The sequence below is a fragment of the Panicum virgatum genome, chromosome 2N (genome assembly GCF_016808335.1).
Source record: "Panicum virgatum strain AP13 chromosome 2N, P.virgatum_v5, whole genome shotgun sequence".
Lineage (NCBI taxonomy): Eukaryota > Viridiplantae > Streptophyta > Magnoliopsida > Poales > Poaceae > Panicum > Panicum virgatum.
Window position 1 is genome coordinate 63,093,480 of NC_053146.1, and position 139,404 is coordinate 63,232,883.

The 139,404-nt window shown below is 46.9% G+C and overlaps 11 protein-coding genes, 1 long non-coding RNA gene and 3 pseudogenes across 16 annotated transcripts; 9 read left to right on the top strand and 6 right to left on the bottom strand.

Moving 5' to 3' along the window:
- Positions 1–11,137: 11,137 nt before the first annotated feature.
- Positions 11,138–15,454, bottom strand: LOC120662891 (annotated as a pseudogene).
- Positions 14,985–17,418, top strand: LOC120661760 (protein TOC75, chloroplastic). The gene is made up of 5 exons (XM_039940696.1): positions 14,985–15,127; positions 15,453–15,543; positions 15,642–15,890; positions 16,266–16,520; positions 16,654–17,418. Exons 2-5 carry the CDS (start codon positions 15,484–15,486, stop codon positions 16,858–16,860), a joined length of 771 nt encoding a protein of 256 aa, XP_039796630.1. The 5' UTR covers positions 14,985–15,127; positions 15,453–15,483; the 3' UTR covers positions 16,861–17,418.
- Positions 17,419–18,170: 752 nt separating this feature from the next.
- On the top strand, positions 18,171–22,546 carry LOC120662894. Its single transcript, XM_039941950.1, has 3 exons — positions 18,171–18,529; positions 19,067–19,469; positions 22,223–22,546. The coding sequence occupies exons 1-3, from the start codon at positions 18,171–18,173 to the stop codon at positions 22,544–22,546; spliced, it is 1,086 nt and encodes a 361-aa protein (XP_039797884.1).
- Positions 22,547–32,890: 10,344 nt separating this feature from the next.
- LOC120661761 (SURP and G-patch domain-containing protein 1-like protein) lies at positions 32,891–35,710 on the top strand. 5 transcript variants are annotated; one of them, XM_039940697.1, is made up of 8 exons: positions 32,950–33,162; positions 33,284–33,390; positions 33,476–33,625; positions 34,194–34,330; positions 34,418–34,597; positions 35,056–35,234; positions 35,316–35,369; positions 35,457–35,710. In XM_039940697.1, exons 4-7 carry the CDS (start codon positions 34,207–34,209, stop codon positions 35,340–35,342), a joined length of 510 nt encoding a protein of 169 aa, XP_039796631.1. In that variant the 5' UTR covers positions 32,950–33,162; positions 33,284–33,390; positions 33,476–33,625; positions 34,194–34,206; the 3' UTR covers positions 35,343–35,369; positions 35,457–35,710. The 5 variants fall into 5 exon arrangements, with proteins under 5 accessions (XP_039796635.1, XP_039796631.1, XP_039796632.1 ...); XM_039940698.1 differs by having other exon boundaries at positions 35,460–35,710; XM_039940701.1 differs by having other exon boundaries at positions 32,891–33,162; positions 34,196–34,330; positions 35,316–35,710.
- A 3,693-nt stretch (positions 35,711–39,403) lies between these two features.
- On the top strand, positions 39,404–42,854 carry LOC120661763 (tubulin alpha-3 chain-like). Its single transcript, XM_039940702.1, has 5 exons — positions 39,404–39,749; positions 40,648–40,862; positions 40,962–41,161; positions 41,714–42,222; positions 42,336–42,854. The coding sequence occupies exons 1-5, from the start codon at positions 39,637–39,639 to the stop codon at positions 42,649–42,651; spliced, it is 1,353 nt and encodes a 450-aa protein (XP_039796636.1). The 5' UTR covers positions 39,404–39,636; the 3' UTR covers positions 42,652–42,854.
- A 3,141-nt stretch (positions 42,855–45,995) lies between these two features.
- On the bottom strand, positions 45,996–47,342 carry LOC120661764 (ethylene-responsive transcription factor ERN1-like). The gene has a single exon (XM_039940703.1). It carries the CDS (start codon positions 47,174–47,176, stop codon positions 46,229–46,231), a length of 948 nt encoding a protein of 315 aa, XP_039796637.1. The 5' UTR covers positions 47,177–47,342; the 3' UTR covers positions 45,996–46,228.
- A 5,227-nt stretch (positions 47,343–52,569) lies between these two features.
- On the top strand, positions 52,570–53,700 carry LOC120658989. Its single transcript, XR_005668901.1, has 2 exons — positions 52,570–52,643; positions 53,445–53,700. It is a non-coding gene; the product is annotated as an uncharacterized LOC120658989 (long non-coding RNA).
- Positions 53,701–55,996: 2,296 nt separating this feature from the next.
- Positions 55,997–64,129, bottom strand: LOC120661765 (importin-5-like). Its single transcript, XM_039940705.1, has 19 exons — positions 62,829–64,129; positions 62,339–62,542; positions 61,727–61,831; positions 61,562–61,627; positions 61,171–61,335; positions 60,799–60,873; positions 60,568–60,719; positions 60,022–60,157; positions 59,857–59,926; positions 59,655–59,782; positions 59,514–59,570; positions 58,306–58,491; positions 58,100–58,192; positions 57,718–57,870; positions 57,557–57,623; positions 57,319–57,455; positions 56,692–56,783; positions 56,551–56,617; positions 55,997–56,449 (listed from the first exon to the last, which is right to left on the bottom strand). Exons 1-19 carry the CDS (start codon positions 64,089–64,091, stop codon positions 56,285–56,287), a joined length of 3,381 nt encoding a protein of 1,126 aa, XP_039796639.1. The 5' UTR covers positions 64,092–64,129; the 3' UTR covers positions 55,997–56,284.
- Positions 64,130–66,840: 2,711 nt separating this feature from the next.
- LOC120658991 (beta-hexosaminidase 2-like) lies at positions 66,841–68,829 on the bottom strand. The gene is made up of 2 exons (XM_039937082.1): positions 68,019–68,829; positions 66,841–67,923 (listed from the first exon to the last, which is right to left on the bottom strand). Exons 1-2 carry the CDS (start codon positions 68,827–68,829, stop codon positions 66,983–66,985), a joined length of 1,752 nt encoding a protein of 583 aa, XP_039793016.1. The 3' UTR covers positions 66,841–66,982.
- A 1,934-nt stretch (positions 68,830–70,763) lies between these two features.
- Positions 70,764–78,262, bottom strand: LOC120661766 (annotated as a pseudogene).
- Positions 78,263–80,664: 2,402 nt separating this feature from the next.
- On the bottom strand, positions 80,665–88,921 carry LOC120662895 (annotated as a pseudogene).
- A 10,538-nt stretch (positions 88,922–99,459) lies between these two features.
- Positions 99,460–102,572, top strand: LOC120661768 (pimeloyl-[acyl-carrier protein] methyl ester esterase-like). Its single transcript, XM_039940708.1, has 6 exons — positions 99,460–99,803; positions 99,922–100,014; positions 100,364–100,572; positions 101,126–101,428; positions 102,178–102,324; positions 102,446–102,572. The coding sequence occupies exons 1-4, from the start codon at positions 99,526–99,528 to the stop codon at positions 101,272–101,274; spliced, it is 729 nt and encodes a 242-aa protein (XP_039796642.1). The 5' UTR covers positions 99,460–99,525; the 3' UTR covers positions 101,275–101,428; positions 102,178–102,324; positions 102,446–102,572.
- LOC120662896 (uncharacterized hydrolase YugF-like) lies at positions 101,633–102,744 on the top strand. The gene is made up of 5 exons (XM_039941951.1): positions 101,633–101,659; positions 101,711–101,806; positions 102,178–102,324; positions 102,446–102,571; positions 102,685–102,744. The coding sequence occupies exons 1-5, from the start codon at positions 101,633–101,635 to the stop codon at positions 102,742–102,744; spliced, it is 456 nt and encodes a 151-aa protein (XP_039797885.1).
- On the top strand, positions 102,741–107,839 carry LOC120661767. The gene is made up of 3 exons (XM_039940706.1): positions 102,741–102,879; positions 102,997–104,218; positions 105,133–107,839. The coding sequence occupies exons 2-3, from the start codon at positions 104,107–104,109 to the stop codon at positions 106,674–106,676; spliced, it is 1,656 nt and encodes a 551-aa protein (XP_039796640.1). The 5' UTR covers positions 102,741–102,879; positions 102,997–104,106; the 3' UTR covers positions 106,677–107,839.
- Positions 107,840–119,848: 12,009 nt separating this feature from the next.
- LOC120661769 lies at positions 119,849–123,048 on the top strand. The gene is made up of 3 exons (XM_039940709.1): positions 119,849–119,992; positions 121,903–122,751; positions 122,865–123,048. The coding sequence occupies exons 1-3, from the start codon at positions 119,968–119,970 to the stop codon at positions 122,918–122,920; spliced, it is 930 nt and encodes a 309-aa protein (XP_039796643.1). The 5' UTR covers positions 119,849–119,967; the 3' UTR covers positions 122,921–123,048.
- The last annotated feature ends 16,356 nt before the right edge of the window (positions 123,049–139,404 follow it).

The window sequence follows — 139,404 nt, forward strand, 5'->3', positions numbered from 1 at the left end:
TAACTCGAAAGAATTTGTCCTGGTAGTTCTTTACCCGTGACAAAGCAAAAAATGCGTATCTAGAAAAAGAAAAACAGTTTGTTCAAAAAAAAAGAAAAAGAAAAACAGTTCGTATTCTTTTCTCCTCCGCTGGGTCTCACCTAAAAAATTAGGCAAGACGCATTCAAAACCTCAGGAAAAGAATTGACAAACCAACCGTTGTCTGATTTCTGTAACAAAGCGGCCGGTATAACGGCATTTGTTTAGGATCAGCCAATTCGGAATTGAAAGGCTTTACTTTTCTTTCCTCCCTCGAGAAGAATGCTGTGGCACGGGCAACCTGCGCGAGTTCGTTTGGGGATGACGGGGTTGTTCGTCTGGGGATGCCGGGGTTGTTAATTAGTTTTTGGCGAGGGATCCGAAGGTTGAAATGATTGAAGCATGTTGGCGATGCGGCGATGCCACTTGACAGCCGCGAGCCATGTGCTGCTCTGGTCCACATATGAGTTGTCTTGGTGGCGGCAGCACTACCGACCTGCTGTATCACGGCTGGCATGCTCCAAGCTGGAAACGCTGCGCCGTCGCAATCGTTGCGGTATCATCCGAGCTCGTCGACGGTCGATCGAACCGTGGTTGGTTGCTTGTGTCACGCTCTCTGTTGTTTTTTTTTTTGTTGTTGACTAGTGTGGGAATTGGGATGCGCTTTGTGGAATTGCAAAGCGAGTGCTTCATTTTGATGGACTGTGCTCCTGAATGTGGATGCCCGGTCGATGGCTTCTCGTTCCCAACGGCCCACAGAACGAGAGAACCTTTCTGTGGCGCTTTTTTCTTTTTTATATTTTTAAAAAATAAAAATTTCAAAAATATATGTCTGTTTTGAAATATTTCAAAAATACCCCCCGGTCGCCCCCCATAGGGCGACAGGCCCAAAGTGTTATTTTTTTCTTCAAATTCGCAACGAGGTCCCTGAAAAAAAAGGGCCTGTCGCCCCCCCCCCCCCCCCCCCGGCGACAGGGGCGACTGTCGCCCCCCCCCCTCGGGCTATAGTAGAATCATTTAAGTAGGAGTTTGTAGTTACATAGTAGTAAATTAGTTTAGAAAATTAGTATTACACATTTATTATTACAATTGCAGTACTATTAGAGACGTGTTTATAAATTAATTATGATTTAGAATAGAATTTGGCATATGCAGTATAGAATTTGAGTGTCATCATGTAGTTATGAATACTTATACGTTGTAGTTGAATTTCATACTTAGTTTTTACGGATTATTGAATAAGGTAGTGAAGTAAAGAGTATAACTCGATAAGTATTATGTGATATACAAATATGTCGAGCAAGATGCAGTTTCAAGTATTTTATGGTGACTATAATGTTTTGTATGGGGCAAATGGAGTAGATCTTTCTGTCTTTAAGTGCACATCTAGCGCCATAGATAAACCTCTGGAAAGGAGTTTTGGTTCCATATGTAAGTGGCTGCAGCGTGGGTTCCGTGTTGATCCGTTGACACATGTGATCACCGTCCAGTCTCTTGTAAATTGGGAGGTAGAAAGTGAATTATGAGAATTGATGATGATACACAGTACTGATGACTGGCAGAAGTACATGCAAGCAGCTCTAGAGCGTGGGTGGCCTCTGGCCATTCTTGTTCAAATCCGGGAGAAGACACAAAATGAAATCCAACATTGTGCAGATCAAGGAACTCCGAGTATTCGAAGAGAGACCAATTATATTGAGCAAGATGAGTCAGAAGAGATAGAGAACCAAAACATGGGACCACAGGGCCTTGCTGATTAGGGAGAGAGGATACATAGCATTGTGGACGATATGGAGGCAGAAGACCAAACCGCAATAGAGATGGAAGAATATGAGGGCTCATCTGATGACGAGCAGTACTCATTGCCAAAAGAGTGGAAGGAGCATGGTTTTGGCAGTTGTGTCGCAGAAGATGTACGAAATCAGGAGTGGGAGTACAGAGGGAATGAGGTAGTGCAAGGTGCAACATATCCAAACATTGAAGCCGTAAAAAATGTTGTGAGACTATGTTCAATATCATTGAAATAAGAATTCAGAGTCGTAAAGTTTGGCAGTAAAGAATATGAGATGAAGTGTGTGAATGATGGATGTCCATGGCGAGTACATGCATTCAAGGGAAAATGGAAGTCGAACCGGAATTGTTCCATTGTGACAGAGCACACTTGTTTGCTATCAGAAGTTCTTCCCTCGCATCGCAATATATCATGCGACTTTGTTGCAAAGCAAATATATGAGTTTAGTATGGACAACCTAAATTATGAGCCAAAAATGATTATTCGACACATTGAGCAGACTTACCAGTACACCATCAGTTATTTGAAGGCATGGCGGGCTAAACAAAGGGTGTTCGAGATGCGGTTCGGCACATACGAGGCATCATATGATAACCTACCTCGTATGTTATCCCAGATTGCTGCTAGAAATTCTGGAAGCTTTTATGACACATACCTCGTACCAGCCGTGACTAGGGGGCAAAGAATTATGCAACGAGCCTTCTTTTGCATAGGTGCTTGTGTTAGAGCATTTCAGTGTTGTCTTCAGGTGATCTGCATTGATGGCACATTTCTGACTGGAAGGTATAAAGATCAGATACTCACCGCAAATCGGGGTAGATTGCAACAACCAAATAGTTCCGCTCGCATTTGCATTTGTTGAGAATGAGAACTTAGACAGTTGGTATTGGTTCCTTGAACGAGTGAAGGTTCATGTTGTTGCTGCACGTCCAGATGTGTGCCTTATTAGTGATAGACATGCAGGTCTGCTGCAATCAATACTGAAATTGCAACGTGGAACTGCGACAACGCCTCCATTGTGGCCCGATGTCCAAAACAGATGGTGCATTAGGCATATGGATGCAAACTTCTATGACCACTTCAAGAACAAGGATCTTAAGAATCTGTTTAAGAGGTTGTGCACCCAAAATCAACAGAGAAAATTTAATGCATTATGGCAGATGCTTGATCAGTTGACTGCAGAGCTAGTGAAGGTAAGGGCATCAGGATCAGGCATGAGTCAGGCTGCAGAGGCTAGGGATTCAATTGAGAAGCCATTTTCACACTGGATTCGAGATGCACCTAAGGAGAAATGGTCATTCATTTATGATACCAACGGAATACGGTATGGTATTCAGACAACGAACCATACAGAGTGTTTCAATATGGTTATGCGTTCTTATCGTGCCTTTCCTCTTGTGGGAATTGTTGAGTTCATCATGTATGGGTGCATGAAGTATTTCAGAGAGCGTTACACGGCTGCAAGCATAAACATCAGCAACCCCTAAATTCAGTTTTGCACAAGAGTGACACAATATATGCAAGAGAAGATTGAAAAGGCCAAACTGCACCGTGTCATATCGACAGGTACAATGGAGTATAGATTTGAGGTTCTATGCAAGGATAGAACTGGTCGTGGTATCCGTAGAGATAGGGTGGTATAGGAGAGTTTGATTACAGTAGATGGCAAAGCCTTATGCTCCTGCATGAAGGCTAAGTTATTGCATTTGCCATGCTCCCATCTCATTGGGCATATGCAGAGTCTGGGTTGCAGCCAGGAGTATTTGTTTCACCTTACTTCCGCAAGGAAGCAGCTGTATCCACCTGGGGACACGAGGTATACGGGATTGGAATAGTGGGGCCTTTCATTCAGGATAATGAGAATAAGATGTTTATTCCTGATCCAGCCACTAAGAAAGACAAAGGCCGCCGTCAGACACGTCGTATTCGGAATGGTATGGATGAGTCCGAAGCAAGCAAGGCACAAAAGCGTTGCAGCCAATGTGGAGCATTGGGTCACAACTACAAGAAGTGTCCTCAAAATGCACTTCACGATGATGCTGACGTCGGTCCTTCCGGAAATCTTAGAGATGGAGCACCTCCTACGTTCAGACGAGCATCGACGAGAATTGCTCGTGGAAGGCATTCGGTGTCATGATCCACAATTGTATTTTATTATTTGTAATATGTAGTAATGAAATATTGCAGGTATGTAATGAAATATTATTGTACCTATGTGTCCAATTTGTATGAAACATATATGTACCTATGTGTTCTCATATATTTTTGAATGCAGGTATGGAGATGGACTCCTTGCTAGACCCAGTTATCGACTCGAGCCACAGGTCTTACTTTGTAGCATTTGAGCACCGAGTCCTAGAGGTGCTACGTCCTCGTCCACCCGGGGAGGCGATCTCTATACACAACGATTGGTGTGACAGGTATGTAATAAAATATTATTGTTTATCACTTATGTATTCGTTGGTATTCCTTTGTTTCGACAATTTTGTTTATTGCAGGTTACGTGAGGCCGGTCTACTGACTCTGAGCCGTCTTATCGAGGTTGGGCCTATTCAGCTCGACTGATCCCTCCTGACGGCGCTCGTTGACAGATGGAGGCCGGAGACACACACATTCCACCTCCCGTGTGGGGAGATGACTCCTACGCTGCAGGACGTGGCCTACCTCCTCGGCCTCCCTATCGTCGGGGAGCCTGTAGGTCCGCGTGTGGTGGCGACCTCGTGGAAGGATGACCTGGAGGCCCGTTTTGCCCTGGTTGACCGCGTGGAAGAAGCAGGTCCGATCAACCCGCACCCGCGAGCAGCAGGTCCTTCGAAGACCTGGTTCCTACAGTTTACAGTACGTATTCATTCCATATTTAAATTTAATTATTACAATTCACATGTTCCATTGTCAGTTGAAACCATTAATCTTAATTGTTTATGCAGCCTACCCTGTTGGCTGCGGATGCCGACGAGTACAGTGTGACCAGATCGCTGGAGGCGTACCTACTTTGGTTGCTTGGTTACATCATGTTCAACAACACTCATGGCAACTCGGTCGATAGGATTCTCCTTCCGTATGCACGGGAGAATGCGGATGGGGACGAGGACATACCGCCCTACAGCTAGGGTGAGGCGGTACTTGCAGCCACTTACCGTGGACTCTGCGAAGGCTGCATGAAGACACATGGGAACGCTAGCCGTTGGTCGGTCCATGGTCAGCCACAAGCCTTACCACGGGGGCATGGTCGGTCCATGGTCAGCCACAAGCCTTACCACGGGGGCATGTACTGCGACGAGGAGGACGAGAGGCCCACTCTGGGAACTATCTGGATCTGGCTTCAGGTATGTTCGTAATAAATCTAATTTTGTTATTCATTGTTACATGATGCATTAGCGCACTTTTAATTTTACTTATTCGGAATGCAGAGATCCTGGGCGCATGCGCAGGTTAGACGCGCATATCCTGAGTTTGTTTCGGAGCTCGACATGGTGACGCCCGAGGACGTTGTCTGGGAGCCTACAGCCCAGAGGCTGTGGCTACCCGTGCACCAGCAGGCCTGTCTTCGCACTGCTCCGCGAATGCGAGCCTGTGGCTTACTACCGCCGTCCTGGTTTATGACATCGTGGTTGAGGCATATTGCCCCTGGAGAGTCAGGAGACAGTTTGGGCAGCGCCAAGAGTTTCCGGTGCCCACCGCGTTGGTGCGTGTCAGTCGCCAGGACCACAGGTAATTATGAATGAACTTGGCTCATACATTCGTGTCGAATCTAACGATTCTTCGTGGTCCACTTTGTAGGTTGTCAAGGAGTGGCTTGCCGTGCTATGATAATTGGCTCACAAAGATGCAGCCGTGGGTGGACCAATGGGAATAGGCAGACGAGCACTTGGTCCATCCAACAGGACCACACACACGGACGGGATTACAACTGAATGAGAGTTACCTTAATGTGCATCTCATACACCTCTGGCCGCATCCATATCTTACAAAAACTTTGTAAGAATTCAATGATATTAGGATGATTCGCTAGTTCACATACTCTCATGTATATCTTCCGACGTTCTAGCAGGTGTCCCTTTACATCTTGCGTCTTAATACCTCGAAATAATGTGAAATCTTTAAACTCTACTACTTTGGATAACACCATCTCTATCGTACCATCCGCTAACGGATCCAACTTCTTACTGATAACAAGATGGGTCATGATATCAAGTATTATACTAGATTTTTCTTCGGTCCATGAAAATCCTCTACAATTGAAGGCAGTCATTGCCTTATGCTGCAATATCAATAATGTACTTTCATAATTCTATTCTAATTCATAATTAATTTAAAAACAAGTCTGTAATAGTACTGAAATTGTAATACTAAATGAGTGTTCTAAAGCACCAAATCTAATTCAGCTAATCCGCTAATTAAATTAAATTAGTATACAATATCAATGGATTCATACGGAAGTTACCGGTAGATCACAAGTACGCAATTCGGCAGAGTTTCGCCGCTTTTCTTCTCCTCACCCCTCTCTTTTTTCCTGAGTTTTTAAGCTCAAATGACAAAGGGAATGGCGGCATATGCTGGCCATGCCTTATATAAGGGGAGGGGACCCTGTCGCCCCCCAACGGGCGACAGGCCCCTTTTTTTTCAAGGACCTCGTTGCGAATTTGAAAAAAATAACACTTAGGGCCTGTCGCCCTATGGGAGGCGACCGGGGGATATTTTTGAAATATTTCAAAACGGACATATATTTTTGAAATTTTTATTTTTTAAAAATATAAAAAAGAAAAAAGCGCCTTTCTGTGTCTCTCCGGCCTACTCGGAAACGTCTCGGGCCAGCTTCTTGGGCTGCTGTCAATCCGCGGTTTTTTCTTTTTTATATTTAAAAAAAATTTTCAAAAATATATGTCTGTTTTGGAAAATTTCAAAAATATACCCCGGTCGCCCTATGGGGGGCGACATGTTCAAATGTAATTTTTTTTTCGAATTTCCAACGAAGTCCCTGGAGTAAAAAAAAAGGGGGGGTTGTCGCCCGTTGGGGGCGACAGGGTCCCCTCCCCTTTTATAAGACGACTTGGCCGTCATATGCCGCCATTCCCTTTGTCATTTGAGCCTAAAAATTCAGGAAAAAAGCTGGAGTGCTTGCCGTGTTGTCACATCTTTTTGAAATGGTGGAAGGGCACTGTTATTGGGTCACTTATGTCTGGGCAAAGAATGCGACATTTGGGAAACCCATGATCGCCGTGCTGAGTAGTGGCAACCTGTGATCTCGTACTCGCAGCTAGATACACTATAGTTTCTATTTTGAGCTATTCGAGCGTGTACTCGTCATCAACGTCGGCAGCGTCTCGGCCGCTGACTCCTACCGCACCTAACTTGTCCTTCATTAAATCACGGAAAAAAATCGCAAGAACTTCCCTTATTTCACGAGCATTATGGAACCCACAAACATAACAAATTCACATCAATAGTACCTATAGAAACAAATGACAAGTAAACTAGCACAATCATAAACATCGGATACAAATAAGCGGTCCGCAGCTATCTCATTACAAATAAATATCAGAGATACAAACATCAAATATATCTAACCACCCCTAGGGCGTCGGACCCTCTTAGCCCTCTGCTGGGCACGGACATGGCCCTCGGAGTAGGTGAGAACATCCGGAGACCTCACCTGTCGCTCAGGACGCGCAAGGGGCTGCGGTGTCTGCTGCTGAGAGATCCCAAGTGGTGCTCCTCCTAGCTGTGAATACCCCAAGACATCGGGGTCACCTTGCGCGGCAGGCTCTTCTGGACTCAAGCTGTCGAAGTCGTCTAAGGTGAAGGTCTCGTTATCTGGTCGAAAGGAGGAAAAAGAAGGTCCGGCGCCCGCATGGGGGTAGAATCCTACGCAAAAAATATGGATGTTAGCGTACGCTCGTATATTTTGTCATGACATGTAGAAACCGAAATACGAAACATAAACTAACCTGTGTAGGCCGGTATCTGTGACCCCGGTACCATCCCTGGATACGGTCCGCCAACTGGTGCTGTCCCTCTAAACATTCCAGTATGGCCGAACGCAGTAGCTGGACCGTATCCTGTATGTGATATTAGTAAATATGTAGGAACACTTGATCTAATTTTAAAGAAATATATACGTTACCTGCACTTGGGAAGAACTGCGACGTCGGCCCGTGCACGGTCGACGGACACGGGAACGACGACGAGGCCTGAGACGACCCGTGGCTGTCCTCATACTGCACACGGCTTCCGAAGTTGTGCACTACCTGACGCAACTGATCACGCTGCCTCGACCATGCCTCTATCTGCTCAAACTGGGTCATTGGGGATCCGGCACGTACCCTCGTCAAGTAAGTCGAACAGTCCGTCTCCATCATGTTGCAAAGGCGAAGCTGCATCAATTCAGTAAAGGTACAGTTACAAACACATGAATTATCTTATGAATATGATTATATATATATATATATATATATACACACACAAATATGATCAAGAGACTCACCGCGCCAGCTAGTGCCTCCACGTGGTGCCGGGCATAGCCATCCTGAGGCCTCGCCTGGTGTGGCTGCGGGTGAGTGTCAACAAAAACCAGACGAGCCCGAGTCCGGGGTAAGTACCAGGTGAGGTAAGCCCTAAAGGAGCTGTCTGTGTGTGGTCCTGTTGGATGGACCAAGTGCTCGTCTGCCTGTTTCCATTGGTCCACCCACGGCTGGATCTTGGTGAGCCAATCATCAGAGTACGGCAAGCCACTCCTTGGCAACCTACAAAGTGGACCACGAAGAATCGTTAGATTCGACACGAATGTATGAGCCAAGTTCATTCATAATTACCTGTGGTCCTGGCGACTGACACGCTCCAACGCGGTGGGCACCGGGAACTCCTGGCGCTGCCCAAACTGTCTCCTGACTCTCCAGGGGCAATATGCCTCAACCGCGATGTCATAAACCAGGACGGCGGAAGTAAGCCACAGGCTCGCATTCGCGGAGCAGTGCGAAGACAGGCCTGCTGGTGCACGGGTAGCCACAGCCTCTGGGCTGTAAGGCTCCCAGACAACGTCCTCGGGCGTCAGCATGTCGAGCTCTGAAACAAACTCAGGATATGCGCGTCTAACCTGCGCATGCGCCCAGGACCTCTGCATTCGGAATAAATAACATTAAAAGTGCACTAATGCATCATGTAACAATGAATAACAAAATTAGATGTATAAGAACGTACCTGACGTCAGATCCAGATAGTTCCCATAGTGGGCCTCTCGTCCTCCTCTTCGCCGTACATGCCCCCGTGGTAAGGCTCGTGGCTGACCATGGGCCGACCAACGGCTAGCCTCTCGTACGGCCAAAACTGTAGCAGTAGTGGGCACCCTGCCAAGATAGCGTTCTCATGTGTCTTCATGCAGCCGTCGCAGAGTCCACGGTAAGTGGCTGCAAGTACCGCCTCACCCCAGCTGTAGGGCGGTACGTCCTCGTCCCCATCCACAATCTCCTGTGCATACGGAAGGAGAATCCTATAGACCGAGTTGCCATGAGTGTTGTTGAACATGATGTAACCAAACAACCAAAGTAGGTACGCCTTCAAATAACTGATGGTGTACTGGTAAGTCTGCTCAATGTGTCGAACAATCATTTTTGGCTCATAATTAAGGTTGTCCATAATAAACCCATACATTTGCTTTGCAACAAAGTCGCATGATATATTACGATGCGAGGGAAGAACTTCTGACAGCAAACAAGTGTGCTCTGTGACAATGGAACATTTCCAGTTGGACTTCCATTTTCCCTTGAATGCATGTACTCGCCATGGACATCCATCATTCACACACTTCACCCCATATTCTTTACTGCCAGACTTTACGACTCTGAATTCTCGTTTCAATGATATTGCCCATAGTCTCACAGCATCTTTTACGGCTTCAATGTTTGGATATGTTGCACCTTGCACTACCTCATTCCCTCTGTACTCCCACTCCTGATTTCGTACATCTTCTGGGACATGACTGCCAAAACCATGCTCCTTCCACTCTTTTGGCAATGAGTACTGCTCGTCATTAGATGAGCCCTCATATTCTTCCATCTCTATTGCGGTTTGGTCTTCTGCCTCCATCTTGTCCACAATGCTATGTATCCTCTCTCCCTCATCAGCAAGGCCCTGTGGTCTCATATTTTGGTTCTCTATCTCTTCTGACTCATCTTGCTCAACATAATTGGTCTCTCTTCGAATACTCGGAGTTCCTTGATATGCACAATGTTGGATTTCATTTTGTGTCTTCTCCCGGATTTGAACAAGAATGGCCAGAGGCCACCCACGCTCTAGAGCTGCTTGCATGTACTTCTGCCAGTCATCAGTGCTGTGTATCATCATCAATTCCCATAATTCACTTTCTACCTCGCAATTAACAAGAGACTGGACATTGATCACATTTGTCAACGGATCAACACGGAACCCACGCTGCAGCCACTTACATATGGAACCAAAACTCCTTTCCAGAGGTTTATCTATGCCGCTAGATGTGCACTTAAAGGCAGAAAGATCTACTCCATTTGGCCCATACATAACATTATATTCACCATAAAATACTTGAAACTGCATCTTACTCGACATATCTGTATATCACATAATACTTGCCCGCGGAGGGGGGGGCAACAGGCCCCCCTGCCGCGCCCGTGGGCCGGGCCCAGCGGTCGCCCGAGGGGGGGACAGGCCCCCCCGTCGCCCTTTGGGGGGGGGGCGACAGGCCCCCCTTTTTTTTACTCCAGGGACTTCGTTGCAAATTTGAAAAAAAAAATACATTTGAACCCTGTCGCCCCCTATAGGGCGACCGGGATATATTTTTGAAATTTTCCAAAACGGACATATATTTTTGAAATTTTAATTTTTTTAAATATAAAAAAAACCACTGTCAATCCTTTGTTTGCCAGTGGGCTATGGGCTTACTTACACTTGCGCTCCCAATTTCGATCCTATTTGCATCCAAATACTAATGGATGAAAGTACTAAATTTTAGCATTAGTGTGATGTACTAAAGTTAAGTTTAACTGAAACTAAAAATCTTTATCTTTAATAAAGATATGAGTGCTAATAGATGCTAAATTTAGCACTCAAATTTCCTTAATCCAGCGAGAGAATAAGTTGGAACGTCACGGGTATTGTTAGGGGAATCTCTCTTCTTCTTTTTTTGGAAGTGTCTCGACTCTCGTTGACTGATTATCGGGCAGCTTCTGAAGGAACTTCCAATTATAAGGCCGACCACAGCGGAGGGAGCAAGAGCAAATTTGCTCCCTTCTCGTTTCTCACGCTCTCTCTGTCTACAGTGCCAAACAGTGTATCTACAGTGCCAAACAGTGTATCTACAGTGCCAAACAGTATATTTGCTTCTCCATTTACTCTTTCCACTGTGGGCGGTCTAAAGGTGAAGTCGAAGAATTTTTCCCGCGGCATTTCCATTCGACATCTGCAACGCACTGCAGGTACATACTGACAAGAAGCAAAAATGGCAATGGCAACCGACAAGCCAAGCACAGCCGCATCACATGAACTCGCTCATCATGGCGAGCACCTGCGCCATCGCGGGCCTCTCCTCCGGCGCCTCGGCGGTGCACAGCATGCCGATCTTCACCATCCCCATCGTCCCCCCCCCCCCCCCCCCCCCCCCCCGCCGCCTTCGACGCCGTCCGCGGTCTTGTGATCCGTCACCACCTCCAGGACCACCATCCCGAAGCTGTACACGTCCGACTCCTGCGTCGCCCTCGCGCCGGCGCCGGCGCCCGGCGCCAGCTCCGGCGCTGCGTACCCGTGCCAGCCGCGCTCGACGCGGACGCCGACGACGGCGTGCCCGCCGCCCGGCCCAGGAACAGGTCCGGCGGGAACCGGGCGGCCTGCGGGAGGATGGCCTGCTGGATGTTGGTGGCGTAGCGCATGAGCCCGCACTCGGACACGCACGCGCCGCCGCGCTCATCCAGGAGGATGTTGGACGGCTTCACGTTCGCGTGCACCAGCGCCGGCCGCACCGGGAACATGTGGATGTAGTTCAGGCCCTGCGCCGCGCCGATCAGGATGCTCTTCCTCGCCGCCCAGTCCAGGCTCCTCGCGCCACCACCGGCAACAAGAACGAATAGACCGTCAAGAACACTCCTTTTCTTGCATCGGCTGCAAATTGGCAATGCATTTGTATCTTTTTCTCCTCATTTCGACACTACGCACCATTGGCTTGCAGAAGGTATTGGAGGCTCCCGTTGGGGAGGAAGTCGTAGACGAGCAGGCACTCGCCGTTGGAGTTGCAGTACCTCCTGAGGCTGACGACGTGCCGGTGCCGGAGCCGGCCGACGAGCCGCATGTGGCGGTCGAACGCCTTGCTCCGGCCGGCGGGGAACTGCAGCGCGCTCAGGCGCTTGACGGCCACCACGATGCCGTCCTCGAGCACCGCCTTGTACGTGCTCCCGGAAACGCCCTTGCCGAGCACCTCGGCGGACGCCTTGAGGAGGCTCTCCAGCCGCAGCTCCTCGCCGCCCTCGAAGCAGACCAGCCCGCCGCTCTTCTGGCACTTGTCATCACCTCTGTTCCTCTTGTCCTCCTCCGCGAGACACAATGCCGCGTCGGAAGCATCCTTCGCGGACCGGAGCTTCCTCCTCATGTAGACGAACATGGCCACAGAGATGCCTAGCGAGACCGTGATGAGCACCGCGTTGCCAATGCCGGTGGCCATGAGAGCAGTCAAGCTATTCTTACTGAAACCTCCATTGCTGGAAGAGACTCCACCGCTAGGAGACTGAGCAGCAATACTAGTGGTAGCATTCGAAGAGGAACTATCTGATCCTAACGCATTGTAAGCACGAGCACATCTTGGCAGAGGCGTGCCGCAGAGCGCGAGATTGTCACCGAAAGACGAGCTCGGGAACCTGGACAGGTCGCCGGAGATCTCCCCGGCGAGCCTATTCCCAGACACGTTGAAGCTCCTGAGCATCGGAGCACGCAGCGCCTCGAGGCCTCCCCGGAAGCCGTTGTGCTCCGCTCTGAGCGTGACCAGAGCACCCAGCGAGATGTTGAGGCTCCCGGTGAGCTGGTTGCGGGAGACGAGCAGGTGCCGCAGCCACGGGCTCGCCGTGGCGTTGTCCAGTGGGGGAAGGGCGCCGGACAGGGAGTTGTTCCTGACGGCGAGCGCCCTAATCTGGCCGAGCCGCAGGAGCGGCGCCACGGCGCCGGCCAGCGACGCGCAGTCGAGGAAGACCCCTACCACCCTGCCCCGGTAGCACCTTATTGTGATTTGGGGATTTTCTGGGATCGATACCCAGCCCCACCCCCACCCCCTTCCTCCTCCTCTTTTATTATTCCATATGCAAATAGGTCCCTCAAGACTTACATAAATACACTACTGGACAACACTCCCCCTCAAGATGGGCTAAAAATATCAATCATGCCCATCTTGTTACACATGATTACATTTTCACTAGGACCTAACCCTTTTGTGAGGCAATCAGCTAGCTGTTCGCTAGACTTTACATATTTCAATTTCAACGTGTTACTATCTAGCTTCTCTTTGATGAAGAATCTATCAATCTCAATGTGCTTTGTACGATCATGCTGCACTGGATTGTTTGCAATATTCATTGCAGATATATTGTCACAATTCAGCACCATATTGTTATTTCTTAGTAGTTTTAGTTCAGCCATCAAGTTCTTCATCCAGATCATCTCACTCAGGGCTAAGGCCATTGCTCTATATTCAGCTTCTGCAGTTGATCTTGCCACAACCTCCTGCTTCTTGCTTCTCTATGATACAATGTTACCTCCTACAAACACACAGTAACCTGAGGTAGACCTCCTGTCATCAGTGCTGCTTGCCCAATCAGCATCACAATATCCCTCCACATCCAGGTGTTGGTTCCTTTTAAACCACAAGCCTTTCCCAGGGCTGCTTTTCAAATACCTCAGGATTCGATATACAACATCCATGTGTCCAGCTCTAGGATCATGCATATAGCGACTTACCACACTAACTACATATGAAATGTCAGGTCTCGTATGACATAGGTAGATGAGGCGCCCAACCAGCATTTGATAGATTCCCTTATCAACTGGATCTCCTGACTCAGCACATAGCTTATGATTCTTATCAATTGGTGTGGTTATGGAGCGGCACCCTAGCATTCCGGTCTCTGTTAATAAATCAAGCACATACTTTCTCTGAGAAAGAATTATACCTTTTGATGATCGGGCAATTTCAATGCCAAGGAAATATCTCAATTGTCCCAAATCTTTCACCTCAAATGTCTTTTCTAGCCTTTCCTTCAAGCATCTGATCTCCTCAATGTCATCACCTGTAATCACTATATCATCAACATAAACTGCCAATATAGTGATATATGGTCCCTTATGTTTGTAGAACACAGTATGGTCTCCACTGCACTGAGAGTAACCCATGTCACAAATTGCACGCCTAAACCTGTCAAACCAAGCCCTAGGCGACTGCTTCAAGCCATACAAAGATTTCTTGAGCTTGCATACCTTTCCAATTGTTTGCTTATTTGAGAAACCCGGAGGGACCTTCATGTACACTTCTTCTTCCAAGTTACCATGGAGAAATGCATTTTTCACATCCAATTGATGAAGAGGCCATAAAAAATTAGCTGCACAAGATATAAGCATCCTCACTGTGCCAATTTTTGCAACTGGTGCAAATGTCTCATCATAATCAATTCCATAAGTTTGGTTGTAACCTTTTGCAACCAACCTTGCCTTGTACCTATCCACCTTTCCCTCAGGGGTTTGCTTCACAGTGAACACCCATTTACATCCAACTGCTCGTTTACCAACCGGGAGAGGGACAAATTCCCATGTTTGGTTCTTTTGGAGAGCATGGAGTTCCTCCATCATTGCTCTCTTCCACCTTGGATCTTGCTTGGCACACTGCCAGTCACTTGGAATAGGCACTGTCTGTAGGGATGCAATGAATACTCTATATGCAGGTGAGATATGTGAATATGACATGAAATTTGCTAAATCATGTTTCTCAAAACCATAGCGGACATGGAATAGGCACTGTCTGTAGGCATTGCAGTTCCCATTCCGCTGCAATTTGAAATAAGAAAATAAGTTATACCCTTGATTCATGATAAAATGTGCTGGTATGTTTTACAAGGCAATTTACATTTTTGCATACTTAGGAACCATCAGTCTGTCTCATTTTAACTGATCCATTCTATTTGTATTTACGGCATGTTTCTTTTGGGGGTATCAGGATGATCTCTCATTCAAGCTTGAGTATGCCCATCCTTATTTGGATGGTGTGGAGGACCGTAGTAGAAACCGCACATTCAAAGCTAGCTGCTTCAATGTCAAGAAATTAAGTCCTGTGTTTTTTTTTTCGAATACGCAGGAGAGCTGCGCATTTTTGTATTAAGAAGGAAAATAGTTTCAAATTACATCAACGCGCGGTCGTGTGAAACACGCCGGCCCCAAATACCGAACACTATATTACAGAAAAGAGCGACCGGGGACTACAGTAAGACCGAAAGGCTACTCCTCGCAAAAGAGACAACCTAAGTTTGTAGCGCCCGCGGCAATCCAATTGTCTCCCTCGAACTTGATCAAGCGACAAACCATGAGAGTTTGCTGGTTATCGTTGCGGAAGGTGCGAGCATTACGCCCCTTCCACAGCTGCCAGGACATTAAGTCCTGTGTTTGTTGCTGGCCCCAACATGGATGAAGCTCCACCTGTATGGGTTGATAGAGTTGGATTTAAAGCAACTATAACAGAGGTTTGTACAGATTGATATTACCTTCAGCATATATTTTTTTCATAAATAGCTACTCCCAAGATATATTTGTAACATGAGGAAACCACTTTTTTTTTCAGAGCTTCACAAGGCAGAGCAAATTTACTTATGGCTTTGTGGTGGAAGAAATTAAAACGCACGATGAAGATAACAACATATGCACACATGGTTCTCGAGTATTGCCTAGTCGTGCCTTGAGCATGGATGGACCTCCCACAACCTTCAGTGGTACTGGTGTGGATCGAATGGCATTTCTACAAGCTAATATAACTCGAGACAATACTGAGTTTGTTAACGGTGCAACTATTGGTGACAGATATATATTCCAGGTGGGCTGTTTTGTTCCCACTGAAATTTTAATTATTACTGGGTGTTTAAAAACCAAATAAGACTCAATACTGCACTTTGTGAAAACGACAAGGCCAGACTCTTTACATAATTAATGGTTCTGTTTTCATTTGAGGCTGCTGCACAATGCATAATGCTGAATGTGTGCTGTGTGCACACGTTATAACAAATGCTATCATTATAATTATTTGTTTTAGAATCGAGATTTTTGGGGATAGAAAGAAATATGCTTTTCTTGTTTATGATATAATTGCTTTGTAATTATATTTTAAATATCTGGCTAGTTATTGTTTAACAACATCATGTGTTTCTCCATGGTAAAGTAAATCCTCTTATAATTTTACTGTGGGCTGCAGCTGGACCAAGGACTCGGCATTGGAAGCAAAAATCCATTCTTCAACCGTCATCAGCTTTCAGTGACAAAGTTCATTAATTTGAATAAGAAGGATAAAGGTGCTGGCAAGCCACCACCAGCTGTTTTAGCCATTCATGGTCGCTACGCAGGTTGTGTAGGAGATCTGCCAAGCTATGATGCATTTGCAATCGGAGGACCTCATTCTGTTAGGGGCTATGGTATGGGGGAACTGGGTGCTTCCAGGAATATTCTTGAGGTGAGCATCAAACTACCAATCCACTGGGGAATTTGGCATTTCTGAATCATGACGCATCATTGTTTGTTTGTCTTAGCCATGGAGTTGTTTTTGCTTTTTCTTCGGAATTGTTTTGAATCTTATATCCATGCAGGTTGCCACTGAGTTGCGCATCCCCATCACTGTGAAGAATAGACAGACGCAGGTGTATGCATTTGCCGAGCATGGCACTGACCTTGGGAGCTCCAAGGACGTGAAGGGCAACCCTACAGAGTTCTTCCGACGCGCAGGCCACGGGTCCTCTTATGGCCTTGGTGTCAAGCTTGGCACGGTGAGGGCAGAGTATGCTACAGAGTTCTGATCACAATGCTGGTACGGGAGCCTTCTTCCTGAGATTTGGCGAAAGATTCTGAAGGCCGCATCTCTCCCCAGATTTGACGTTCAGAAAACCCCTATGTAAATTTCACTGCCAACTTTTCTGAACAAAATTAACTCGTGAAGATATCACCCACAGTGTGTGCAAAAAGCGAACCGAGAGGAAGTTGAATCGAATCGTCAACACAGTGGCAGTCGAATTGTTGCTGTCAGAGTAAAAAACGACGCGTGCAGACGGTTCGGCTTGTGAGCTACTGCAGCTGCATTTTTTAATCCAAATGGCCGCTGGTTGCTAGCGCGAGGGGGAGCTTCCAGCTGATTGAATAATTTTTTATACCATACGTTGGCCCTATGAAAACGATGTCGACACTGGCAGCATCGAACACTAGTATTATTCGACTCGTGTGATCAGAACAATCCGAACCAGCACTGGAGCTGGCCAGGTTACTAGATCATGTATCACCAAGGCTTGCGTTATGAATAGTTGATGGATACTGGGAGTAGGGAGTTTTATTTTGATGAAAGGATGACATTGTGCTCGCTTCCTCTGCAGAACTAGGAGTAATACTGATGATGGTAGTCTCAGGGTTAACTTTTTGGTTTCTATATGCAGTCAGTTAACCGAAGAATACGGAGGCAGAGATGTCTTTAACGTTCAGAAGTCTTTTACTCGGAGCTAGCAAGAATTATTTATATGTGGCTTCTCACTTTGTCTCTTTCATTTTCTGTGGGCAAAAAGAAATGGTTGTTTTCTATGCTCGCTCAGATTCTACGTGATGACAGATATTGATTTTGTTGAATCCATCATCAGGTCAGAGGTTCGCCCAGAAGTCGAGAAATAATTCAGAGCATGGCCTTACATGTACTTTTTTGTTGTTTCAAAAAAAATGTACTTCTCCGTGGGCTGGCCCTTCTATATTTTACGGGAAGAAAGTCAGCCCAGCCTACGCGTAAGTCCTGAACCTAATCCCAGGCCAGCTCAATTGGCAATGCAGAGTCGGCCAGAACCGGCGACGAGGATGGAAACGGCAATGGCAAACGAACAGTCAGAAGTCAGAACAGACCTTTCGCTTCGGTGCACGAGAGTGTTACTGCTGCGCACTACACTGAAAAAAAAAACTTACCGTGAGTCCGTGACGATACAAAATCAGGGGCATTAAACAACACCACCCACACGAACCCTATATAACACACGCAACTCTCAACTCATTCCTCCGTGCCAAGGCGAACGAACGCGACCGGGTCGCGGACTCCCGGCACACCCCTCATCCTTCCCATCCGAAGACCTCATCGGAGATGGTGCGACCCGGTGCGCCTGGCGGCGGCGACGGCGACGAGGTGGACCGGAAGCCGGTGATCAAGCCGGGCGTGCACCTGACGCTCAAGGTGCAGGACACCGCGGGGCGCACGCTGGAGCGCACCGTGCGGCGGACCGAGAAGCTGCAGGGGCTCATGGACGCCTACTACGCCAGCGTGCCGGACGTCACCCACGGCACCGGCAGGTTCCTGTACGACGGCGGGCGGCTGGCCGGCTGGCAGACCCCCGCGGAGCTCGAGATGGAGGACGGCGACGAGATCGACTTCTTCACCGAGCTGTTGGGCGGCGGCGGACGGGCTTCTGCTGCCGCTGCCGCTGAGCAGCAGCCGGTGCTGGCGTAGAGATCGCTGCGGATCTCTGTGCAGGCCGGCCTGGAGCACTGCTCGGTCTGGTGCTGATGATTTACGAGGGGCCTGCTGGTTTTCGTACGTGACGCTCAGATAAGCTATCATGCATCGTGGCAAGAGATGGCATCTACTTTATGTTGAAACTTCGAGTGGTTATTATAAATTTATAACATGATCTTGTGATGTCAATTTCTCCCTATCTTTTGCAGAAGCGTTTTGTATGCTTGTCTTTGCAGGGGTCCTCTTATTCGGAAATCTTAATTCAAAATATTAACAAAGATTTCTTGGCAAAAGAAAACAATTTAATCCAAAAACGGAGACGTATATGCGGCCTAGTCGCATACGACTTGTATTGGATCATGGTAAACCTCAATAAAACCTTAGCTTGCCCAAAAGGAACCCAAAACAAAAAGAAAAGAAACCCTAAACAAAACAAGGCGGCGACAAGTGCGACGCAGACCAGCTCAAAGAGGAGACGGACACGATCCAATCGGCGCACGTGTTCACACCGGATCTCGACGAGCTAGCAAGGCAAAGGATCGATCGACGATCATGCCGGCGGCGTTGGTGACCCCCGTGGTGAAGGACGAAGAGGGGCGCAGGATCAGCCGCACCATGCGCGACACCGACGCGCTGCAGGACCTCATGGACTTCTACTACGCCACGGTGCCCGTTGTGCCGCGCGGCCGAGGGGGTCTTCTGCTACCGGGCCGAGCGGCTCGACGGCCGCCGGACGCCGCACTGCTACGGCATGTTCAGGCCGGGGCCCGGGTCGACTTCTTCCTCGAGATGAGGCCGAGCGCGTTCGTGACGGTCACCGTGCGGGACGACCAGGGGCCCGAGGTCACGCGCACCATGCGGCGGGCGGACCCGATGCGGGACCTGATCGACTTCTACTACGCCATGACGACGCATGTCCACGGGACCTTCGTGAGCTTCAACGGGCGGCAGATCTCGCCCGAGGATACTCCCATGGATCAAGATGGAAGGAGACGAGAACTATGACATCTACTTGGAACCCAGCAGACTGATTTGTCGTCCACCATGGGAAGTACAGATCCCATATTTCAGCGTGAGTTCGTCTGAAGTACCGTAGAGGAGACTCCTTTAATTTGCACGACCTTAGCTGCTGATAGTTTTGCATTATCGGTGGAGTGGAAATTGAAGTAGCTCCTGCTCCATCTCTATCTTGTTGCTTCTTGTGCGTACCGATAATTTTGCATTATTTTTCCTTTTCTGATTTATTTTTGCCCAATCACATGGCTATATTATCGTATTTTTCTCGTGCTACTCTTGCGTGCTATTTGTTCTTTTTATATATAAAAAACTTAATTAGAACACGTGGGCGAACGTCAGTCTGGAAAACTGTTTGAACTTTGAAACATGCATGATGTTGTGGCTCACAATTGATGAATTGAACAAACAAATATAGTTGACTCGACTCGCATCAAATACAGTAGTATTTTGTTAACGAAACTCAACAGTTCATATATATATATATATATCACCACTATTTGGACCCCGGGTTCCAAATAGTTATTTGGTACCCAGACCTATCCGACAGCAGTCCAGCCCAACCTACACGACGGAGCTATGCACGCGCATTAGACGGTCTTCCCCGAGCAGGTTTTTTCTTTTTTTTCCATTCCAATTCACGTGGTCAGTTCTTTTTTCTTGCCTTTTTTAGGTTTGTTTTTGTCACGTTCTTTTAGTTTGTTTTAGCCTAGTGTTTTTTGACGAGACGACGTCCCAGGAACCATGGTTTGAACATGTAGCTTTTTTATGCTTCGAAACCCAGATTTTATATTGTGACTAGTGAGGGGAAAAATTCTCAGACTGAATCTTAAAGATGTGACTTGTATTTGTGACGGATTTTCATTTAAAATGAATCAGTCAAAGCACATATTTCTAATCATCAACCTTTTTTTCACCAAAGACATTTTTGACATAAATGAATCATGGGAGAAGATTGCAATACACTTTGTAGTTTGAATATATATAGTTTTGTGGCTCCGTCTGAGTTATTCCACAAAATCACATGCAATTTATAGCAGCTAAAACAACCTTCATGAGATAATATTACTTTTCTTTTATCAGAAATAATACAATCTGTGAGAAAAACAAAATCTAATGCATTCCTCTCCCTTCTGTCGCCCCTCTAATGGCCTCCAATTGCTTGACCTGTCAAAAGAGGCAGAAATTTCATGATTAATATTAATAATAACATAGTAAGCCATACGGATTTGTTGATCTTATAGAGGAAACAATAGCTGTAATTCTAAAATGAATATTTATGGTTACATATATAACTTTGTACACAAGAAATTATGGATCAAAACAAAGAAAATTAACTATGATTGTAAAGAAGATGTTTTCGTTGCTTAGGGTAAATTTGGTTATAAGGACTAGGACTTGCATGGATGAAACACTAAAACAAAAGTTCCCTCAAAGTCCAAATTAATGAACAAACAAACTATACTGCTAGAGCTCGCAAAAGATCAATATTGGGACACAATTTTTTATGCAAATTAATCGACATTTCACCTGATGCTGGGTGTGGCGCGGCTGGTCATGCATTGATGTGAATAAAAAGGAATGGAAATTGATTTGAATTTGGGATTTTAAAAGAAGAACACACGTACTGGAAACAAGCAATAATTCACGGTGGGATACTACTCGCAGTGACGAAGTCAAGGGGGGAATTCGGACACCAGGGGCTCGCCATACCCTACCAGGGAGCCAAGCGTCGTACCCTGACAGTGCCAGGGAGCCAAGCATGCGGCAGAAAAGCGGTGCCCATGAGGCGAAACTGCCATGCCACCGAGCGACATGGCGACCACGCCCAGTGCCGCAGTGGCCAACGACGTCCGTGGCCCAGCCAGAGGCGAGGTTGGAGGCATACATATTAAACTCTGTTGGATCTGGACGGAGGTAGGAAGGAGGAAAGGGCGCACCTTGTCGATCTGCTCGCTCCTCAATTAAGTCCTCATCCCGCTCGAAGCTCGCAAGGGGGCGTGGTGCCAGCTGCTGACGGGATCTGAGGGGGTTCGGCCTCCTGCCTGCTGCCGGGCTGGCCACCTTGCCTGCTGCTGACCGGATCTGCGCAACCTACTTAGTTCGCCGCTCGAGGCCACAACAACGCGTCGTGGATGAGATGCCGCCGGCGCTCCATAACGCCGACCCGATCTCCGACGATGGGAGAACCGCCGGCGCTGCCGCTAGCTCGACCGGCTGGGAGCCTGCAACGCGGCCAAGCGAGGTGCTCGGAGCTGCCGCCATCGCCAGGGAGCAAGGGCGGTGGCGAGCTGAGGTCGTGCGGCGGCGAGCTGAGGCCGTGCAGCGGGGGCGGGGTCGGCGGCAATCTGGGCTCGTGCGACGGAAACGAAGAGAATAAAGTAATAAACCGTCGTCTCCCAGACTCCCCCACGACCTATTTTTTTGTGAATATTTAAAACGAAAAAAATAATATACAAGAGTCGTGGATACTGGAGGAAAAACGGACGGACGGGTGCAGCGCGTGCACATGGGTTGGGCTCCAGGTACCGCCGGTGCGTTGGATGGGCTCGGGGACTGAATAGCTATTTGGACCCCAGGTACCATATAGCAATACTATATATATATATATATATATATAAAAGGGAGCTGATCCATCGTCAGGCATGGTTTCCCCTTGCCGGAAGCAGGAGGAGTCGGCTTCGCCGGCGCGGGTCATCGTGCGCAGGATCGTCGCCGCCGCAGCCGCCATCAAGCCCGTGATGCTGGTGACCCTTAAGGTGGAGGACACCCACCGCCGCGTCGTCAAGCGCACCATGCGGAGGACCGACAAGCTGCAGGGCCTCATGGACTACTACTACGACGTGGTGTTGTGCACGGCCGACGGCGGCGCGCGCGGCACGGGGCGCTTCATCTTCGACGGCAAGCGGATGAAAGGGGAGCACACGCCGGAGGACCTAAACATGGTCAGCGGGGACAAGATCGACTTCTTCCAGGACCTGCTGTCCGGCTGATGATCGATATGGGCGCTCGATCGTTCGTCGTCTCCGTTCTTTAATTCTACTACTACTACTATAGTGTTGCCGGCTTGTCGCCTCCTGCCGGCCGGCTGGTCAACGTTCTGTTTCGGTATTTCGTCCAGTATATGATTACGGTTGTCACGTATTTGCAGTATTGCACAGGGCAACTTTGAATAATATGAACCCCCAGCATTTTCGGTGTTGATGGACTGGGACGATCGCATCAATTTCCACTATCCACCGATTTACTGAATAACCCTCTTCGTTTCAATTTTCCTTAAGTTATGTACTAGTAATAAATCAAACTTGTTTTGTATCAATCTAGTGAAATCACCATCACTTGCATTGTCGAAAGAACACGGTTCCTCTTGATCTTTTCTCATTTTAATTTCGAAAGATGCTCTTGCCCTTTTCCAGTTGGTGAACCCGAAATTGGTCGATTGAAAAAATAGACACTGAACCAAGCACTCCGTCTACCACCGTACCTACTTATACCTACATCAGCAACTCCAACAGCTTTTCTATACTGATGGATTAGCTTAAAAAAGATAGAAAAACTAGAAAAATGGGCATCCAACAGCTTAGCCAACCATCTCGGTTATCTATTCTCGTAGCTATATCGCTCCTCCCGGGAGGCAAAAATGCCGAACCCATCGATTCGGTATCCTTCCGATTTGTGTGGGCTCCACCCCTTCGCCGAGTCCCCCGCCGCCGTGCGCCCCTCTGCGAAGGTCCCTGTTGCGCGCCCCTTGTCGGGTACCATGATTAGGGACACCCTAATCGGGGTACTAAGATCGCTCTAAACACGCAAAACACCTATTAAAATAACTGGGCCCACTAAGGCCCACGGCCTGCTTCCCATTCGGAAGAAAGGAAGGGACTCAAAGAGGCCCAGCGTGGGGCCCATTCACATCCCCCTCGGGCCCGCTGGACAATCTCCACCTCGCTCGAGGGTAGCTAATCTACCCTCGAGCGGGTGACTCATCTCCGCATCGCTCGAGGGTCTCCGTCGGGATCCCTCGACTGCACTCCGCATCTCCGCCTCGCTCGAGGCCGTCTCTCGGCACAAGGAACAAACAGCCCCGCCGCCCAACCGACCGCCGTACGAAGGCATTAAAGGCCAGCCATTCCGCCACGGCTCAAAGGACGGGCGGCGTCAGACTGCCACTCCCACAGTGGATGTGACCGGGGTCCCATCCGCTGACTTCGGTCACCGCTCCGCCGCCCCAGTTGCTATAGCAACACTGTGGGACCAGTGATACGGGACGAGACAGGCCCGGCACTGCTCCCGTACCATTCTGCCGACACCGACCATCCGGACTCACCTCCCCGCTGGGGGAAGGGGTCCGGCGATGTCACGTGTTCTTCCGAGAGGGGCACTCAGCACACACGGGCGGGGCCCCGGACCTCCCCCCTTGTGGAGACCGGGACCTTCGTGCGTCCCCCGGACCTCCTAGCGTGCACGCCCGCAAACCGACCAGGGGGTCCAGGGCCGCCGCGCGCCCCGCTACCACCACCACTGGTGCATGTAGGACCCTAATCCGTAGGGCTCACCAAATGCCACCGCGCCGTATATCGGAGACTACACACCACCACCACCACGCCTGCGGAGACACTGCAGGAAGACCGGCGCGATCTTCACAGGACCAAGGACAATGTCCAGGACGACTGCGACGCGCGCCGCCTTCCTACAGTGTACTTCCTACAGTGTTCGACCACTGTACCCGCGATTCAGGGGAAAACGACGACTTCCGCGCCCCTACACTCGTGTGCGCCGCCCCCTCCTTGTGACTATAAAAGGAGGGGGCGGACTCCCTTTAAGTCTCTCTGGGCTCTGGTGAGACTCTCTCTCTGGCTTCTCTTTTCCAAGAGGACGTTCAGGAACTACTGAGCATTCATCTCAACTGACTCCACCCCTAGCAGAGACTTGGGAGCTTCCCTCCCTCTCTCGCCTTGCTTGTATCCCCTACTACAAGCACTCCGGGTGCAAGATAATACAGTGCCCTCGCACACCCCCTTTGCTGGACGTACGGCCCCGCGGCCGGAACCAGGATAAACCGTGCGTTATTGTGATTGCCTCTTGCATCATCATCTGGGACGAGGAAACACGCAGTATTTACTAGTTGGGATCCAGGCCCCCAGGTCGGGACACCGACACCCCTCCGTAGCACACCCCTCCGCCTAGCTCGCCGCCGCTTCGCGACGCTCCGCCCATGCCTCCTCCGGCTGCTAGCCCTCACCATCCGCTCCCACGCGCCCTCCGCCCGCACTCGTCGCCCTGCTGGAAGCCCCACGCGCCGGATCCCGCCGCCCCGCCGGAGGTGCTTTGCGGAGAGGAGCTCAGCAGGGGCGGCGCTAGGGGTATGCCCCTGTATGCCAAGGCATACCCAAGATTTAGAGAAAAATACAAATAAGTATTCATAGATGTATACTATCCTATACAACATATGGGCTCAATTCACTAGTCCAAAGCCCAGCAAAGCAAGAAGACCAATCCATCCCTCTTATCTCTTGCTTGTGTCTCGCCCGAGCGCCAGGCGCCGAGCCCCTGTCCGCCCCCCGCCGCCCAGACCTCCCGGCGCCGCCGTCCGCGCACCGGCTCCTCCCGGCCCGGCCCCAGTGCGTCTCCGCCTCCACCCTCCGGCCTCCTCCTGTCCGGCGGCAGGGGCAGCCGAGCAGGCCCCTCGCCGCGACGCCTCCCCAGCAAGCAGCAGCGAGAAGGAGGGGGCACCAGCCGGCGGGCGGGCCAGCGGCCAGCGGCGCCGATGAGTACTGCTCCTGTGCTCCACCCTCCCTGCACCCTTGGCCTTCAATTCAAGCAAGCCAACAACTCAGCAAGGTAAAGGTAAGAGGAACACCCTAGATCCACATCCATCCACTTATCAGTGTAGTATTCAAGATTTCCTCTGTCCCGTCTGATCCCGTCGCTGCTGCCTGCCTGTTGATTCCCCTCATCCCCTACCGCCCGCCCCTGTTAATCGCCGCTCGCCGCCAGGGTCACATCCTGCTCCTGCGACTGCGAGTCGCGTCGCGTCCTCCCGGCCCTGCCCAACGTCCGGCGTCTGGCGAGGCGGCGACCTGCCCAAGCCCAAACTCCGGCCGACCACCAGCCCCCTGCGGCTCCCAGCACGAAGGAGCCAGCCACCGGCGGCCTGCGGCCAGGTGAGCCGGCGCCGCCGCAGCGGCCGACAGGACGTGCGGCGCCCCTTTTGTAGCACAGCAGCAGCCAGTGGCGGAGCCAGGAATTTGGCATACCCAGCCGCAAATTCCTGGCTCCGCCACTGGAGCTCAGCCGCCGGGCCAAGTCGAAGCTCGGCAGCGACGGCGCTGAGCGGGCGGAGGTGGAGCGCGCGGTGCTGGGCGAGGAGGTCAGGGACGTGCTCCTGCGCGAGAGCGCCCGCCGGCGCGAGCGGCACGACCGGCTGCAGTAGTGGGCTCCACGCATGGAGGTCGCCGGGTTCCGCAGCGTGTCCCTGAGCTACGTCGCGTTAAGGCAGGGGATCAACACGCTAAGGAAGTGTGGCGTGGGAGGTTGCGAGAGCAGAGAGCACGGGGGATGCCTGGTCCTGTGCTGGAGGTCGTGACCTCTCTACTCGGTTTCGCCATGGCGGCTGGATAGAGGTTGTGGCCTCACTTCGCTGGGACTAGCTCAGCCATTGGCGCAGGAAGCATGGCTGCCGCCGTGTGCGGGCGCCGGGCGGCGTGGGAGCCCGGGCGGAACCACCTTGCCCGGCGCGAGCTGGCCGCGCGGACTGAAGCTCGAACGCCGGCGCCCCGTTGCAATTGGAGCTCTGCTCGCGGGAGCCCCGCTTGACGGAGGAGAGAAGAGGGAGGAGCGCCGGAGATATGGAAGGGAGAGGAGAGATCCCACATGTCATATATATACATACTAGGTCATTTGGCTAGTCTGTTGGAGTCTACTGAAATATAAAGAGAAAATGTTGTCTAAATGGTTAACTAAATAGGAATATAGAAAGTATGATTTGACTATGCTCTTATAAAGGAAAAAAGCCCTTATCCGCGTCAAACCTTTGCTCTGTACTATCAAATTCAGTAATATTTTTTAGGGTCAGTGATAAGTATTTTTCTTAGTGAATTGAACTGTAATAACTTTGATTTGGTATGAGGAATGTCTCGTTAGGGTGAGTTTAGTTGGTGAAAAAATTTGGGTTTTGATACTGTAGCACATTTCGTTGTTACTTGACAAATAATGTCCAATTATAGATTAATTAGGCTTAAAAGATTCAGTTTGTGGTAATCAGTTAGACTGTATAATTAATTATTTTTTCAAATGTATTTAATGCTCCATACATATGTCCCGAAGATTCGATGTGACATTTACTGTACAAAGTTTTTTTTTTTTGAACTAAACGCCCCCTCAGTGTTCGCCTGCTTCGACTCCTGTGCCTTGGCCACCGCTTCGAATTGAAGCCAATGCGCAGAGATGCTGCGTGCTCTGCTGACCCAAGAAGCGCGGTAATCGAAAGGTCCAGTGCAGCTGTGCTCGAGTAAATGGTACGTGGTCGATCCGTCTTCTCCTTGAATAATTGCAGCTGGTAGACGCTATAAAAACGGTGCTGACTGCTGAGATAGATTGAGGATCCGGCCGCGTCCAGTAGTCCAACATACACACACTCCCAACACTCTCCTCGCTCGCGCCTGACGCGGCGGCGCCTGGTTGTGAGGTCGGCGTCGACGACATGGCAGCAGGGTGTTACTATGTTACCATGGCAGTTTGGGAATTTTTCATTTTTTGAATTTAAATTTAAATTTTGAATTTTGGCCGGTTGGGTACCGGCCGAAACTTCGCATTTCAATCTCTATCTTGATCTCGTGCAGAACTTCTGCAGGTGTTCCTTGCTTCAACTCGAACACTCGCCTGTTACGTTCTTTCCAAATATTCCAAGCACAATACATCATTAAAGCGGCTTTGAGTCTTCTGGTCTTCTTTGGTAATTGAGCAAGTTCAGTTTGCCACCAGGCAATGATCTCTAGGCCATCTTGTGGTGGTCGTATGAGCTGCCGTGTCCAGATTTCCATTTCCTCCCACACTAACCGTGCAAAGGGGCAATGGAGGATGAGATGTGCCGCTGTCTCATGCTCCTGGTTGCAAAGTGAACATATCATATTGCAGGGCCAATGCCTAGCAAGCAGTTTATCAGCTGTCAGTAATTTACATTGCACCATAAGCCAAGCGAAAAATTTATGTTTTCCTTCTGACTCAGCTTTCCAAATCGAATCCCCATTGAAGTGGCTATATGATCCCAGGAATTGCACATTGTAAGCTAACTTTGCTGTGTAGTTTCCATCACTAGTCCATTTCCAAGTGATACTGTCTGGTTCATTGTTCAGCTATACCTCTTGCACCAGGTCCCAAAGCTTTACAAAATTTGCCGTTTCCTCTACAGTTTGCATTCTCCACAAGCCTCTAACCCAGTTTTGGTTATGCACCTCCTCTTTGACAGTTTTGTTTTTGCGCCAGGCAAGTTTGAACAAGTCTGGAAAGATGTCCATTGGCGCTTGCCCTTGCATCCATGAGGATTGCCAAAAGGTGGCTTTAGCTCCATCGCCTACCGTCACCACCGTGCTTGCTCGAAATAGGTGTCTGTCAACAGCAGTAACCGGTGGTTCTGTACCAACCCAAGATCTATCTGGTGAGGTCCACTCATACCAAATCCATCGCATGCGTAGTGCCCTACTGAAAGATCCAGGTCCAGCATTCCAAGTCCTCCAAAATGTTTTGGTCTTATTGATTTTGCCCATTTCACCAAGCAGTGCCCTCCATTAGCCTCGGCTGATCCCTTCCACAAGAAATTTCTTCTTAGCTTGTCAATTCTCTTGATTGCCCATTTTTGCAGCCTGAATACCGTTATGGAGAGTACTATGAGAGGGTGCATCCGATCCCAACTTTTGTATTTCACTTTAGACCCTGTTTATTTTATTACAAGCAAGATTATTATATTATCTAGCTTATAGGTGATGGGTTATATAATTTGGATTATTATAAATTTGAGAGAAATAATCTATGAGCTATTTGGCAACATAGATTATTTAATATCAAGAATATTATAATTTGAAATAAGTATGTTTTCAGCAGCTTATGGATTATTATAATCTAGGGGTAGATATTATATAATTTGATGAATAAGATGGAGTGTTTGTTTCCTTATAAGATTATTTTCAGATTTTAAGCTGGATTGTATAATCTTATGGGCAAACAAATAGGGCGAAAAAAAGGGTGAATGCGAATCCAACTCCGGCCGCCCCGCAGATTTGCGCGATGTTGGTCTTCCCCAATCACTCGCTCGGCCCACTCGTCGGCACCAAGTTCGCCATGTTGGTACCCGTCTTGCCCGCGCCTGGAGCAAGTGTGGGGGGACTGCGCGCGCACGGACGCCGGGGGTATCATCCTCTTCTCCACGATGACGTCGTCGGCAGGCTCGAGTTCCCCAGGGGCAACGCCGAGTGGGTATCCGTCGGGCCCACACTCGCCCCGGCGGCGCCACGGCCGTCGAACGTGCTGCCGACGGTGACTAGCAACCCGTCGACGCTGGAGAGAAGGACCCACTTGCGGCACGCTGTGGAGGCTGGGCATGGCGAGGACGGAGCGCAGACCGGCGTCGTAGACGAAGAAGAACACCTTCCAGTCGTGGTGTTCAGCAAGATGGGCCAGTATACTCCAGCAATTCCTCAAACTTCTCCCTTTCATCCGGATGTCTTAATATTTCACCCCAGGTCCCTCAAATAAAGACAGAAATTTGACTCCCCATTATGTTAGTTGTATTGGAATGAGATTATTGGAACTTTAAAAGCATCTCTTCCAATAATCTACAAAAATGATGTTGGAACATCCCAATACCATTTTATTGGGAGATGTTTATTGAGAAATGGTTATTGGGAAATTGTTGTAGATGCTCAACTTTGTATGTTTCCTTGCTAGATTATACTCCTATAATCAAGCTTATTGGTGGTGAATTATACAATTCAGATTATATAACTTGAAATAAGCTTATTTTTAGAGCTGCTGGATTACCATAATTTAAAGGTAATCTAGATTATAGTCCGAGATGTTTGTTGATCTTTGAGATTTGATAAGCTAGATTATATAATCTGAGGGTAAACAAACTGACAGTGCAAATGAGAAGAGAGAACAAATGAGTACACCTTTATTTTTATTAATGAAAATTAGGTGGAACTTCCCTCTCGACTTTCTTTTTAAAAAAGAGAGAGCAAAGTTGTCTCTTCCATGAAAAGACGGCTTAAACACTTAGAAACAGTTGTTTTCTAGTTGAATTTGTTATCCCGGTTCCTAATTCCTTTTAGTCCGGATTCACACACCCGGGATTAAAAGGTCCGTGCAAAGCAATATATATATATATATATATATATATATATATATATATATATATATATATATATATATATATTCTTCACCCACTCGCGGCACGCTGTGGAGGCTGGGCACTGGGCATGGCGAGGACGGAGCGCAGGCCGGCGTTGTAGACGAAGAAGAACACCTTCCAGTCGTGGTGTTCAGCGAGATGGGCCAGTATGCGCTCTATCGGCTGCAAATCCAACTTTTTCTGTGCTGTTTCCATGGGGTAGATTAGAACAAGCGCTGGGCGATAAGGCTAGTCTCAGTGGGAGTGTCATCGACATAGTTACCAAAATTGAAAATTTGAAAACTGTGCCAGTGCTTATATTTCATGACACTCCTCTCTTCTCTCTCCTCTTACTATTGGTACATGTTAGCAAATTTAATGTCCATGACACTCCTATAACACTCCCACTGAGATTGACCTAATAGGACATGGTGCTAATACTCTGTTCACACCGTTCAATTTAGTTTTTAATATTTTTAGCTCAAAATTGAATAAGATTAGAGCCCAGTCCTTTTATGATCCGGCTCTTAAATTATATAGGCTGAAAATTAAGACTTTTTACCACCCTTAGTGCAGCGTGGTGACGTGCACGTGGTAATTTTTAAATATTGGGAATTTTATTATTGGGATCTGATGTGGGATAGATTTTGGGGAAAGAAATTTTTAGCAAATCGCCTAATACATAGTTTTGAAAAGAATATTTTTTTGGCAAAAACATCTTCATCAGTCTTCCTTTCCTCAATAAACTGACAATATTTGGGGGAAGATATACTCCAGCAATTCCTCAAACTTCTCTCTTTCTCGATAAGTATTGAGATGTCTTAATATTTCACCCCAGTTCCCCTCAAATAAAGGGAGAAATTTGACTCCCCACTATGTTAGTTGTATTGAGATGAGATTATTGGGAACTGTAAAAGCATCTCTTTCAATAATCTATAAAAGTGATGTTGGAACATCCCAATACCATTTTATTGGGAAATGTTTATTGGGAAATTGTTGTAGATGCTCAACTCTGTATGTTTCCTTGCTAGATTATACTCCTATAATCTAGCTTAGTGGTGGTGAATTATATAATTCAGATTATATAACTTGAAATAAGCTTGTTTTTAGAGCTGATTGGATTACCATAATTTGAAGGTAATCTAGATTATAATCCTAGATGTTTGTTGATCTTTGAGATTATAGTCCGAGACGTCCATTAATACATAATTGATTTGTTATCCCGATTCCTAATTCCTTTTTGTCCGGATTCACACACCTGGGATTAAAAGGTCTGTGCAAAGCTATATATATATATATATATATATATATATATATATATATATATATATATATATATATATATATATATATATATATATTCTTCACCTAGGACTCAAACCTAGATGTTTAGCTTCACACATAGTTTCTCTACCACGCCATCTACATAATACATGTGATTTTGAATGTGATGTCTTCCTTTTAAACTAACCCATAAAAACTCTTTAGTTCCTGTTGGAGCCACCAACTAAGACTAAAGGGTGTGATGGGATCAAAGCTGCTATACCCGAACAGAAAGGGAATGAAATGAAATGCTTAAAGATTAATGGAATGTAAAATGCTCTGTATTCCAAAAGGATCCAACTCTATACAGTGAAATGGGGAGGGGTATTTATACACCTTCACCTCAGTTACATGCTACCAGAAATTCACCTACTGTCCCATAGCTGTTGACCCGAGACTAAAGCCTTCATTAGTTATGCGCCCAACAGCAGTCGAGACTAATGGCAAAGATCAAAGACCATTTCTGTATTGTCGTACCATCTAGAAAACAGCAATCAAGCCTAGCTAACCCGTTTGTGTTATCTAGGACTAAACTATAGTTCGGATAAATTTTATGTGATTAAATATTAGATGACTAAATTTTAGTCCATGTCGGTTTGAATCCAGAGAGTAAATTTTATGTGGAACACACATAGAAAAATAGAACGTTGTCACTGAACGTTGGTGGACCGCAAAAGGATCCAACATGGTGGACGGCAAAAAAGACCTTGTCACTGAACGTTGGGGTGACTCCGGACCTGTCCTCGATCTAGTTGTGTGGGCTTGATCTGCATGGTTGTATCGGCAGTTTGTTTTATTTTCTCCTTCTAATCAAACTTGTTGCAAAGTCTTTATCATGCTGTTCCCATGGTTAGAGGAAAAAAAAGAGAGGCTACTAGTGTATCCAGTCTCGTCTCGTTCAGTCGTGTCACTGTGGTTACATTCAGTGCGCACACACGAGACGAGAGCTCAATGGGCGCAAATGCCACACGAGTGGAGAAAGAGAAACAACAGTGCGGCCAACCAGAGAAAGACGACGTCTGGTGGAAATGTGGAATCGATGAGAAGAAATTGTGCTGGTGCACATGTTGAGAAAGGAGCCCATTATTATCCCTGCGACTGACTGCGAGTGACAAGGCCTAGGTGACTCAACGTCGATGCCACACCACAAATGATCGGGTGGTGTGGTGTGGCGCTAACTGAAAGCAAGAAATTGTTTAAACAATTTGAGGAAATATTCCTGATATAATGGTCGGGGAAGAGAATCAAATTAAGACCATAATAATCGGGGGTCAAAATTAGATTTCTTCGCTGAAATAATTTGTTTGAAAACTTTTGCTGAAATGATGGCCGCGGCCCGTGAGGAAATAAACCATCGTCCACGTGACTGATTGGGCCGGGCCCCCATCTCTTGCCTTACGGCTCGGCCCGTAGTATTCGGTTCCCGGACACAAAAGGCCCAAACCCAGTAAAACCGGCGGACCCGGCTCCGCGAAGCGCACGCGGACCTGCTGGCTACAAGTTTCAGTTCTTTTATTGTTGATTATGTCTCTAGATCATGTAATAGGGTAGCTCGTGCCCTTGCGGTAATTGGTTGTAAGTGTCCTCCGAGTGCCGGTCTCTGTTGGGAGAGCACTCCTTTTTTTTTAGGACTTAGTGGCCAGCGATCATGCTACGTCCATTTCTTAATGGAAAGCTTTTTTCCAAAAAAAAAAATCCCCCAGATCGATCCCCACCAGAAACAGAAACAGAGAGCCGCCCCGCAGGCCCGCACGAATCCTTTACCTGCCCCTCCGATCCCTCTCGACTTGAGACTGTGCCAGGTAAACTCCCGCGTTCGATCCGATCCCGCGATTCGAGCCCTTGCGCATGGAGACAGTTTGAGAATATCACACGGCAGAGGAATCCTGGAGATACCCCATTCAAGTATGACTGCACTACAATTTTTTCTGATATTTTTTCTGTTTTTGTGCTGTGACTTTTCTTAATATGTTCTGTTCAATTTCAAATTCTAAAATCATTGATATAAAGCATGGGTTATTTGCAGGTTTCTATTTGACAAACACTGTGCAGACTACAAATATTATGAGTTTCAGCTTGCTGAAGAGGAAAAGGCTCTTGCTCAGTCAAAGGAGGCCGAAGCATCAAAAAATGGTTTGTGGCACAAAATTTCTTTATTGTTTTTTCATGTTTAAGAGTTATGTACAAGTCTTGATGCTGTATGCTTTTATTAATGTAGTTAACTCTAGCCCTGCAAGCTTCAGAGCAGCAGTTGGTCCGCATAGAAGCTCTTTTGAACAAATGTCTAACTATCAGACACCTGCATCTGCCTTGTATGGGGCATATGAGGGTAGTTCTCCCCAACCCCAAGGAAACTCATCTATCTGTGGTAAAATATACATGCATGGCTTCCTTATTTAGATGCCTTCTCTATGTTCCTGGATGTCTTCTGTTTACTATTTCCTCCGGTTACAATTGTAAGTCCATCTAGGTTTGCCTTGAGTCAACCTTTTATTAAATTGACTAGCAAAAAGAGTTACATATTATAAAATTAGTTTTCATAATAAATCTAGTAATGCCAATCATATATGTAAATTTCATTATAAATTTTTGGATATCGATGATCATAGTTGAAAATGTTTAACTTAAGACAAACTAGGTGGACTTATATTTGTGATCAGAGGAAGTATCTGTTTGAGTTTGCAAGTCATTCAAATCTAGCACTTATTGCCTTAGTATCTTCTTATTTTTGATGTCTTGAATGTTCTGTTTCATTCCTGTGGCTTAATGCATAGGAATATAGGATAGACATAGTGTTTCTACTGTGAACCGTTGAAACCCTACTGCCTGTTATCTCCCTGGTCTATAGTCTGCTTCAGAAGTAAAAACCATTGTCTCCCAATTTGAACTGTTTGATTGTTATTATATGTGCTCAATGCTAGCTCATCTTGTTGCAGGTGATCCCAATATATGTCTGCACCATCAGATCCTGTAGCATTGATGGAATTCTACATGAAGAAGGCTGCACAGGAAGAATGGAGGAGACCATTAAGGCAATCAAAAGATGAAATACCGCCACCTCCTTCACTTCAAGGTACCTTTTCAGCAACATTATTTGCTATGCTGTAAGAATGTGGAAACTTCAATATTTCTTCGAGTAAAACTAATTATTTTTTTGCAGGTCCTCCTAAGAAGGAACACCACATGGGTGACTTCATTCCTCCAGAAGAACTTGAAAAATTCATGGCACGCTGTAACGATGCTGCAGCACAAAAGGCTACGAAAGAAGCTGCCGAGAAGTCCAAGATTCAGGCAGACAATATTGGGAAGAAACTTCTATCTAAGATGGGTTGGAGGGAAGGTTAGTTCTTGAGTGCTATATAAATAGTTACCATTACAGTAATTGTAATTCTCTTGGTTTCCCTGTCATTATTTTTTTCAAAAAAATCCTTGATATTATTTGATTTCTTTTAAAACAAAACTATAACCACTGACTCGTAAAAATAAGCTCAAAGTCCCTAGTGTTTGTGAGGCTGATGGATGTTAAACTTTATGGCAGCAATATAACACCCATCTGGACCCTAATCGTCATTGCTTTTATTTCTTGGTGTCTATTTGCTATCTGCTTGCTTTGTCTGCCCATTTCTCTTGAGCTTTTAGTCATGTTCATCCAGCAAACCTTCAATATTTTAAAAATACGTTGTTAACAAAGTCTGCAATCCCAAACAGTGGGACATTTTTGCCAGGCGCGTCATCAGGCAATTATTTTATAATATGCTACATTCCACTTCCAGGTGTTAAGTATAGTTTACTCTGCAGGTGAGGCTCTTGGTAGCAAGAGAAGGGGCCGTGCAGATCCCATTATTGCTGGAGATGTGAAGAAGGATAATCTTGGTGTTGGTGCTGTCAAGCCTGATGAAGTCACATCTGAAGATGACATCTGCGAGCAATACAAGAAGCGAATGATGCTTGGATACCGCTATAGGCCAAACCCTTTGGTATATCGGCTGCCATTGCCTACTATAGGCATATGTTATTTCTGTCTGCCTAACAGTTATACTATCTTTGGCTCTTTGCAGAACAATCCAAGGAAAGCATACTACTGATACAGGGGAGTTCATCTGAAGGGAGATGTAAGGCAACAATTTTGCTGCATTTTTACTCATAGAACTAACAGTTATGGGATATCACTAACAGCATTGAAAGTTTATGTTCATCAGCAGAAAACCCAAGAACTTCGTTTATTCAGCATATTTCTTGGAATGCCACAGATCTTAGGCATCGTAGGCTTCCGAGGGGTTCTACCGTAGCTTTGTTCTTTGTGTAGTGTTGATAAGTGTTGCTTCAAGTACACTTCAACTGTGCTGAGTTGAAACGTGGATCTTGTTTCAAACAGTGATGTATTGGCCTTCTTGGATCACAATGTACTCTTCCTGATTATTCATCCTTTTGTTGCGATTGCTTTGCTGCTGTATGATATTTTCATAGTTCAGTGGTCAGTGGGAGGCTAAAAGCTACAAATTGTACTGTACGGGTTCTATTTTAGCCTAGAATCTGAATATTCTGTTCGCTGTGCTGGTGCTGGAGTGGTATGAGAGAAAAACACTGCTGGCTGGCTGGTAGCTGGAGGCTGCTGCTGGAGTAGTGTGAGAGGAAAATATTGTTGGCTGGTGCTGGAGCAAAACAGCAGAACAGGGTAATATAGCGAACATGATTGTAGGTACGAAACTGACTGGCACCATATAACTTCGCATTATTTGTGTAGGCGTTAATATCCTGTTATACTCTGCCGCTCTTGTGGAATGTTACATTCATGAGTAGTGTTGATTGGCTCATGGCCCTACAGAACTGAAGCCATGACAAACAAGTACTGAAAAAAAAATTGATCTAAAAAGTGAATATGTTTGTGTTCAAGGAACTGACAGGCTGCCGTGCTCTCGGAGACGGGTCCATTCCCATTCTTGCCTTGCTCACCATCTCGGTTGGCTCACTCGAACTACCATGTGCACAGCACCTGAAAGGCTGGAAGCGAATGCACACAGGAGGTAGCAGGCCAATGCACACAGTGGCACTGCCGGGGCCAACGGCTTTGCTCTATCTCTACTGACCTCCAATGATCCAATCTCCCCATCCGCTTAAACAACATGGAGCATCGCATCCGCAGTCTGTCCGGCCGCGACCAGGGGCCCCTCATCCTCATGCATGTCCAGTCATCGCACACCACCAAACGAAAACGGAGCCATCTTTTTGTAAGCAACCTCCGGCGGCAACGAGCTGCGGCGTTAACAATGCCGCGATGATCCGCTGGATCGTCAGGGGATTAGAGCGAAAAAGGCGTCCGGTCTGGCCTGCCTGGTGACCTGGACGAATAATCGAGCTACCAATCTGGACGAATAATCGAGCTACCAATCTTGGAAGGGAAAGCGCTGTCAGGCTGTCTCCACCGCTGGCTGCCTCACTGTCAGCTGTACTGCACCCGGTCACTCACTGACCGAACGGCAAGCTTGAGCCTCAAGTAGCCGCCACATTGCACAAGTCGGGATGGAAGTTTGCAGTGATGGACTGTTATACGAAACCATCCAGGACCAGGAGTATTATCGCTCTGGGCTGAGCAGTGCCTGTCGCTGCCCCCGCTGCCACGCCGTAATTGCGAGCGATGCTAGAGTTCCATTCCGCCCGGCGGCCGTGGATCTGACTGCTCCTCGACGCTCTTGGTTTGTTTAAGATTTCAAAACACAAAATGTAAAATTTTTATAAATCACTTGCATGATGTACTAAATATAGTTAAAAAATAAATCGCATTACACAAATAGACTGTAAATCACGAGACGAATCTAATGAGCCTAATCAGCACGTGGTTGCACACTAAATTGCTACAGTAATACTACAGTAAACAAGCTCTACTGATGGATTAATTAGGCTCATTAGATTCTTCTCTTTGTTTACATACGAGATCTGTAATTAGTTTTGTGATTAGTCTACAGTTAATATTTTAAATATTAAAAATTCTCTTCTAAAAATATAAAAATGCAAAATGCTAAGACAACTAAACACACCGGCGGCGGCGTCTGAGCTCCGATCGACGGGTGTCTCGGTCCCGCAGCTGGGCCGCGCTGGGCTGGCGACCGCCTACCGGCCGCCATGAAACGATTCGCGCCTGTGCGCGGATGTCAGGCTCGCTCGACCAGGGGCGGCTGGCGGCCGGCGAGAGGAGAGGTAGGTGGCCGCTCGCGATCCGCGGGTCCCCCGTGAAGTTTTCCACCGGCGCCAGGGGCCCTCCCCTGTGGCGACCGCGACCGCGACCGCGACCGAGAGGTCGAAATATCTTCATGCATACACATCCCCGGCTGCCCGCTGCTGCCCCAGCTCCAACGGGACGCCACAAAAAAAAATCAAGCAACGGGCGTGCAGCGGTCGCGGTCTTGCGGATCTGTCGGCCGGACCAGCCGATCGATCGCGCGCGTCGCTCTCCCGTTTCGGCAGGGGCGGCAGCAGTGACGCTCCCTCGCTCAGGGCGCGTGGAAGCGAGGCCTTGCCCGTGCGTGCTCATAAATGAGCAGCCGGCAGCCGGCCGGGCGGTGCACACGGCCGGAAGCGGCCAGGAAGGCACGGCCGCGTCACGGGCACTGCACGAGCACCCAATCCGTCACGTACCGTGCGCGCACGGCGCGTGATGCTACTTCTCTTCGCTGCGGCACACACAGTGAGGTGAGGAGGAAGCTCAGGCATTTGAAATTTGAATCCAAATCTCCCCGTGGTCGCGAGTCGTGACCAAACAGCCTACTAGTGGGTCTGCGGGCGAGCTGCTGCTGAGCCGGCCGCGCGCTGGCGCCCCCACATGACCCAGCTCACCCACGTGCCTGGCGCTGGCCTGACACCTCGGCGCATGGGCGCGGCGCCCACACGGGCAGCTCCGCTTGCCTACACCCGGTCTACAATTCCTCGTGATGGAACGAACAAAGGACATTGGCGGATTGGCCGAATGGCCGGGCCGCCGGGGCCGGCAACGAACACGCTACACATGGAAGGAATGGCTAGCGACCGGGTAATTGTCGCAACACTTTTGTCTGGTTAGACCGGCGCACAGCAGATTGGTTCGTGGACCCCTAATGACCCACTGCAGCTGCTAGAGTACTTACCCATAAGAGCAAGATTAATAATTTAGTCTGCTTCTGGCAGCAAAAATCTTTGTAGCTTATCTGTCAACTCACTTGTATAGTGTTTTAGTTTTTCATCATTAATACATGATCTACTTGTTTAACTTACGAAATTTATTGGTTCTTATGTCAAATCTGGCTGTAAACTAACAGACCACTTCTTCTTACTCCTCTTCTCTCTTCTCCATCTCAATATTTAGCATACTTATAGCCCACCATAATACTTGCTCTAAAAGCAAGTTTTATAACTCAGCACGGCATGCGCTGGCCTCTGTGCCAGCTGCAGGCTGAGTACGAGCTTTTGCCTCCGCTTGGGCCCATTAGCAGAGGTCCTTCCGCCCGCCTCAGCTGGCGGTAAGCCAAGCGTTCGCTTTTTTCTCTCTTCTTCCCTCTCTGGTCCACGTATGATTCAACATGCTTGCAGTCTGCTATAATACTTGACGTGTACATAAAAAAACATCGGAGTTATCATTATTTATAACAATATTAATACAAATAGGTACTCGAGTTGTGTGAAACTCATCACAGCCATAATTGTGTTCGCATGCTACATTTATGTCCATTAACATCTGTATGCCCTTTTTGGGAACAATAATATAATACATCTTTTTTTCATACACGCAACTATTAAAATCCTAACACAAATTGTCACAATGTATGAGATTCATTTCATTCTAACCTTGTCTTAAACTACGATAGATTATATGCGATTGTATACCTGCGATACTTTAGATTATTTGATAGTTAAGATGCATGGAAAGATGAAAAGATGAAGTTTATAGTTTGAGGACAAGGATCAAGTGTCTTCTAGCGAAGATGTAGAGCTAGTGTGGCTCAATGAACTTCATCTTTTTTTCCCTGAGACATAAGGGCATAATAAATCATAGTATTTGCTTTCTAAAATGTAGCTATTCTTCACTCTCTTTTTTGTTTTTTTCTCTCTTGGTACGTTTGGCAGTTAGCCCTGGCGATGCCGTTTCATCTACGTGCCAGGGACGGGACAGGGCACGCAGCGGCCGGCCGGCCGGCTCACGTGAACAACGCCCACGAAGCCGCGCTGGCTCTTGTAAAAGCAACCGCTCCCTCCCCAAGTCCCTAGTGCCCTCTTTCTCTCTCATCCGCCCCTTTTTATCGCCCGATCTCACACATTTTGGAAAGAAGAGAGAGAGAGGGAGCGCCCTGCCAAAGGAAGAAGCCGCGGCGAGAGGAGGAGAGGGAGGAGGAACGGCGGAGGGCGAGCGAGATGAGAGAGATCATCAGCATCCACATCGGCCAGGCCGGGATCCAGGTCGGCAACGCCTGCTGGGAGCTCTACTGCCTCGAGCACGGCATCGAGCCCGATGGCACCATGCCCAGGTGAATGTCGATCCCTCCCGATCCGCCAGCGCGTTCCTTTCGGTTCACCAATTTTTGCAGCGTCCCTCCGCCGCCGCGCGATCTAGGTTCTCGGCTTCGGCTGCCGCGCGCTCGTCGGATCTCCTCTCTCCGACAAATCCTTGCGTCGGCGGAGCGAACGATGGGGCGTGTGCGTATGTAGATTGGGTGGTACTGTCATGGCCATTCCGTGGTCGTCTCTTCCTTTCCGTTGTACAGTACTTCTCATTTGGACCTTAGCTCCTCGCGATGATTTTTTTTTTTTGGTGGGATATGTTGTGCTTCGTTGGGCGTTGTACATTTCGTTGCTGGTTGTTGAGAGATTCCAAGCACCGTACGATATGCGACATTTCCTAATTGAGAGTTAGCCCTAGCATTTTTGGACCATTATAGGCCTTTTGATTTGATTTTTCCGTCTGTTTAGGCATGCGTTATAGAGGGGATGCGTTGTTTTTTTTTATAGAGGAGCGCACGTTATGTGTGTTCTGGGGCACGGATTGGGTTTCCAACTCTGTAAGAAGCTGGATCTGAAGAATTGAATCGGTGGGGATGCTCAACAAAGAATAATGTAACCTGGTAGCTCTGATGTGTGTCTCAGACCTTGTGTCTCCCTGGATTCAAAAGTTCTTATCTGACCCATTGTTAAAAGTGGCATGCTTACCTCCGTTTTGCGTTAACTTGTAGCACCATAGAAAATTGTGCGGATGCTACTCTGCCTGAGAATAGAAAATGGATCCTGTTGGGGATCCTGAGGGGGCAGGTTTCGTAGGTTATAAATTATCTTTTAGCGCTTAATCCAATTGTTGCTGATTACCTCGTTAGAGTTCTAAGTTCTTGCTATCCAATTTTTTTAACACTGTATTGTTTGATTGTGATGCAGTGATACCTCGGTTGGCGTTGCACATGATGCCTTCAACACCTTCTTCAGCGAGACCGGTTCTGGCAAGCATGTGCCGAGGGCTATCTTTGTCGATCTTGAGCCCACTGTCATCGACGAGGTGCGCACTGGCTCGTACCGCCAGCTCTTCCATCCAGAGCAGCTCATCTCCGGGAAGGAGGATGCGGCTAACAACTTTGCCCGTGGCCACTACACTGGTAATTTTACCTTGTCTCTCTGTGAATACGTAATAGGAGTGAGTCTTATGCTTCTTGACTGTGGATATATTTGATTCTAATTATGTTCGTGGAATGCAGTTGGGAAGGAGATTGTCGATCTATGCCTTGACCGTGTTCGCAAGCTAGCAGACAATTGCACTGGGCTGCAGGGATTCTTGGTCTTCAATGCTGTTGGTGGTGGTACTGGTTCTGGACTTGGTTCACTCCTGTTGGAGCGCCTCTCAGTTGATTATGGCAAGAAGTCCAAGCTCGGGTTCACCATCTATCCTTCCCCACAGGTACGAGTATGACCTTTCGTATGATGAGGTTGGCTTAAGTATCTGAGAAACAGAAAGAATACATGAAGTAGGCCTTCAGTCTCTTTTGGACAATTGCTTAGACTTGTGTAGAATTAATATCTTTGATAGCCTCAATAGAGATATGGATCATGTAATTTGACAGCACTGTTCCTGCATTCTAAATTGCACAGATAAACACTGATTATTGGATCACCCGAGCATTAGTTAAATCATGTGTGGACTAAACAACCAACTATCATGGACTTCCTAGTTAGTGAGGATCTTCCTGTTTATGGTTAAGACCATCATAGTACAACTGTCACAGGCTAGAGGCCTTCTTAATGAATGTCTCTAAATCATGCATGGCACATGAGCCAACATTATAGTACAGTGCTTCTCCCTCCTGCTGTCCATTTGATGTGGGTCATTCACTTTGTTCGTGCTAGTCTGCATCTTAGCTGTTGTGGGGACAGTGTGGGTAGATATGTTTTTCAATGATTTTAGGTATGGTCCGTGGATTAACTTTTCATCTAACGCCACTCTGGATTGCAGGTGTCAACAGCTGTTGTAGAGCCATACAACAGTGTCCTCTCGACCCACTCCTTGCTTGAGCACACAGATGTTGCAGTCCTCCTGGACAATGAGGCTATCTATGACATATGCCGGAGGTCCCTTGACATTGAAAGGCCAACCTATACTAACTTGAACAGGCTGATCTCACAGATCATATCTTCGCTTACCACCTCCCTGAGGTTTGATGGCGCTATCAACGTGGATGTTACAGAGTTCCAGACCAACCTTGTTCCATACCCACGTATCCATTTCATGCTTTCATCATATGCCCCCGTTATCTCTGCTGAGAAGGCCTACCATGAGCAGCTCTCTGTGCCTGAAATCACCAATGCTGTCTTTGAGCCCTCAAGCATGATGGCCAAGTGTGACCCAAGGCATGGGAAGTACATGGCTTGCTGCTTGATGTACCGTGGTGATGTAGTTCCGAAGGATGTCAATGCTGCAGTTGCAACCATCAAGACCAAGCGAACTGTCCAGTTTGTGGACTGGTAAGTTGTCTCCATCACAATTTTAGTTGCACTTATTTTATGATATCTCAAGCACCTATCATATCCACTTGATTGGCAGTGCTAACTAACTATACTATGCTGGGGCCATACAGGTGCCCCACTGGTTTCAAGTGTGGCATCAACTACCAGCCACCCACTGTTGTCCCTGGAGGCGACCTGGCAAAGGTCCAGCGTGCCGTGTGCATGATCAGCAACAACACAGCCGTTGCCGAGGTGTTCTCTCGCATCGACCACAAGTTCGACCTGATGTACGCCAAGCGTGCGTTCGTGCACTGGTACGTTGGTGAGGGTATGGAGGAAGGCGAGTTCTCGGAGGCCCGTGAGGACTTGGCTGCCCTTGAGAAGGACTACGAGGAGGTTGGCGCAGAGGGCGCGGATGATGAAGGCGACGAGGGAGAAGACTATTGAGTAGCTGGTTAATAAGTAGTTCGCGGTTGGTTAATGGTTTGGGTTGTCGAGTATACTCTGCATGGTTCCATTCCATTGCGTACTGCTGCCGTGTGTGTTTCCATTTTGTGTTATGTGGTAAATTGTTCGTAGCCCCCGGTTGGCCATGATTGTTCATATCATCTTGCTTTGGTTTGCAATGCTATTCGTCCAAGTTCGGTGTATATTGCATTGTGTTGAAAGTGTATTGTGCTCTCGACCATTGGGTTGTTTGCTCCGGAACTTTACAGGTTCAGAGTAGTTTGCTCTGCCCTGCGGCGTGTCGTGCCAGATTAGTTATCAGCCAAGCATGCTGTTGCTGCTAGGCTTGTTGCTACCATCACTAACCATCAGTCACTACTCACCAATGCATTTGAGGTGGCCCTAAACATCTAGTGCTGTCTCAGCTGCAGAGCTGCCTGAGCATGTGCACAGGGTACGGTGGCATGTGGAGGTTGTCACGCTCATTTCGTCTAGCAAATCCGGCAAGTGCTGGTTGCGCATATTCCCCCGGTTTGTCCAGATGTGGTGTCGCGATGCTAGATGGATAGGTGCGACAACTTGGAAAGTGCTTTGATGTGATCTTCGCACAAGAGCCCAGCGCGACCTGGTGCCAACCGATGCTGGTTGGTGGTGTTGGTTCCTCTGGTAGGTTTGGTGGCCTCCTGACGCTTTAAGTCCCTGGAATTTGAGGTGTTGTTTGGTTCCAGGGATTTTTTTTTAAGTCCCTGGAACTTTTTAGTATTTAGAAGTATTAAATAAATGTTAATTATAAAACTAACTGCAGAATTTTGGGGCTAAACCGCGAGACGAATCTAATGAGATATCTTAATCTATGATTAGCGAATGGTTACTGTAGCATCACTGTAGACAATCATCGATTAATTAGGCTCATTAGATTCGTCTCGCGAAAAAGCACTTAGCTGTCAAAAAACATTTATAAACAGATTTTATTTAATACTATAAAATAGTAAGCTTTTTTTTGATGTGATATGGACTTTTGAAAAAAATCCCGGAGCCAAACAAGCCCAGTTCAGAGGTTCAGGATCTGAGGACCCAGGCTGGTGCCGGTTTCCATCGTGTAACCGGTACTGGCACTTGCCGATGTGTCGAGGCAGCGTGAGGCCGGGCAAAAGTTGAACTCGCCCGTGGAGACCTGGAGTTTCATAACGAAAAATGCCGTGGTAGGCAGGCATGCTGACCCACCGCAAAATTCAGGCCAGGAACATTGGTAGATTTTCTGCAGATCTGGCATGGCAGATTAAGCGCGCTGTGAAGAATTAAGCCCAACCCGGCGGCCCCTAGGAAAATTTTGCTGGGCTGGCATGGCCTGGCTGCGTGGTCAGACTCCGGCCCACAGGGGCGCCACAGCCAACCAAACGTTGCGCGCCGGCGGCCGGAGAAGACGAACGACGCGCTGCGCTGCGGTCGACATCGCCGACGGCGGCACCTCCTCCGTCGCCGCTCGCTGGCTTCTGCGCCGCGGCGGGAGGCGTTGCCGAAGATGGAGGGAGGAAAGCGGGCTGCCACAGAGATGTGCCAATGCAGCCGCTTGCATAGCGTCGTACGAGATATTTTAAGCCCAGGAGATAGGAGTAATCTGGAGATACTCTTTTTTTTCTAGAATATGTGCGCAGCGTATGATTGTATTAAGACGAAAAGAAAATTAGTACAGTGTTCGGTTACAACTCAAATGGAACGGACTCCAGATGGACACAAACCGGCAAGCTAGCTAAACACAACCCGAAAAAGAAATTCTAACATGAACTACTCATATTCCGCACAACCTAAACGACTGACTCCACTCTGGAGATGCTCTTAAATAAAGCAAAAGTAAAGCAAGGGGGATCGATTGCAGCGGCCGGTACCACAGCCGGGTCACATGGGGTGAGAACCTGATGCTTTTCCCCACCCTGATTCCAGATTCCTGAATATTCTTGCTGGCGTTGTCCAGGAGTCCCGCGGCTCGTTGCTCACCTACTCCACTAAACAACGCCCCTCTCCCCTGCTTGTCCTCTCCCTCGCGTTTGTTTCTGCCGCTGTCATGAGCTCTCTCTTCTGCAGGCCGCAGCAGTTGAACCGTCGTCTCCGCTGCAACCGAACCAAAAACTCTGATGATGGATCGGACTCGGACTCCGTTGGACGGTCCTGATTGGAAGTGAAAAGTGATGGGACAGGGAGGTCAAAAGCTTGGTAGATGTGCCGACACCTGGCAGTGCGGCGACATGTTTGCTTGGTGAAGTGGAGTTTATAAAATCGGCTCAAATTTCAGTACTCGAACAAGGAAGGGTCGAGTTTAGGCCCGTTTAGTTACCAAAAATTTTCTCCAAAAAAGTTTTGCCTCTCTCTTTAGATACATACATGGAGCACTAAATGTGATAAAAAATAAAATTAATTGCACAATTTGAATGTATACGACGAGACGAATCATTTAAGTCTAATTAGTGCATAATTAGCCATAAGTGTTACAGTAACCCATATATGCTAATGATGCGTTCAAAGGCACTAATTCAGCAATGCGCCGCCATGTGGTCAAAAACTGATGGCTTGGGCGCCGGAGAACGCACCACTATCCCCTTGTTTAGATGCCAGCAAAAATTCTAAAAATTTATAAGATTTTCCATCACATCGAATCTTTGAACGCATGTATGAAATATTAAATATAGCTAAACAAAATAACTAATTATACAGTTTGTTTATAATTTGCGAGACGAATCTTTTGAATCTAGTTAACCATGGCGGGACAATAATTACCAAATACAACGAAAATGCTTCAGTACTTTACAACCAAAACTTTACTTTATGCATCTAAACAAGGGATGTATCCCATTTTGATCCTTCCTGCACCAATCCTCAACGACCGTGTACTGTGCAGTCGACAGTAGGAACGTTAGCTCAGCCGGTAAACGAACGCCAGGTCTTACAGATTTTCCCGGGGGCCGCATTCAAATTTGAACTCTCAACTATGAATCCCATTCAGCTTATATACTTGTGATGTCTAGCTTTTCTGAACACTCAAATTCGATGTACCAGACAAAAAATTGAAAAGGCAAGTTCATACTCTTAATTTAAATCTTTAGCATACGGTTAATAATCTCCCGACAAATTGAGCCCTCGTATGCGCCACGAAATGGGCACCGGAGTTAGATCCAGAGGACGAACTGCACCGAATTGACCTTCACAGGGACAGAGGGTACACCAAAAGAGTAGAATTCCAAGATGATTGCTGAAACAACAAATTCGGTGAAGGTCAATTCCAAGATAAGTGTACACCAAAAGAGTAGAATTCCTGCAGCCCGAGCAGCGAGCAGAGCTACTGTATCCTGAAAATTGGAATGCAATCGTGCACAATGATGATTTGCTTTGCCTCTCGGCAAAATTTGAAGCATTTTTGCACAAAAATGCATCGACGGGTTACAACGAGTAGGATCACATCATCATCCTCTTCCTCTTAATACCGCACACGCACATACACCTGGTAATCGTTAGTTACTTCCCCCGACAATGGCCAACACCAGGAGGAGGACGCGCGCGGTTGAGCTGAGGCTAGCTAAGCAAGCTAGTGGCAGAGCGGCGAGATATCCCAGAACGGATCGCAGGCGGAGGCGTCGAACACCCGGTCGAAGTACTCCTGCAGGCCGTTCATGGCGTACAGGGACGCCGAGATGCGCCGCTCCACCTTGATCCGCTCGAACTCGGCCATTTCGCCCGGCGCCGCGGCGGCAGCCAGCTCCTCCTCCGCGGGTGCAGCGGGGACGGCGCTCTCGACGGCGGCGAAGCCATCCAGCACCGGGAACTGGCCGAACGCCGAGTCCAACATCCAAGAATCGAACTCCTCGGCGCCCACGGGGCCGAACTCCGGCCGGTACACCTCGCCGCCGTCCAGTGCGCCGCCGCCACCGCCACCGCCGCCATTCAGCATGGCCATGGCGTCGTCGCAGCTGACTGCGCTGCTAGAGCTGCTGCTGCTGCTGCTGCTAGGGCCACCACAAGCACTATTCGTGCTATGGCAATTACTATTGCTATTGCTCGTGGTGGGCGAAGGGGAGCTCGCCGCCTTTTGCTTCGAGGCGGCCGCGGCGGCGGCCGAGGAGGATCTTGCCGCGGCGGCCTTGGCCTTCTTGATCTTCTTGTGTTGGAGGAGGCCGCGGATGCGGACGGCGAGCGGGCAATCCGGGGAGATGCGGGGCGCGAAGTTGGTGCGGGCTTCGTTGCCTCGGAGGAGTCGGGCGGCCTCGTCGTAGGCCTTGGCGGCGGCCTCGGCGGTCTCGAAGGTGCCGAGCCACATGCGGATCTTCTGCGTGGTGTCCTTGATCTCCGCCACCCACCGGCCCGACGGGCGCTGCCGGACGCCGACGAACTTGCTGTGGTTGTTGCTGCCCTTCTTCCGGCCCCGCGGCTTGGACGGCTTGGCCTGCGCCGCCGCCTCCTGCTGGTAGTAGTAGTAGTAGCTGCTGTAGTCCTCGAGCTGGAACACTGATGGCTGCGTCTGGAAGTTGAGCTCCATTGGAAGCTTTCTTGGTTCGAGCTCCTGATGCTTGGAGACTTGGGAGTGGTTGGAGGGGCGGAGGAAGACAGGTGTCGATCTGCTGCCCAGTGCTTGCTCTGGTTGGTTTTGGTGGTGAGAAGCTGAGCACAAGGGGAGAGGATTTATAGAGGAACAGTCACTTGGCAATGGAGCCCTGTGGGGTTACTGTCAGGGGCTGGTCAAATGCTGGTCTGCCTATATGATCATGTCATGGAAATGGAAGTGAGTGTTTGGGGGATAAGGCATCTTGTTGGGATCTTTTTGTCCTTTCAGTTTGTTTTTCGGTTTTGCCCTTATGCATTGTCAGTGAGCAAACAAAGCTATGCTGGTGTTCTTTTTCACTCTTAATTTATTACCTAATTTTATGAAGTTGCTGAATCAACAAATTGAGGAACTTGGTGCTGTAGTGCATCACCACTCACCACTGTATTTGACCTTTGGCATTTTCTATCATACTATACCATACGGGATATAATCATTTCACTTCTGAGTCAATACAATGGAAATTCTGTTTTCAATGTCTCTAAAAGTTCATGCCTGCAGGCAGCAAGCACACTAGAGTTGAGAAAGTACATGCTCCCCACTACAATGCAAAGCATCAAGTAAAATTTGGAAGCAGGGGTCAAAGGGTCTACTTCTCCTAGTAACGTAAACTACCATGTCTACACCAACATGCATTACCTTCAACTGAAAACTATTAGGACACTGATTGGACTACTTCTTCCCTAATTCGCGGTTATCCCCTCTAGTCAAACTACTACCATGAGACCAGGTCCGAATTGCACCACAACCCCCCACATGGCAGCATTAGAGAGAATGGTGACGAGCAATTAGGATACAAAGTAGAAACGGCTAAACATCGCCTTTTCAGCAACCACGCCCACTTGTGCTTTGTTTATCTTGTTTCTTGGCAAAAGCTGCTATCAACCAAGTCTTTCTCCGTCACTAGATGATGTTGCTGTCCTTAGATCAATTTTGGCGCCCATGAGATTTTTGAAAGAATCTCTGCACATATAACATAAGTATATCATACAAAACAGCCGGCCGAAATTGTTTTTTGTAGTGTTAAGTGCTTACGAGCATACATTACATTAGTACTTGAACACATCACAAAGAAAGTGTTACTTCGACATGGACATGACTGCCGGAATCCGACTCGGGTTCGGGTGTTCGACTAGAGAGAGCTTTATTGAAAATGGATAATGCTATTGTCTCTTTTGAGACAGTAAAGTTAAAATGGATAGCGTTACTGTCACTTCGGAGATGCCCGTCAAAGTTATCAGGGTGGAGTGTTCGTCGGTGTTAGCTGACACCAATGATTTTGTGCAAAATCAGTGAGAAATCACTATATTATACACTGTTGACACCGGACCGGTGGCTCTGGCTCCGCCCCTTATCAGGCATAATGTGTATTGGATACCAACCTGGATTTAGTGAATTGTCATGGGGGTTGAGTAACACACAAAATTCTTATTCCAATAGATCATAGGAGTTTTTTTTTCCGAAAGTTCTTTTGACATGGGAGTTACACTAACAGCGACTTGCCTTTTCCAACTTAAAATTAACACTCGTTAAGACGTTAACCCTATGATTCTTGCACTATGGGGCAAATCTAAAGCCTTGAGCATCTTTGCTTTCCTTCGAGATTTGCAACAATTGTGGACGGTTGAAACTGAAGTAAGCATGATGGCAAAGGCTTCCTTTGTGAGAACCGCTCAATTTGATACTATTTTAAACGAACCGTCGGTCATTATCATTCAGATGAGAGTTAACACGTGCTTGCCGGAGAGCGTGCCACGTGTTATCCCACATCTAGAGACACGAATAACCGACACGTCATTCATCCAAAATAATATCAAATCCGGTAGTCCCGGTATGTGCTCCAACATACGCCCAGAATCAGCATATGCATATACCGTTTACAATCGAATACATCGCCAATAATCCACAAAGAGCAATTTTACACACTTAATATTACAAGTTCAACATAGATGGGTTTCAAGCTTCATTTACAAGCATTGGGCTCACGAAAGTCATATTAAACAGAAACATAAAGTTTATTATATTTACATGCTCTCACGAAGCTCGATTACGATAAAGACTTACTAAAGTAATGACGCCTTGCTCAAGGACATCATTACAGCCACCACGACCTACTCTTTCCCTGCGTTTGGATCAGCGGGGTAGAAGTGGCCGAACACCACTTCCGGCTCACCTGCAACTAGGTTTAGAAAGCACCCTGAGTACAAAGGTACTCCGCAAGACTTACGCGATTAAATAAGCAAGGATCATGCAATGGCTCAAGTAAAAGCTTTAAGATTAAGTAATTATTGCATAAGCATTAGCTCTCTACACTATCACCTATCAGAATTAATTAATCTTGCCCAACCCCAAACACTTTTAGTTCATTAAGAGAGTAATAATAATAAATAGATCATTGACAAGACATGATTCCAAAACCAACAATACCGAAACTCTCTAAGAGGAATTCGGCGAACCAAGAGCTTGCTCATATCCGAGAGCGCGGCAATTCGAATTGATTATAACCTTGCAAGGGTGTACTACTTTACCCACACGACGCGAGGACCATGCGACTCACCCAACCGATCACGCCGGGCAAGGGGTACTCACGTCAACCGTTCCCAACAAGGCTCGATCATTGAACCTCACACCTAGATTACGAGTAGAGACTTAGTTTCACCAGGGACATCTCTAAACTTTCCTACACATAGGTCCACCTGGGGACACACTAAGCCTCTCTGCATAGCCCATAGCCACGTATCTAGGACTGCACATCAATGATCAAGTCGAAGAAGGTAATTGGCTCATCTGTTCCATTATATTGGATATGTGGTAGCACGGAAAGGTGCTCAAGGCCGATGGCATCCACTCGGTCCTTAATCGATCCAAGCGGACTATGCCCATGTGACTTCATTCTCTAGGCCCTACCATTCCGCTCGAATCTCGATACTACCACTTCACTAGCCACCAAACCAAACCAGTGCGATCAAAGATTATCAGTAAGTGTGATCCTCCAACCATTCCTGTCTAGCGAGCAAATGAAGTATTCTAAGCAAGGCTAAGCATCTAGTCAAGTTAAGTAATTAACTAACTAACTAGTGCCAAGAATAAGGATAACAAATCAAGGAAGGATTATGCATGAAGATAGGTATAAAATGCAATACATACATACATACTATACATATATAGCCCAACAATACCCAATTGGAATAGCTAAACTAAATCAGATTAGATAAGTGCAAGGAATATGCTTAGCTGCTTGCCTTGGTTAACTTCCGGCTCGACCACGAACGGGATTCCGGGTTCAGGCTCAACGGGCTCGGCGGGTTCCACGGGTTCGACCTCCGACGGCTCGGTCACTATAATGCATGAATGCGATGCAAGAATTAAGAAATGAACTTAACAATGAGCATAAATCATGGAAATAAATTAGCATGCATAGAACAATACAAGGAACTCATGAAAATTGGTTTTGCAGCAAAAGCATTTTCCTATAATTAATCATAAATATTTTAATTTCCAGCCACTCTAAACAAAGTAAATTGGGAAAGGCATGCAAACTTATCTACACAAATCTAAGAAAATTATCATAGAAACTAGGCAGGAACACAAGGCTAACAAAACTAGTTTTGCCATTTTATCACTTTCCATCAAAAAGTTCTATATTAAACCATTTTCAGATAAAGCATAAGAAAACAAGCTACAACTTTCATACACAGCAAGGAATCATATGAACAAGTTACACCACTGAAAACTACACCTCACCAGGAGTCTATCAAAAATTAGTTTGAGATTTTTAGACCAAATCACAAATAAATAAGCATTAAACTCACTTTTGCAAGATAAAACTATAAATAAATCTACAACAAAGTAACATGCACAATAATATTTTTCCTAAGTATATCTCAGATAGAGGAAACCAACAAAACAAGTTTCATAATTTTTGGAGCTATTCATGATTTTATATGGATTTTACAAGATTGCAAAAATACTAAACCTAGAAAAACCCTAGCAAAATGCTAGGTGTACCCGGGCCTGGCCAGCCCAGAGGCCGACAGGCCGGGCCCACTGGCCAGCGGCCCACCCAGGCCGGGTCAAGGCGAGGCCGGCCTTGACCGCGGCGTGGGCGCGGCCACGGCGTCGCGCGGCGCGGCCACGGCGTCGCGCGGCGCGGCCACGGCGTCGCGCGGCGCGTCGCGCGGCGCGTCGCACGCGCGCACATCGCGCGTGGCGACGGCGGCGGCGCAGGGCCGGAGACGGGCCGAGAGCGCGCGCACAGCGTGGAGGGGATGGCGGCGATCCCTACCGACGGTGACGCAGGCGGGGAGCGGCGACGAGGCGGCGTCCCGGCGGCGCTGGGCGGCGGCGGGCAGAGGCGAGCGGCGGCGGCCCTGCGCAACGAACGAGGAGGCCGGGTGAGGGGCGGAATCGAGCGAGGGAAGGGAGGAGAAGCTTCCCGTGCGAGGGATCGAGGCGGCGCTCACCGAAGCGTGCGATTCGACGGCGGCGAGGGAGCTCGGGCGGTGGGCGTCAATGGGGATTCGGGGCTAGGGTTCGCGGGGAGAAGAGAAAGATGAGGCCGCGATGTCGTCGTGGGACGATAAGGGCGAGTGGAGGACGCGCACGGCACGGCTGTCGAGGATGGCCTGCACGTGGCACGGAAGCCGGGGTTGACTGGCGGCAGCGACGCGTGCGCGCGGCGCACGGAGGAAAACAGAGAGAGGAGGAGAGGGAGAGGCTGACAAGCAGGCCCGGCGGGGATTTTTATTTTCTTTCTTTTTTTTCCTGGGCTGTGACATCCTTGATCTCTCCAACCTAAAGAGACGGCACTGCCAGTTTAATGGAGCAGGTATTTTCTTTGCACGCCACAATGTACTGTAAGGATTAAGGAACCTAAATTCTTTGGTCAGCAACGGGCACATTTTCTTCTTCACCTGGGAAAAGGTCATCGTTGTAACACCCCAAATGTTTTACCTGGTTGTAGGGCCTAGCTGTCATCTCCTCTTCCTTCTCCCGTGCTTATCCTCGCTCCCGAAGCCTCCCAAACCGGCCAGCTCACTTCCGTGCTCAAGTCGCCCATGCCTCTCCCTCTCCCTCGTGCGTGTGCCGAGCCATGGCTGCCACGGCCACGAGCCGAGCTCGCCCGTGCCGGAGCCCCATGCCCCCCAAACCCTAGCCCCCTTCCTCCATTGCTGCCGCCACCCCCAAGCTCCGCTTGCCGCCGGCCGCTGTCGATTGCCTCCTTCGGTGAGTCTCGCTCTGATTCGTCGCGCCAACGGCTTCCTCTCACCCTCCTCTATCGATTTGGGCCCTCACCCAGCCTCTTCCCCTTCCCTGCACGTGCCCCGATGGAGCTCTCCCATCGGCGCCACCTGTCCTTGTTGCGCCGCCCCCTCCGCCGCCGTTCCTGCAGTCTGTGTCGCCGGTGAGGTTCGCCGGCTACTCCCCTCCCTTGTGCGTGTGACTGTGATCCTAATGCTCCTCTACTTGTGCCGCTACGCTGAAGCACGGCCGCTTGCTGGTCACCCGTGCGTGTTCTGTGGAGAAGAGAAGATGAACAGTAGAAGCTAATAACAATCCTTATTGTACTTGTGTGTGTTTGAGTTTGCAAAAATCATAGAAAAATAAATATAGATCCAAAAAATAGTGAAACTTGTCTTGTTAGTTTCCTCTTGCTTAGATCTACTTGCGAAAAATGTTGTTTTGCATGTTACTTTGCTGTAGATTTACTTATGCTTTAATGTTGAAAAAGTGAGTTAAATGCTTAGTTATTTGTGTGATGCTCTAAAAATGCCAAACCAAATTTTGTCAGGCTCCTTGTGAAATGTTCTTTCCAGTGGTACAACTTGCTTGCATGAATCTCGTATGTTGGTTAGGGTTTTGTTTCGATTTCGTGCTTGCTGTCTGAAATGTTGTTTATTGCATAAATATTTTCTGAAAATGATAAAATGGCAAAACCACTTTTGTTAGCCTTGTTTACATGTTTAGTTCCTGTGCAAATTTTATGGAAATTGTTTGAACTCGATTGCATGTTCTTTTTGATTTATCTTGTTTAGAGTAACTAAAAATTGATATATTTATGATTAATTCTAGGAAAATGCTTTTGATGTAAATACAATTTTCATGAGTTCCTTGTAATGTTCTCTGCATGCTCATTTTAAATGGTGATTTATGCTTGTTGTATAAGTTCATTTCTTAATTCTTGCATCGCATTCATACATTATAGTGACCGAGCCGTCGGAGGTCGAACTCGTGGAGCCCACCGAGTCCGTTGAGCCTGAACCCGGAGTCCAGTTCGTGGTCGAGCCTGAAGTTAACCCAAGCAAGCAGCTAAGCATAATTTCTTGCACCTATCTAATCTGACTAGTTTAGTTATCTCACTTGGGTAATGTTGGGTTATATATATTATGTATGTATTGCATTCTTGTACCTACTTTGATGCACTATCCTTCCTTGAATTGTTCAACCATGTCCTTGCCACACATTAGTCAGTTACTCACTTAACTTGACTAGATGCTGAGCTATGCTTAGAATAATTTTTTCGCTTACTACAAAGGATAGTTTGGAGTATGACACTTACCGGTTACCCTTGATCGCAATGGTTCGGTTTAGTGGTAAGGGTTTGGTAGTATCGAGATTTGAGCGGAATGGTAGGGCCTAGAGAATGAAATCACATGGGCATAGTCCGCTTGGATCGATTAAGGACCGAGTGGATGACGTCTGTTTTGAGCACCTTTCCGTGCTACCACATATCCAATATAATGGTACGGATGAGCCAATTACCTTCTTTGACTTGATCATTGGGGCCCGGTCCCAGATACGTGGCCAAGGGCTATGCAGGGAGGCTTAGTGTGTCCCCGGGTGGAACTATGTGTAGGAAAGTTTAGAGATGTCCCCGGTGGAACTAAGTCTCCATGTGCAAGCTGGGCGTACCATCAACGGTTGAGCCTTGTTGGGAACGGTTGACGCGAGTACCCTCTTATCCAACTTTAGCGGGTTGGGTGAGTCGCATGGTCCTTGCGTCGTGTGGGTAAAGTAGTACACCCTTGCAAGGTTATAATCAATTCGAATTGCCGCGCTCTCGGTTATGAGCAAGCTCTTTATCCCATGAACTCCTCGTAGAATTTCGTTTATGATGGGAATGGTTCATGTTACAGCTATGATCAGTTATGGATTATATTACTCTCTTAATCAACTAAAAGTGTTTGTGGTTTGGCAAGATTAATTAATTCTGATAGGTGATAGTGTAGAGAGCTAATGCTTATGCAATAAATACTTAACCTTAAAGCTTTTACTTGAGCCATTGCATGATCCTTGCTTATTTAATCGCGTAAGTCTTGCGGAGTACCTTTGTACTCAGGGTGCTTTCTAAACCTAGTTGCAGGTGAGCCGGAAGTGGTGTTCGGCCACTTCTACCCCGCTGATCCAAACGCAGGGAAAGAGTAGGTCGTGGTGGCTGTAATGATGTCCTTGAGCAAGGCGTCATTACTTTAGTAAGTCTTTATCGTAATCGAGCTTCGTGAGAGCATGTAAATATAATAAACTTTATGTTTCTGTTTAATATGACTTTCGTGGATTAACACGGGGCATGTCGAGAGACGGACACGTGTTAACTCTCATCTTAATGGATTAATCAATAATTTTCACTTAAATCGAGTACAAATTGGGCGGTTCTCACAATCTTGATGTCTCGTGAAGCAACATCACGGACCCCTTCAACTTCGGCTGCAAGGGCATGCCCACCTCACCTATCAAAAAGGCAAAATTTGTCAAATAGTGGCGCGTCATTCGACCAAATAAACTATGTTGAGCTTGCTGACTGAGCAATAGGATAGGCACCCACATTGGCCGTAGTTTTTTTATAGTGAGGATGACTCCAAGAGGGTTATGGCTCGTAACCTCTTGTTCGGTAGCAGGGCAGATACCCTGCTTGTCGCTGTCAAGGGGCATTTTCTTTGTCGAGCTCGATGGGGCTACTCGCGCGAACAGGACAAGAGACCGCTTTTTGGGCAGCAGCAAGGTCAAGAAAGATGGCATCTTAGCATCGGTCTCGGGGGTTGGTTTCAGATTTGTCTTCGTGTGTGGAGCCGGCGAGCCGCCATGGAGCTGGAGAATTGGATAGGATGGGCATGTTCCAGTCGTGTTTCGAGAGGTAACCCTCTCGCGACCAGTCCTAGCTCGTTGCTGATGTCAAAACTTTTTGCAGCGAAGATTATCTGAAAGGTACCTTTGGAATTTTTTGCGATTGATTCCTCTATGGTGACGAGCGCACCGGCTAAGTGATTGTGTACTTCTATTGATTTGTTGAGAAGAAAACTCAAACATGAAACGAAGATAGCATCAAAATACATGCACATTGTACTTGAAAAAACATGAAACGACTGATCCATATTAGGTTGGACTACGAAGTCCAGCAACCGAGCCGTCGCGAATCTCAATTCCGCCGCAGATTTCTCGATGCCACTAGTATGCAGACAAGGTCACAGCTCACAAGGTGCAATCTTACCTTTCCCACACACACACACGCACACACAAAAATACTGTAGCAAACTCTAGTAGCGACACAAAGGGTGCTAGCACGTTCAGACGATCAACGCTTCGAAGTTCACACGAACTCGATGCAACTCGTATGCAGAGAGGTCAACTCGATGGCTTTAACACAAAGCTTGTATATCTCAAAAGTTTGCAATAAAAAAATTGGCAAATAAAATGACAAGATAATCAACTGGAATCAAAGCAAAGCTGAAAGCAATGTCACTCAAAAGTACAATGATCTCATTACCAAAACTGATGCAGCATATATCCAACCCAACCGACAACAAATCTCACCATTTCGATTACACCTCTGTTGCAGCACGTCTCAAAAACATATTTTGAGTACATGACAATATACAAACTCTACAGCAAAACCATGTACGATCACAACTTCCAATTCCTCCAAGCGAGCAATGCATTCACAAATTACCCCACCCAGAAAAATATCCAAACACAAAAAAATTGGCTGACAGTAACAATGATGAAATATCAAGAAAAAGTGCAAGCCAGGACCTTGCAGCATCAAAAAATCTATGTCGATAGAATGGACTGTAGGAGGAGCTGTTGCTGCGGTTGCAAGTTGGAAAATAATGATGCGAGAAAATCGGGAGGTAGAGTCTGCTGGAATCGCCTCACGATATTGACCATCTTGTTCTTTGTTTCATCTGTAGCAAGCTCTGTTCCATTGCCCAAAACCTAAACAACATAGAGATTGGACAATAACCATTCAGGAGTTCATCCATAACTGTCGTCATACTTTACAACCTAACAAATTGGGCACACAGATAAAACATTACCTCGGTAAAAATTGAAAGAATTTTATGAAGATATTGATTTTGAGGGCCAAGAATTTCTGTATCCGACCTGCAAACAGAACTGGTTACTATAAATTGCAAGAGCCATTAACCTTGTTGGAAGAATTCCAGTCAAGAGCGTACCTCTCCACCATTGAGCAAAGTTGCTCATGTACAACTTTAGCTTCAATCTTGTCATCTTTTATAGGCAAGCAACTAAGCCAGGCTGGAACAACCTGAGAAGAATGTATGGATCAGTTTGGAATACTATCCACTAGCCAAGCTAACAGTGAAAATTAGATTTTAGACAGGTTTGAGGAATGGGGTGGTCCATCACCTTCTCACATCCCTCAAACACACATGGCTAGCTTAATAATGAGAAATGGGTTTATTCCACCAAAATTCATGGAACGACTCCATGATGGACCATTCCATCCTGAGATGAATGATGGACCATTCATCGAATCACTATTAGGGGCTGAAAATCCATGTTTTAGCCTTCTCTCAATACTTTGCCTCACCGTAAGACAACCTCATACTGTGCCTCACCCTAAGAGCATCCTTCCTGTTCGCCACCTCACTATTCCACATGAACTACTACCTAGGGCGCATCAAACAACTTCCGAGAACATGCCGTCACATTCAATTGGCAATGGATAACCTCTAGATATTGATCACATTACCAATAACAAACCACTTGCTATTGGTAGGACATAACTAGAAAATATTGATCATATTATCCAAATAAAGGTATCGAGAATGAGCATATACCTGGGTTGCATCAATACCATCCCGATGAAATTGACATATTTTTCCAAGTGCCGAAACAGCATTGTCATATGCCATAATATTGTCGGGATGTCGTGCTTCAGGATGTCGGATAACATTGTTCAATTTTGACAGGGCCTCTGAATTCAGCAGCATCACATGCATCACATTATTAGATTGGAAGGAAAATGTTGAGAAAAAATATTAAAACGTGAAAATACTAGAAATATCAAGAACCTACCTCCAACTAGGGGGCGGAAAACATGACCACCAAACTCAGCACATACACCCACACCATAGACAGCAGCCTAAACGAAGAGGTTCAGCAACTATATCAGTGTCCAAAGATACAGAGTAAAAGGGAGAATGGATGAAGGGAAAAAGATAGAGCAAAAAACTGACCTGCCGAACATCTGAATTCTCATCGTTTGCTGCCTCCAAAAGGAAAGGAAGGTATGTATCATAGTACTTCAAAGCTGATTCACGGCATTGCTCCGCAACATCATCAAATATACAGATAGCTATCCTTCTCTCCTCAGGTGTTTTATCTTTTCCCTGCACATCAACCCAAAGAGTTGGAATAAAGTCTCAAACTCAAAAAACAACAGTACATAAGGACTGTACAACAGGAATAAGCATGGAAAAACAAGTCAATGTTACTAATGAGGAAGAACATTAAAATCCCAGTATGTAAACCAAAAATAAGCTTGCAGCGACTGAAAAAATGCTCAACAACAGAGAGCTCAAACAAATAAACAAACAGGACAGGGTTCAGTCGGCTTACCAACATTGGCGTAATGTACACTGAAAGCTCATCAAAGAATGGCAAGAAAGAAGCTTTGAAGGTCTTAATCAAAGTTCCAAGGCACTCGCTGACCTGAAAGTTTAAAGATGTTAAATGGAAAATAATAGGTATGCAAAAGACAGTTTTTTCAGAACATCTTTAAGAGAAATGAGATAATCCCTAACATCATTTCAAAACAAACAGACCTGATCAAATACTTCCTCCTCTTGTTCATTCTCCTCTTTGAGTAGCTCTCCTTCATCAGCATCAAAATCTTCTGCTTTTGTTCTTTCTGTACGTTCCCTTTTCCTGGTTGCGCTAGCTATAATGACATTTTTAATCTCATCCGAAATAGCTCGTACTTGGGTTTCATCAAGCAAACGACCAGAAAGCTGCCCAATGAATAACATTAATGAAAAATTCAACGAGGCAGAGTCATAAACTATACAAGGGACGAGAATATTTTAAAACATGCTTAAGGTATACCAACAGAACTATAGCAAATAATGTTCCATCCACAGAACATAGTTCAATAATCCCTTCTGTTACCTTTTTGTGATTGCAAGGTGATGATCACGCACATGTGCATGTATGCACAAATCACGCTACGCAAGCACACTGCACACCACACACTTGCACATGCACCCTATTACACACTGACAAATAAAACCATTGAAAGCACAAGCGTGTGCGTATTAAGTGGGCCGTACCATCACGCCTCCATCACACGCGGGCGGTTCCCTTTGTTCAAATTTATGAGGTGAATTTATTTCTTCAAAGAAGGTTGACCATCACAGAAGAAGTTAGGTCTGGTAAAATTGCAAAGGCTACCCATCTAAACTCCATATAACAACCTAAAGTTAGCTGCTTAGACCCCTATTGGCAACATTTAGCAAGACTACCTAGTTTTGTCTGGCTTAGTAAGCGTGCAAACCCCTGATTCCTCAATGTGATGCTAGCTGGCTCTAATTGCAACGGTTTTATCGATCACAATTTTCTATATGAGACTACCATTATCCATTCTGAATAAAATATGGATAAAATCTCAGACATATTGAGCAATGGAAGACATGTAAACCTACCCTAAAAGAGACATTTTCAACTAGTAGAGCATTACATATATCCCACAAACAGTATTAGATTGATGCATCAACTAAACAGGAATATATACCCATGGTATTCTGCACATATGGAGATGCACAAATTTCAGACTGAAAAACACACACCTTGCATAACTTTATATTGTTCCATTCTAACTAGACATTTATCAGAGAAAATACGCTAAGACATACTTATTTCACAACAAGGGGACGGTTGGAAAATAGAAGTTAGGTCCTAAATATCCAAGTGAAACTTTAAGAAAAATCGATATCATAGATTGAAGTTATCAAGCACATGGTGCAAATGTACAAACCTGCATACACTCATTTAATGAATCCAGCATGGATGAGCACATTTCTGTTTCTGGCTCCTGCACAAACGATGCAAAAAAATTCATGTGTTGGCATGTGTAAAAGAAATAATAATCAAACTACTAAGAGATCTTCAAATAGACCTTGTGAAGTGCTTCAACAAGAGCTGGAATTATGTAGTCAGATAACTGTTTAACATAAGACTCATCACGGCCTTGAGCCTGCCCCTTCTCAACAGCCAATTTGGCCGAACGCAGAAGTTCAGGCATTGCTGCACAGGTGTTCAGAATTGTAAAAGGAGAAAATGTGTGTGCACAAATAAATCATTGTATAACATCAAAATACCCGCAACAGCAGCTCTTCTGACTTCTTCATGGAAGTAAAACTTCAGCAGAGGGACCAATGTTGGGGCAACCTACATGTAAATTTGTAATCAATGATGTATGTTGGAAAGGAGCAGCTGAGACTTGAAAAAATTAGACATTTGATATGTTTCGTGCGATAACGAACCTGATCAATCCATGGGAAGAAACCCTCCTTGAGCTCATCAGCATAACAGCACAGCATGTTGCAAGCTGTTGCTTTCTCTTCCAGCACACTAGTTCTGATTCCTATCCTCTTGTCTCCAAGAGTGATTGTTTCAATGCTGTATAAACACAAATTTTGGCAAGTGTCAAAATGATTATACGAAGTTAAAAGTAGGATGCTCTCCATGGCTCGGCAGGAAGGAGGATGAATAGCAAAACCTTTGCACAATATATCAATAAAAAAAGCTCCATAAACAAAAGTGTAAATGTTTTACCGACTATAAGCACACTATAATTTTGCAGCTTAAATCAATTTTCTTCTAAATATTCTCCTTTTTGTACATTCTCATGGATACGGCAGAAGACAATCATCAGACATGAAATTAGAAAGATTCCCTATTTGCAACTGTACAAGAGCGAGAAAGGTATAGATATTTCTAAGTGGCAATAGTCTATCATGATTTTTATAATTCCTAACCTAAATCTCCAATCAAGTAGATAAAATATTTCAACAGAATGGATAACAAACCTATCATCATCTGATTCTATTTCGTCATCTGATTCAGCTGAAGTAATTGTCACATCGGGCTTCAACTGAGCAGACTGAAGAAGTGGTGGCATAACCACACTCATGTAAGGAAGGAAATCCTGTCCAAGACATTTGCATAGCCTGGCCCAAGCCTATCACGTGTGGCGAGTGTTAGATATTCAAAATATTTAAGGTGTCGTTAAACCTAGTTTCAGTCACTTTGAAGAATACCTGCAACATGTAGCTGGTAATTGGATCATCAGTTTCCATTGGAGTTCCTTGCAAAGCCATAAGTACTTCCATAACCTAGCAAGGGCATATGATTAGAATAACAATGCTTACACCAAAAAAATATTATAGCTGAAAATGCACATCTAAATTTAAAGTTCAAGAAGAAGCAGAAATAATAGCCATAAATAATAATTTTATCAAACAGGAATAGATATACAACTTTTCTGAATTTGATAATCAGCAGGGAAAGCATTGAACAATTAAACGATTCAAGAACATGACAGTGACTAAAAATCAATCACAAAATATTTGCAATTGAGTACATTATTTGCAAGCTTGAACACAACATTACAAGTGAAAGAAGAGGCTAACCTGCCTTGCGTCGTCTCTGAACTTGTCTTTACCCACAGCCATTCCTACCAAACTAATACACTCCATGGACTTGGCCCGGAGCATCCTATTAGACTTGTCAGTTGCATTCATCAAAATAGCTTTTAGGTATGGCATTACAGCATCATAGTATTTCTTAAAGTGCTCCTGCATGGCAAACAAAACAAAAAAATTGTCATAATGCTATTATAAACTTGTTATCAACAGCAAGCTAGATAAATAAATAAAAAGCTGTCAAAATGATATAAACTTGTAATCATCAGCAAGCCTATAAACAATGGGACAACCCCATGATACATGACAACAAAGATCCATTATGCATAATAACAGCAAAATGCATCCACTTACTCCCAATCATCAAACAAACAGTTACCTGTGATGAATCCGCTACTGAAGCTAGAGCTGTCAATGCTCCCTCTTGCACCATTTGCTTGCCATTCTAGAAATATGAACATGTGATGTTAGCATGTTTGCTACGCATAACAACGAATATGCCCAAAGCAAACTGAAATGTAATTCAATGCAAGCAAATGCATACCTGAAGAAGAACAAGTAATTTGTTAACAATTCCATCCAGGTAAGGTGTCAAAATTTCTGGCGTACAGTTCTCGCTGAAGTTCAGGATGGCCGATGCGGCATGTGCCTGTCAACAAAAAGAGTCATAAAGAATCAATACAGATTGCTATTTCCTAAGATGTATGACATAAATAGGTGCGCATGACTTCTGCCTGAGAATTGAGACAAAAGAATTGCATAAACTTAGTATCTCAATGACTCGCAAATCACTTAAACAACATTGAGAGCAAAAGCCGAGTTCTCAAAATGAAACGATAAGAAATCAAAGTTACTCGAGCATCTGCTACCTTCTATTAACATTCACTTCTTGTAAAGGTGATGACATGATGGACTAGGTAACTTGCTTGGTGATAAATTACTAGTTATTGAAGAAACTTTATTAGCTTGAAGCTAAATAAAAATTTGTTTTGAGGCATTCAGATGTGTTAACTGTGCACACTTATTTACAATGTGTTGTTCAGTATGAAGGGCGCACAAACACTTCTTGATCCACATCAAGCTGATTGATGCAACAAATAAGCAGTAACAAGTTGAAGGGTGTGAGATAAAGTTTTGCTGAAATGATAGAACTAACCTGAACTCGTGGGTTCTGGAAATCATCCATAGCATTCGCCAATGCAGGCAGCACCTTCTGGTGGTAATGAACTTGCAAGTCTGGCCCCAAATCCGTAGAGAGCTGGCCAATCGCATTGATTGCAGCCCATCTCACACGCGGGTGAGGATGTTGGAATCCATTCAATATCATCGAAACAACTTGTTCCAAATTTTTAAGCATAACCTGCCAGCAAAAACAGCAACCAATGAGAAGATGACCTTTTTCAGCAATGTTATATGAAATAGAGAAGTGATGTGGTTTAAATTTAATACTAGCCAGTAGCCAATAACTCTTGTAGATTTGGCAATTTAGCATTTGTCATTTCCTCTTCATGAGGAATCAGTAGGCAATAATAGTGTTCATTGTCACATTTTCCCTTTTCTTAATTCTACATGTCAGTTAATGAAATCCAGTTTACATATCCAAAACAGCAACAATAAAGTATACTTATAAAAGTTATCAGGCTAACCTTTGCACATCCTTCTGCAATCTGTGCAAGTGTTATGAGCGCAGCATGATGCTTTTGCCACTCAGGAGCAGACAGGTACTGTGGAAGCAGCTCAGATGCAATTGGCACAATTGCGTTTCCACCAATGGCAATGGCAAGGCGGTCAAGGCACTCCTGTGCCACTCCATAGTTGTTCCCTTCACCTGCATCTTCATCTTCAGTTTCAGCAGAGTGCCACGAAGGGTCATCCTCGACATCAAGCAGCATCTGCATCAGCACTGCAAACAGCCTGCCAACAAACTGTGGGAGTCGCCGCATCATTCCAGGTGCACGCTCCCTTGCCTCAGCAAGAGTAATGACAAACTCAACAGCCAAGTGCCTGGTCCCATCCTCCAGCTGTGAAGCCTCAGCGACTTGTAGCATTGCCCCTACCACATCTGCAATCTGCCGTCGCAGGAACCTTGGCTCCGAACCAGCCAGCTCAACAAGCAGTTCCAGCGCCTCCTGCGCAGAGGCCTCCTGGCCAGAGTTTAGGCAATCCGTGAGCGCCCTCATCATTGCCGGGAGCAAATCCTGCATCTTATCCCGATCGGCGTTGGTGGGCAGGCACTGGACGATGTTGACTGCGGCACCCAGGGCCGCAATACGCACATCAGGGGACGTGGGATGCGCCAGGGCGGCGGCGAGCAGGTTGTGGATAGTCATCAGATGGTCGAGAAGCGATTCAGCGATGTAATCCGCCAGCCTCGCGAAGATAAGCAGCGCCGACTCCTGAAGGTTGGGCGCCTCGGGCCCCGATGCCGCGCGGAAGAGGAACGGGAGCAGCTCAGCCCACGCGTTCTCGGGCAGCAGCAAGGCGGCGAGCTCGGAGACGGCGTCGCAGACCTTCTTCGCGATGGGCTTCGGGGGGTCGGACTGGAGCGCGGAGAGGAGGTGCGCCTTGAGCGCGGACTGGCCGGCGGGGGAGAGCTGCGGCCAGAGCGGCGGCGGGGGCGTGGCGTTGTTGGCGGAGGCGTCGGAGGACGGTGTCGGGGAGAGGACCTTGCGTAGCAGGACCCCCGCCATGGCGCGGAGTTCGGCTGGGGTGGCGGGCGACGCGAGCGAGGAGGCGAGCCGCAGCGCGAGGGGCTCCGGGTGCGAGGCCCGGAGGCGGTGGAAGGCGGCCTCGGCGGCGGAGCGGTCGGCGTTGGAGGACGACATGAGGGTCGACAGCAGCGCGTCGAACGCCGCCGGGTCGCCCCCCAGCAGCGCGGCGGCCGCGGCCTGGTCCTCGGCGGACGCCATCGGATCGGAGTCGAGTTAGGGTTTGGGTAGGGGGAGGGGGAGGGGGCAGGGGTCGAGCCGGTGGCGGCGGCGGCGGGAAGGGGAGGGTGGTGGAGAGAGAGAAACCGGGGGCTCGGGTTGGGTTTAATATTATATGGGTAGGGTTTGGGAGATGCGCGCCGGGACGGGAGGCCAGTCCAGGCTCGCGCTCGTGGCTGGTGTGTGGTTGTGTTGGGGTGGGGGCAACCGCCGTGCAATGAACCAGAGCGAGCACGCGGCCCGCCCGCCGTGTGCCCGTGTGGGTGGGTTTGGTTCGATTTGGCTGCGGTCTTGCAGCGACGCGCCGGTTCGTCCGAGCGTCCCTCCGGCACCCCGCACGCCGGTTCCGCGGGGATTCCCTTGTCCCCGTCACCTTCCCGTCGCCCCCCAGTGGATTTTCGCAGCGACGCGCCGGTATCTGCGTCCGCCGAAACCGACCGCTCGGCTCGGCCCGCGCGCCCCATGGCCACGGGATCCGGCGAGCACCGGGGGTTCTGGGTTTTACAGCTGGAGGGCCATGATTGGGCATTGATGGGTACAGGCAGGCGGCCGGGTGCCATCCTCCCCGAGTCTTCATTGGTGCACGGCCTGCGGCCCCAACAGGGCTCGCGTCCTAGGAGGTGCGGGCACTACATTGTGGACTCTCTTTCTTCCCGTATGGAGTGTACTCCCTCCGAACCAAAATGACTCCTAACTTAGAATGAATGGAGTGTAAAAAGTACGCTGTTTTGGTTAGCTATCAATATTTTGTAGTATGTAGTTATATATGTATGATGGTATGCATGTGCATCATCATATCAATGCGAAGCAAGTGGTGAGCGCACATAGCGGCTGAGGTCCCGTGCGACGCAAAAGCAAAACACTGGTAACGTTAGCAGAGTAACTGGCATGATGCTAACGAAGTAACGAAAAACTAGATATATAGTGAGAAGCCGTTAGCAAAGTAACGGAAACTGGCATGGCGTTATCTGTTGCAAAGTAACGAGAAGCTGCCATAGTGTTAAGCTATTAAAAATTGTAACGTAAAACTGATGTGGCGTTTTCCTTTAAACAAAATATTGAGAAACTGGCATTGCTTTGGTTCCACGGGAAACGGAAATGGACATCAGAGAGCTACCAATAAAGAGAGAAGACGACACGTAGGAGGAGGGAGGTTGTTGTATACAGTAGAATAACATCCTCTTATGCACACCATTGAAAGTGCCAGCTATTTATGAACAGTGGCTTCTAAATTGATTTGCATAGTACTAGCCCTATACATCACCCTGAACCCTCAAGGAAAAGCTAGCTTATCCACCCCCATTGTCTCCTATGAACTCCATTTTTGTAATGAATGCGTGTGGATGTTTGTCATCATCCCACTCTATAATTACGAAAGCCTTCTATGCGGCCAAATTCACCTGCGCTCTCACACTAGTTGAATGTTCGATAGTAAGACCATGAGATATGGCATTAGCAGAGTAACTTTGGAATCCAGGTATTTTTATTTGATTTGTGTAATGGAGTGGGTTGGTATATAAGCACCCCCTTCCTCACAAAGAACATAGTAGTTAAATTACGAGGGATGGGTTCATTCATCTCACCATTCCACCAATGAAAAATGGTTGGTTCCATCCAATGTTTTAAAAAACATTAATTGATCCCAATTTAGTAACGTAGTCAAGGAACAACTTGCACTTGAGCAATTACCATGTATTTTGTTTAAAAAATAGAAGTATTTTTCTGCTATGCTACACTGTAGGCTATTTTCCAGGTTTACGTCTGATACAATACAAACCCCATACACTGCAATACGTCCGATAGACAGAGCTCCTAACAAAATCCCTGTCATCCTGTCAAATCAGCATAACCTGGTGGACTATGCGTCGTTGAGCCTCGTATACCTAATTACTCCAGTACCTAGTGAACAAATTTGGTTAGTTTGGCAGCCCTTGGATTCCTCCTGTCCAGGTATCGGTGTCCCCATCTCCTCAAAATGTGAAAAGCATCTCATGTCACACTCATACCAAGAAAAGCTCCATTCCTCAAGCTAAGCAGCCAACCAATCAAGTGAACGGGTGATAATGCATACTAATTTTCTACAAAATTTAGCGCGATAATCGCCGGAGACATTCCCCAAACAAATGATTGACGCAAACAAACGAGCATATCTTCTTCAGGCAGAAAAAAACAACTCAAACGTTACATCAGCACACGAGTTCTTTTAGGGGCCGTTTAGTTCTCAAATCAAAATTTTTTGGGTGTCACATCAACGGTTTGACCTGATCTCGGGAGGGTTTTTCGGACACTAATTTAAAAACTAATTTCAGAACTCACCTAGAAACCGCGAGACGAATCTTTTGAGGCCTTTGACCGCATCATTAGCACATGTACGTTACTATAGCACTTATGACTAATCATGCGCTAATTAGATTCAAAAGATTCGTCTCGTCGTGTACATCCAAACTGTGCAATTAGTTTTGTTGTTTAACTACATTTAGTATTCCATGCACGTGTTCAAAGGAGAAGGCACAAATTTCGAAGCGAAAATTTTTGGGAACTAAACGCCCCCTTAATCGCGTGGACCTGCAGACAGGGAATGGAGCTGCTAATAGCCGAATGGGCCCACACATAAAGCCGGCTTTCAAGGTACACAAACTCCACTTATAACAAAGATAACATGCCGTCCGCTCCACTTTAAATAAATAAATATTAAATATAAACAAACCCACAAAATAAATGGTGTTACCTGTCCAACACTGACACGAGAACGGAACAAACTGTATAATCAGCACTCACACTTTAGTTTCTTAAAAATTTAATTTGGCACGTAGGTAGGTAGGGATGAAGTCCAAATAGTTGCCCAACAATTGTCAAAGCTTCCTGCCGGGTCGTTACTGGACGGCGTTGCACATCCCGGGGCGTGACCGGCACCAGAGCGGCTGGATGGGCTCGGCCCGGACCCCTCTCCCCACCATGCGGTTGCGCCAGTCAATGAGCCGGTCGGTCGCCTCGGCGTACCTCTTCCTGCCGGTTGCGTCGCGGTTGCCGGACCAGAGCGCCTCCGCCATGGCCGAGGCCCTCGGCCAGACCCGGCCGTCCAGCACCGTCGTGTCCACCTGCTCCGTCCACATGGCCACCTCGCCGCCGATGACCAGCCGGGCCTCGTCGGCGGTGAGCCCGTACGCGATGTCGTAGTCGTACACCCGCTGCCACGTCTTGTAGGGCCCGCACCAGGACCCGCCTTCGGTCTCGAAGTCGCTGTTGGGGTCGTCGTAGATGCTGTTGTTGCCGACGAAGTCGCCGTGGCCGCAGTCGAGGTAGTAGAAGGACGCCGACGAGACGATGGCGCGGTACCCGGCCTGCACGATGAGCTTCGTGTTGTTGGGCCCGTTGTTCCACGTCTGCAGGATGGTCGTCGCCGGCGGGATCGCCGACGCGCTCACGTTCACGGCCGCGTCCAGCAGCACGTCCTCCCAGTACACGGCCGTCCGGTTCCTGGCCACCACCAGCGGGTGCACCGCGCTGACGTAGCGCTCCAGGAGCTGGCTCAGCGTGGCGCCGCGGTCCAGGGCGGCCTGGATCGTGGGGTCCGCGTGCCAGCAGCCCGGGGTGACCTCGTCGGCGCCGGCGTGGTAGAAGCCGTCCGGGAAGAGGGAGGTCAGGTCGTTGACGACGTTGGCGATGACCTCGTACGTCTTGGGCGCCAGCGGGTTGAGCTGCCCAGCGCCCGGCTCCGCCGCGAGACGGTTGTTCCAGTCGCCGCCGGGCAGCCAGAACTGGCCCGCGCAGGACACGGCCTCCGGGTACGCTCCGGCCCACGACGCCGTGTGGCCTAAAATGTAATGGAATTATAGGTTAATTTGTTGGGCCGTAGAAACCAATATTAACTGGGCCGTCGAAAGAAAAGCCCACGAAGTAGCCCCTTACCCGGCGAGTCGATCTCCGGCACGACACGGACGCCGCGGCTCATGGCGAACTCGACGATGCGCTTGACGTCCTTGACGGTGTACCTCATATCCTCGCCGTAGGCGCCCTTTTCGGCGAGCTGCGGCTCGGAGGGCAGCTCGATAGGGAACGACTGCGAGTCCGTGATGTGCCAGTGGAACACGTTCATCTTGTTGGCCGCCATGGCGTCGATGGTCCGCAGGATGTCGGACACGGGGAAGTAGGTCCTCCCGGTGTCGAGCATCAGCCCACGGTGCGGGTACAGGGGCCGGTCCTCAACGCGCACGCCGGCGGCCACCAGAAGCACCTCCCGGCCACGGCCGTGGCCGGCCCGCCACGCCAGCTGCGAGAACGTCTCGAGCCCGCGCATGACGCCCCACGCGGTGACCGCGGTCACCGTGGCCGCGCCGCCCGCGGGGAGGACCTCCAGCGTGTAGGACTCGTCCACGCCGTGCTGCAGCGGGGCGGCGAGGTCGGACACCGCCACGGTCAGCTTCGCCAGCGGCGCCCCGGCGTTGACGGTGACCGCCGGCCCGACGACGGGCCGGTAGCGCTCCGTGACCAGCAGCTTGGCGTAGCGCTCCGCGGCCGAGGCGAGGTACGGGTTCCCGGACGGCGCGACAACGTGGAACGACGGCGACACCGGCACGGCCGTGTACGGCTCCGCCCACGACATGGACACCGGCTTGGGCCAGACATTGATCGGGAACGACGCGTCCGCGGCGGCGCGCGTCAGGAGCATCGCCGCCGGCCAGCCGAGCAAGAACAGCAGACGAAGGAGAAGCGTCGCCATTAGAGCTTTCGATCGAGCTGCTGCTCCGCGGCGCGCTGCAGCTTCTGATTGGTGCTCTCCTCGACGTCAAGGCTCGTTGTTATATATGTAAGTGTGGGTATTATCTAAGGAGATAATCGTGCGCTGCGAACTGCGTGTGTTAGGCTGTTTAGCACTTTATTAGCTGCTGCCTCCAAGTGGCTCCATCAGGTGTTCTTGGCGCTAGCGTTCGTCTCCTCATTGTTCCGCTTCTGGCTGCGTTTAATATCTGATGCTGGCTTTGGAGTCTACGCTGCGCCGGTTAACTTGCACGGCGGAGTCTTCCGGCCTATAAACAATTCGCGTTGGGGCTCCATTTGTACTGGTCGAAGCAGAGAGAGGGCGTTGATTTGACGTGTTCGTCGCGTACTCACACTGCTCTAGGCTAGGCTCTAGTCTCTTGAGGCGGCGCTGTGGCATAGCTGCGGCGTGAGGCTGTCTGTACTCGTCATACTCTAAATTCATTCTCTAAAAGATATATTTTATTTTAGTCATCAATATTCTCTCCTCTACATAGTTTCTCTGTACCCGTTCATACTCTACAAACATCCTTTATACTAACTATCTATGGATAGGGCCCACGCGTCAGCCTCCTTTGTCTTTTTTTATTCCTAGCGCCCTCCATCTCTTCCCTGTCTCTCTCTCTCCCTCCCAGACCTCGTCTGCTCCGCCCGCCTCCCTTCTATTCCTCACCGGCGTCGCGGAGGAGGCCTCCCTCTGTTCCTCCCCCGCCACCCACTGTTCCTCACCGGCGGCGTGGCAAGGGCGCGGGCTGGAGTGCGGGTGGGGCGGCGGCGGGGTGGAGGCGCGCGGCGGCTGCGCGCAGCGTGGCCCCGCCCCATGCGGCGGGGCCATGGCGAGCGTGGTGGAGCGGCGGGCTCCCCCTCCCCCTCCTCGTTCCTCCGGGCGGGTGGCGGGCGGCGTGGCCAGCCGAGCGGGCACGTGGCCCCGCGAGCGTGCGTGGAGCGGCAAGCACGCGGACGGCGGCGAGCGCGCGGCGGCCATTCCGCGGCGGCGGGCGGCGGGGCCAGCGGAGGCGCGTGGCTATGGCGAGCGTGGTGGAGCGGTGAGCACGCGAGCGGCGGCGAGCGCGCGGCGGGACCAGCGGAGGCGCGTGGCGGGGCCAGTGGAGGTGCACGGCGGCGTGCGGCGGCCAGGCCAGCGGAGGCGGTGCCTCGCACGAGCCCCTCCTCCTCGCTCCACCCTCCGCCGACGCTCCTCCTCCATGGTCTCGCGCGTCCATGGCGGCTGGCGAGCCTGCGCCCTCTCCCCTCCCTGCTGGCGGACGCGCGGCACGGCGGCTCGAGCGCCGGCGCGGGAGCGGCGGCGGGGGCGAGCGCGAGCGCGGCGTCCCCTTCCGCTCCATCTCCGGCAGGCGGGCGAGTGCTAGCGGAGCTGGGGCCGCGGCGGCGAAGGCGAGTGCGGGGCGGCGGCGGAGCTGGGCGGCGGAGGCGGAGGACAGCACGTGCGGCGGCTTCCGGCGGTTGGGGTGCGCGGCGGTGGAGGCCGAGCCCACCCGTAGCGAACGAACCGTACATCCGCTGGAAATTGCGGATGGCGAGCCATCCGGGATCTTCCCTTACGCGATAGCGCACCCCGCTGCAGCCTTTTTTGCGCTATACACTGCAGGGCGAGGTTGCGAACGGGTAGCGTCCCCGCTGTGGACAGCCTGAGTGGCTTAGTTTAAGAGGAAGCGGACAGTGGAAGGCCTGCTGAATTTTGTTTTGATGGGCTGTGAACTGAACATGATAGCAGTTGGCTCCAGCTAGTGTATTTGCTAGGGTAAAGTACTGGAACGGAGTGCTTTGTCATCATTTGGACAAAGTGAGCTTGATTAGGGCTGTTTAACTTTGATTTGGAAGGCGAAAATCCAAAAACATAGGACAGGAGAGAGACACAGAAATTGGAAGCTGTACTTTTTTCCTCCATGATACTCTCTGTTTCCATTCAGAATGTGTCATTTTCAGAAAGTGAAACCGCTAGGAGCTTCAGAAGTGGCAGATCACCTTCCCTCTGAGAGAACACTCACAGAGGATACACCAATGCTAGTCATGGATGGATTGGACGACGACATGACGTACGAATCAAACCCGTCGTTCTGCATCAGCGACATCACGCTGTAGCTCACATAGCCCGGCGACAGATCAGGAACCGGTTGGTCGGAGTCCAGGTACTGCACTACTCTTCGCATGGTGGGTCTCGCGCTGGGCCATGGGTGCGCGCACACCAAGCCCAGCTTCAGCACCAGGGCTGCTTCCTTCGTCTCGTACTTCCCCACCAGCCGCGGATCCACCGCGTCAAGGAGAGATCCGTCGCGGTGATGCTCCATCACCCGATCCACCAGCATCACCCGGTTGTCGCGGTCGTCGCGGTCGATAGGCCTCCGGCCACAAGCGGCCTCCAGGAGGAACACGCCGAAGGAGAACACGTCGGTTAAGGGTGTCGCCTTCCCCGTCCGCACGAGCTCCGGCGCGAGGTACCCCATGGTCCCGACCACATGAGTGGTCTGAGGATCGGTGCCATGGTCGTATAGCCTGGCCAGGCCGAAGTCACCGAGCCGGCCATTCATCTCGTGGTCGAGGAGCACATTGCTCGCCTTGATGTCTCGATGGATGACAACCTGCTCCCAATCCTCGTGCAGGTACAGTAGGCTTGCCGCGACACCCTTGATTATCTTGTACCTCTCGTGCCAAGAAAGAGTGGGCATCCGTGGATCGTGTAAGTACTTGTCAAGACTACCATTTTCCATGTAGTCATACACCAGGAGAAGTTCACCTTGGCGCCTGCAGTAGCCTAGCAACTGCACGAGGTTCCGGTGCCGAAGGCGGCCGATGCTCACAACCTCGGCGACAAACTCCCTCACTCCTTGCCTTGAACCATGTGACACTCTCTTCACTGCGATCTCCAAACTGGAAGCTGAGAGTACTCCTTTGTAAACTCTCCCAAAGCCTCCAATGCCGAGCAAGTTTGTTTCCTTGAACCCATTGGTGGCATAAAACAAGTCCTTGTACGAGAACCGGTGTGGCCCAAACTCGTCCTCCCAATCTTCCCTCACCTCGGCGTACCGGCGCCGTCTCCAAACCATGAAGAAGACGGCCGCCAGCGCCGCGGCCACGAGCAGCGCGGTGGCGATTGGCAGCAGGACACCCAAGACCTTGGCCCGTGGCTTCGGACCCAGGCGTGGCAGGGCGGGAAGCTTGGACAAGTCGAGAGGTGGAGCTGGCCCGTCCAAGCTGAAGCTCCACCCGAGCACGTAGTGGCGCGTGACGACGACTCCGGTCGCCGACGAGAAGCCGACGTACATGGTGTCCGCCATGAACGTGGAAAGATCAACGGGCACGGAGAGCAGAGGCCTCTTGGGCTTTGGCACTCGCACTGGAGCTAGCGTCACGTTGAGCTGCCTGGCCTGGCCGTCGTAGTCGATCCATACTTGCATCGGGCGCCGGCTGTTTAGCTGCAAATCTCTCCAGGCGCCGCCCGCCGCGTCGTCGTAGTAGCCGGCCGGCCGGGCCTGCTCTGAGATCATACTGTTGACGTCGACGCCGACGTGGTTGCTGTTCATGTCGCGGAGCTCGGGGTTCATGATGGTGTCGAGCTCGACCGCCAGGACGCGCTCGCTCGCCGTGCCGTTGATCGCGCCGAGGAGGCCCAGGTACTGCCCCGCTTTGGCCGCCGAGAAGTTGGTGGTCGGGGCGACCACGAAGGCGAGCCCGTGGTCGCTGAGCCCGTCGTAGGCGGGCACGATGGCGAAGACGAAGCACGTCGAGAAGGACCGCGCCCGCGCCGCCGCCGAGGAGGAGGACGCGTTGAGGAAGTGGACGGGGAACGGGTGGAAGGCGTGCGCTTTCGCCTGGAACGTGGCGTTGGTGAGCGCGAGGAGGCCGCCGGGCGTCACGGCGGCGAGCCCGTCCAGCGTGAGGTTCGCCGAGGCGAAGCCTTGGTAAGCGAACTGGCCGCCGTCGGCGGACGACGAGGCCACATGGATCAGGAGGAACAGAACGGCGAACGGTACAACCTTGGCAAGCATCTTTTTTTTTTACCGGGACACTTGGGCTTGGCACCCTCAAGAAGCTTTGCTTAACCACAACTCAGTACTGAGATGCTTTGCATTGGCAAACCTACAGTGTTTTTGGCGTGTCGAGATCCAGGGTTAGTTGGGTTTTGGACTTGTCCGGGTAAAGACCGTAAGAGTGGGTGATGACTTGACTCTTGTGGAACCAAAAACTGAATGATACTAGTACTGTACGATGAGAGGCACGCGCGCGGTGTATAAACAGGTACTGCAACTTCCGACGCGACAATTCTGCCGTAAGATTGTAAGAATTTCAAAGATGTCTGCTGATCGAGCTGTTCTGCGAGGATCTAGCCTGGTAGTCGCCGTGCCATGCCGGGAGTGCAATCGTTGCGCGTGGTAAAAAAAGGCGGCGGCTGGTTTCAAAGAAGCCATTGTTGCTGTCCGTCGCTGCCAGGAAAACGATATCTTTGATGTGCTATAGATGATCATCTGGATCAATTCGATCAGTCGTGTGTGTTCAGCCGACTCTTATACGCTGCTGACGGAACAATGCTCTGCTTTTGTCAAACACACCGACCGTTCCAGACTTCCAGTGAGAAGTGTTTGATCGATGGACATGTGCAAGTACGATTCTACTGGTCAAACACCTCTCCAGTTCCTCGCAAGAGAAAAAAACACCTCTCCAGTTGACGTTTCTTGGACAGATGATGGACTTCTGGCTCTTGTGCCGTGACAGCGAAGCATTTCGACTTAACACAGCAACCGTAGAAGGATCCATTCGCCAGTCTGGCGGGTTAAAATTCTGGAGTCGCGATCGATCTTGGCACGGATAACGTTTCTTTTTTTTTGCGGTCTGAGCATGCGCACTCGACTGGTTCATTGTGCGTTTGTCAGTTCATGAACAGCTTCGTGTGATACGGCCAATCTCGTTTCGCCATCATCCTACAATTGCATGATTGATCATTCATGATTTTTTTTTTCTGGAAGAAACAAGAGGGGTAATCCCCTACTGATTATATATAAACTAGCCTATCAACTCGTGCTCTTGCACGAGCAAATTAAAATTAATATGAAAAAAATAAGACTTACATATATTTATCATTATCTAGTTGCAATAGATTTTATTTTGTATCACACCTCCAAATGTGTTTGATATATATTTAATTGAACCATTTGTTTATGAATTGGTATCTTCATCATACATGAATACATAGTGGCACATATCATGTGTAGTATTTTTATATAAACAATAATATAAATAATATACTAATAATGATAGGAATAATAATTTAGAATTTTATATTGTTGCACTTTAATATTTTGTTATAATTATATAATTTAGACCTAGATTTAGGTGTCACTTTAAGTTTTAATAATGACATAATTTGATAATTTATCTACAAATTTAGGGGGATTGTTTGCATTATTTTTATAATTGCATAGGTGTGTAATTTACACGAAGACTAGGGGGTTACATTATATTTTTTTGTAATGAAAGATGTGGGTAATTTAGATATATTGTTTAGGGGTTACTTTAGTATATTTTTATAATGGCAGAGGAGGGTAATTTATTAGAAAATATAACTGATCCAATGGCTATTATAACTAGAGTTGTCGAATTGATAGTTGTGTGTTTCTAATTTTTGTGAGAATTTTTAGGATTTCTCTATTTTATCAGAGTCCACCTGGGATCCTAGTTAGTTTCACATGGAGACTTTGAAGGAGCTTCCAATTAGTAATAGTAAGATCGATCATTCATATCATCATCTGCTAGGTTTATTTCATTTTGAAAAGACAAATCATCTGAGTTTATTTCATTTTGAAATGAAAGAAAGAACGTGAACACCTATTTTAGGCAGGGCATTTGTCATATCCAACTTTTATAAATGCATTTCAAAATCAAGGCTAGATGAACAAATTCAAGAGAAATTCGGCTAATGTCCTAAAAACAAGGAGAAGCGCGATATTGCCCAGCTCAGCATTTCAGTCAAACTAGGTGTATAGCCCGCGCATTTGCGCGGCTAGTATTGAAAATTCCAAAATTCACATGTCGTTGTATTCTTACTTAAAGATTATACTATGTTTTAGCATACATCACCATGTTCATTATTGTAAATTCTGTCTTACTGTTGGTTAAAACAATTCAAATATGATCTACTATAATAACAATTTGATTTGTTGAGCTTTAATAATATTATGCATATAATTATTTTTATTTTCATTTTATTTTGATTGATTGTTGTTAGCTTTAGTTTTTATTAATTAGTATATGTTTGTAACTGATACATAGCTAAATAATAATTTATATTTAATTTTTCATAATGACATTGGTGGGTAATTTTTAATTAGGCACAAGGGTGTTTTAGGCTAATTTTTATCATAATGGCATAAGTGGGTAATTTTTTTTCTCCGATTAACGTGGGAATTTCTAGACCTTGAGAGCGAACGTGGAGGCTCCGTTTGTTGGCCAAATAATAAGATAATAGATTTCTCCAATTAACGTGGGAATTTCTAGACCTTGAGAGCGAACGTGGAGACTCCGTTTGTTGACCAAATAATAAGATAATAGATTACTGAGTTGGATCCATCAAGAACCTAATGACCAATCCATTGCTTTCAGGCGCAGGCCTATGATTAGACTACTCCACCGTGGGCTTGATTTTGGACATTTATTAGTAGCTTCTTTTCTGTTCTAAGGTATAGAGTTGTCTGACTGCAGGGGCGGAGACAGGGGGGGCGGGCAGGGGCCTGGCCCCCCTATGAGCCCCAAAATTACACTAGAAATTTAAATTTCGATTACATTTTTATATAAATTTATATGGTTGGTTCCCCCTAACAATGAAAAAATTAGCTTCCTGGCTCCGCCCCTGTCTGACTGTGAACCATGCGTTAAAGATAAGAAGAATTCAGTACTCAGTAGTAGTAGTATGACACATGAATCTACATATATTCTTATTACAGAGGAAACAGATAAGCGGTTACCCTCCCTAACTGCATGAACCTATCACCTTCCTGCAGAGATACCAGAAATGGCACCCATGTTCGTTTAACATACTTTTCGGGCATTTAAAGTTAAACCAAAAAAAAAGAAAAAGAAAAAAAATGAGACGGCCCATTAAGGCCCACTTGGTAAACCGGTCAAACCGGCCGGTATACCGTTCCAAACCGGTTACACATGCGATTTTAAATTTGGATTTGAATTCAAACCGGCTGGTAAACCGGTCTAACCGGCCGGTATACCGGTACGAACCGGTTGAACTGAGTTTTTTGAATTCAAATTTGAATTCGACCGGTACCGACCGGTTTCCAGCCAAACCGGACCGGTATACCAGTACCGGACCCCGGCGGTTTGGCCGGTCCGGTCGGTAAATTAAACCCTGGACGACACACATGACATCGTCATATTCTTGTTGAACTCCCTGCTATACATCGTCTCCATTACAGTGAAGCCGAAATGCTCCGGTGACAGGTCTGGAAAGGACCTTATCACCGTCGAGGTACTGCATGAACTGTCGCATGGTTGGCCTTGCATCGGGCAATGGATGCGAGCAAAGCATCCCAAGTTTCAGTACCAGAGAGACCTCATCCGGATTGAAACCATCTGGGGTCATCGTGTCCGCCGCGTCGATGATCAATCCCCCGCGCCAACGTTCAGATACCCAATCCACGAGCATGGTGTGGTTGCCGTTCTCGTCTTGCTCAATCGGCCTTCGTCCACAGGTGATCTCCAGAAGAAATGCCCCGAAAGCAAAGACATCGGTCGCCGGAGTTGCCTTGCCGGTGTGGCCCAGTTCAGGGGCTAGGTACCCCATGGTGCCGACCACATGTGTAGTATGCGCATCGGTTCCATGATCATACAGCCTTGCAAGGCCAAAATCTCCTAGGCGTCCATTCATTTCGGCGTCGAGGAGCACGTTGCTTGCCTTAACATCTCGATGGATGACAACTCGCTCCCAATCCTCGTGGAGGTACAATAGCCCAGACGCCACTCCTCTGATGATACGAAGCCTCTGAGGCCAATCCAATCCACCCTTGCGGCTTCGATCGTAGAGGTATTTGTCAAGGCTACCGTTTGGCATGTAATCGTAGACCAAGAGAAGTTCACCTTTGCGCCGGCAGTAGCCGAGTAGCTGAACAAGGTTGCGGTGCCTCAGCCGCCCCATGCTCGCAACCTCGGCGATGAACTCCTTCATGCCCTGTTTGGACTCGTGAGACACCTTCTTCACCGCGACCTCCGTGTTGGACTTGCGGAGAACGCCCTTGTAGACACTTCCGAACCCTCCTGCGCCGAGCAGGTGCTTGTCGCTGAGCCCTCTGGTGGCATGGAACAGGTCCTTGTACGAGAACCTGTGCGGCCCGAACTCGGTCTCCCAGTCCTCGCGCAGCTCGGCGTACTTGACCCGCCGCCGCACCAAGGCGTAGATCGCGACGCCGACGGCGAGCACCAGCGTGGCAGACGCTATGGGCAGCACGATCTGTAAGACCTTGGACCGCGGCTTGGGCCCCGCGGGCGGCAAGGCAGGCAGCGCCGAGATGTTCAGCGCCGGGGCCGGCCCGTCGAGCGCGAAGCTCCAGCCGAGCACGAAGTGGCGCGAGAAGACGATGCCCGTCGCCGACGTGAAGCCGACGTACGCCGTGTCCAGCACCACGTCGGAGAGATCTACGGTGGTCTGCAGCAGCGGGTTCTTGGGCCTGGCCAAGCCTATAGGCGCCATGGCCACCGTGATCTGCGTGGCCGCGCCGTCGTAGTCCACCCAGACTTGCATGGCCTTCCGGCTGATCAGGCTCAGGTTCCGGAACTGCCCGGTGGCGTCGTCGTAGTACCCAGCGTCCGCGGCGACGCGCGACTCCAGGCTGTCGATGTCGACGCCGACGTGGTTGCTGTTCAGGTCGTTGAAGTCGGCGTTGAAGAGCGTGTCGAGCTCCACGGCGAAGACGTGGGCGCTCCGGTTGCCGTTGTTGGTGTCGTTGAGCAGGCCCAGGAACTGGCCCGGCAGCGCGGTGGACAGCACCGCCCTGTCCGCGGCGACGAAGAAGGCCAGGCCGTGGCTGCTCAGGTCGGTGTACTGCCCGAACTGGCCGAAGATGGCAAACACGAAGGTGGTCGAGAAGGACCGCGCGGCGGTGGCGTTCCGGGCGCCCGGGTCCCGGAACGGCAGCGGAGACGGGTGGAACGCGTGGCCCTTCATCTGGATGGTGCCGTTGGTCAGCATCAGGAGGCCGTTCGGCGTCACGGCGGCCACGCCGTCGAGGGTGAGGTTCGCGCCCTTGAAGCCGTTGTAGACAAATCGGCCGCCATCGCCGCCGGAAGCGGTGTCCGCGCAGCGGCCAGCGGGCACGAGGAGGAGGAGCAGAGCGGCCAGGTGGAAAGTCTGGAGCAGCATCGCTCCGAGGTCGAGTTGAAATTCTGAATTGTGGACAGCATACTTCAGTTTTTTTGCGGGAGGGATACGCATCCGTCAGGATAGGTTTTTGCAAGTGCCTGTTGGGAGGAAAATTCAGGGATCCTCGTAGCGCGTGAAGAACATCACCAACCAAGTTGAAGATTGCGGCGGACTTGGACTGAAATGCATGGACTCTGAAGTCCGGCCATTTTGCATGCCTCTCTTTGGATTTATCTGCACCGCTGAGGGTCTTCGCTCAAAGGCCCCTCCCTTGACCTCCCTCCCTTCTCCTCACTGTTATATATTTGTGTCAAAATTGATTCCACCATTTTTTTTCTAAGCAAATTATTTAGATTACTAGACTATTTTTTATTTAATCAGAACACTGAAGATTTTAAAACGAGCAAGCAAATTTTAGTCATGGCTTCCTTCTAGCTCCTGAACAATTTTTTGTCATATAGTATTTAATTTCTCCAGAGGAGCATTTTTTTCCATGTACCAGAAAAGTAAAGGAGGGAACTTGGAATTTAGAGAGAGGTAACCAAAATAAGTGGGAGTGAATTGGGTGGTGGTGACATAGATTTGTGCTCGTCAAGATCTTAGGTTAAAATGCCTAGATATATTTGGAAATTTAATTATTTTTTGGGGGTAAAAATCACCCCATAGTCACTTTGGTTTTGCTATTGTACCCTCATACAATATTTTGTTGCAAAGACCCGCCCCTATTGGGTATCATGAAAAAAACACCCAACACAAATGTGCTAAGATGATTCTGCCCACTTTTATCAAAGTGACTCACCAATATAGTCTTTATGAAAGTTAGATATTTCTAAAAGTACAAAACCTAACTTTTAGAGATTTTGCCAAAATAATCACCAAAATTTAAATGTCACCGGATTTTTCCATATGCAATTTTTCATAGTGATATGATGAGCAAGTATAATATAAGTACTCTGAAAACATATTTGACTCAATTAGTGTGGCTTGTAGTGGCTCCATGCTGGTGGAAATGTGTGGAATCAGCTATGGTCATGCTTAACGGGGTGGTTTTTGCAAAGGAGTGTAGTAGGGGGTGGACATTTCCAACAATAATATTTATGGGTGATATTTCAAAATCCAAGTTACATACGAAGTGGTTTTGCAATTTTCTCTAATAAAATGGCAGCCATGGGCACAATGTTAATTATCATGATACGTTTCATATGTTGTAGAGAAAACATATAAACCCGTAAAAGAAAGGCTGAAAGTCTTACTGACAAGCATGGCCTGTGGCAATTTCACTTCATGAAGTAGAAATTTACAAGTAGCAACTTGGTTGGGCAATCTGGATGCTGACTTGGTTGCCAGGGGGCACATGTCAGTTTACACTTTGTGTCTAGCTGCCATTTGTTAGGAATAAGTCATGTATTGATAACAAGAAACTGAAACATCCGTCAGAGATTACTATTCACGTGTATGCTCTCATTTTTTATTGGGCAGGTTTATACGATGTAAGGCAAGATCCTGGAAGGAGGCAATGTTCTGTTCGCCTGTGCTTACAAAGTGTTGGCCCAAAAACCCCGTCCTGTCGGCGCCCCAGGAAGATACTTCAGATGAGGGCGGCGATAACTGAAGGGCGCTTCGCTGTTGTTTGGTTTGTGTGCTGTCTTGAGCTGTTGCTGGCGGTTTTGGCCTTTCTGTCATGTGCTTTCTTGTTTTGTTGTGCCGGAACTGTAATAAGCACTTGTTTAGTCGCCTCAAAATTCCAAAACTTTACGAGATTTTTCGTCACATCGAATCTTTGAACCCATTCATGAAGTATTAAATATAGCTAAACAAAATAACAAATTACACAGTTTGTCTATAATTTGCGAGACGAATTTTTTGAGTCTAGTTAACCCATGATTGGATAATAATTATCAAATACAAACGAAAGTGCTACAGTACTTTACACCCAAAGCTTTATACATCTAAACAAGGATTAAGAGCGTCTGGGTTTTGAAAGTCAAAACTCGGATGGCTACTTTCCTCTCTCCGAACCGCTCCTGCATACACCTCCTACCCCTTTTCTTTGCTGTTCTTCTCAAACTTCCTCCGTTTTGTAAGAATATTTGTATTTCTGTTCAGGTAATGGAAGTGGGGTAAACCTCAATTCGAAAAAAAAACTTGAGAAGTACCGCATAAGAGTATCAAAATTGTCAAAAGGTCATACACTCCTGCAAGGAATGTTGTTAAATCCTTGCTATTAGTATTTAGTAGCACCAATCCCTTAGATTCCTCCTGAATCTTTTGCAGGGGGTACCGAGCTTTCCATCCATTGGCTCTTGCCTGAATCTTGATGATAAGACAATAATATCAACCATTTGACTTTGGCTCGGGCTAATTTAGAACCAACCAATCCGTGAATTTGTCAGAACCCATGCTTACACTTGCACATTTTCAATCCTTCTACATAACATCAGGCGAAAACAAAACGCCAGAAATCGAATACTCACCGATATCGAAATACACTGCATATGAATATCTACAAAGAAAAATATCCACAATACACTTCTTTTTTACATAATGTATGTGTATCTCCACAATACCCACGTAGTATGAACAGCGCCTTCACACGAGTGCCCGATCGATGAACCGATCACTGACCGTCTGATCGCTGTGTACCTCACAAATCACACCCTGGGTGGTCAGCGATCAAACAGGCTCGCGCGCAACCCCTAAAAAAAACCCTCAGCGGGCCTCCCTCTCGTCGTTCCTCCCTCTCGTCGTTTCTCCAGTTGCCGTGCATCTTGGGCCCCGTCGGCCCATCGTCGACGAGCACCTTCTCCACCAGCTTGGCCAGCCGCTCCCTCACCGACCGCGGCAAGATCCTCGCCACGCTGTTAATCACGCGCCCGACGTCGTACACCTTCCTCGGCCCCCACCCGCGTTCGAACCCGAGCCACGCCGGCTCCGCCACGCCGAGGTACTCCGCGGACACCCCCTCGCACCGCCCGGTGCCGCCGGTGTCCAGCCTGCTGCCCCTGGCGGTGTCGTTCTGGATCCCGACGCCCAGCCTCGCGTCGCCCTGCAGGACCAGACCAGCCTTAGGGGAGAGCGCGTGCCCGTAGAGCGACGCGTACGCCACCGGTCTGTTCCCGCCGTACCCGCCGAGGTACACCAGCTGCGACGCCTCCACCCACATGCCCGCGCTGTGCTGTGAGAAGTACATCCGAAGGAGCTCGCGGGAGAAGTTGCTCACGCGCAGCGTCACGTGCTCCCAGCCGCCGATGTGCTCGCCGATCTCGCCCAGCGGGATCGTGAGGAGGCCCAACTTGGCGCGCGCCGCCCCGTTGAACGGGTAGAAGATCCACACGACGAGGTCTGTCACCGTCCCGCCCAGCATTGGCTTCGCCCGCACATACACCTTCGCGCGGGGGAGGTCGCCCTTCTTTACCTCCTCCTTCTGCTTGCTGTCCACCGGCAGGTGGAGCCAGTACCCGCCGTCATTGCCGCCGCCTTGCGGGAGGTTCGACCCGTCGGCGGCCACCGGCGTCGGGGTCTGGCTGCCCTTCTGGTACAGCAGCGCGCCGTTCTCGAAGAACCACGTCGGCGACGAAGGCAAGTAGCGCTCGTTCGGGTGCAGGTACACGTGCGGCCCGTGGGCCGCGAGGAGGGGTTCACTTGAGCCAGGTCAGGCATGGAGGACGTGTAACGCGCGCTGTTGTTCTTCAGGCATGCCAACGTCGAGGGGGCAGCCGGCGTCGCGCTGCTCTGGGCGAGGAAGGTGCCGACGTGCACGCCGCGAGCGTCGACGCCACGGACTGCCGACCTCAGAGTGGCGGCCCTGAAGCCGTCCTTGTCGCTGCTCAGCACCGACTCCTCGGTCTCGCACGCGTCGGCGAAGTTGGCGCGGACGCACCGGACCTCATCGGGCGAAGGTTTGTCAGCCGTGGCCGTGACCACCGCGCCGACCGCCTTGTAACCGTCCGGCGCCGTCGGGAGCCAGAAACGACCGGCGCCGTCGGGGCTGGACCAGACGAGTTTGTAGTCGACAGGCGCGGCAAGGAGCGCTCCCGTGCCGGACGTGTCCCGAGCGACGAGCACGTGGCCGAAGAGAGGCCTGTTATTGGGCTGCGCGTAGTGGCCGAGCACGGAGAAGCCGGCAGGGACAGGCGAGCGCTTGAAGAAGGTGGCACCAACGCCGTCAGAGCAACTCGAGTGAAGCGACTAAATGAGCTTTCATACTAAAATTTAATGGGTGAACATCAAAAATGGATCTCCAGCAGGGGAGCAAATGAGCTTTCATTTTGGAAGGACTTTCAATTTTTTCCTCCCCCAATTTGGTGGTCCTGTATTTGTGGCCCGTTTAGTTTCCAAAAATTTTCACTTCCCCTTTAAACACATGTATGAAGTACTAAATATAATTAAATAATAAAACTAATTACACAGTTTGGATGTACACGACAAGACGAATCTTTTAAGCCTAATTAGTGCATGATTAGCCATAATTGCTACAGTAACCCACATGTGCTAATGCTACGGTCAAAGGCCTCAAAAAATTCGTCTCATGGTTTCCAAGTGAGTTCTGGAATTAGTTTTTTAATTAGTGTCCGAAAAACCCTCCCGACATCTGGTCAAATACACGACCAGACATCTAAATTTTTTTTTTGCCTTTGGAACTAAACGGCCCTTGGAGTGCGCCCCACCGTTTTATTTTTTTTTCATTCCGACGTCCCTGCGCTGCAACCCTATCCGCTCCCCGCCACGGGCCTCGCCCACCTCGACGTGCTCCTCTCGCCGAGCTCCTCCTCCCCGAGCCGCGCGCCGCGCTCCGAGCTGGCGCCGCTACCGCCGTCTGCCTCCTCGACCGCTTCCTGCTCCTCGCCGACGCGCACGGCGCCTTCCAGGAGGCCGTCCTCGACCTCCGCCGCCACGCCGCCGACGCCCAGGCCGCGCTCCGCAGGCGCGACCACCCCCGCCTCGCCTTCGCGCTCCGGGCGCAGCGCCACGCCGAGAGGGACCTCGCCTCGCCTCGTCCGTGCGCGCCGCCGCCAAGTTCCCCCTGCTTCTTGCCGCGAGGGCCCAGCTTGGAGGCCGGGACCTCGGACGCGACGAGCTCGGGCACCCGCGCCAGCTCCGCCCGGTGCGCGTCAAAGTACGCGCGCCCACGAGCTCCCGGAACACGTCTACGGCGTTCTTGGACGGCGACATCTTGCCGCCGCCGTGGTGGTGGCCGGCGGGGGAGCTCTCGAACGGGTGCTGCTCCAGCACGGACACGGGGCTCAGCTGCTGCTTCTCGTCGTCGAAGTACTCGCAGTCGGAATAGCAGCAGCACTCCGCGGCGTCCTCCTCCTCCTCCACCTTGATGCCGCCGGCGCCGGTCTTGACAGCGCCCAGGTGGTCGGGGCGAGGGGACGGCGCCACGACCGCCGCCTTGAAGGAGTCGGAGAACAGCCGCCTTGAAGGAGTCGGAGAACAGAGGCTGCAGCTAGCTAGAAGATGAAGATGGCAGAAAAGGCTTTTTGTCAGACCTCCATCAAGAGCTTGTTCAAGGACCCCACCCAAGAGCAGAGGCTGCAGCTAGCTAGAAGATGAAGATGACACCATATTGTTTGTTTAGTGCCTGGACACCATGTTTCTGTCATGTGAACATGAGATATGATTCTGAGATATTGTACTTGAGATATGAAAATAAATAATTTCATATGTGATTCTGTTATGACTCTTGAAAGTGATTCATATGTGATTCTGTCATTTTGGTATAGGTGCTTGCTGAAAATGGATATGTGATTCATATGAGATTCTGTTATGACTCTTAGAAAATCAGCTGTCATTTTGTTTACAAGATTTCAAATCAGCTGGGCGCCTGGCAGCAGCAGCTGCATCCAGATTGTAGATGTTGTAAGCACAGCAGCTGCAGCTGGTTCAGTTACTTCAGCCTGAATGTGTAGCTTTTTCTTGCTTGCAATTAGAGCTGAGATGTAGACAGGATGCTGTTCTGGTCTCAGATTGATCAGGTTATAGCTCTAATTTTATTTAACTGAATTTTGGATGGTAGCCTGAATGTGTAGCAATGCACTATTTGAATCTTGTCAGGAGACTGTAGAAAGACCATCACACCAAATTTTAATATCACAAGAGACATGCATTTGCTTTGACAGAACAGCACATACCACATCAGAATTCAGATATGTCAGTTACACAGGCACAGTATCAATCACTGCATGGCTACAACTACAAATTCCACACAAGTTGATACTGATATACAGTTACAAATTGTTGAAACCCAATTATAGCTACCTAGAACTATGGATGGCCCACAAATGCTCGACAAGATCGTTTCGGAGCTGCTCATGTGTCGATTTATCCTCGATCTCTTGATGCATCTTGAGGAACTCCTCCAACAGTTGCGGATCACGATGCTCGTAGTCCTTAGGGTCCAACACCTTGGTAACGGTACCACGAAGAGGTCATCATCGTCAGATTCCTCCTCTTCATCCCACCACCGCTTAAGAAGGCTATCCATTTACAATTTCTGACCTGTACATATATTAAAATAAGATAATCAGTAGCTAGAGGGAGATGGAGTACTGCAAAGTACAATCTTGGGCAAGTAGTAAACAGCAGCTTACTACTTTAGAAAATAAAATGCACAATGTTGGATTATCTGATGAACAATGGGGTAGCTGCTTATTTCCACATTATATATACATGTAGCATGAATGGTTGTAAATAAAAAAATGTTCTGTGCAGGACTGCTGGCTTTAACCTTTCCTGATTACCTGGTGCTGCATATGCGCAAGTTTGTAATGGAGGCAGGTTTTGTGCTGCCAGGTTTGAGGTCCAAAGGTTCTCTGCTCGTGCATGCAAGCTCCCACAGATTGCAGTACTAAATTAGTATAATGGCTCCTTTTTCTACGTATACACATCTGACTATGGCCAGCCTAGTACAGGCCATCACATTCTGTCATTTTGAAGATGGAAAAAGCTAGTTATGATATGCATAGATGCATAAAAGCCTTGTCTTTGAAGTAGGAGGAGCATATTGCTGAAAGAGATAGCATGACAAACGGGAGAGATACAGCTCCCTCTCAGATTTTCTTAGTTCTAATGACACATAGATGTAATATCTTATCGCTCAAATTAAGTATGTAATATGCAGATGATACGAAAATTAATTAACTTACCACTGCTCCAATGCACAGAATGGCATCAAATTTTCCAGACTTCCCAAGCTTTTGTGCCGTGATGGGAACTTCAAAGCTTCCAGGAACACTAACAACCTAAACAAGTATTTGAATCAGAGTATAACTTGTGAGTTTCAAAAGTTTCTGGGGCCTTTTGGATTCATACACAACTATGCAGATCAGTACAAAGGTTGTTTCAAACCATGGTGCATACAAGTCTAAATTTATACATCATGCACTTTTATACATGCCATTTCTAATAGCAGGCAAAGGCTTTATATGAAAAGCAGGATTCCTATTCAAATGCAGACCTATGCTCTACATTTCAAGAGCATTCTCTATACAAAAATTTCAAGAGCAGATTTCCTATTCAAATGCATACCTCTGAATCACATGCTAAAGAATCAATCTAATTTGTATCGCAAATTAACAAGAATTTCAGATAGTGAAGCATGCTATAATACAGGAGGCATTGCATTAGACAGATAAAAAAAATCAATTTTTGTGCTAATCAGGGTCGCTGGAACAGGAATGTGAGTGTGCGCGTGTGTACCTGGAAGATGGGAGGCTTGAGCGGGAGGAAGCACACGCCGCCGGTACCTCCGCCTGCGGCCGTGCCAGGGAGGCGGAGGCAGCGACGGCGGCAGGTCGCCCCTGCTGGCGGCAGCCGCTGCGTGCGCCGCCAAGAGGCACCAGCACCAGCAGCAGTTCGTGGCGGGGCGCGCGACGACTACGCCTCCTCGTCGTCGTCGAGGGCGCGGGCGGGGGCTTGCCGGTGACGAGGCGCAGCGCGGCGACGTCGTCGTCGAGTTGCAGCAGCAGCGGGTGGAAGCGGCAGGGGAGGCTGGCGGAGCAGATCGGGACGACGGCCGGGGGCGGAGGGACGCCAGGACGGAGCGCGGCCGGTGAAGGAGTGGCGGCGCGGACGGCGGCCGGGGGCGGAGCGACGTCGAGGACGGGGACGGGACGACGGCAGTGGGCGGAGCGGCGCCGGGACGGTGCAGCGACGCGGATGGCGGCCAGGGGCAGTGCGATGTCGGGGACGGGGAGGGAGCGGATCGGGATGACAGGTGGGGCCAGCTGTCAGTTGAAAAAAAAACCAATTTACTCGGTCTGCTGGAGTGGAGACCCATATTCAGGGCTGTTCGGCTGATTTAAAAGCCGGCTGATTTAATAGTACCATGTGAGAAGAAATAAGTCAAAACAAGCCGAAATAAGCCGGGAAAAGAGAAGCGAGCAGGGCCTCAGATGAGTAAAATTTAAAATTGAACTTCTAAATGAGTTTTTGCTCACTCAAATTTAACAGCCGCACTAGAGTTGCTCTCATGGCCACCTTGCGTGGTGGACCACACCTTGTCGAACGTGGTGATTTGGCGCACTTCAAGGCCACCAAAACCTTCCATCTGAAATGAAGGCTCTGTTTAGATCTTTATATGTAAACGCAAAAAAGTCGTAAACGCATTAAAGTGAAACGGAATCTTGCTAATTTGAAGTACTAAATGAAGTCTATTATAAAACTTTTTGCATGGATGGACTGTAAATCGCGAGACGAATCTAATGAGCCTACTTAATCCATAATTTGCAATAGTGATACTACAGTAACCATCCGCTAATTATTGATTAAACATGGATTAATTAGCATCATTAGATTCGTCTCGCGATTTACAAACCCATCTATGCAAAAAGTTTTGCAAATAGACTTCATTTAATACTTCAAATGCCTTGTTTACATTTTTACAAGTTTTTGCAAAATGAACTAAACACACCCGAAATAGCAGTTCCACTGACCACTGGTGAGCCAATTATGTTACAAAGCAGAAAAAAAAATTAGGCTAAATTTCAAGTCAGTGTGATGGTCATTGATCAATATGTTCATGCTTGACGAAACTGTGGAAATTTTCATAACCACGAGCAGATAACTTCTGAAGCTTTGCTACTCACCTACTCTGAAAGTCTGAATAGATCGAGACAAGCATAACTTCAATGCAAGTTTGATCTGAGAGTGTGATTTGCCGGGCCAACCCAAAACCAAAATTAGGATTGATGGGTACTTGGATCATGGACTGGTTGATCCATTCCCGACCCACTTGCATGTAGGGTGGTAAATGGTCTTAATTTTTAACTTATATAATTTAAGGGTCGGATTCTAAAAAGATCGGATTTTAGTCTTATATAATTTTGAGCTAAAAAAATTAGAGAGAAGTTCAAATTACACCCTCGAACTATCGGAGAAGTCCGATTTTCAACCTTTAACTACAAAACCAGATAACATAGTCCATCCAACTGTTAAAACCGGACAAATTTGGCGACCTGAGGTAGTTTCCAAGACGGTTTTGTATTTTTTTAAAATAAAAAGTTCTAATTAGCTTTAAAAAATTAAAACTAATTCATTTTGAATTCGAAAAATATGAAACTAGTACTATTTTTTCTAAAAATATAACCTATTTACTATTGCTCTATTTGAATCTTAGTTATTTAAAAACAATAGACATAATTACAAGCAACTAAATATTGTGAAAATAAAAAAATGGATCTGAATAAATGAAAAGTACTGTATCGATAGATAGGTTATATTTTTAGAAAAAAAATTATACCCATTTTGTACTTTTTTGATTTAAAATGAATTACTTATGAAGTTTTTAGTTTAAACTTGAATATTTTCAATTCTCACAAAATAGGAAACCACCTTCAAAACCACCTAAAGGGCCAAATTTGTCTGGTTTCAACAGTTGGTTGGTCTTTGTTATCCGATTTTGGAGTTAAAAGAATAAAAATCAGACTTTGTGATAGTTCAAGGGTGTAAAGCGGATTTTTCCAAAACTAAGGGCCAAGTAGAATTGTGAAGAGAGCATTAGGGCTATGATCCATTACCACCCCTACTTGCATGACATGTACTACATCAGTCCTTAGATATTTGACTTTAGGACAAGCTAATTACTTCAAAAAATATTTTGTTTGTCCTAAGCATCTATGCTTAAGAACAGTGAGAATATCATTCAAGCACCGAATTTCATAGGAAAAAACACGAATGGATCCAAGTAATCAGTGAATTTATGAACATGGTGTACCTGAGGCCGGCCACGACGGTAGCGCAGCCGGAGGAACGAATCGCTTCTCAATGGGCAGCGCTGCCGTTCCCATGGGCACGCAAAACAAGCACGACTTCCTCCGCCGCATAACGGCGATCGACCGAAGAAGAAGAAGAAGGCGAGCTCTGAAGCCGTATCCTTGGCAGCTCAGAACCACAGAAGTTGAATCGAAGCAGGACGCGCCGAGTTCAACTCGTTCCCGCTCCTGACAGCGCCCTATGTACGTAGCTTAGGCTTGGGTTGGCTTGCGAGAAACCTCGAGCTCGCGGTGCTCACCAATGGCTTGTTTGGCGACGACCTCAGCTCACTACTACCGCTCGCGCCTTTAATCTTCCTCCGCTGCACTCCCCACGCGATGCACACGTACTACCGCTCCGTTTGTTTAGTGTACCGTGTCGCCTTGGACTTGCGTGCAATGGCCATTAGATTTAGACCCAGCGGCCGGCATGGTCGTGCGGACATGGTCGTCGTCGTCGCCGCCGCCGCCGCATGCCTTCGCACTGTATCATTTGAGGGAAACGTGCGACGAGGTGATAAGGCGAGCGACCGGCGACGACGACGCGCTGTGGGCTGTGTCGTGTAGTGGTTGTTAGGTCAGAGAAGGCGAGGCCTATACAAGTGTTCAACAGCCCGTTCTGATGGTGATCGACGACCTGACTATGGTTCGTCGAAGAATGTGTTGGAGTAATGGGCTTGGCCCATTTATTCTAAAGTATTAAAAGAATTTAAAGCCCACTATTAATGCTAGGGAATCAATGTTTAATTCCGTACCGGGAATTGAGGAGGATCTCAACCGACTTAAAAGGTGGACTTCTTGTACACCACTTGTGAAGCCGGTAAGAGGAGGACGGTGAACCACACGCGCGCGCGCGCTCGCTCGCCTCGCCTCGCCGAGCCGGCCGCGGCCGGACGGCGCGGTGCGGTGCGATGGCTATTTTGCCGTTGACAGCAATTAATCGTGCGATTAAATGTGCAATTAAATCTGTAATTAATGGCCATACTTTGACCTCTGCCGGCTTTGTTGTGAACGAAGCTGACAGATGTGTGTACTATCGCTATGGTGGGGCTGAAGGAGTGATTTTGTGCTTGTATGTGGATGACATACTGATCTTTGGCACTAGGCTTAATATGATTAAGGAAGTCAAAGAGTTTTTATCTCAAAATTTTGAGATGAAGGATCTGGGAGAAGCTGATGTTATCCTTAATATAAAGCTGGTAAAAGAGATCAATGGTGGGGTGAAGGATCTGGGAGAAGCTGATGTTATCCTTAATATAAAGCTGGTAAAAGAGATCAATGGTGGGGTGATTCTTACACAGTCTCACTATGTGGAGAAGGTGTTAAGTCGCTTTGGTTATAGTGACTATAAACCTGTCTCAACACCATATGATGCCAGTTTAATTCTTAGAAAGAACAAAAGGATAATGCGAGATCAGCTGAGATATTCTCAGATCATTGGTTCATTAATGTATTTAGCGAGCGCTACAAGACCTGACATCTCGTTTGCTGTAAGCAAACTGAGCCGGTTTGTTTCAAACCCGGGAGATGATCATTGGAAGGGTCTTGAAAGAGTAATGCGCTATCTGAAGGGGACAATGAACTATGGAATTCACTACACCGGGTACCCAAGGGTACTAGAAGGGTATAGTGATTCAAATTGGATTTCTGATGCTGATGAGATAAAGGCCACAAGTGGATATGTGTTTACACTTGGTGGTGGAGCTGTTTCCTGGAAGTCTTGCAAGCAGACCATCTTAACGAGGTCAACTATGGAAGCAGAACTCACAGCATTAGATACCGCCACTGTTGAGGCTGAGTGGCTTCGTGAGCTCCTTATGGACTTGCCGATAGTTGAAAAACCGTTACCGGCAATCCTAATGAACTGTGACAATTAAACGGTAATTGTCAAGGTGAATAGTTCAAAGGATAACATGAAGTCATCTAGACATGTGAAAAGACGGTTGAAATCTGTCAGAAAATTGAGAAACTCCGGAGTTATAGCCCTGGACTATGTTCAGACGGCTAAAAATCTGGCAGATCAGTTTACAAAGGGTCTTTCACGAAATGTGATAGACAATGCATCATGGAATTGGGCTTGAGACCCACGTGAGTCATTCTATAGTGGAAACCTGTCCTATGTGATCGGAGATCCCGTGAATTAGGATGGTGAAACAAACTAAAGTCTGACTGTGAGAAGAGAACCTTTGTGAAAAGGGCTCATTCCGTGTATAAGGTGCATTTCTCTTCTAATCTGTATGGCAGGTTGGTCTATACCTTAATGTGTGCCAGGTGGTTTCTTTTAAACAAATGAGTTGTTTTCTTGAAACAAAGATGTTGTCCTACAGAACATCTGAAAGGAACACACCTATATGAGTTTGACCACTGGTCATGGTCTATGAGAATTGGATATTCTCTAGAAACTCATGAAGGGCCTGGAGTATGACTTATAAGCTCCAAACCGCGGGGATGCTTTTGCAGCCTAGTACCAGTGTAGGGCTCTGGTCAAACTTGTTTGCACAAAACTGGCAATTCAAGGCATAGTCCATTGCACAGTTGTGAATAAGTGTAGCCTTTGTCCTAGATGGAAGTTCAACTTAACAGTCTCTGTCGAATACTGGTATATCAATGAGAGAATGAGGGTATTTCTAGTGTGGCTTGAATTTCTTGGTGGGGATTGTTGGAGTAATGGGCTTGGCCCATTTATTCTAAAGCATTAAAAGAATTTAAAGCCCACTATTAATGCTAGGGAATCAATGTTTAATTCCGTACCGGGAATTGAGGAGGATCTCAACCGACTTAAAAGGTGGACTTCTTGTACACCACTTGTGCAGCCGGTAAGAGGAGGACGGTGAACTACACGCGCGCGCGCTCGCTCGCCTCGCCGAGCCGGGCCGGGCCGGGCCGGGCCGTGGCCGTGGCCGTGGCCGTGGCCGTGGCCGAGGCCGAGGCCGAGGCCGAGGCGAGGCGCGGCCGGCCGGACGGGCGGTGCGGTGCGGCGATGTGATGGCTATTTTGCCGTTGACAGCAATTAATCGTGCGATTAAACGTGCAATTAAATCTGTAATTAATGGCCATAACCGCATCACCTAAATGACTCTGATGGTGTCCAGGTTCAACGATCCTGAGCACCTGAGTCACTATATAAGGAGTGCCATTTCCCTCATCCATCCTGCACCAGAGCACTGAGGCAACTCGGCTCCTCTCTTCTCCCTCTCCAGTTGCAACAACTGAGTTCCCCAACGCTAATTTCTGCGCGCACAGAATTAGCGTGAGCAGGCCTCCGAAACCTTGCTCGCCTTGAGATCCTGCACGGGATAGGCGGGCAATCAGGTTTTTGGGTAACGCTTTAGCGTGACTGCTCAAAAATACTAAGGCTTTGCCCGATTGTACGACTACTTCCTGGTGGACGAGCCGAACGACTACGTCGACTACATTCTGGTGGCCGAACGACTACGTCGACTACATCTTGGTGACCGTTCGTGGGACTGCACTGCGAACTTCTTCCTGCACCGATTTAGTTCGACTACTTCGACTGAGGCCAACCGAGTAGATGTCTACTCCAGTTGGTAACAGCGCAGCCAATGCCTCCGGCAACGGCCCCGCTTTAGGGTACTCCCTGAAACTTTGGTTATTTATATTGTTTATGCTTATATGTGTGATAAGTATAAACATGTTCACATGTTTTATTTTACTCCTTAAAGTCATAAAAATATTGCTAGTTTATACATTTAATTTTGGAATTAAAATATACCGAAAATTGCCTAGATTTCTAACAGAATGATTCAATCATTAAGTCTAACAAACTATATGACCGCGTTTGTCACATGAACTAACACAATATGGCTGACCAAAATAAAGAAACAGAGAGAGCAGTTGAAGATTCCGGTGACGATATGCAGAGCAAAGAAAGATTATTCGCAAGTGCCTTGCAACTTGCAGCAGTTGCAGGGGCTCCCTTATCCTCCTAAATCCCAATGAGACTATGGGAGTTTCCTAAATCCGCTGTAATAAGATTGTGATCTCAACTAGTTTCCTTTGTTTAATGTGAGGGTGTAATCTTCATGTGACTGAAAGTTTGTTACAACTTGTTATGGCTAATTCAAACAACAACTTACACGCGCATCGCTAATTCGACTAGTGCTATTTTAAGGCGAGTCGACATACGATACAATTGAACATTTTCAACTTTAGAACAGCGAGGAGAACTACAAAAGAAGAAGAAAAAAATCTTTTTTACCTTCCTGAACTTTGGAAGGAATTCATGTTTCCTCTCTAAACAGCAAAACCGTCCATTTGGACTCCTGGTACTCACGATACCAGACATATCACCTCCCTGGGTGGTTTCCATGATTGGTTTTCCTTCTTTTCTTTTATATTTATTTTGGTTGAATCTTTAAAAATCATAGTAAATAATATAAAATCATAAAAAGGAAAACTTAATTTTGTTGAACTTCACATGAGAAGATCTATGCAGTGGATATATTATATATTATACTTTATTATAAATTTTTTAATGTAGCTTTAGATATATACTTTTCAATAATTAATTCATAGCTATAGTTTTCGTGGTATTGTGCTTTGAAATTTTTATGGTGGCCTAAACATTATATTCTTGAGCTGTAATAAAAATTTCATGCTCATTGGATCAATCATGCATGAGTTGTAGATTTGTCTATGTAAATATTTGAAAAATTATAGTAAATAACAAACAAATCATAAAATGAGAAAAACCATATTTTTTGTATTGCACATGAATAAATCTATGCAGTGAATAAAATATGTGGAATACTTTAGTATAAAGTTTTTGTTGTAGATTTAAATATATACCTTTTTGTAATTAATTCATAGCCATAGTTTTCATGTTCGAATTAGGCTGAAATTTTTATGGTGGGATCATAATTATATGATTGAACTACTATAAAAATTTCATACTCATTGGATCATCCATACTTTAGTTATAGATTTATCTAGGTTTATCTATATATTTATCTAGGTTTACCTCGACAAATCTATAACTCAGGCATGATTGGTCCAATGAGTATGAAATTTGTTACTGCTCAAGAATATAATGGTTAGACCATTATAATAATTTTACAGTAATTGGACTATAGAAACTATAGCTATGAATTAATTATTGAAAAGTATATATCTAAAGCTATAATAAAAAATTTGTAATAAAGTATAATATATAATATGTCTACTGTATAGATCTTCTCATGTGGAGTCCAACAAAATTAGATTTTTTTATTTTTATATAATTTACTATAATTTTTTAAAGACGCAGCCAAAATAAATATAAAAGAAAAGAAGAAAAACCACTCAGGAAAACCACCCAAGGGAGGTGATATGTCCGGTATTGTGAATACGAGGAGTCCAAACATACGATTTTGCTGTTTAGGGAAGAAATATAGATTCGTCCTAAGTCTAGGAGGTAAAAAGATTTTTTTCCGCAAAAGAATGCTGTAGACTGACGAGTTTTTTTATTTTTATATTATTATTTTTCGATTTATCAAAAATATATGTCGTGATTTTTTTTCAAAAATGTCACCCAGCCGCCGGTTCATCCGGCGGAAGGTTGTTAACGCCGGATGAACCGGCGGTAGGCTCGTACTGCCGTGGGCCGTGGTGGGCCGGATCTTACCGCCGGTTGAAACGGCGGTAGGTCCACCTACCGCCGTTTCAACCGGCGGTAAGGTCATGCGTATTAAAGCCGCGCGCGCCCGCTCTCCCCAGCGCCGCCGCCCACCCGCTCCTCCCACGCCGCCGCCCGCCCGCTCCGCCGGCCGCGCGCACGCCCGGCCCCCGCGCGCCGGGCTTTGGCCGGCGGCACGGCTCGCCGGCGCTCCCCCGGCCGCCGCACCGAGACGGCGCTCGCCAGTCGGATCACAGATAAATTTTAAAATTTAATTTTAGTAATAATAGTTGATAGATTAGAATTAGAAATATTAGTGATTTGAATATAGTTTTATGTGTAGAAATAGTTTTACTAAATATTAGTGATTTGAAAATAAGTTATTTTGATACAAAATCGTAGAACATGTAATTGAAAATATTAGTTTACATACGAATATAATTGAAAATATTAATGAGTTCAAACAGACATATTAGTCTCATAAAAATATTATTAATTAATATTATATTACAAAAAAACAGAAATTATTGTCATTAATAGAAATTGTAGAGAAATAATTAAGATAGATGTAAAAATAGCAGAAATATTTTTTAGCATTGATTAAATTCTAAGGACGAGTAATTATTGTCGTAAATATTGGCAGACATGTCAGATGATTTGTATTTTCAAGTGTTTTATGGGTCAGGAGAAGTTAGATATGGTCCTGAAGTGGTAGATTTGTCAGAGTTTAGCTCGATCACAAAAAAAATACCCCGAGCTAGAGAGAGGACTTGAATTTCAATATCCAATTGGCTATTTAAAGCTTTCGGCCTTAGTCGAGATGAACATGGGATCTCTGTCATGGTAGTGGTCAGTCGAAGGGAACCAATATTTTGGGAGTTATTGCCTCTTGAAGGGACGCAAAATTGGAGGAACTATGTCAATATAAGTAGTAGCCGAGGCTTACCGCTTGTGTTGTTTGTGCAAGCATTCGAGAAGATTAGTTCGGGAACTGTCGGTACCCCAGGACTGGGGTACCCCTTCTTGCTGTGTCTAGGCAAGGGCCTTGAAGTTATCCTTGACTACGTCCAAACAGCCGGACCCCTGTGGTTCGGAGTCCTGATCTCTCGGCGACGGTTCCGGACCTGCCTCACGACTGGGAAAGATCCGGGAACGACGCGTGTCCCGGAAGAGGCGGGCAGCCCGAACAGCCGGGGCTCCGGACCTCCCGAGGGGTCCGGACCCCCGCGGAAGTCCCGGACCCCTCGCTAAGGGAAGAAGTCGACGCCCTGCCTCGGGGTGGTCCGGAGCCGACACGTGTCTACAAGCACGGACACGTGTACAAGGCCGCTTGGTCTCCATACTAAGCCTCACCTACCACTGCATTTATTGTGGTAGGTGGACGCCCGCATTGATGCAGTGGAAGCCGAGGCGGTTCTTTGACCAGGGGGCACTATTGATCGCGTATTACCAAGATAGTGGAGCCGCTGGCACCGCCCACGCCGCGCCTGCCAAGTCTGCCATAACAGATGGATACGACGGCTCGGCTTCACCCATTATGACGCCTACATAATAGCCTCCACAGACCACAGGCTACGCCGCAAGCTACGCTCCCCCAACGGACACCTTGGTGACGGAACAAGAGAAGACCACTGTAGCGCTAGCAGGGCGTATCGGAGGAAAGATCCGTAACCACTGTACCCATCTAAATACTCTGCGTAGTATGCTGCGCAGTCACGTTGGGCCCACCTGTCGGGGCCCCAACGTCCTATGTATCCGCCCCCTTGGTCTATAAAAGGGGGCGCCCGCCAGGGTTTACCTTTTCGTTTTTTTTCCGAATCCTGCCGTTTGCCGGAAACGAAATTTCCGCCGAAATTTCGCCGAAATTCGCTAATTCCGAACGGAAAGGGACCTCAAATTCAAAAAACGAAATTTCGATGAATTCCGACCGAAATTTCGGTGATTTCGACCGAAATTCGGTGATTTTCGACCGGAAAATTATGTAATTTGTGTTTTTCCTACTGTTCCCGAGGTCAAATGAAAAACTTTTGAATACCAACTTTGTTCAGTTTTTCGAGATCTACAACTTTTGTTTTACGAACTTTTTCATTTAAGCAATGGTTTGAAAGTTATTTAATTATTTCAAAAACTACCAATTAAAAGTCTTTCATTTCATGTGACAACTTCTATTTTCTCTCTTAGGCCTCAAGTGGACTTTTATTATTCTTGTTATTGCGGATATGCCTATAAATTATTACAACATAATACATCCAAAGTATATTAGATTTATTACAATCCAAAGATACAACAGAGGCAAAGGCATAGTCCATACTAAGTCCATGTAGTATATTCTCTGCATTTAAATACAACAGAGTACACCAATTGGTATATATATTCATCATCTGACAAGGAAGCTTAATTTGTGTAACAATGTTAGAAATTATTCTGTTGACTGCGCATACATTGTAAAATAAGAAAACGAATCTAATCTGTTTCGGTAGTTTACCATCCTTGATAGGACAAAGATACTTTATTCGTGCGTACAAGGCAAGCAACCTATATAGCACAAGCCTAGCAGTCAAATCTCCAGACAAATTTTTATTTTAAAGTGTGAGTTCGGTCATGAAAAACATATTAATAGCTGGTTAAAATTTTCAAGTTCTCAAATACTCCAATCTGTTTTACTCCTACTACTTGCCATCCTAAAATAATTACGGTCTCTCACAAATTTTGTCGCTAACTTTAAGGAAAAGCATGCATATAGATATTATTACAGGAAAAAACAATTCACATGCATGATACGTACGGATTCATCGTCAGAGTTAATTCTACATTACTACAACTTCTCATGGTTTCTGCGTATAGCTAGCAGAAGCGACATAATTAAAGAGTAAACGTGCGTTTGTATTGCACACCTGCCCATGTCATGTCCAAACCACAAGCAAATTCCTAACAAATAAAGAAGAAGCGTTTATGTGCGTATGAAATTGAATAGGTACCTCACCAACATCATGATAAACCAAAGTCTAGTTGAAGTCGAGGGGAGAAAACAAATTTTTGCACATGAAATGACGAGTCATTCAAATTACAGTTTCAAATGTTAATTTTAGCCTAGCAAATGATCTTAGATTTGAGTGTGTTCTAGTCCTATTTGCTCAGAAGAACACCTAGTTTTTTATAATATTTTTTTCGAATTTTTTATAAATATTTTTGAATTTTTAAATTTGAAAACGAAAAATACCGAAATTTTTCTTCCCGGTAACTAGCGAAAACGAAAAAAACACCGAAATTTCGGCGAAATTCGACCGAAAAGTTGAACCCTGGCGCCCGCTAGAAGGAAGACTCAAGCTGGGTGAGAGCCAAGGCCCGGCAGAGGATAGACTCATACACAACAGAGATCAAAACTTCTCCCAGTGGATGTAGGGTATTACGCTCCGGCGGCCCGAACCACTCTAGATCGTGTGTTCTTGTGTGCTTACCTCAGAGCTAGATCAGCCCAATCGCCTAGTACCTCCCCGAGCACTCCCTCTCTGGGAATAGGCGGGTGCGTTCCGCCACCCGGCTGTGGGTACCCTAGAAATCCCACGACAGGAACTGAAGCGGGTGGAGATCATGAAGGGCAGGGAGATATAGTATCGGAAGAAACCGAAACGATGCATGAACCTCATGAAGAAGGTGGTGAACTCGAGATTTTAGAAGATGATAGACATGCTGCACACGAACCTCGTCAAGCAACTGGTCAGGCTGATGAAGGGGAAAACATTCCTGAGATAGTTGAAGAGTTTCAGAGGGAGGGTGAACAACAGCACAATGCAATGAATGATGACTCCTCGGATGATGATGATGATGACGATGATTATCATGTCCCACAGAACTGGTCCGGGTATGATTTTTCAAAATTAAGTGTAAATGAAGGTGAAGCGGTCCCTTGGGAGTACAGGCAAAATGAGGTATGCTTCGGTTCGGTGTATGCCAACAGTCTGCGAACCTCTTCTGGATCTCTTCTTTATCTTTCTTGCGCTTCTCCTCCATTTTTTCCTCTTGCAGCATTCGCTGCCACCTTTCCGCAGCCCACCTTGCTTTGCGCTCAACGTGTTCCTTAGCTTCGGTCGATTGCTCCGTGTCCAGCCACTGTATGAAATCACAAAGAGGTGGTGGACTCTATTTCCAAGCCGAGTTAGAATTAACTTACTGAACTCCGAAGGCGCAAACAAGATAGTGCGAGGTGATACATTCGCTTTGTCCTTGCCGTAGCGCTTTGGCGGATCGTACTCGTAGTTCTCACACATGAAGAACCTCCTGCCGAAGTCATCGCCCAAAACTTTGGACTCCATCAGCTTGCACAACGAACCGCAGAAGCACATTGGAATCTGCACTCCTTGAGGCACAGGTTCTCTAATCTTGTTCCACGGAATGTAGGTAGAACCAGAGAAAGACATGGTGGTCGTGCGGGGATGGCTAAAAACTTCGTATGAGATGGCTATTGACTTCATATGAGATGGGGCGATGTTATATTTATAGATGGAGCTATTTGGTCTATAGGCATGGTTCACGCATGTCTATCGCCGTTTCAAATGGCGGTAGGTCCTCCCACATTTTTAATTATAGTGGGGGTGCAGAAGAATCTGATGCAAGGTGACAGGACATCGAAATCGTAATTGAAGCTCATGATTATATTTTCACAGACTATTAGAGTTAAATCTAATTTGTATAAATTTTATAAAATATATTTCCCTAACCTCCGCTATTTCTATTATTTTCTGAAATATCTCTAAACGTAAAGAAAATAATTACAGTTCAGACAGCCTATAAAATAATTATACAATTAATTACAGCAGTGAGAGCATGTAAAATAATTAAAAAAAATTGTGGGAATACCTACCACCGTTTCAAACGGCGGTAGGGCACTGGCCGTCTACAGAATGTCTACAGCCGGCTATAGCCGCGTTGTAGCCCGACGGTAGCACTTATCGCCGGTTCGTTTGGCGGTAAGGAGCTACCGCTGAATGAAACGGCGGTAAGTTCCATGGGCCGTGGGCCAAGGATCTTACCGCCGGTTCATCCGGCGGTAACTCCTTACCGCCAAACGAACCGGCGGCAGGGTGACATTTTTGCAAAAAAAATATAACGACATATTTTTTGATAAATCGAATAAAAAATAATAAAAAATAAAAAAATTCTAGACTGACGAGGAGCGAGCGCCAACCCAGGCCCAGGACCAGGCCCATCATGAGCTTTTTCCTGGAAGCGGGCTAACTACTGCGCACGCGATGCTGCTCGGCCCGAGGCCCATGAAGTCCCGCCGTCCACCCCCCTCTCTCGTCCTGCCGTCCCGTTTCGCCCACGCGGCGAAACGCCCAACACCAACCGACTGCGCTCGGCAGTCGGCACTCCACACAGGCAGTGACACCACCGTGCGCGCGGCGCGGCGGCATGGCGAGCGCGGCCGCTCCGAGTCCCCTCCCCGTGGCTTCCTTCTCCGCGCCCCGCGCGGTCGCGGCCGCGGGCACCCACCCGCTTGGGTTCCCGAGGCGTCTCAAACCCTCCACGGGAGTCTCGCCGCGCTCCAGCCTGCGCGTCGTGGCCTCCGGCTCCAGGGTGGACCCGGTCGAGGAGAGAGCTCCCGTCGCGCCGCTCACGGGCGTCCCTGTTCCGGCCGGCGCGTCCCCGCCGGGCTCGTCGCTGGAGCCTCAGCCCCAAGTAAGCACCGGGTAGGCACCGCTGCGCCTGACGTGTGACGTCTCCGGTCCGATTGAGGTTTAATGTTACAAAAATCGCGAGTTATGTTGCTTACCGTGGATTGCTACTTGATCCCCGCTCTGTGTGCAGCACATGGAAATGGAGGGGCTACAACATTCGCTACCAGCAGGCCGGGACTTCGGGCCCTGCATTGGTTCTGATCCATGGGTTTGGGGCGAACAGGTGCGCGTCATACAAACGCATTCAGTTCCCTATTTGCAAATTGCAAGCAATGCATTTAGTAAGCGCAAATGTTCACTAGCACTTGGTACATTTTTAGGAGATAACTGCCGTTCATTTAGTTGGTGCTTGAGAACTTTAGTCATCTGATGATCCAGCTTTAGGAGAAGAATTTTTACCTATTACTCGGATTTTTTATCCTGGTTATTTCACTTGAAAGTTAGGTTCCGATTTCCAAATGGGACTAAAATATTGCTAGGCTTTTAGTAATGACTAAGGTGCCTATCTGAAATTAAAGTAAATAACTAGCTTTGCTTAGCAGTGATGTAAATATTCCTTTTACTTTTTTCAGTGATCATTGGCGGAAAAATGTTCCTGTTCTTGCCATGGCAAATAGGGTGTATGCAATAGATCTAATTGGTTATGGCTATTCTGATAAGCCTAATCCGCGTGAGATTGGAGAGAACTTTTATACTTTTGAGACATGGGGAGAGCAGCTGAATATGTTTTGTGCTGAAGTGGTCAAGAGTGAAGCTTTCTTCATATGCAATTCAATTGGAGGTATGTTGGATGCTTCAGCTAGTCTAATTGCTGCTGCTGCATAGTTGTGCTGTTACTCCTAAAAAATTAACTATTTTTAAACACAAGGGAATTATTCACACCTAATGATGGTTGGTTTTATGTATTCCATACCCTTATCTTTTGGATTTGAAAAGGTTACTAATAGCATCCTATTGTTAGATTAGAATCATTATAAGGACTCCCTGTGATGAGGTTCAGTTTTTGTTTTTGTCAGAATTTCTAGCATATTTCCCCTTTTATTGCACCTGTACTCTAATCATCTTTAATTATATATCTGGTGGACCATTTTATAATACATTTGAATACTGATGTAGCAGTCTTAGCAGAATGACGCTGGTTACTTGGTAGAGCACTAGAACCTGTTGAAAGACATTTCCAATATTGAAATTCTGGATACCCATCTTGGCATCCTTGTTTTAGTTATTACTTAAAATGAGTCAATTCATTATCATGATTAATTAAACTGAATCTTGATTGTTTCATATATCAGTGGAGTATATTAAACCTTTGGGCTGTGTTTGTTATCCTGTAGGGCTTGTTGGTCTTCAGGCAGCCGTTATGGAACCTCAGAAATGCAAGGGAATTGTTTTATTGGATATTTCACTAAGAATGCTTCATATCAAGAAGCAGCCGTGGTTTGGAAAGCCTTTCATCAAATCTTTCCAAAGTCTCCTAAGGTAACATGTATTTCGTACTCCATCATGGTATCTTGGTACTCGCTAGTTGCTTGTTAGTTGTTATAATACCTTTACTGGTTTCTAGGAACACTATTGTTGGGAAGCTATTTTTTAATGCTGTCGCTACACCAGAATCTGTGAAAAATATACTTTGCCAGGTATTTCCTCTCTAGCCTCTCATCTCATAAAGATATATTCAAAGGATATTTATAAATTTAAGGCACATAATATTTGGGTGAGAACTTCCAAAATTTCCTATAAAATTATGACTACTAAATTCAATCTAATCCTGAGGACAAAAATACTTGCATGAAAAAAAAACTATTTGTGTTGTGAAACACTTCACTAGTACATTGGGACCAATGGCTTGGGCTTGTAAGCCTAAACATGTAGTTATGAGACAGAGTTTTTCTGTGTATTAGTTTATCCCTTACTTACAGGTGTATGTGTCTTATGCACAAGCCAAGGCTCTCACAGACAATAACATTAAACTAGATGTTTTGAAGAGGTATCTTATCTTAATATCCTCTGAGGCTGTGAGAGGTTTACATACTCATTTCTCATATTTAATAGCAGAAACAAACAAACAAACAAATAAATAAGGTTTTGATAGGATAAAAATCGATGCCTCGGCTACTATCTGAGATAACTGAAAGTCGTTTTGACAATTTGGTGCTCAATGTTTTCTTTGACGATAGATGTGCTCTGTAGAAAGGCTTAAGATCTGTGTGCTGAAGAGAAATTCAACTGAAGAACTCTGTCAATTTCTTTTTTCCTCATTGAAGCACAGATATTATTTTGTTTTATTGTCCTTAAAAGTATGGAGTGTGATTTATTTTTTGCCTAGTTAAATGAAAAGTAGTTATACCTCTTATGTTTTTTCTGGTTCTGACGAAATTCTCTGCAGTGCTATCATGACACATCTGCAGTGACAGATGAGCTAGTTCAGATTATTCTACAGCCAGGGCTTGATCCAGGCGCAGTGGATGTATTCCTTGAGTTCATCTGCTACTCTGGAGGACCTCTACCTGAAGAGTTGCTTCCATTGGTGAAGGTTAGATGCTCTTAGTTGTGTGATTAGTTGTTTGTTTTAATTTAGAATTTAGAAATTATATATTTGTTTGTTTTAATTTAGAATTTAGAAATTATATATGGTTTTCTTTTGTTTGTTGCAGTGTCCAGTTTTGGTAGCATGGGGGGAGAAGGACCCATGGGAGCCTGTGGAGCTTGGAAGAGCATATGCATCTTTTGATACAGTTGAAGATTTTGTTGTCTTGCCAGATGTTGGACACTGCCCTCAGGTCCTCTTTGTAACAGTTGAATTTTGTTGGCTATTATCTATCGCAATCTGCCTATTGTTTTGCAAGTTTAAATCCAGTGGCTCTTGTTTTATTTGCTTGTATTTATCTTGCAGGATGAAGCACCTGAGCTTGTAAATCCACTTGTCCAATCATTTGTTGAGCGTCATAGTTAGCACAGGGGTGAGCCTGCTTTCTATGTTTCTTGATGCCCTTCTCCACTAGACCACTAGGGCCTGTATTTCCTGGGAAGGCAACGCATGGTTATGTTGTTTTGGGATAACAAATGGGCCCTTCTGTTATAGGCCATGGTAAGTGTTCCCACTTCCTAACTACCAGCATAGTCATATGTTTGTCTGAAACTGACGACAAAAAAGGTTGTTACTCCCTATTTTCTGGGGACTAAGTTTTGTTCTTGTGCTCTGCAGTACTTGCATCTTAGTGCCGTTGGCAAACATCATTTGGCAAATCATTATTCAAGTATAGGAAATCACAAGGAAATATCTGATTTTGTTACAGCAAAAAGGAAGAACATGTCTCCTCAGAGCAGAGAGGTTAGTACCAGCAGGCAGCAGCACAGTGGTTCTATTCTAGTCGAAGTTATTGTGAAAATTGTTACAAAACCAGTATTTGATCTCATCAAATGCAGCAAGAATGGAGTTAGAGCAATATGTAACAGTCAAGGAGTGAATGCCATGGTAACAGCTATGGTTAAAGACTTATTGCTGTTGTTACAAAGAGTCACTAATTCCTAGAATTAGTGATCAAGTAATCTCCCTATATATATGTGTAATCCTGAGATGAATAAAGTTACAGCTTTTCATTATACATTTTGTCTCCACAAAATTAATTTACCCTAATACGTTATCAGCACGTGACACTACTGAGCAAGAAGAAGAATTACCAGCTTTACAAGGGTAAGCATGGCTCCACGTTCATCCTCCTTTGAAGCTGGTTCATCCCTTCCAAGGAACCTCCGTGCTCGTCTCCTCCGCCGCATGCTGGACGCCCTCCTACGGACTCCCCTGCAACACCAAACCACGTGTGTATCTCGTGGGACAATGTGGATTAGAGAATAGAGAGAGACCCATGTCGTCAAGAACATGGTGTATATAATCTATACATATGGACGAGCCGTGAAGCGGAGGAGGAGAGGAGGCATTAAAGGCGCGAGCAGTGGAGTCGTCGCCAAACAAGCCACGGCGGCGAGCGAGCTCGAGGTTTCTTGCAAGTAACCGCCGGTTCCTGCGGCGGCCGGCAGCCGGCAGGGGTGGCCGACAAGCCAACCCCAGGCCTCGGTGGGGGCGGAGCTGCTTGGCCGGGTAGGCCCCCACTGCGTACATAGGCATGTATATAGCAGACAAGTGTCGCCGAAGGATCCGATAGACATCGTCACTTGTCCGGAGGGGATCGGTTTGAGACAGCGAGCTGCCGCCTCCTGCTTCGGTTCTGAACTTCCTGCGTGGCTGGATCCGAGCGAGCTGCCAGGGACGCGTCTTGGAGCTTGCCTGCCTCCGGTCGGCGAACTCGCCGGGGTTATGCGAAGGAGAAGGTCGTGCTTGCCTTGCGTGCCCATGGGAACGGAGGCGCTGCCCATCGAGAGGCAATTCGTTCCTCCGGCCGTGCTACCGTCGTGGCCGGCCTCAGCAGGTACGTAGTACATCATGCTGACAAGCTAACTGACTACTTGCATTGATGTTTTGATTTCTGAGAAATTCGGTGCGTGAATATAATGGTACTTAATTTCCTAATTAATTTGAGTTTAGTACTACAGTAGGAATTGAAAATTGTCCTGCTCGTGCTGGTAGACAGCAAAAAAGCACACGTCAAATGTTATCTTTAAGCTTTGGGTAGCGGTACCTTGCCTGCAATCGCGTCGAAGAACTGAACATGCTTTGCTAAATCCATTAGCTGCATGATCGTTTGTCTGCTCTATATACGTTGTGCGAATCTTAACAAGATAAGCTAGCATGGATTCTTAAGTTGATCAAATGAGGGCAAGGATAAGTTCAGGATCAAGCTCAAGCCACTGAAGCCTGCATGATATTGACGCTCTGTCATGTCAATGTTGCTTTGACGCTATGTTTATCTCGATCTATTCAGAGTAGGCAAGTAGCAAATAAAGATGAAGAAGCTTTTCTGCTCTAGTGGTCATAAATTTTATTCCAAGTTTCCTCAAGCATAATTCAGCAATCGTTTATTTCAGCAATTTTTACACCATGGAAATTTATTTTTATCTCTAAATTACCTAAAACTGACTAACCGAGCACTTGGTTATCTTGAGTACATGATGTGAATTCTAGTAAAAAAACTATTGCGATTTTATTGCTGCATGCAGAACAAATTTGATCCAAAGGAAAACCATATAAAATCTTCGTTAAAAAATATATAAATTTTGTTCAAAAAGATTATTTGAATTTCAAAAAGAATAACATTAATTTCAGTCAGCTGTAAAATTGACACTATAACGCATGCAAATACATTGACCATCACACCGATCTGAAACTTACTTTGTCTTCTATGAATCATTCTAGTGTGGCTCACCAGTGGCACTGCTGTTTCAGTTTCAGATGGAGGATTTGCAAGGGGAAGCATAGACCTCGGAGGCCTCGAGGTGCGGCAAATCACCACGTTCGACAAGGTTTGGTCCACCTCGCAAGGCGGCCAGCACGGCGTCGGCGCCACCTTCTTCAAGCCCTCGCCTGTCCCTCCCTGCTTCTCCGTGCTCGGCCACTACGCGCAGCCCAACAGCCGGCCTCTCTTCGGCCACGTGCTCGTCGCTCGGGACACGTCCGGTACGGGAGGGCTCCTTGCCGCGCCCGTCGACTACAAACTCGTCTGGTCCAGCCCGGACGGCGCCGGCCATTTCTGGCTCCGGACGGCGCCAGACGGTTACAAGGCGGTGGGCGCGGTGGTCACCGCCACGTCTGACAAACCTTCGCCCGAGGAGGTCCGGTGCGTCCGCGCCGACTTCACCGATGCGTGTGAGACCGAGGAGTCGGTGCTCAGCAGTGACAAGGACGGCTTCAGCGCTGCCACTCTGAGGCCGGCGGTCCGTGGCATCGACGCCCGTGGCGTGCACGTCGGCACCTTCCTCGCCCAGAGCAGCGCGACGCCGGGCGGCGCCTCGACGTTGGCGCGCCTGAAGAACAACAGCGCGCGTTACACGTCCTCCATGCCTGCCCTGGCCCAGGTGAACTCCCTCCTCGCGGCCTACGCGCCGCACGTGTACCTACATCCGAACGAGCCCTACTTGCCTTCGTCGGTGACGTGGTTCTTCGAGAACGGCGCGCTGCTGTACCAGAAGGGCAGCCAGACCCCGACGCCGGTGGCCGCCGACGGGTCGAACCTCCCGCAAGGCGGCGGCAACGACGGCGGGTACTGGCTTGAACTACCGGTGGACAGCAAGCAGAGGGAGATGGTCAAGAAGGGTGACCTCGCCGGCGCGAAGGTGTACGTGCAGGCGAAGCCGATACTGGGCGGGACGGTGACCGACCTCGCCGTGTGGATCTTCTACCCGTTCAACCGGCCGGGGCGTGCCAAGGTGGGCATCCTCACGATCCCGCTGGGCGAGATCGACGAGCACGTCGGCGACTGGGAGCACGTGACGCTGCGCGCGAGCAACTTCTCCGGCGAGCTCCTCCGGATGTACTTCTCGCAGCACAGCGCGGGCACGTGGGTGGAGGCGTCGCAGCTGGAGTACCTCGGCGGGGACGGCGGGAACAGGCCGGTGGCGTACGCGTCACTGCACGGGCACGCGCTCTACCCCAAGGCTGGTCTGGTCCTGCAGGGCGACGCGAGGTTGGGTGTTGGGATCCGGAATGACACCGCCAGGGGCAGCTGGCTGGACACCGGCGGCGCCGGGCGGTGCGAGTTGGTGTCGGCGGAGTACCTCGGCGTGGCGGAGCCGGCATGGCTCGGGTTCGAGCGCGAGTGGGGGCCGAGGGAGGAGTACGACATCGGGCGCGAGATCAACCGCGTGGCGAGGATCCTGCCGCGGTCGGCGAGGGAACGGCTGGCCAAGCTGGTGGAGAAGGTGCTCGTCGGTGATGGGCCGACGGGGCCCAAGATGCACGGCAGCTGGAGAAACGACGAGAGGGAGGCCTGACGGCTGATAAGGCCTTGCATGGCCGATCGATGCAGTACTCTCGTGTCGTGTATATAGTAGTTAGGTTGAATCAACGGTTTGTAAATGTTAGAAGTAAAAGTGATCGGAATGATTGATCGTATTGATTAATGGTTTATACCACTTCTTATATATGTACAAGAGGGAAAGAGTGACTATTCTCGAAGGGACATGCCCCTTCGTGAATGGCCCCTTCGTGAGTTGGCCCTTTCGAGAAAACCGTCTAATGACTAAACTAATTAACTATTATAGAAATTGATTACTAATACTAATTTCTTCATAATACTCCCCCTGATCAATTTTCTCTTTGTAATCAATTTGATCTTCTTGTGGTCTTGTAATCAATCAAATAACTCCTTGAAAACCCTATGAGAAAAATCAGGAGATGCGATATATATAACTCCCCCAAAAACCTTTCAGGAAAAATGTGAGGAGAATCTTTGGAAAACCCTGTGGGAAAAACCAAAGTAATTCGGGTATACTAGGCAAAACTCCTTCAAACCCAGTGGGAAAATAAGGAGAAACACCATAGTATACAATAACCAATGTCAGTAGACCCTTTAGATAACCCAAAGTCTTAGTCTAATAACACCTTGACCCTATGGTCAATATGCTTCAAATATCATCTTCTAAAAATGGTCAATATGCTTCAAATATCATCTTCTAAAAACCCCGGTGGGGAAAACTAGATGATATAGCATATAACTTTATGTTGACATTGCCTCATCAAAAACTTTATATGAGAAACCTCAATAAGAAAAACTCACATAAAGAAAAGAGTACAATGTATCGTATGTTCCAATATCATCCACCAAAAACCTCTATGGGAAAAATGGATGATAGGACGTAATCTTGTATTGATATTACCTCATTAAAAATTTTATATGAGAAACCCAAAGGGAAAAAACTCATATAAAGAAAAGAATGTAATATGATGTTTTCAACAAGTTACTAATCAGAGAGACGAGAGACTCTCCCCCTGAAACTTGCAAACTTTTCATACCAATGCACTCAACACATATGAAATGTGCAATATGGTATACTTTGTGAAAATCTCAACAAGATTATCACAATACTTAGTTTATAAATATTCATATGTCCATATGACCTATGGAACAGAACCATCTTAATGCAAAATATTACATTAAGGCCCTATTTGGCAGGGCTCCACGAGCGGCTCCGGCAGGAGCCCTGCCAAACGGTGCAAATCGCACCGGCTCCAGGTGCGGAGAAGGCGCCGGAGCCGCTAGCGGCTTTCAAAGGCGAGGAGGAGCCACGTTTTCGTGGCTCCAGGCGAATCCTCCTGCTCTCGTCCCGCAATGCCCCTCCTCGGCACACCCAGCGCCCGGAGAAAAAAGAGCGACGTGTCTCTCACCCCCCACGGACCTCAGGCGAAAACAAGGGAAGCATCCGCTCCGGGACTAGCGGCGGCGGCGCGTAGGGAGGGCAGGGGTAGCGAAATCGACGGGAGGAGGGCTGCTGTGACCCCTCCGCCGCCGGTCCGCGTCCCGTTGGCCGCCACGCTGCCGCGGGAGGAGGTGATCGGGGGCGGCCGCGGGCAAGGGCGGCGGGGAGGAGGCGGCTGCGGGCCCCTACTGCGGCAGGAGGTGGCCGGCGGCGGCCACGGGCAGGTGCAGCGGCGGGAGATGGCCGCGGGCCGTCGCTGCAGAAGGAGGTGGCCGCCACAGGCAGGGGCGGCGGGGAGGAGATGGCCACGGGCCGCCGCTGCAGCAAGGAGATGGCCGGTGGCGGCCATGGATGGGGCGGCAGGGAGTTGGGCAGGTTGGGGGAAGCGACGGGAGGAAAGGGAAGGAAGGAAAAAAATGAAAAGAAAAGAAAAGAAAAAGAAAAAATAAAATAGAAAAGGAAGGAATTATGGACATTTTACTTTTTCTATGTACTTTAAACAACCCGGTGGAGTTGTTTTGCCAAACGTTTTCTAAAACGGCTCCAGCTCCACCAAAGAAGCCGCTCCACCTCTGGAGCCGGAGCCGGAGCTGTTTTTGGAAGAGCCGGAGCCATGCCAAACAGTCCCTAAGTATAACTTGTCTCCATCTAAACAACACAAGCTGCATTACCTTTATAGATAATGACCTTTGATTCAATAGAATCAATACCATATAACTTCAGTATGTGACATATCATTCTGTCAAGCTATACACAATCATGTGTGTAACACCCCGTGTGTTAATTATCTTAATTATGAGTAATCATGTGTTTAACATCGTCATTAACACTAACTGTGCCTGCATAAAATATTTTTTTAATTAAAATTTTGCTAGCTTGTTAACACATGAAATGATGACTAGTTTTTAAATCCAATGAAAAGATGCTTTGAAAATAACTTTTAAATTCTTGCTCAAATAAACTTTTTCCTAAAAACAAAGTTGTAGAGTTTTAAACGATGAACAACTTTTGTGTTGGTGGTTTTTCAAGTTGCCACGCAAAAACTTGAGAAAAATTTGAATTTTGAAAAGGGCTATATTTCGAATTTGCAGGAGTTTAAAAATTAACTTTTAAAGTAGGCTTCAAATGAAAAAGTGACTAAAATGAAAGTTGTAGATCTCGAAATTTTAAGCAAGTTTAGTATTCAAAAGTTTTTCATTTGAGGCCATAATAGTGGAGAAAAATTGAGTTTACAAAAGGAAATTTTGAACTTTGCTTTATTTACAAGTCTGCCCTCACTCCATCTCTTTCCTCTCTGTTTCTCGCCGTGACGGCGTTTGCCGCCGGCGTCGGCCATGTGCTGCGCCCTCGATGCGCCCCCGGCCAACTCCACCTTGCACGCCCCCGGTTTCGCCCGAAACCGCTCTCTTCTGGCACCTCGTGCGGCTGCCACGCGCCCGACGCCCCTCCGCACGACACGTCGCCGAACGCCGTCTCCGCTCTCGACGTCTGTGCCCACGCGTCGCGCGCCGACGACCACCACTGCCGCTTAACCCCGTCGTTGCCGTGGAGGTCGCCAAGTTCGCTTTCGCCTCTTCCCTCTCGCCCTCACTCCGAGCCGAGTTCCTCGGTCCCCTGCTCGCGCGCCCAGAGGCGCCGCCGGCCTCCATGAGTGCCGCCGCCCTCACCTCACCGCGGAGCGCCACCCTCTGACCTCCGTCTGCCCAACCGACCACGGGAACGAGATCCCCGCCTCTCAGCGAAGCTCCCGAGCCCCGACGCCACCGCCCAGGGCCATCGGCCGGCCGCCGCCGCCATTGTTGGCCGCCGAAGCTCTGCCCCGCCGTCGATCCTCGTCTTCCGGCCCTTCTCCGCCCGATTGAACCCCGCAGTACGCTAAATGTGCGACACTTGGAACCGGAGGGCGATGTTGAAGCCGAGCCAGAAGATGGTGCACGGGTGGACCAATCCAGAAGACGGAAGGACCGGCTGGAGTGCATGCTTGGACTGGGATGATGTCAAGCCGGTGCAAGACTACAAGCTAACTAACTGACTTTGTGTCAAACCCAGGCAAGCCCCGGAGCATAACCCCTAATTTGAGTATTCAATGTTTATTTAATTATTTGTGCATTTACGTTTTTAGGAGTTGTATGGAACCCTAGTATGCATGTTTCTCCCTAGGTACATATGAGTCTATACTAGTATACATATGTCGTTAGTATTGCCATGCTTAACTAGGATCCGGTAGAAGTCGAGTGATTGCTGTCACTCGCGAGCTATAGGTTTTTGTTACTTATGGAAATGTGGTTTGAGAATGAATCTGTGAGGAAAGAAAAATGTAGACCGGGCGGAGAGGAATTGGATTATGGATATGGAATGTTTGGAAAGTGGACCTCCGCCTGTGTCGATTGAGGACCGTACCGTTGTTGGCAGTGCTGACCGAGTTTGAACAGTACTAACCACATGCCGGAAGTAGGAGGTAGTCGAAACCGGTAAGCTAAATACCTGATTTGCAACGATACTTTGAATCGCGACCTGCTACTCTGGGAGTGGGATGATGGCGGGTGTTGGAGTGTATGTCGCCTCCTAGTTCTCTGGGAGTTCGCTGTGAGGGACCCTTCACCCGGGTTTTGGCAGGCGTGATTCAGACGTCGGGGTAATGATGGGAACGGTTGACATATGTGGTCCGGCGTGGCTGCACGTGTCGTGTGAGTTAGGTCCACCTTGCAAGGTTAAATCGGATCGATTCGCCGTCTCTCTCGGTTAAGAGAACCTTGGTCACTTTGTCACATTGTAGTAAAGGATGAAATGAGAATGAGTTGAAGACGGTGGAATGGTTTTAATAGAGGTTTAATGTGATCAACCATGCTTGCTTTAGATGTCAGGCAAATTTAGTTGGTACTTGATAAACTTAAATTGAGCTAAAATATTGAAAGTAAGGATCCAGTATCAGTAGCCTTTCAGCAAAACAAACTCCAGAGCCAAAAAGTTTTGCATGTCTAGATAGTGGGCTAAGTATACCCGTGTCGGGTAAGTCTTGCTGAGTATTAGTATACTCAGGGTTTGTTGTTACCCTGTTTTCAGGTAACTACTGCTGGTTGGAGCTAACCAGGATGCACATTGGTGGGCTCGATGTGACGTCCTCACGTCATCATAGTAATCGTTGTTTTTCTAAACTAAACTTTTATTTAATTTCCGCTGTATTTTGAACTATAGTATTTTACGTAAACTTGTTTGTAAAGCTCTGCTTTGTAAATTAACTTTGAGAAATTTTGTCTGTTTGTAATCATCTGTGCTCGTCTTCGTGCGAGACTTCCAGTGTTTTTCGATCCTTAAACCGACAGACGTCCGGATTACACCGTTTTAAGTGCACAGTAACTTGATTAATCATTAAGATGATAGTTAGCGCACTTAAGCCGGTTTAATTTGGGCGGTCCTGCTACAATGTGTAGCCTTATACAATACAATATCAGAATGATTAATGGAATTGACCATTAAATGTCTACGTACTTAAAAACTATTATATATTGGTCTTTTCATATTCATGTAAAGCTTATTTTAATGATGTAGAATATTGGGGATCTTATAGATAACCAAAATTATGATATCCACATAATCGGATCACGCATTATACCAAATCCGTATGTGCTATTTTAAGATATCAAAGATATTCTTAACTTCAATCTACCAATCTTAGGTAGAATAGCGCAGCTATTAGATAGCAAATTATTGCAAAGACAATATCTGGCCGGAAACTTTTGCAATATATATATTAACGTATAAATAGCACAGGGATAATGGACCACATGTCCTATTATCTTAATTCAATCACTATGGCATAAAATAATCTCCCCTCATATGTTTCTCTATCATGAGGTAGAACCACCATATGATTCTCTTTCATATTAAATGATTCAATATGATGTGGATATAGATAGCTTTACTATAAAAACCTGAGAGAAGATACTTGAATTCTAAACACAAAATAAAATTTTGGTTTAGACCGTTATCTTCCATCTCTAAACTCCATCTTTAGATTACAACGTGTTCTTGACAAGTGTTCATTACCAATGATGCCAAGATTATTGACCATCATATAATACTAGAAAATCCAATTATGGATTCTGAAATGAACACTACGTGTAATCAATCTTGTATTCTTCAAAATAAGGAATACATACAAAGTTGATTTTACCAAAATCAACTTAACCACTTTAAGCCATATATTGACTTAAGCAATACACGGTATATGTTGCAATTTTATATATAAGTAAGTATTGGATATGTAAACTCCTTCCCAGAAGTTTCACAATATATCATATCAAGTGATCATATGTGAAAGGACCTTAATCATGTGATGTCGCCTAGAGGGGGGTGAATAGGCGTTTAAACTTAATCCTGCAGATTAAAGCACTTAACACAATTGTCAGCAACCAACCGGTCAGATCGGTCTGGCAGACCTGTCAAACCGGTACTAGACTTAGAAACAGGATTCAAACACTCAGACCGGTCAGACTGGTTGAGAAGACCGGTCAGACCGGTCCTACGCAGAACCTGCACAAAAGTGTTAATCCTCCCCTTTAAGAGCTCTAGCACAAATGCAGCTTGGTGTGGTGCTTCTTTAGGTGCTTACAAATGTATTTCTTAACCCTGCACACATAGAAACAACAAAACCAAGTAGATTGAAGTGGAAGCACAAATAAAGCTAGAGTACAAAGTGTGAGGCAAACTAAATGAAGATAATGCAAGGAGACACAGAGATTTGTTTCACCGAAGTTCGGATTCACCACGTTCACCACGTGTGAATCCTAATCTCCGTTGAGGAAGCTTATCGCGACCACAAGGTCAAGCTATCTCCTCCTTTCCACTATATGACCATGTGTCCTCGTGACACACGATTGCTGCTGCAACAAACTTGCCGCTGCTCACCACAAGCTTGGGAGCTAGCCGGCGACGCCTAGCCGTCTAGGAGGCTTCACCTCCAAGAGTAACAAATGCTTCAATCAAGTTGGCAACACAATCGCAAGTGCTCAAGCTAGGGCTTATGCTCTCACTGCTCAAATGCTCTCTTAGCAAGAGTTTCACTCAACCCAACTCAAAGGATTCAACTCTAATCACTCAAATCTCACAAAGAGAGGTTGGGGAGGACTTCTCAAGTGCTCTCACGGTTCAGAGATGGCTCTGGAATGTAATAATGTCAGCACACCCGAATGGGTGAGGGTGTGGAGTATAAATACCCCTCTTTCAAAAACTAGCAGTTGCTCTGTCAGACTCAGATCGGTCAGACCGGTCCCTCAGACCGGTCAGACCAGTCAGTTCAAATTACCTAGCCGTTGGACCCCGACCGGTCAGACCGGTCCCAGTAAGTTTTCTGCTCCCGAGTGTTTCTCTCTTATTTTTCTCACTTGGGATAGCTATGAGCACTTTTGGTAATGTCAAACCACTGATGTTGCATCCCCCTTGATAGCACGGCATCCTATACTCAAGTTCACATAAAATGACATACACAACACTTGAGCTTTCATGTCTTGATCAAGCCGAACTTCTTCAATCAATATCTTGTGGTTGTCAACATCCTTAATTTCAGTGAGCATGCCTGCTTGAGCTAGTGACTTTGAATCTTTCCTTCATATAAGAATGGAATCCATCTTTGATTCACAAGTCACTCCCATTTTCCAAATAATGACACTCTTCAACATAGAGCTCTTTATGACTCTAGGATCTCCGGTATTTTGACCCGTATCGGTTTCCTTGCTCCCCCCAAGCCATCGCTTGCGTAGCCTCTTGAAACACGCCTCTCGGTCCTCTACCTTTATCCTAGCCGTCCATCTTGAACTCATATTGATTTGTATCATGCATGAAATCTTCGTTGTCAATTTGAATTCTCAATTCAATCTTATATACAAGCCTTCTAATTTGAGATAACATATGCACGTCAACTCATGTCTCATTCATTTTTCTCTTGCTTGCTTCCCTTGTACAATAATATTCATCTCATACGACAAGTCTTTCCAATTTGAGACTATGCAACAACATATTGTGTCTCATTCTCATAACATTTACTTGTCATACGAATTCTATCATAAGTCGAATAAGCCTTTAATAAATATTTGAGCCTTCATGTCAATCATGAACACTTGCTCACATTTTCCTTTTATTCTTGTTTTGCTTGTCATATACATCCGAAACAAGCCTTCGCATATTAGAGCCTTTATATCAACCATGAATACCTTGCTCTATTTTCTTTTACATCTTTTGCTTGCCACTTTGAGTCCCACATAAACTAACAAGCTTCAACACAATATTAGAGCATTCATACTACACATGAATACCTTGCTCTTCCATTTTTCTTTCTCATTCTAGCTTGTCACATATAATGATTGTCAATGGGACATACACATTTGCTTGTAATACATGAGCTATATCATTCCATAAATTAAATACCTGCTCATAATCTCATGCAAACAAGTTAGTCCTTTAATCGTATTGTCAATCAATACACCAAAACCCACTAGGGGCCTAGATGCTCTTTCAATATGTGATCACTACATCTATCAATTATCAACTATAAAGATAGATGTTTTTGTACTGCCAGTCAAAAGATAGTATCGAAAATTTATAACTTATTATGGAGAATAATCTGCATTGAAAATCAATGCTCCGGGCTTTGCGTAAACCCCTTGTGCTACTAGTCTTGCTTTAATCTCACCACCTCATTGTTCTCAATCCATTCTAGGATGAAAACACTTTTGTACCCATAGTAAAGGTACATCTAGGTGTTGGCTTTACTACCAAAAATACCTCTCTTCTGGTGAGCAAGACTATCTCTGTATGTATAACTTTACTCAACAAGTTCCAGTAAGAGTGACAAAGCACTCTGCCATAGTCTTATTAACTGGGTAACTTGGGATAATATATACAATTTATTCAGACAAATTTGTATCGATACATGTAGTCTTTATATGAAATAATTCTCCGGTTATGAAAACTTAAAAATGAACCCTGAATGACTCATCGTGACTTCCTTAAACGAGAGTCAGGGCTTTTCGATATCCCAGCATCAGTATTTTGGTGCACCTCTAAGCTGGGTTGTGGATTATAAATATCCACAGGACATAAAATGTCCTCTAGGTTTCTTTCAACCAAAGATTGAGTTGCATTTACTACTTTAGAAGAAAAGTCCTGCTTTATGGCCATATTTCTCCCCCTCTTATTTACAAATGGGAGTTGAGTGGTTTTGCTTAGTACCACTACTCTTTCTGGCACATACTTGCATCAGATTAATGATTAATAAATGCATGTGGCAGTTTATTTGCAATACTATACAAATCAATAATTCTTTGAACTCAAAGTTCAATTCATTTAGTACGTGATCCTGAGCTTGAAATGTTTTATGCATTCAATTGTTTTCCGGACATTATATATGGTACTTCTAATCTCCCCCTAATGCCTGGAAAAACTCATTTATACTATAAACCAGCATACAAGTTGTAAATAGATCCTCTCTAAGAGATCTGTACTGAACAATTGACGGAGATTTGAAATCTCAGATTGATCCCCAATTTCCTGTATGAACCCATCAATATATGCTGCGGTGGTGAGAGTGGTACGTATACAACGTAACCAATCTTACGCAAATAGGAAATCTTCATGGATCTCCACGTACTAAATGCATATAGGGGATATGCAGTTAATTATAAGTCAGGAGTGTGTAAATCTACCTGACTGCAACACGAAGTTGGTAATAGCATTTTACTAATAATGGTCCTGCTATGACTTAATGTCATACATCTAGATTCCAATTTATCCTTTTGGATATGTAACTAAACTTATGTTATACCATGCAATCGTCATTGAAGGTACAAAGGTTTAGTAGTGTTCAGGATAATGCTCATAACAAAAGGCATTATCTACCAAATGTATGGCTGAGTGTGTAAACTTTACACACTCTAGATCATCTCATAGATGTATCTATACAACCATGAAATGCCTGAACTGTCCATACAATCTTTGTATCGGACCCATACATATTCTTTTGAATATGATCAAGAATCTAATAGAGTCAACCTGATTTTAAGATAAGAGGATCTTATAATCCATATCCCTATGGTACTTACAGTATCCACACTTTGGGGAAATCAGGACCAAAAGAATTGCCAATAATTTTTCACGCATCCCTATGGATGGCCAGTTGATCATTCCAAATCTTGAATGGATCAACAATGTGAAAAATTCTTATACGCAACATGTTGTACGGGAATGATTGTATGCATAATACAACAAAGATGAGTCCTATCTCATTTCTTATATGTAATATTCAATGTTGTCTTCTTGTGTTTCCATATGAAAACACATTTGGATATCTGTATAATTTGGTAAGATATGAGTCGAATTAGGATATAATTAAATATGCTCAATTGTTAACTCATATCCATAGGAAGAATGATAGTGGTAGAACAAACCAAACTATCATTGCATTGCATCAACGATGGCCAAAAATATTCTCTTTTCTTGTCATAAGAACTAGGAACATTTTTCTTCCCCAATTATAGAGTTTGTGGTAAAAAAATCCACTAGGCACATATCATTCCCACATTGGAATGATTCCCGTATGATCTATATCTATATATGACAAGAATTCAATAAAATTCTCATCTAATATATAGAAATCCAAAAATATTGTCAAGTATCAAATTCATAATATGATATGTACAATACTTATGCGTTGACAATAAGTATTACAACATCTTTGATGTATAACGAACAACTCCAGATTGAGGTTCATGAAATTTTTTCTTAGTCAATGGGATAAAACCAATGCTATTGTCCACTGTCCATGTGGGATAGTGATACCATCTAGAGCGAGTTCATCAAACTCCTCTAAATTCAATATCCGCAACATGTGACAACCATTGATTTAATTAATTTACACCAAAGGTAAATTAAAAATCACTATGGTGATGTTGTAATCTCCAATGCAAAATTTAGGGGTATCCATATCTTCTCGTTGTTTTGGATAGTTGGAGGTCGTCAACAAAACTTCAAACCTCACAACAATTAGAGGTTATCACAAAATGTGCATACCTCATAGACAATCATTATTAATATGTCACACACATAGTAGATAATCTCTATGTCCGAGACATAGAGTAGATCTCTCAGTAGTAGGCAAATAAATTGCTGCTATAGGCACAGTCACTGGGCTGATATATTCACATGAATATAGCGCAGTCAATGCCTAAGGCTCTACTACCTGTGTGTAACCTCTGATAATGAATGATGGTAGTCACCGTACCAAAACACTTATTTGGGAGAATACAATGTAGGTAATCATCAAGTTAAAATAAACATGATGTAGACCTCTCAACAATGGGCGAATAATCGCTGCCATAGGCACGGTCTCTGGGCTGAATAATTCAATATGAATTAAACGCAGCCAATGCCTAGGACTCCATTACTTGTGTTAGAATCCCAAATGTATCCAAGATATAGATATAACAATTTTGCATAACCCCTCAATAATTAAGAAATTCTTAATTAAGAGGAACAAACTTTGTTAAAATGTTACTTATAGAAAAATAACCAAATTAACAATGTTAACAAAGTACTCTACCATATTAATACTGTTTAATTCAGATATTAAAACAGAAAAATTTAATAAGCACATAGTGCTATAGATGGATAGTGGCATAATTTACGCAAATCCTGTAGGGATCAAAGCAAAAATCCACTTTTTATGTTAGCCTTACTAGCAAAAATGGTTTGGTTGCTATTTTACCTTTCTAGACTAGGTCAATATGAGCCTAAATACAACCATCATTAATTAAGCATCACTTAATTAAGAGGATCCGATTTTATTGTAATTAAAATAATTGGCAACCAACAAAATCGATAAACTATTTATGTTTACATATACAATTTTCTGGTCTCAAAAGCAAATAATGTACAGAAGTAACGATTCTACCATACAAATTCTGTCTGAGTCCATGACGAAAACAGAAAATCATACACACAGAAAAATATATGTAAATATTAAACATTTAAAATTTCCGCAATATAATATATTATGATGCAATTTTTAAAGACTCATAGGTCTCAAAAACTATCTATTTACTCTAGGTAAATAATTTGCATCATAAGTCGTTTAAACACAAGGTCTAAAATAAGCATTTATATTTTCAATTATAAATGCAATATATTGCAATGTTGTATCTAGTCTAGGGCTAACCATAAGGAAACAATATAGTAGTAATCTACTTATTTGAATTACCATGTAAATCATAGGAGGAAAAAAATACTGTGCAAAACAGGAGGCTCGGTACCCTGGCTAGGCCTGCGAGTGGTCGGCCTGCCAGAGGCCGCGGCCTGGCTCAGCCCGATTAAGGGGTAGGGAGGGGGTGCGGTAGGGAACCTGCTCCCTGGAGCCGTCGCCGCCACCTCTGGGGGGCGCCACCGCCGCCCCTTGATGCTGCCGCCGCCGCCGCCTGTTGCCGAGTGCGCCGCTTCGCCCTTCCGCTTGCGCAAGTGAGCGCCGCTGCGGGCCGCGCCCAGCGCCCTCGTGCGTCGCGCACGAATGCCGCCGCCTTTTGGTGCCGCCGCCGGCGTCGAGTGCCGCCGCGCACCATTGCCGAGGGCCGCCTTCCCGGCTGCCCGTTGCGCCGCCTCCAGCCCCCTTGTGAGCCGCCGCCGCACCGGCCCCCTGCAGATACGCCGTGCGCTGCCGCCTCTAGCCCTTGGGGCCGCCGCCGCCACTGCCTTCTGGCCCTTTGCGCATCGGGCCATGTGCCGCCACCGCCGATGTGGCGTGTCGCCGGTCGTGCATGCCCCTGTCTGCGTCTCTACGGCGTGCCGAGCGTCGCCGGTTCTCTGGTGGTGCCGGCCACCGATGGTGAGGGTGCCCTGCGGGAATCGCCGAGGAGGGGGAAGGCGTTGCCGCCCAGGGCGGCCGTGGTGGTGCCGCCGCCACCGAGAGCGGCGATGGAGTCTCCGGGACGCAGAATCCCCGCCGACGGTTGTCTGATGGAGGCAGGGGCGAAGCCACATGCATTTTACATGGTGCACGTGCACCAGGGTTTAAATGGAAAATCTAAAACTACTTAATGAAACATTACTTGATAATTATAGTATTACTATAGACATGAAAATTGAAGAAGGAGTGCACCAGGGTGTTTTTGGTTTTAGCTTCGCCTCTGGATGGAGGGACTCGCATGTCCTCCCTGTCGGCTGTACTGGCACGGATGCGCCGTCTTCGTTCAAGATCGACGGTGCGTTCCTCTTTTCCACATTAATCTGATTGAGGCCGGACGACGTGATTGCCAATTCCAACGAAGACGACGCGTCTGTTATTCATTCTCCGTCGTCTCATGATTTTCTTGCATGTACTTAATTAACGATGAAAGAAAACAAAATGTAAATAGTCAGATTGTGATGGAGTCCAGTTATCTGATATCTCCGTGGCTTGTTGGTCAGAGCATGTCGCCGGCGAGCAGCCGGCCGTTCTTCCTGTCATGGTGAGTTGGTTGTTGGAAATAAATATTTCAGTTAAGATATTGTGATCTTCACTATTAAGGAAACATTTAAACCATCTAAACGTGATTAAGGAAACCTGATGATAAAACCCTAATGGGCTGTGATCAGCAGGCCCATTAGGCCCGTTTCCAGAGGCTGGCCCCAGCCCCACAGTGCCTATAAATATAAGGTCGTGGTTAGCACCTTAAACACCCATTCACGTCATTCTAAAATCCTAGCCACCGCTAGTCTGATCGCTGAAGGCACTGGAGGGGTTTGGAAGGCCAAGCACTCCCGTTTGGCGCCCGGAGGACGCCGATTCGCCGCTGCGTCTTCTACACCGACAAGAACGCCTACTTCCTCTACGGATCAGGCATAAATGGCTGCTGCAACTGCTAACGCTGGTATAATGTTTACCAATTTATTCCGCATTAGATTGATTTGTCATGAACTAGGTTATGTTAAGATCTTGGGTTATTAGCCTCTAATGTTTAAGCCTGGCTAATTCTAACAATCGGTATCATGAGCCATCTTAACCTAGTCATGCACGGTCAATTTTTGAGCCATGTTTATGCCTCTGTTTTGTCGGTTTTAGATGCAAAAACGTGCTGTGCAGATTAGATCCTATTGCACAGTTAGATTTGATTCATGTTTTAGATGCAATTAGATCCTGCATAATGGCTTTTATGTGTTAATCATGCGTGATTAGATCTAAATCATGGTTAATTAAGTTTCTGATCACGAGATTAGATCTAATCTAATTCGGTTTAGGTCAAGTTTAAGATTAATCTTGATCTGTTAATACTAAGTGTCTCGGATTAGATGCAAATCTTTAATGTTTATGCTAATTCATGATTAAACCGAGACAAATTGATGATTAGCTATGCAATTAATGTTAGGGTTTACTGCTACTTAATCTGTTCCCCAAATTAAGCCTCCGTTAAGTTAATATTCCGCAAATTAAAGCCCAAACTCATGAGATTGATGCATCAGTAAGCATGTAGAAGAAGGGGAAAAGCAATTTTCAGATCGCATAAGAAATCCCCAAATCTCGTGATGAACCCTAACCCTAACCCTAAGATTGAATCTTACCTGGTGACCATGAGTTGGTTCACTGAGAATAAGCAAGCACCGTCACGGCGCATCAGGAGGGTAGCCGTCACCCGCGCATGAGGCGGCGGCCGCGCGGGGACGAGTCCGCCCCACCAGCACTGGGTGCGCGGTGCCCCTGGCATGCGCTCCGGCGCATGAGAGCCAGGCGGCGGCCGGCCCGAGCGCGTGAAGGGGAGCTGCAACATGTGGCAGCAGGCGCCACCAGCGCGTGAGCCGGCAGCTTAGGGGCCAGCAAGCGGCGACCGGGCGTGCGTCCCGCGGCGCGTGGCACGCCAGGAGGGGCGCCGGCGCTCAGGCGCATGCCGGCCCGACGCAGACGCGCTCTGCTGCTGCGCGTGGGCGCCAGCAGCGGCCTACAGGGCCCGCGTGGCGGCCGGGCGGCCCGAGCCGCAGAGCGGCAGGCGCAGCCCGCGCATGCTGCTGTGGGGCACGAGCCCCAGGCGGCGGCCAGGCCCCAGTGGGCGCTCCACAAGCGGCCTGCAAGGCCGCGCCCCAAGGTGAGCGGAGCAGCGGCTTGCTGCTGCGGTCTGAGGAAGAGCGAAGGAAGAGTGAGGGGAGTTAGGGCACCCTCCAACAGCCGGCTCCTTATATATGATGCTAGATCAGTTATCAGCCATCCGATCGTAACGAACGGCTGAGATTGTTCCGCATTAGGGTTTCGCGGGTTGGGCCGAATTGGGCCGGTGGCAGCTTAATGGGCCGCGCGCGCAAGGGGATGTTTTTGGGCCTGTTTCATGAGTTTTAGCCCAGTTTAATGTTTAAAGCCTTTCCTATTACTGTTTCTTATGATATTAGCTCAATTTTAATTGCTGTTATGTTTAAAGGTTTTAATTATTTCTGTTGCACTTATTATTACCAGCATTATATTTATTTAATTTTTCCATGAGTTATGTAAATGCTTTTAATTATGTTTTTAATTGCATTTATTCACTGAAAATTATGTTCATCCACCATAAGCAATTAAGATGCACTCTATTTAAATGGAACCATCGGAAAGTTTATTTAGAGCACTTGTAATTAATTCTGACCATCGTTGATTTAATTACGAGTTTTAATGATAAATTTCGTTTGTTTTCCCCATCGGTGATGCAAATTGAAATTTATGTATGATTTTAATCAGACCATCGTAGGGTTAATATCATACTTCTTATGCGCATCTTAATTGTGAGTTTAATTAAGTTATTATTCTCATGATTTTCAGTGAACACTGTGACGGGCTACCTGAAGTCCATTGAGCCCCTAAATGGCACCAACTACCCCAGCTGGTATAAAGATGTTCAGGTGGCCATTGCTGTGTGCGAGTATGATCTCGCCTTACGTCAAGATAAGCCAGCAGAGCCCGCTGATCCCAATGGTGATCGTACTGCCATTGAGAAGTGGGAGAGATCAGACAGGATGGCCAACATGATCATTAAGAACACGATCACTCCGGCCATCTGTGGTGCTATTCCTGATAAGGACCAGGATGGTAATGATCTGAGCGCCAAGGCATACCTTGCCAAGGTGGAGGAGAACTTTAAGAGTTCTTCCAAGACTTATGCTAGCACCCTGGTCATGAAGATGCTGACTTCACAGTATGATGGGCAAAATGGAATCAGGGAGCACATTATGAGCATGTGTGACATGGCAAATAAGCTGAAGACACTGGATATGGCTATCTCTGATGGTTTTCTGGTGCACTTCATCATGACTTCTCTGCCAGTACAGTACAGTCCTTTCAAAATAAGCTACAACACTCAGAAGGCGACTTGGAGCATGGCTGAGCTCATTAGCTACTGTGTTGAGGAAGAAGAAAGGCAGAAAGCTGAAAGGATGAAGGATGCTGTCAACATGGTCAGCGAGCGCTTTGGGCGTGTTAGCATGAGCAACACTCCTAAGTATCAGGCTGAGTCTGGCAGCAGCAGGCAGCATAAGAGAAAGTTTAAGGGCCATAAGAGCAAGGCCGTGTCACATAAGAAGACCTCTAATGAGAGGCTGTGCAAGTTCTGCAAGTCACCTAAACATGAGCAGAAGGATTGTCATGGATTTAAGGAGTGGCTTAAGAACAAAGGTACAATTACTGATTATGTATCTTTTATTGATGAATCATTCTTAGTGAATTTTTCTCCTAATACTTGGTGGATTGACTCAGGTGCCACTGTGCACATTTCCAATTCACTGCAGGTATTCAGTTCGATCCGAACTATAAGAGAAGGGGAGCGAAGTCTAAGAGTGGCTGATGGCAATGAAGTGAAGGTTGAAGGCATTGGGAGCTTCAATTTGGAGTTACCAGGCGGCTTCAACCTTAGTTTGCATGATGTTCTTTATGTTCCCAGTTTGAAGAGAAACCTTATTTTTGTTTCGCGTTTAGATAAGTCGGGACATATTTGTGAGTTTGGCAACTCTGTGTGCAACATTAAATTTCATAATTTAAGTGTGGGCCTTGGTCATTTGCAAGGCGATCTTTATTTGCTCTCTCTTGATAAAGTTTATTCTGCAATGAATGTGGATGATGTATCGCATAAGCGTAAGCGTGATGATGAGACTTCTTCGAAATTGTGGCATTGTCGTTTGGGCCACATTTCGAGGGGGAGAATTGAGCGTCTCATAAGAGAAGAGATACTCCATTCATTAGATCTCTCAGACTTAGATCAACATTGCGTTGATTGTATTAAGGGGAAATTCGCTAAGACAATTAAGAAAGGAGCTACTCGGAGTTCGGGCCTATTAGAAATAATTCATACTGATATTTGTGGCCCGTTCCTAGTAAAGTCTGTTGATGATTTTGACTCGTTCATTACTTTCACAGATGACTTTTCTCGTTATGGTTATATTTACCCCATTCGTGATCGATCAGAGTCATTAGATAAATTCAAAATATTCAAGGCTGAAGTGGAAAATCAGCATAATGTCACTATTAAATTAGTGAGATCGGATCGAGGTGGTGAATATTATGGGAGACATGCTCCATTCGGCCAAGTATCTGGACCATTCGCTAAGTATCTTGAAGAGAATGGTATAAAGGCCCAGTACAGTATGCCGGGCGAACCACAGCAAAACGGAGTTGCTGAGCGTTGTAATCGTACACTAATGGACATGGTACGTAGCATGCTTACTTATTCTCCTTTGTCTGTGGAGCTGTGGATGGAAGCATTAAAAACAGCTGCGCACATACTTAATCGTGTTCCTTTCAAATCCGTGCCAAAAACACCTTATGAGTTGTGGTTTGGGAAGAAACCATCGCTTAATTATTTGCGTGTGTGGGGCTGTCCAGCCGAAGCTAAGTTATTTAATCCACAGCAAAAGAAATTAGATGATAAGACGGTGAGCTGCTATTTCATCGGATACCCTGATAAGTCTAAGGGATACCGATTCTACTGTCCTGATCGTTTCACTAAGTTCGTTGAGACCAGGCATGCTGTATTCCTAGAGGATGCAGGAATCAGTGGGAGCTTTCCGAGGAGGGAAATAAATCTTGAAGAAATACGGGCTGAGCTTCCCATCCCGGTGATTCAAGAAACAGTAACACCTCAGTTAGTGCCGCTGTTCGTTCCTTCCGTTCAGAGTACACCATCTGTTCAGATTACGTCTCCTGTTCAGAGTACTAGCGCTGCTCCGCCTGTTGAAGTAGGTCCTGAGCCTGCGAGCGAACAACAAGCTGAGCAAATGGCACCTAATGCTGAAGTTGAAAACCCTGTCGAGGTGCCTCAGACTGCACCTCAACCAGCACCTCAGCCTGTTGAACCATTAAGAAGATCACAGCGGGCTAGGAAACAGACAGTTTTCCCTGATTGTGAAACATACTTAAGTGAAGACATGTATGATATTGGGAAAGCTGATGATCCTAACTCATTTAGAGAGGCAGTATCATGTGAGAACTCTGCCAAATGGGTTGAGGCCATGGAAGAAGAGCTTAAGTCCATGAGTTCCAATGATGTTTGGGATCTGGTAGATATTCCTAATGGAGTCAAACCAGTAGGCTGTAAATGGGTCTACAAGACTAAACGTGATTCTAGAGGGAATGTCGAACGATTCAAAGCAAGGCTTGTAACCAAAGGTTTTACACAAAAGGAAGGGGTTGATTATAATGAAACTTTCTCCCCTGTGTCTAAGAAAGATTCATTCAGAATCGTTATGGCGCTAGTGGCTCATTATGACTTAGAGCTACAACAGATGGATGTTAAAACTGCGTTCCTTAATGGTGACTTGGATGAGACCATCTTCATGGCACAACCGGAAGGTTTTGTTGTGAAGGGCAAGGAACATTTAGGATGCAGACTTAAGAAATCCATTTACGGGCTTAAGCAAGCGTCAAGACAGTGGAACCTTAAATTCGATCAAGTGATTAAGAAATTCGGATTTAAGGAGAATGACGTGGATAATTGTATCTACACTAAGATAAAGGGTGGTAAATTTATAATTCTAGTGCTTTATGTGGATGATATCCTATTAGCTAGCAGTGATAAGCGTATGCTGCATGAGACAAAGGGATTTTTTTTCATCCAATTTTGATATGAAAGATCTTGGTGAAGCCTCTTATGTTCTGGGCATTGAGATACACCAAGATAGGACCAAAGGAGTACTAGGATTGTCTCAAAAGGCATATATTGAGAAAATGCTTAAGAGATTTAATATGGATAAGAGTAAGGCCACACCTGTTCCCATTAGCGAAAGGCGATAAGTTTAGTGAAGCCCAATGTCCTAAGAACCAATTGGAATCAGATGAGATGAAGGACATACCTTATGCTTCAGCTGTCGGAAGCCTGATGTATGCACAAGTCTGTACGCGTCCTGACTTGGCATTTGCTACCGGAATGTTTGGAAGATATCAGAAAAATCCCGGAAAGGTCCACTGGGTTGGTGTCAAGAAGGCATTACGTTACTGCCAAGGCACTAAAGACTTCATGCTCACATACAGAAGATCAGATAACCTTGAAGTTGTGGGTTATACTGATGCTGACTTTGCTGGATGTGTGGATAGTAGGAAATCTACATCAGGATATATCTACATATTAGCTGGTGGAGCTATATCATGGAAAAGCTCTAAGCAAAATTTAGTTGCAGCGTCGACGATGCAAGCTGAGTTTGTGGCATGCTATGAAGCAACTGGACAGGCTGTTTGGCTTAAGAATTTTATTCCGGGCCTCAAGGTAATTGACAGCATTACGGAACCTATAACGTTATACTGCGATAATCAGTCTGCAGTATTCTTTTCGAGTAACAACAAGTCAAGTGGTGCTTCCAAACACCTTGACTTTAAGTATCGTGTTGTGAAAGAAAGATGCCAGGATCGAACCATTAAGATTGAGCACATAAGAACTAATTCTATGTTAGCGGATCCGCTCACTAAAGGCTTACCACCGAACGTGTTTAAGCAGCACGTTACTAATATGGGTTTGGTGGATAGTCTTTAGGTCCTGGTTTAGGGCCATTATGATTCCCAACTAACGAATAAGCGTTCTACCGAGGTGTTTCAGTGAGACTGTGGGTAATGGGGTCCCAGTAGTGCATCAAGCTACTGACGACGCATTGGTCCGGTACTTTCTGTTACTACTAAGGGTGAACATTAGTATGATACGAACATTAGCCTTAAACATTCGATCAAGTGGGAGAATGTTGGAAATAAATATTTCAGTTAAGATATTGTGATCTTCACTATTAAGGAAACGTTTAAACCATCTAAACGTGATTAAGGAAACCTGATGATAAAACCCTAATGGGCTGTGATCAGCAGGCCCATTAGGCCCGTTTCCAGATGCTGGCCCCCAGCCCCACAGTGCCTATAAATATAAGGTCGTGGTTAGCACCTTAAACACCCATTCACGTCATTCTAAAACCCTAGCCACCGCTAGTCTGATCGCTGAAGGCACTGGAGGGGTTTGGAAGGCCAAGCACTCCTGTTTGGCGCCCGGAGGACGCCGATTCGCCGCTGTGTCTTCTACACCGACAAGAACGCCTACTTCCTCTACGGATCAGGCATAAATGGCTGCTGCAACTGCTAACGCTGGTATAATGTTTACCAATTTATTCCGTATTAGATTGATTTGTCATGAACTAGGTTATGTTAAGATCTTGGGTTATTAGCCTCTAATATTTAAGTCTGGCTAATTCTAACATTGGTGACACAGGCATATCGATGTCGGAGTGGACGTTCATGTTGTTGCCGCCGGCAAGTGGCCGCCGTTGGTGACGAAGACATCGAAGGAAATCTGGTCGTCTTGGACGCAGCGCATGTTGGTAACCACTCGTCGCCGGCGTCATTGCTTGCTTCTTCTTTTCGTTTCTCAATCTCAGCGGAGAGCAGTACGTGACTGATAACGTGTTAGAAGTAAAAGTGATTGGAATGATTGATCGTATTGATTGATGGTTTAGACCACTTCTTATATATGTACAAGAGGGAAAATGTGCCTATTCTCGAAGGAACATGCCCCTTCGGGATGGTCCCTTCGTGAGTTGGCCCTTTCGAGAAAGGTAACCGCTTAATGATTAAACTAATTAACTATTATAGAAATTGATCACTAATACTAATTTCTTCATAACAGTAAAGTAAACTAAAAAGGTTGCAGTATTCTGATTTAGTGCAACCTATGCTCCTGCACTGCACGGACTAATTAAAATTAATATTGAATAAAATTTATATTTAATTATTATCATCATCTATCTCACGTCCTCTTTCATCTATCAAGTATTCTAACAAATACTTTAAAATACATATATATTGTTATCTAGTTGCAATAGATTTCATTTTGCATCACACCTCTATGTATGTTTGATATTAAATAACATAATTAATATATTAATAATGATAGAAATAGTAATTTAAAATTTCATATTGGTGTTTTTTTAATATTTTGTTATAATTATATAATCTAGATTTAGATTTAGGGGTTACTTTAACTTTTAATAATAACATAATTGCATAATTTGTATGCAAATTTATGTGACTATTTGCATTATAAAATAATCTAGATTTACATATTTAGTCACATAGTCACATCTGGATAGTAGTTGTGTAATTCACACGTAGATTAGAGAGTTAGTTTAGATTTTTTTTATAATAGCATATCCCGATAATTTAGATACATATTTAGGATGGCAGAGGTGGGTAATTTATTAGAAAAGACAAAAGATCTAATGACTATTATGATTAGAGTTGTCGAATTGGTGGCCGAATGTTTCTGATTTTTATGAAAATTTCTAAAATTTCTCTATTTTTTTAGAGTATACACATAGGATAGGTGGCTTCACGTAGAGCCTTCAAAGAAGCAGCATGTGCCAATGTGAACAAACATCCCAAAACGTTGCAGTATTTAGTTCAAATTTGTGGTAGAGGAAGGAAGAGTATATACAGCTCGATCTGTACGTGAACAAAGCCACGAAGCATCCTGAAAAATTGCAGGGCTCTGTCCCGAATATACAGCGTCAGAAGAATTACAAAGAATAAACCCTATAGGAATTGAAACATATCTGTGATAATATTATGGTTATATCTATTCTAGTAAAGTTCAGTCCGAACTACAACCAAAGGAGTATAAAGGCCATTGAGGCCAACAGGACAGTAAATTGCTCAAGTCGTAGGAATCTGAAAGGATGTCTAGTGCTGCAGAATTGACTGAATAGTGAATACATTAGTAATGTTTTTACAGAAAGCAGAATATACAGAGAGCGAAACACACACTAGAGAGACCTGCAATTATTTTCAAGAAAAAAAAGGAAAATCTAGAAGAGAGTATGAAATGACTGGGGAAAGAAAATGCGAATTAAATTGTTAAAAATATTATAAGAGAATATGGGATCTCAGAAAAGTACATGTGGTATAATACACAAATTTATATAATTTGGGATCTGAAGGACTAAAGCATGCCAATTGGTACTTCAGATGGGGCTGCGGTCCTGTAACTTTGCAACTCTGATGAACAAATGTACTAAACTCTTTGGGTGCAGACACATAATCCAAGAGCTTGAGCGGCTAAAGGACTACCTGCCGTATGATCTTCCATTGGCAAAATCAGCGTCACAACCATGCACCTCAGGTTGACAAAGTACTAGTCTGACATAGAAGAACACTAGTGTAGTGGCTTGCAGTTCAAGAGTAAAAGGAAGCTTCAGCTAGACGGTTGTTCATATGTTGGGTGATATGAGAAACAAGATAGTTCAGTGATAGAAATATTTTGAGTCCTGAACAGTGCGCACATGAAAAAAAACTAGAACATTTGGCGCGCGATGCGCGCCCTACCATTTAAACAATCAAATATAAATAAATAAAAAGTAGTAAAATGAGCAATTAAACATATGTGGGATAAATTCAACACAAAATCAAAGCATAGGGTAGTATACATCGTTAAACGCAAATACTATTTGAACAATGTGGGTACACTACCCATCATAGTTATCTCATATGCGGCGTGTTGGCCAGCGCTCGTCGCTGTGCTGTGCTTGAGCTCGCGCTCATGCTGGAACATGTTGCCGCACCGCCCTCTGGCCATCAGCAGGGACCGACCCGCCACGATGCACCCCCTGTTGCCTTGTCTGTCACCGCTCCAAGCCTCAGCGGCTCGTGCTACATCCGAGCTAGGATGTCGTGCCTGCACAAGCACCGGTGTCAGCCGGACCGCACTTATAGCGGCATCCAAGCTCAAGGCGTGCACCATGCTCATCAGCTTTTCCTGGTCATACATGAACTACACATGGATTCATCACAAGATAAATATTTTGCCAGCATAGTTCAGTTAAGTTTTTTTTCTTACAGTGAACCTTTCAATGAACGAACAGACTCAAGTTGACAAATTTATAAGTTCAAGCTGAGTCCAACTCCTACATATTATGCTCTTTTATGTCCTAAATAATTGACCCCTTTGTTCCTACGACCTTTTGCTACAGGTAAATTCGAGATGAAGTACAATAAGAATAGGTGCCCAAAAAGATAGTGCCTTATTAAAGACGATATCTGTAGAACAAAAAAAAAAGCAAAAATCTGTGTAGAACAAAGTGAGAGTGGATTAACAACCTTGCGGAAATATGGGCTGTGGTTTTCAAAAGCATCCAGAAGTGCAGGAAGAAATGTTGACAAATGAGCCATTGAGGTTTTCCTGTGACAAACAATTCACAAGCTGCAAATAAGAACAAAGATTATTAGCAATATGCGATATGGGAAAGATAAGGTAGTTGTACGTCTCACCCAACTCATGACATGGATCAAAGTAAGACAATGAGCTGTACACATGCCGCTCTACTTGACTACTAGTTCTATCCATGAATATACAAATGCCAGATTGAGGCTCGCAGTGCAGCTTTAAGCTGGTTGCAGACAACAGGAAACTTGGTGGGCTGATTACCTTGCCCAAACTATTGATGCTGATAATAAGATTTTTCTCATCCTGGCAGGATAATTGAGAAGATATGACCTGCATATTTACAAGAGGAAACACAAATACTTAGAAACAAATTGAAAGAACAGTTGATGTGGGGAAAAAGACATGTAACATGTTGTTCGAGGCCCTTTTCCATTGGAGAGGTAACAATTACTCCATGCCTTAGTGAAATAATGCACTACCTCATCTGTATGATACTAACCTACCTATACATACCTTTTTTAGCTCAACAAATCGTACATTGGAATCTGTAGATCAACCCAAGTCCCAGCAGTTGGAATGCTTGAATTCTCGTACATGTGCATGGTTTTGAGTGATCAGGTGTGCAAATATGGTTAATCTTTTAGTGCATTGGAATGAAATGAAAACGCAACCCAAATGTTTGTTTAGTGTTTGATGGGTTTTGCATTGTAGGGATTCATGAAGCTGGGACAATCCAAGGAAGATAAGCTTAGGAGAGTTACACTTCAGATTGACATTTCAGATATAGGTTCTGCATTTAAGGTAGATTGACATTTCAGATATAGGTTCTGCATTTAAGGTGTGGACAAAGGTTCTTAATCTTATATATTTAGCAATAGAGCAAGTGTTCTGTCTTCTGGCTTATTTACTAATTTAATCGATGATAGCCAAAATCGTCTCTCTCAAAAATGTCTGGGGCAGCCAAAATGCTAGCTAGACTTTAGTTACCAACAATTACCACCTGGATGCGCTATGCTCAGGTGACTGACTGCTGCAATCCCATTATGCTAGCTCAGGCTCAGTCCTTAATGTGCTGAAAAGCCATAGGCAAACAGAGAAGAGGGGCGAGAAGGAATCGAGGCCGCACCGTGCTTCCATGTCCGACAGACCGGTGCGCGAGGGTGGAGGCGAGGCGCGCCGACACCATGGGCGGAGGAGAGGCGGAGGCCCTCGGTGGAAGCACCCGGTGGTCGCCCTCGGGCGCCCATGGTGGCGAGATGGATGGCGCCCTCGCAGAAGGCGTGGGTCACCGTCAGCCTTTGTGCGCGGCTGCTGATCGCCGGCTTCCTCGCCGCCTTCGCGTGCTGCAAGTATGCCAACCGTCGGCGGGACAGCGCCAGCAGCGGCCTAGGCGGCGCTGGGCACGATGCGGCTGCAGGCGCCCGTCGCCGCATTCCTCCTCTGCCGGGGCAGGCGCAGGACCGCCCAACGCGGCGGCGCTCGACGCCAGCATGTTCCCGCCACCATCGTCCCTGGCGCCTGTGCTCACTTCTCGCCGCCGCCGCGCCCCTGCTGCTCGCCGTCCCTCAATCCCGATCTCTCCCTGTCACCTCTCTTATCAGCCCACCTCACCTCCGCCGCGACGGCCCTTGGCAGCGCGGCCTGTCGCCTCCCGCTTTGGCGAGGCCGACTCCGCAGTAGGCGCGGGCAGCAGCGGCAGCGTCCGCCCCTCCGCCCTCCGCACCTCCAAGGGCAAGCGGAACGTGTGCGCCGGCGGCGCCACGGCCGCCGCATCATGTGGCTACCATCCCTGTGGCCGGCCGGCCCGTGCCCTCCTCCCTCGGGGCTACGCCCCGCGGCGGATTTGGATCTCGCGGGAGTGGGTGGCTGCGGCGGCGAGGAGGAGGAGCGCCGGTGGGGAGGGTGGCGGAGGCAGGTGGAGAAGGAGAAAGGGGAGGCGGCGGCGGCGTGGAGTGAGAGGGAGAGAGGGGGCGGCGGTGGCAGGGAGCCGAAGAGGGAGGGAGAGGGTGGCTCAGGGAGACGGGGAGGAGGGAGAGGGGGCTAGGGTTTGGGGTTGCGGGAGGGGCTTACTGCAAAAGTGCATAGCGGGGGTGTTTTTTAAAACATGATAGCATTATTGATTTTTTTTCTTCTCTGTGTTGAAATAAACATTAATACAAGGGTCTATATGGTAAATATATGAACGTTGGAATTGTATGGACTGAGCAAGATGGGCTTAGTTGCTAATTTCAGAAAATTTAAGGTCTTTTTCGTGAAATTGCCAGAGCGCACGGGGAACGACACGCGTCCAGTTTTTCGCGTGAAGCGCGAGGAGGAGAGCAAACAGGGGCAGGTTTTAATCAACCGGATTACAGACTGATTAACTATCCCCAAAAGAGAGAAAAAACCATGTGGATAGAAGCCAAACATTTTAAACGAACCTGGATTGGATGGAGGCCTGCTATGACCCATGGCAACCGTAGCTCCCGACGTTGGCGACAAAAAGCAGGCTCGCCTGGCGACAAAAAGCAGGCTCGCCTGAGGGGGGTTCCTAGATTACGGTCGACCGTAAGAATGAGTTCCTTACGGTTGATCTTCCGACCATATCTTTTTTCTATTTTTAGTAAATATTTTATCGTTTTGTGATTGAAAAAATTTAAGAAAAAAATTCAAGAAAAATTAGGCAAAATTTTTTTTTCAAAATATTGGACAGACAATAATTTTGTCGTTTTGTGATAAAAATAAAAAATCAAGGAGAGAGCAGAAATTTTTTTTCAAGGAGACAATTGGGGAAGAGAAAAAACTTGGAAGAAAAAATTTGAAGCCATTGGAAAAAAAATTGAGAAGAGAAAAAATTGAGAAAAAATTGAAAAAAATTGCAACAAAAAAAAGAAAAAAAATAGGAACCTCCAGCGCCGGCCGCGCCGCACCAACCCCCTCCCGCTGCGCACCCCCACCGCCGCCCCCCACGCCTCCTCCCCACACCGCCTCGCCGGCGTCGCGCCTACCAGCCGCACGCGCTCGCTGCCATGGATGAGAGGAAGAGGAAGGGTGGTGAGGAGGAAAAAGAAAGGGAAGAGAACGACTGGATCTGAGGAAAGGGGAGGACCAGCAATAATGGTAGTGGACTCCATCACATGAGAGTGTTGGGTGAAAATTTGACTGTTGGAATGGAAACTCACGGTCGACTGTAGATTCAACATTGGGCGCCCGAGGCCAAGAGCCCAAGAGACTGCGGCATTTCTGAAAACAAGTTTTGGGTTGTCGCCGCCTTCAGTCTTCCCCCACCAAGTGAGAGGATGAGTAGCTCTCTCCGTCTTCTCCGCCGATGGACGCGCATGGTTTCTGGCGTCAGAGCTTGACGAGGACCTCCTATGATGCGCCTAATCGAGGACGCCAAACGCCCGTGCGCCTGCGATCGTTTGGCGTAGTACGGCAGAGACTGAAAGTGCGCCAGTGATCGGTTCGCCCAGAACACCCTGGCTCGCAGGAGCGCCGCCCAGACCTGTTCTTCGCTGGTGCTGCCTACCATGCCATGTTGGGTTCTTGCGGTCATGCCTGTGCCCGGTGCGTCAATTCCATGGCCGAGCAACTTCTGACCGGCCCCAGTCCAGAAGGACGGCGCATCTAGCGCGGGGCGCCGGAATAAGCTCTCTGGCATCTGGCATCTAGCCATCTCCATGCCACTTGTTAGGCGTAGCCAAGTCCTATCAATTTTTTCTATTTCCGTATTGTAATCCTGTTAGAGTCCTATTATTAGAAGTCCTAGTGTAGTTAGGACACAAAGAGTCCATGAGGTTCTGGAGATGTGCACAGACGTGCCTGAACTGTGTCCGAGTCAAAGTATTTCTTAGGATTGCCATGGGGACAGCATAGCAACAGGGGGGAGGTCAAGGCCCCAGTCCTATATAAGAAAACAAAAGTATCAATAAAAAGTGTGCGTGTGTTGGGAAAATCGCTCTTGCTGTTTCAACTATTCTATCTCACCGTTTCGATAGCATCGAGTTCGTGTTTCATGTGGTGATCACGGTCACTGTTCCAGGCATCGTCAAGTCTATTGATTGAACTCGCCAGGCGATCATTGGGTGAGGAACTACACGATCAAGTCGATCGGTTCCAACACGTGATATCAGAGCCGTACTGGTAAAGATCAAGGCGGAGGTGACAGCTAGAAGGTCAAGAGAAGAAGATCAGACATGCCGGGAGACAATGCAAGCACAAGCAACCAGAAGCACGTCAAGGAGAGTAATCTCATGTGGCCAATGCTAACTCGGACGAATTACATCTAGTGGGCAATGTTGATGCAAATCAACTATGAGGCATTGGAGATCTGGGAGACAATTGACCCCGGGACCAATGTCAAGCGACCTGAGGTTCGTCAGGCCATGGGAGCACTGATGCGGTCGGTGCCCAAGGAGATGTGGTCCACTCTCGGCGCGAAGAAGTTGGTGAAAGAGGTGTGGGAGGCAGTCAAGAAGATGAGGATTGGAGCTGATCGCATGAAAGAGGTCAGTGCTCAAAAGCTACTTCAAGAGTTCGAGAATATCGAGTTCAAGGAGGGAGAAGGAGTAGAGGACTTCGGCATGCAGATCACCAATCTTGTCACCACCCTCAAGTCACTAGGAGAGACAATCGAAGAATCTCGAGTTGTCAAGAAGTTTCTGCGAGTTGTGCCACCTCGTTTCAATCAGATTACCATTTCAATTGAGATGTTCTGTGATCTGAAAGTACTCAAGATCGAGGACTTGGTGGGCCGGCTTCGGGCTGCAGAAGAAAGAATAGGTGACAAGGTGGAGCAGATCACTGACAAGGCAGGACGCCTGTTACTTGCGGAAGAAGATTGGCTTGAGAAGCAGAAGCACTGCTTCCAATCTAATCAGCACCGAGAAGGAGGTAGCAACCATCAGGGTAAAGGCAAAGCACCTCATCGTTCTGAAAGTGGTGGCTCAAGCAACTCTGGTGGTGTGAAGCTTACTTCGGAGGGCACCCCGCGGCGTAAAGGCAGATGCAAGAATTGCGGGATCTACGGCCATTGTGCACAAGACTGCAAGTGTCCGAAGAAGCAGAAGAAAGAAGAGAAGCGCGAAGAGGCCAATGTCGCGGTTGGAGCAGGAGATTACCCACACCCAGCTCTGTTGATGGCCACCGAGGGCACTGTTGCCCGTCCGACAAATCAGGTGGTGCATCTAATAGAAAACGTCGTGCCAGTTGATTGTCCAGATGGGATTTGGGTGTTGGATACGGGAGCAAGCAATCATATGACTGGCTGCCGGTCAGCTCTCTCCCACATTGACGAAGATGTCCGTGGCACAATACGTTTTGGTGATGGGTCTACCGTCAACATTCAAGGCCGTGGCTCAATGGTGATTCAAGGACGACAGCAGGAGCACAAGGTATTAACCAATTTTTACTTTATTCCAAATCTAAAAAGTAATATTATCAGTCTAGGCCAACTTGAAGAGAAAGGCTGGGAAGTGTCTTTGAAACAAGGAAGGCTTAGGGTGTTCAATCACCAAGATACCTTGCTGGTCTCGGCTCCAAGAACAGCTAATCGTCTTTACACCATCAAGCTCAATTCAATTTCTCAAGTTTTCTTGCTATCGAAGATGGATGAAGATGCTTGGAAGTGGCATGCACGCTTCGGTCACCTAAATTTTAGAGCTCTCAGGGATTTGGGCAGGAAGAACATGGTGACAGGTATGCCAATTGTTGACAGGGTTAAGCAGGTTTGTGATGGTTGTGCCATTGGCAAATAGCACAGGACCCCGTTTCCAAGTGTTAGTTCATACCGTGCTTCAAAGGGTCTCGAGCTCTTCCATGCTGATCTATGTGGTCAGATCAGTCCACCAACTCCAGGAGGCAAGTCATATTTTCTACTCGTTGTTGATGATCACAGCAGGTTCATGTGGGTAGAGATGCTCAAGTCCAAGAGTGAAGCGCTGTCATATTTGAAGATAGTCAAGGCAAAGGTTGAAACTGAACTTGAAGGCAAGTTGAAAGGCATAAGAACTGACAGGTGGTGAATTCAATTCAACCCAGTTCAGTATCTTCTGCAATGAGATAGGCATCAAGCACTACACTACTACACCGTATACCCCTTAGCAAAATGGAGTAGTAGAGCGTCGAAATCAGACTGTGGTTGAGATGGCCAGGTGCATGATGAAGAGCAAGAAAATTCCTTCGTGTTACTGGGGAGAAGCAGTAGCAACAACAGTATATATCTTGAACAGATCTCCAACAAGAAGCCTAAATGGTGTCACACCATATGAGGCTTGGTATGGTAAGAAGCCAAGAGTTGATCACTTCAAAGTTTTCGGTTGTATTGGCCATGTGAAGCAAATCGGGGCTGGCATCACCAAACTCTTTGACAGATCGGTCAAGATGGTGATGATTGGCTATGAAGAGGGTACAAAGGGCTACAGGATGCTGAATCCTGTGTCAAGGACTCTACATATTAGTCGGGATGTAATATTCGAAGAAGATCAAGGATGGGACTGGACTGGCCCGACAGCAGTTCATAACATACCTGAATATTTCGAAGTTGAGCTCCCAGCCACTGTAGAAGATCCGACAAAAGGGAATGAAGCAAATTCAGAGCCGGGCAGTCCGCCTGCAGGTTCTCCTGAGCCGGGTTCCCCTCAAGCAACGTCGCAAGGGTCTTTGGGATCCAATTCCCCGTATACACCACAAGCTACCTCATCTGATGCATCAAGCATTGATTGGGTCACACCAATTCAAGGGCAGTCAGCAAATTCAGAAGGAGTTCCTCAACGTTTCAGAACACTTGTTGATCTATATGACCATACTGATGTGATCGAGGATTATGAGTACAGCGGTGTATGTCTACTTGCTGCAGACGAGCCAGTGAACTTTGAACAAGCTTTGGAGGAGAAGTGTTGGAGGGATGCCATGGAAGCCGAGCTGCAGTCCATCAGGGAAAATCAAACTTGGTTTTTGTCAAACCTGCTGAAGGGACACAAAGCAATCGGCATGAAGTGGGTGTTCAAGGTTAAGAGGGATGCTGCTGGGAATATTGTGAAACATAAAGCACGCTTGGTGGCCAAGGGTTTTGCACAGAAGCAAGGAGTGGATTACGATGAAGTGTTTGCACCAGTCGCAAGGTTAGAAACCATTAGAGTTTTATTAGCGCTTGCAGCTCATGGAGATTGGCAGGTCCATCACATGGATGTGAAGTCGGCCTTCTTAAATGGAGATCTCCAAGAGTAGGTGTATGTCCATCAACCCCCTGGTTTTGTAGATCCTAAACATACAAGCAAGGTGTTCAAGTTGCACAAGGCACTGTATGGTCTCAAACAGGCACCAAGGGCGTGGAATTTCAAGCTGGATCAAGAGCTAAAAGCTCTAGGATTTCAGAGGAGCAAGGTTGAGCATGCAGTGTACAAAAGAGGCACAGGTGATGCTTTGTTGCTGGTCGGAGTATATGTGGATGACCTTATTGTTTGCGGTCCAAACAGTCTGAAGATTGCTGAGTTCAAAAACCAAATGAAAGAGACTTTCAGTATGAGCAACCTTGGTTTACTCAGTTATTATTTAGGCATGGAGGTGAAGCAAGAAGAGTCACAAATCACCATCTGTCAAAAGGCGTATGCAGAAAAGATTGTTGAAACATGCGGTCTGACAGGATGCAACACGGTTGATACTCCAATGGAACAACGAATCAAGCTTTCTGCAACAAAGCCAGGTGCTGAAATTGACATTTCATGCTACAGGAGCATAATCGGGAGTTTGAGGTATTTAGTAAACACAAGGCCTGACATAGCTTATTCAGTTGGCATTGTAAGCAGATTCATGGAGGCACCAGGGAAGGAACATTGGGCAGCAGTCAAGAGGATTGTTAGATATATAGCAGGCACTCTTGATTATGGCTGTAGGTTTCAGAAAGGGAAGAAAATGGATCTTAAGCTGTTGGGTTTCACCGACAGTGATTGCTCGGGTGACTTGATTCAGAGAAAGAGCACCTCGGGGATCATCTTCTATCTTGGATCAAACTTGGTGACTTGGGCTTCACAAAAGTAGAAGGTAGTGGCCTTATCATCTTGTGAAGCCGAATACATTGCAGCTGTGATGGGAGCATGTCAAGGTGTGTGTGGCTAAGCCGGCTGATAGCAGAGATGTTGGGTGAAGAAGTTCAGAAGTTTAAGCTTTTGATTGACAACCAATCAGCTATTGAGCTTGCCAAGAATCCCGTGTTCCATGATAGAAGTAAGCACATAGATACACGTTTTCACTACATCAGGGACTGCATTGAGAAGGGCATGGTCGAAGTTAATCATATTAGGACTGACAAGCAAGTTGCTGACATTCTGACGAAGCCTCATGGAAGAATCAAATTCGTGGAGTTCAGACTTAAGCTTGGCGTCGTTCCAGTGTAACAGGATTAGGGGGGGTGAAATATTAGGCGTAGCCAAGTCCTATCAATTTTTTCTATTTCCGTATTGTAATCCTGTTAGAGTCCTATTATTAGAAGTCCTAGTGTAGTTAGGACACAAAGAGTCCAGGAGATTCTGGAGATGTGCACAGACGTGCCTGAACTGTGTCCGAGTCAAAGTCTTTCTCTGTTGCATGTTTGGTTTGCATGTTCCATGGTGAATTTGATTAGGATTGCCATGGGGACAGCATAGCAATGGGGGGAGGAGGTCAAGGCCCCAGGCCTATATAAGAAAATGAAAGTATCAATAAAAAGTGTGCGTGTGTTGGGAAAATCGCTCTTGCTGTTTCGACTATTCTATCTCGCTGTTTCGATATTATCGAGTTCGTGTTTCACGTGGTGATCACGGTCACTGTTCCAGGCATAGTCAAGTCCGTTGATTGAACTCGCCAGGCGATCATCGGGTGAGGAACTACACGATCAAGTCGATCGGTTCCAACACTACTGTGGCTTGGTTGGTGGAATGTCTAGCGGCCGGGCTGCTGGAGTACAAGGCGTGTTCTCGGCGTGGCGCGGCAGGACGCCATGGCGAACATGGTGCGCTCACCAAACTCTGCCCTGGCATCAGCTCATTTGCGTCACTTCCATCTTGTACCCGACGGAGAGAGCCGCACCGGTGCCGGCCGTCGGCCGTCTTCCCAGGGTCGCCGCTGCCTCGCGCATGCGCGTGCGTGCGCACCGGCCAGGGGGCTGTCGACGCAAATCTCGGTGAACACACGAGAGCACTCGAACGTGCGAGTCGCAAACGGACCGAAGAGCAGCAAGGCCACACGGACCGGTTAGACCGGTTGAGCAAACCGGTCAGACCGGTTTCTAGGGTTTCGCTAGAATCGGTCGTCTCAAAGGATAAGTATCACACTTACGTGGTGAAGAGCGGCAAGGTTTACGAGCAAACCAGCAAAGGATAACCAACGCGCTTATGTGACGAAGAACGACTAGTTTACAAGCAAACTAGCAAAGGCCGTCGAAACTCTCACCCGGGAGAGACCCCGTCAGGGCGTGAACGTCGCCGGACGTGCCCTAGGTCGACCAGCGAGCTTAGGACGCCATCAATGGCCGTGGAGATCACGATGAGCAGCAAGGGAGATTGGAAAAGACTAGGATTTAGAGGTAAAAAGTAGATGCATAATGTTTTGTTTGATTGGGTGTGTCTCAATCGGCCATAGCCCTTTATATTTATAGGGTGGGAAGGTCTGTACCCGTGGGAGATCAAAAATATGTT

What these genes read in the sequence shown, in the direction of transcription:
- LOC120661768 (XM_039940708.1), top strand. Translation starts at nt 99,526, where the DNA reads ATGGCGAGCGCGGCCGCTCCGAGTCCCCTCCCCGTGGCTTCCTTCTCC. An exon ending in CATGGGTTTGGGGCGAACAG is followed by an intron (nt 100,015 to 100,363) that starts GTGCGCGTCATA and finishes TACTTTTTTCAG; the next exon opens with TGATCATTGGCGGAAAAATG. An exon ending in CATATGCAATTCAATTGGAG is followed by an intron (nt 100,573 to 101,125) that starts GTATGTTGGATG and finishes GTTATCCTGTAG; the next exon opens with GGCTTGTTGGTCTTCAGGCA.
- LOC120661765 (XM_039940705.1), bottom strand. Translation starts at nt 64,091, where the DNA reads ATGGCGTCCGCCGAGGACCAGGCCGCGGCCGCCGCGCTGCTGGGGGGC. An exon ending in TCCAGAACCCACGAGTTCAG is followed by an intron (nt 61,832 to 62,338) that starts GTTAGTTCTATC and finishes TTTTGTTGACAG; the next exon opens with GCACATGCCGCATCGGCCAT. An exon ending in AATTACTTGTTCTTCTTCAG is followed by an intron (nt 61,628 to 61,726) that starts GTATGCATTTGC and finishes TCATATTTCTAG; the next exon opens with AATGGCAAGCAAATGGTGCA.
- LOC120661760 (XM_039940696.1), top strand. Translation starts at nt 15,484, where the DNA reads ATGGATGAAGCTCCACCTGTATGGGTTGATAGAGTTGGATTTAAAGCA. An exon ending in GTGACAGATATATATTCCAG is followed by an intron (nt 15,891 to 16,265) that starts GTGGGCTGTTTT and finishes TGTGGGCTGCAG; the next exon opens with CTGGACCAAGGACTCGGCAT. An exon ending in CTTCCAGGAATATTCTTGAG is followed by an intron (nt 16,521 to 16,653) that starts GTGAGCATCAAA and finishes ATATCCATGCAG; the next exon opens with GTTGCCACTGAGTTGCGCAT.
- LOC120661767 (XM_039940706.1), top strand. Translation starts at nt 104,107, where the DNA reads ATGCGAAGGAGAAGGTCGTGCTTGCCTTGCGTGCCCATGGGAACGGAG. An exon ending in GTCGTGGCCGGCCTCAGCAG is followed by an intron (nt 104,219 to 105,132) that starts GTACGTAGTACA and finishes CTGCTGTTTCAG; the next exon opens with TTTCAGATGGAGGATTTGCA.
- LOC120661761 (XM_039940701.1), top strand. Translation starts at nt 32,906, where the DNA reads ATGCTACGTCCATTTCTTAATGGAAAGCTTTTTTCCAAAAAAAAAAAT. An exon ending in GCCACCTCCTTCACTTCAAG is followed by an intron (nt 34,331 to 34,417) that starts GTACCTTTTCAG and finishes ATTTTTTTGCAG; the next exon opens with GTCCTCCTAAGAAGGAACAC. An exon ending in TAAGATGGGTTGGAGGGAAG is followed by an intron (nt 34,598 to 35,055) that starts GTTAGTTCTTGA and finishes TTTACTCTGCAG; the next exon opens with GTGAGGCTCTTGGTAGCAAG.
- LOC120661763 (XM_039940702.1), top strand. Translation starts at nt 39,637, where the DNA reads ATGAGAGAGATCATCAGCATCCACATCGGCCAGGCCGGGATCCAGGTC. An exon ending in CCCGATGGCACCATGCCCAG is followed by an intron (nt 39,750 to 40,647) that starts GTGAATGTCGAT and finishes ATTGTGATGCAG; the next exon opens with TGATACCTCGGTTGGCGTTG. An exon ending in ACTGTCCAGTTTGTGGACTG is followed by an intron (nt 42,223 to 42,335) that starts GTAAGTTGTCTC and finishes GGGGCCATACAG; the next exon opens with GTGCCCCACTGGTTTCAAGT.
- LOC120661769 (XM_039940709.1), top strand. Translation starts at nt 119,968, where the DNA reads ATGGCTGCTGCAACTGCTAACGCTG. An exon ending in TGCTGCAACTGCTAACGCTG is followed by an intron (nt 119,993 to 121,902) that starts GTATAATGTTTA and finishes CATGATTTTCAG; the next exon opens with TGAACACTGTGACGGGCTAC. An exon ending in GGAGTGGCTTAAGAACAAAG is followed by an intron (nt 122,752 to 122,864) that starts GTACAATTACTG and finishes AATTCACTGCAG; the next exon opens with GTATTCAGTTCGATCCGAAC.
- LOC120662894 (XM_039941950.1), top strand. Translation starts at nt 18,171, where the DNA reads ATGGTGCGACCCGGTGCGCCTGGCGGCGGCGACGGCGACGAGGTGGAC. An exon ending in GAGCAGCAGCCGGTGCTGGC is followed by an intron (nt 18,530 to 19,066) that starts GTAGAGATCGCT and finishes TCGACGAGCTAG; the next exon opens with CAAGGCAAAGGATCGATCGA. An exon ending in CGCATGTCCACGGGACCTTC is followed by an intron (nt 19,470 to 22,222) that starts GTGAGCTTCAAC and finishes TGCCGGAAGCAG; the next exon opens with GAGGAGTCGGCTTCGCCGGC.
- LOC120658991 (XM_039937082.1), bottom strand. Translation starts at nt 68,829, where the DNA reads ATGGCGACGCTTCTCCTTCGTCTGCTGTTCTTGCTCGGCTGGCCGGCG. An exon ending in GCCGGAGATCGACTCGCCGG is followed by an intron (nt 67,924 to 68,018) that starts GTAAGGGGCTAC and finishes ATTACATTTTAG; the next exon opens with GCCACACGGCGTCGTGGGCC.
- LOC120661764 (XM_039940703.1), bottom strand. Translation starts at nt 47,176, where the DNA reads ATGGAGCTCAACTTCCAGACGCAGCCATCAGTGTTCCAGCTCGAGGAC.
- LOC120662896 (XM_039941951.1), top strand. Translation starts at nt 101,633, where the DNA reads ATGGCTTGGGCTTGTAAGCCTAAACAT. An exon ending in GGGCTTGTAAGCCTAAACAT is followed by an intron (nt 101,660 to 101,710) that starts GTAGTTATGAGA and finishes CCTTACTTACAG; the next exon opens with GTGTATGTGTCTTATGCACA. An exon ending in ATGTTGGACACTGCCCTCAG is followed by an intron (nt 102,572 to 102,684) that starts GTCCTCTTTGTA and finishes TTTATCTTGCAG; the next exon opens with GATGAAGCACCTGAGCTTGT.